This window comes from Dreissena polymorpha, chromosome 7 (genome assembly GCF_020536995.1).
Source record: "Dreissena polymorpha isolate Duluth1 chromosome 7, UMN_Dpol_1.0, whole genome shotgun sequence".
Classification (NCBI taxonomy): Eukaryota; Metazoa; Mollusca; class Bivalvia; order Myida; family Dreissenidae; genus Dreissena; species Dreissena polymorpha.
This window is the reverse complement of record NC_068361.1, coordinates 42,960,296-43,086,029: the sequence shown is the minus strand read 5'-3', so window position 1 is coordinate 43,086,029 and position 125,734 is coordinate 42,960,296. Positions and strand designations below refer to the sequence as shown.

General features: G+C 33.8%; 3 protein-coding genes and 1 long non-coding RNA gene across 5 annotated transcripts; 3 read left to right on the top strand and 1 right to left on the bottom strand.

The window, feature by feature from the left end:
• Nucleotides 1-9,240: 9,240 nt before the first annotated feature.
• On the bottom strand, nt 9,241-24,494 carry LOC127837341 (complement C2-like). Its single transcript, XM_052364298.1, has 17 exons — nt 24,136-24,494; nt 23,681-23,941; nt 21,877-22,023; nt 20,791-20,969; nt 19,741-19,929; nt 19,388-19,573; nt 18,843-19,019; nt 18,202-18,452; nt 17,500-17,674; nt 17,085-17,195; nt 16,694-16,909; nt 14,392-14,513; nt 12,351-12,480; nt 11,164-11,397; nt 10,755-10,967; nt 9,954-10,052; nt 9,241-9,671 (listed from the first exon to the last, which is right to left on the bottom strand). Exons 4-17 carry the CDS (start codon nt 20,876-20,878, stop codon nt 9,544-9,546), a joined length of 2,319 nt encoding a protein of 772 aa, XP_052220258.1. The 5' UTR covers nt 20,879-20,969; nt 21,877-22,023; nt 23,681-23,941; nt 24,136-24,494; the 3' UTR covers nt 9,241-9,543.
• A 1,594-nt stretch (nt 24,495-26,088) lies between these two features.
• On the top strand, nt 26,089-30,661 carry LOC127839164 (uncharacterized). Its single transcript, XR_008030190.1, has 3 exons — nt 26,089-26,251; nt 26,524-26,701; nt 29,203-30,661. It is a non-coding gene; the product is annotated as an uncharacterized LOC127839164 (long non-coding RNA).
• A 5,298-nt stretch (nt 30,662-35,959) lies between these two features.
• LOC127839668 (uncharacterized) lies at nt 35,960-78,940 on the top strand. The gene is made up of 14 exons (XM_052368050.1): nt 35,960-36,113; nt 59,161-59,412; nt 60,261-60,392; nt 60,797-60,907; nt 62,741-63,007; nt 64,755-64,900; nt 65,985-66,093; nt 69,078-69,190; nt 69,451-69,679; nt 73,418-74,107; nt 74,492-74,648; nt 76,343-76,417; nt 77,514-77,582; nt 78,298-78,940. Exons 1-14 carry the CDS (start codon nt 35,960-35,962, stop codon nt 78,812-78,814), a joined length of 3,021 nt encoding a protein of 1,006 aa, XP_052224010.1. The 3' UTR covers nt 78,815-78,940.
• Nucleotides 78,941-84,446: 5,506 nt separating this feature from the next.
• LOC127839292 (uncharacterized) lies at nt 84,447-106,640 on the top strand. Of its 2 annotated transcripts, XM_052367567.1 has the most exons (5): nt 84,453-84,620; nt 93,745-93,831; nt 100,497-100,618; nt 102,081-102,209; nt 106,066-106,640. In XM_052367567.1, exons 1-5 carry the CDS (start codon nt 84,461-84,463, stop codon nt 106,186-106,188), a joined length of 621 nt encoding a protein of 206 aa, XP_052223527.1. In that variant the 5' UTR covers nt 84,453-84,460; the 3' UTR covers nt 106,189-106,640. The 2 variants fall into 2 exon arrangements, with proteins under 2 accessions (XP_052223528.1, XP_052223527.1); XM_052367568.1 differs by lacking the exon at nt 93,745-93,831 and having other exon boundaries at nt 84,447-84,620.
• Nucleotides 106,641-125,734: the final 19,094 nt, after the last annotated feature.

Genomic DNA, 125,734 nt, shown 5'->3' with positions numbered 1-125,734 from the left:
TTCCGTCAATAAAGGGTTTCCTTTACACAAAAATTACAGCAAAAGCGTAAAGTGTCGTCCTTGATTACCTGAGTGGCCTGACAGGCTAATCTGGGACGAAACTTTACGCACTTGCATTAAGCCCCATTTTCACAGAGCGTGGCTGATACTTTAGGTTTTGTTACAGTGTGGTGGTCCATTAAAAAAGCAGAAAACTAAGGCTCTACAGCCTCAAATGTATACTTATTCAATAGACCTGCAAGAAAACTCGGTTCAATTTAATTTGATGAAGTTATAATGTACGCCATACCTTAAATAGTGAATGCTTTTCAGACATGTGTTCTAGCAAACATTAACTGTCCTGGCAGTCTCTATGAGTAATACAACTGGGACAGTACAGTAATTGACATGACGCCGCCTGTCAATCAAATCCTTATCTAAGAATTGATCTACCAATCAGCGATCGATTAATCGGACGCGCGAGTTAGCAACGAATTGTCCGCCATTTCCTAGACAAGCTATGTCTAGGTTCACTTTTATTTCAACGTGTTTGTTTTGTTTTCCTCTTTAAAAACGTAGATTAAAAATGGTAAAACGGTAACATTGGGGATAATGTAACTCGGACAATCGATATCCTGACAGATTAGTTGGTGGCATTGACTTTATATCGTTTCCAAAGCCAAAAGAGATCTTGAGAAGTGTAAGAGATGGATAAATGCAAGCGGTCGTTCCCACGAACAACTTAACGACAACACTGTTAAAGACAATTACAATATCTTATTATCGAATATACTAGCAGATTTAAATAGTTTATGTTATCGATCTGATCATCACATAATAGTTCATGTTTTAAATAGTTTTGTCAGTTACTAGATGATTAATAGAAGCAAGGTTCATCTGCATTACTTTAAGAAAAGTAAAACCCAGCATGAAGCCTATATCATGATGTTTTTTATTACTCTGATGGTAATGCACTGTATTGTCATTATACATGTTATTAGAAGGTGACACGTGATATCTTATCTTAACAACGGTATCTGTATACACATGTGCAGACATGTGGTGTCACAAATGAAATCTTTTAATCCACACTTGGAGATCGAATGCATAGTTCTCATTTTTTTCAACGAGTTTCTTTTATTTTGTTCGAAAAAAAAAAGGAAATGAATTTGGCAAAACGGTGTAAATAGGGATTATGTAACCCTAACAGTCGGTATCCAGAAAGACTTCCAAAGCGGAAATGCGGTCTTGACAAGAGCGAGTGGAAGCTTCAATGTGTAGAATAACCGAGATCCCCCTTATAGAACATTATTTTTTTCATAAACTGGAAATGTCATATAAGCAATTACTAAGCATTGTTAAGTATGAATTATATCAAGTGTGCATGTAACATAATAGAGAATATTGGTACCCACTTTGCGTAACTTAACGAAATCCCCGTTATAAATCGCGTTTTTGTGTGTTTCAGAAACAATTGAAAACTATTTTATGTTACTATTTTAATAAAAACGTATCGATAAATGCCATTGTATAAGAGTTATTATAACTGATAAAACCAATACATGCGGTAACTTGGGGGAAGTCGGTACCTGCGCGTGCGTCTGATACTGGTAGCTTTATTAAGTAGCCTGACTGCATTTTCCTTCATACAACGCTAATTTATATCAGACCATGACCAAACTGATATTGTGTTGTTTTGCACTTTCAATTACAGTGATTGATAAATGCCCAATAAGCAATGTTTAATATTATTAATATCACTATTATACGTAATAACATGTGGGATTTAGGTACCCACTCAGCGTTAGAAAGCGCGTGAAACTTCACCGAAATCCCAGTTATAAAGCGATATTTCGTGTCAAATACACGAGGGAAAATGTTTCGTTAATATTTTCGTAAATAACATGGGTCCATACCGATGTAGAAGTGTTAATTTATTGCTAATACCACCATTACACGTATTAACAGATTCGATTTTGGTAAGCGCGCAAGCATTTGAGAGCGTGTTTAATGTACCGAAAAACCCGTTATAAATAGCTGATGTTCTTTATAAACGTATATTTTTGCATTTGCATGATAACTAAATTACACAAACCCTTTTACAAGTGTTATATGGTGTGAAAACGTCCATAAAAATCATCCGGAATATTGAAAATCTATATGCAATCTGTAGGCAAAGAAGCCATTTCGGTGTTAGCTTGTCTAGGTTTGCTAACCGCTAAGCCACGTGATTAAGTGGGCGGAGCGATCATCGTCCAGGCGTCATGTCTAACAAACGCCTGTCTTCAATCACAAAACAAAATACAGCTCTCCATCAGTCGCTTGCAAGACTGACTGAGCGCTTTGCGTCATCTGGTGCGTCATCTGGTGTCGCAGACAGGTCGCATTTTTTATATTATGTAATATGTGAATTTCCTTTAAGCAGTGTCTCGCTCTTAAATGACCTAAATTAAATTAAACGATGTCTTTCACAGATGGTCATTATCTAATCATTTTCTGTCACTTGAAAGAAGTTACGTCTTACTAGACTGTAATACGATTTATACTTATCCATTGCGTCATATTAGGACTGCGCAGTTATCTGTGTTGTTAAGATATCCTTATTTGCACACGTGTGAATATTAACAATCCATTCGCAAGCATAACAACAAGAAAATACGCGAGCACGTAAGGTTAATACGATTGCACTTGAGTACTGTCGTGCAAAGGCGAAACAATAAATGCTGCCTATTAACCGACCAACCTTAATATGACGTGCCGAAGCTTCATGTGTGGTATTCCAAAAGTTTTCGATCATGTATGCTTCTTGATCTTATTTACTACATTCACAGTTGAATTTGCGGCCCTAAATGTTAAATGTGATCATAATCGCAAAAATAACTAAAAACTTAATTAAATCAACTGCTGAAATAATTATATTTTTTTATTCAATCGGGAAAGGGCATCTACAACATTAAACGTTCAACCTAACTGATATTTTGGCGTTTTTAGTGGACAGAATTTACCGTTTGGGCCTAATAGAAAGTTCCTTACGAAACAAATGATGTATGGTCTCGAAGAGAGAACGTATTTATGATCGCTAATGTTTTGTAAACTTGCGCTTATTTCGCCTTAATTCATTAGTGAGAACAAATCTTATATTGCGATTGCAGTTTATAATATCATACAAAATAGCGCCAGGCAATATAGAATTCTACGAAATTTACTCCTTACAACAATCATCAAACGTTTGCCATCGATCCACTCCTAAACTGTTTTTAATCTTATAAAAAAACTTCACTAAATAAGACGACCGAAGCCCTGGTATTAACTGTTGTTATACAGGGTGCAGGATCAAGAGACTATGATAGGTTCCCCATTAAACGTTAATGGAAGTAAACACACCGGTAAGTGATGCTTTTTAACAAACAATTTTTTAAAGAAATGTTTCTTCAGAATTTCAACATGTGCATACAAGAGAGATTTTTAAACTGCTTATGGCAATGTGTTATCCATCAGAATTTTTTTTTAATAAGCATACGTTCTTGTTAAAAAAGTCCATGTGTACTGAACGTTTATGCTTCACGCACACGTATTCAAGCATTTATTCTTATATCTTAAGAATCGGCATAAACTGCAAGAAAAACCGTCTTTAATGCACTTGCGATATTTGCAAATGTATTTCAATAACTTGAGATATTTTCAAAAAATAAAGTTCTTAGCAGTGTGTTTACATCCTGTCCAGCCCCTCTCAAAACCCCGTTGATTCTGCACCCTGTATATATATTTAACGGAAATCTAAGAGAAGGCAAGCACACATTAATTATGTCTAGGCTACTCTGATTGTACATCTACTGACAGCCAGGAGCTGATTTATCAGACAATTGCCGAAAAGCGCTCAATAAAACGGAAGTCGTAATTTTTGCGGGAAATACCACGTGTCCGAAAATGGCAGACGATAAACACCAGACATATCGACAAATGTGAACATTGACATACATCAATGGCATTCTTGCTTAAGTCGTTCTGCAGTGTGTAGTATATTTATAGATGTTTGGTACATACTACTCAATTATGAGGCAGAGATTACACATTCAATTTTCGAACTATTTTACTGATAGTAACGACACACAGACACAACTAGCGGTGAAGTATATATTCATCAAGCCACCTTTTAACAACCTTCCGATGGTTCGCTTCATTGGTATTTATATTTGATCCTACAAACGGACTCAAAAATAATATAATTACATATACATCGTAGACGGTTTAAGCAAGTTTGACGTTCGCATGTATGCATGAATATGAAAAAATCTGTGGAATGCAACAAAAATGGGTTTGTGGAAAAGATCATTTATGTACGCCTTTTGCTTACGTTTGGAAATAATCAACATATATTCATGGTTGCTATTATTTAGTGTTCTATTTTTTCATTAAGGTTTTGGAACAACGTGACTCAGTTGTTATTGTATATTCTATGCACATGTATACTATACTTGTTCGTGAAATAAAATATGTTTAAACGAATACAATTTTATGTTTATTTTATTTAGATTGACTAATAACCTAACACCATTTACGTTTGGAATGGTCTTCAGATATTTGTTTAAGAGAGGTGATATTCAATCCATGCAAATCGCAGTGTGAAGATGCATAATATCTGAAACAGTCGAGTGATTATCAAACAGACGCCTGTCTCATATCGCGAAAACATATTACATCTCTCACTCATGCGCTTGCAAGCCTCACTGATAACTTCGAGAATCATATGATGTCGCAGACGGATCGCGGGTGAAAATGCGATTACGGCAGTTTCCCGTAAGCACTGATTCGTTCTGAATGACAAAATTAAGCAATGTATTTTCTCAGACAAATGGTAATCAACCAATCAGTAGGTGTCATCGGCGGCAATGATTAAACGCCACTAGACCTTAATAAGATTTTCGACAAATATATTGGGGGCATTTGAAGACTGCTTTACATGCTTTGCGTTAAGGTATCCTTAAATACAACAGTTTTGTATGGTTACAATTCCAAAGAAAATGTAATGGGTGATAGTGTCACCTTAATAATATTCGGTATGCAGTGGCGTTGTATTATATTCGAATAAGCTGATCGACCATCATATTTTGTGCCGACCATACACATTTTTGTATTCAAGATTGATTTTTGTGGTCATTTCTGTTTTAATCTATCATATTAGATAAATTAACATTGAGTTTGCTGTCTTCGTTAAATCAACTATAGCTCAAACTAATTGTTGAAATAATGTTAAACAAGAAAATTCGTTGAATTGATATTCCCCACCATTATACTTCTGGACACAAAAGTATACTGGACGGATGGACAAGGCCAATGTGCATCATCCTCTTATCCATATGTATACTCATACCAAGTTTCAATGAAATCCGTCAAAGCACTTTAAATATATATGGCTTCGAACACACAAAAAAACAACATTTTTTAAAGATACAAATGTTCAGAACTCCGTTATTATCCAATGGTGTACAATTCCATTTGGTGTGCATCATCCTCTTATTCATATGTATACTCATACCAAGTTTCAATAAAATCCGTCAAAGCACTTCCAAGATATGGCTCCTGACACACAAAAAAAGCATTTTTTCAAGATACAAAGAGCCATAACTCCGTTATTATCCGATGGTGTACAATGCCATTTGGCGTGCATCATCCTCTTATCCATATATATATACTCATACTAAGTTTCAATGAAATCCGACAAAGCACTTTCAAGATATGGCTCCGGACATAAAAGTGCTGGACGGACGGTCGGACGGAAGGACGGAAAGACGGACGGAAGGGCGGACAACGCCTGAACAATATCCCTCCGCCTATGGCGGGGGATAATAAAGGTTTGAACGAGTCTGCATATCATTACATATTCTTGTGTCTATATATATGTGTGTGTGTGTGTGTGTGTGTGTGTGTGTGTGTGTGTGTGTGTGTGTGTGTGTGTGTGTGTGTGTGTGTGTGTGTGTGTGTGTGTGTGTGTGTGTGTGTGTGTGTGTGTGTGTGCGTGCGTGCGTGCGTGGTGCGTGCGTGCGTGCGTGCGTGCGTGCGTGCGTGCGTGCGTGCGTGCGGCGTGCGTGCGTGCGTGCGTGCGTGCGTGCGTGCGTGCGTGCGTGCGTGCGTGCGTGCCGTGCGTGCGTGCGTGCGTGCGTGCGTGCGTGCGTGCGTGCGTGCGTGCGTGCGTGCGTGCGTGCGTGCGTGCGTGCGTGCGTGCGTGCGTGCGTGCGTGCGTGCGTGCGTGCGTGCGTGCGTGCGTGCGTGCGTGCGTGCGTGCGTGCGTGCGTGCGTGCGTGCGTGCGTGCGTGCGTGCGTGCGTGCGTGCGTGCGTGCGTGCGTGCGTGCGTGCGTGCGTGCGTGCGTGCGTGCGTGTGTGTGTGTGTGTGTGTGTGTGTGTGTGTATACATACTTCTCACTTATAGGTTTATGCACTGACGTCCGCGGCTTCCGTCGGAGACTTCAATAGCAAACATTAGCTGATGTAGCAGGCCTCTCAAACGCTTGTCTCACCTATTAGCAAGTGACAAGTTTTCCGCTATAACCAATGATGTGCCCTTTTGAAGTCGGATTTTTTTTCATTTACAATTAACCAAATAGTCGCGTTTGATATTAAGGTTGGTTCTTGTTTCACAATATGTTTTATTTATTCATTTATGTATTTATATTTAAAAACAATTGAACAAGAAAGCGCATGCCATTTTGAGCCTATATACTTTCAAAATTTACATGTAAAGTAGTCATGCTATTTATTTTTCTATATTTATGTATATTGATATCAGAAATGCCAACACCGTCAAGCCTGTTCATGATAATATATTAACTGGGCAATAGCCATGAGAAAACCGGTTATAATGCATACGCATACACTGTTCATTCTTCGTGGTATTTTTTTTCAATATTCTCTATCTATCTAAACTATGGTCCGCTAAAAGATAAGCTCTCGAATAAATATCAGCCAGTGTGGATAGCATTTTGCACTGGCAAATCGAGATAAGAACGTATGCACGTGTACAATGCCTGGTTGTCCCACGATATAACCGATTATTTGTGTTTTCCTGTGTTGTTTATTTTTGGTCTCCCAATTGGGGCTGTTTGTTAGAAAAATCACCTGCTAATCTGGTCATGTTTAAAAAAATAAATAAATATCTCATGACTGTAAATTAACGATTTTGATTTTTATTAATTGTGTCTTGTTCTGAGAAAACTGGGCTTAATTCTTTTTTTAAATTGCTTTTCAAGTTAAAGCGATGTTTGGAACTGCTTATGTTAGCGATTTAAACTTAATATTTTTAGTTAAGCTAGACACTATTGCTCAACATTATACGAGTCATACGGATTCATAGGTAAGTTAAAGAGGATTTAACTCCACACAAACGACGTTTGCTTACATCGTGTTTTGTGACATTAGTTTAAGCACCTTCTGAGTTATCACATTATCCAGATTGTATTTACTTACGTGTATGACGAAAAACAATAATGTGTAGTGTTTTATCAACCTAGCGCATATACATTGTAGTTGTTTCCGGATTTAGATTTTAGATTTTAACAACAACAATTCGACTGGGTGTCGCAAAAAATTTATAGTCGACTTTATTGAAATAGATTAAACTCTCAGAAATAAGATCAACTTGTGCACAGTGAATACAAAACGACGTTTTAGACATAAGTAACATATTAACGTAAATGTTTCGATTAACCGAATGTTACTTAGACTTTGTTGTAATTTACATGACTGTAAATTATATATATAAATTGTTACGCTACAATGAATATAAATGAAACTCGAAACATGAAAATGTATATATTGATTATATTGTATAAGATAATGCTCTTAAACATCTGCGACGCGTGTTTCAGATTTTCTGAATATCCCTATGCTTTGTCCAACACAGTTCCTGAGCGACACAATGCGGTTAATGTTTATTTATACTTGTGTTGCGTGATTGATTCTGGGCTAAGTGCGGGTCTTGGTGTGCCTTTAAGCCGCCAATGTGATCTTGACTTTACTATTCCAAGACAGTTACCTCATAATAAAACCCCTTTGGAGGTCGTTTGTTGGTTAAGTTATCATTATATTGAAAAATGAGTGTTCAAAAAATTTCTTTTGTTCTGATCTAATAACGATTAAAAGTATTTTGCATAACTGGCCAAAACATCAAGCATTTTCCATTGACCGTTGCGAGGTGTTCACCCCAGTTTTGTTCATCTGTATGTTTAACGTCGTATTGTTGAAATGTCCTATATTCTATAGGTTATTGTTAACTCGCCTAATTGGTAACTGAACATCTGTACGAATTAATAAAACTGAGGAATTATTATCTGTCTGGCGTTTCATTTTTTTCTTTGTATTATTATAAATATACTGATTATGTTTATCATTATATGTATTATGGTACTATGTTTGATTAAAAAAAGTTCATTAATGCATGTGTGTTTCATATAATCGTTTACCTCGGAAAACGAATGAATACATTATACGTACTGAAGGTACCACCCCTTGGCAACAAGTAGTCGTGCAGACACAGTTGGTATTTCGCATAAATTAACAATCGCAAACACAATGTTCATTTTAAGGAAAAAGCTGTATAATTCTTTGCCTCGAGAACTTCATAACACAGAGTCAGCAATCAGCTGGTATGGAATTTGCTTTTCTGTGCTCTATTTGACTTTTTAGTTTTGCTTTTCATTTGTCCATCAGTAAGTCCGTTCTAAAACCAGTTTTTATTACATATGCAGAAACTGATTGTGTTTGTTTAGAAAATGTAAATTGTAGGCGACTGTTACTTAACATGAACACAATTCCAAACTTTATAATACGTCAAATTGTATATGTGTCAACAGTAAGGTAACGGGACCTGTATACTATTTAAACTAATTGCAAGATCTTGAATAGTAAAATCACGTGAATTGTTATGTGAGGTTATGTGAGGTTTGTTTGTATTTCGTTGCTAGCGGTCAAACGTTAATAGTTGTTGACTATTCAACATTACTTGACCTTAATTCTGTGTTAACGAACGGTCTTGCTACTTGATTATGAAACTTTACACATGCAATGATACACGGCAATTTACAAAGTAGTGCGGAACGTTCATTCGCTTTTTGGAAATAGGATTCGTAGATATGAAAAATTAAATATTAATTAACACAGCACATACATTTTAAATTAAAATATAAAGACTACTTGTTAATTTTAAAATAGCTTACATATTGTTATACATATATATGTTATACAAAAGCTCAAGAAACATCATCAGACAAGTTTTTTTCTAGTCTTATATTTAAGCCATACAATAATAGAACATAATTACTTATATACAAATGTAACTAACAAGGTACCAAATATGTGCATACAAAGTCGTAAGATAAATCCACTGCTATAAGAGATTTTTGCGTTTGTCGAGAGAATAGTTGAGTTCCGACCAAGATTTATACTAACCAATGCGAATCAGTGCAAACATTTATATCGAACTTCTGCAGTGAGAAAAATACAAACACAAGGGCTATGAGAGTTTCTACAGCTACGCCCTAAAAGTGCATTGAATGTTATCAACTGCGTGATTACTTTTCTTGTGAGTATTTCTTGACGATTGTGTTGATCCAGCCAAGGAGCTCTTCGTTCAGTTTTGTATAATAACCCCTGTAAGGGTGTTCCCTACACTTGTTTCCGATTCCAAATGAAACAATACCTGCAAAAGTTTAGAGACTACATTACATTACACTAATCAAGAAATGAATTATTTAAGTTTTATGAAATTAACTTACATGGTTAATGCTGGTGGGTCACAGATTTTGGAGAAAAATAATTAAAAAAATTCCCGATGTGCCTTTAATCGCATATACCAATTTCTTTATCAAACCAATATCGGAACATAATGGCGTCAGTTTTATTAATAACACATTCATTGAATGTCTAGATATATAAACCTGTTAAATTAGCTTTAAGTGCTGAATTAAAAAACGAATCCTACCAATTTGAATGTATTGGTTGTTCTTGCGGGGATGTGGTACCATAAAAGGCCCTCCACTGTCCCCAGAACATGCGTCGATGATATTATTACTGTCATCGCCTGAAAAAACGTACGTGTACATGCGCATATAAGAATACGCGTAATATTGTACGCGACACTAGCAATATAAAAACTAATATGATTTACAGTTTAACTGTTAACAACTGACAAACATGCATGTCATAGTGTGTTAATGTAATACAGTTACTAAGTATTATTTAAGGATTGGCGTGCCTTTCAATCGGTTTATCCCCCACTGATTAACATGAACCGTTCGAATGCGGTGCCCCCGGCTTAAATGATTGCATGTGGTGTGCTACATTTTATGAGTATTTCTCTAGTAACGCATCAGTCCACTTTTTGTATGAAACGGCACCCCGTTGATGAAGCTTCTGATGTTGTGTTATTCCTTTATTTGTTTTTAGGTGAATACTAAATACATATTATGTATTTTGAAATGTTTTTAAAAACATAATCTTCAACATGCACATTTTTTCAATAAGTTACAGATAAAAACCTTTTTTTAACTTAATGAAGATAATGCTCTTGCTAGAAGGATGACCATTATGGGACGACTCATTGAGTTAGTAAGAGTATCGTAACAAAGTGTTGTCTACCTGTATCTTTCGTGACATATAGGAGAACTCGTCAGATAGTGATCTTGTTCAGAAGATATATTGCCACTCAACAATAAGAGGATAGGAATTTTGTATTGTTTTATGTTATGCATAGTCTACAGTAATGACTCTGATATACAATTACCTGGCGTTCCAGCGCAAAACATAAACTCTTCGCTCATGTGTGGTGTCTCATTTTTCGGGATATGTTGTTCGCATGTATTAAAATTCTGAATAGGAAACTGCATTTGTTTCATATACTTCTCTCGACTATTGTTTGTGTTGTTATATCCCCACCCGGTCACTACTCCATACGTTCCATGTTTAAACAAGGAGCTGTACGAAAAATTCTCGATGTCTGTTCACAGATAAAGGAATATATTAAAATGTATTGAGAGTTTTGTTATTATAAGCTGATTGGCATAGTCCTTCTTAATCTTACAAAACTCTCTACTTTATTGGGTATTGTGAACTTGTTTTATTTAAAATACCCGTTCTGTAATGTGACAATCGTTCGTTTAAGGATGTTGTAATCATTGTATTTATACTATTACCTTCAGTTGTGTTGCCCCACAAACACACTGGACTGAGGTCTATGTCCATAGTCACCTTGTTGGGGAGTTGAATAAGCGCTATGTCATAGGTAAAATTTCGTGACTTTGTATCAGGGTTGTTATATTTAGTATGAATAAATACGTTTTTGTTCTTTTCATCCTTTGTTATTGGCCGGGTGTAGTGGATTGGGACAGATATTTTAAACGGGTCCGTAGCATCGGTTTTCCAAGTCTCTGTTAAACAGAAAAAAATAATATGAACTTTATAATCGTTGCTATTATTCATATGATAGCTGGCTCCGATGTACCGTCTACCGGTTATGTAGGTGAATACTTAATATTGCCATTTTATGTACAGTATGTTAAGAGCAAAAAGCAAAACTAAGCATAAGGGAGGCGCTTATGTTTCCTCGTCTAATATATTCATATACGACAAACGAACCAATGATAACCACATTATGCAATAATAAAATACAGTTATAGGCAATTAGCACGTGTTCGTTGTCTTTATATGCACCAAACTTTCGTCGATAAGCATTACTTGTATGAAACGCTTATGGTTTCATCTTCATTTGAATCTCAACTTATCTGATAACGTATTTCATTATATTCGAAATTATGAGTCAGAATGAAAGTCAATTGGTGACCAGCTCACTTTTCAAAAGAAATTACCACGTTCTTCAATAAAAATTTATCCGTGGCTAGAGCAGCTGATTGTTCAATAGAATTGTTACATTTCATATCACAATCAATCTTTGGTATGTTAATGTTATTTTCGGTAAAATATGATCTCAACCGTACATACTAAATCATGTATTGCGTCCCAAGAATGTTACAAGGAAAGCACTCATTGGTGATTTATAAAATATAAATTTATATTAAAAACACCATCTATTTAAGCTATGCCATACACAAATCAAATGACGATTGTTTCCTTTTCTCGCGCTCATTCAGTGAAAATAACATTGTTCTTTCCGATAGTACAAAACTCCGATAGTGGAGTGGTGTATGTATGAGGAGTCTCACAATCTGTTACACGCAACCTCAGCTAAGAAACAATCGAATTTAATGAACAACGTTTTACTTGTGTTTCAAAAGATTTACTCGCAACAAGCAATACGATGTACTCCCTGGGTTCATGCAGTTTGAAGAGTTAAGTACGTTTAATAAATACAACATTGACATACTCAATTCGACTGTTCCTATTCGATTCTGATGAGAAGATGGATCAGATGGATCGGATTCATTAAAGCAGTGAGCGGCAGTCAATATCCACTGGTCAGAGATGAGGGTTCCTCCACAGATTACTTGACTAGACTGAAAGAGAACACATCATATTCAGGTGCCATTTTGCATTAATACAGATATTACATATAATGGAAGGGCGAAACATACGGATGATTGATGAACTTAAATCGTTTAATTACTGGAAAAAAAATTAATTTACGAAACGGCTTAACGTTTATAAATATTAATAAAATTATTGAATAAAGCTATCGAACTCACTAACAGTATGCACGCACGCGTTTCGCAAATGTTCAACAATGATTTGAAATGTAGCCAATATGTTTGTTTATATTTTAAAACAAAGCGAAAATTGCGCCTTTTTACTTTATTTATGGATATGGATATGAAACAATTACTAATACAAAACATTTTTGAAAATTAAATTATAACCGCAAGCTGTTAGAGAATACGCAACATATAGCTCAATGATTTAAACTGAACTTCATTCAGATTCTTAAATTAAATTATTACATTTCAGGGAAATGTATTTAACAGAAAAACAATCTTTTGAAAAGAACACTTACAGATGCTATGTCCTAACTAAAGAACAAAAAGTCCAAGATGATCGTTTACTTGATATGTCAGACAGAATAAAACAAAATACAATAGAGCTTGTGACAATATTGAGAAAATATACCGTCTCCGCCAATTGTCGCAATATGTAGCAAGTTGATATTGTTATAAGTAAATTTGATATACATAAACATTGCTCAATAAATCATGTGATCTACGGATTGGAGGGAGTTTTAACCATGTGTACACACATTGTAAAACAATACCATGGTATAACTAAATATTAAACTTCAGACACTTTTGGTCCAGGTTGTTTTAATTTCATTTAGGTATCTACATGAACATTGTGACATTAAAGTATTTCCCAGTTTTCCAAGGGGCAAAATTTAGGAAAAAAATAAGAAGACTACTGTGAATTCGGTACCAAACATAACACCTTGGGTTTTAGCAGAAGATTTTTGTAAGTGAAAGCATGCGTTAATAGTCATACTGTGGTATAATGTTAACGAAGTATAAACCACGATGGAAATCTTGAAACTCTTTAATGACAATATAATTGACATTAAGGGCGCATATAGGGTTTAGGAGAAACTTAACAAAGTATACTCACAAAGAACAAATCTTAACAAATAGTACAAATCCTTATAAAACCACATAAACACATTTTTGGGACGTTTGAACATTGTTCTGTTCTTTGAGCCTTTTGCAAAGAAGTATGGTGATAAACGATTACACTGCAGCTGAATTGCGGTTTATTTTATATGTGTCAATACCGTGTTGCTTTCACCTTTCAATACTTGCTTTTAAAATATGTGCATACGGTTATTCTGTGCTTGTATATGGCAATAACGTTATGGATTCAAACGTGTGTTCGTGTGCTTATGTAAAGACATACTCACACACTCTATTATCAACAATTTAACTTTACCCTATAGAGGTAACTTGGTATAAAATGTCAGTATACTATCTAAATTCGTGCCCATGTGAACAAACGGGAAGTGATCCTGGTGGTACAAACGGTGAAATATTCATCAACACCAACACAACCGTATGGAGTCAAACGCGGGGTTACACATAAGATGAATACACGTTCATAGCTGCATTTCAAATTGTGTTGTTTTCCAGTTCAAAAGCAGAACTACATTGTTTTTTTTTCTTGTGTAACTATAAGTACTCTGTCCTTCCCTCACCATATTCCATTCGTATAATCTCCGATTTAAAACCGTTATGTCGCTACGAGGTACCAACGTTTTATGTTTCATTTCAGTATCTAGATCATTATTTCGAGTTAAAGAGAGCACACAGCTCTTTGTCCGCACTAGCGATATTATTCAAGAAGCTAGCAACTTATTATATACTTATAATACAAAATAAATCGACATTTGATGAAGAATGGGTGTGTTTGAAGAAATAACGGATAGTACGTACCGTTCTCAGCTGAACCATCCACGGCCATGCAGATTTTTCTGCCAGAGAATATAATGATTGGTTGACGTCATTTGTCTTCGTTAAAATCGTGTGTACACTTCCACATGGCAACGCAGGTGCCTCTGAAATGGAAGATGTGGTATGATTACATATATTTTTGTAGATACAAAATGCTCGTTTTTATTTATTTGTGACCACAATAAATTCCATGCTTATTTCCTGCGAATATATCTATTCATACGACACACGAACACTAAAATGGTACCATGTTAAAACCATAATAAAAACGAGCATTTTGTATCTACAAACATCTATATTACCAGACCACATCTGGTGTTGAAATTTCAGCAATTGCCATAAGGAACAATGATTTTTAATTGTTTAGCTTTATTTTACGAAATATTGTACGAAATTTTCGTTGATTTTGAGTAGTAATGTTACTTTAACAAAATAAAATGCAATATTACCATGTTAGCAATGGGTTTGCGGACAAAACAAAGATACAAACTAAAAAAACACAAAGATTGTTCAAATAAATGTTATCACGATAAAGTGAACAATATAGCTTCTGACGATATGAAATTTCACTTTAACGTTATTAAACGGGCATTCGAATTTGATGTATATCAGAAATAGAGAAGCACATTTTAAAGATTTTTTTTTAAATTACATGCATCACTGGAACACGTGAGACTTTTGAACAAATTACTAACTACTTTTCACATCCATATATGCATAACTATTATAAGTTTTCAAAAATATGTACACAACCGTTGTATTTTGCTAAATATTCGCGCAAACGCGAGTAAAAACGATATTAAAAAACATTCTACGTTTTAAATGGGATTTTGTTTGCAACAAACGCTTTTAACTATTTATTATTATCGAACGTGTTTCTTCATCGATGGATTGACAATAAACACACTATTTGTAATTATAGGTTATTAGACGTTTCACTGTACAATGAGAAGATATATTTGGACGAGCACACAGTTTGAAGTCATATTGGACGAGCCGTTAGGCGAGTCCAATATGATTTCAAACTGTGTGCGAGTCCAAATATATCACGTATTGTACAGTTTAAACGTCTAATAAACTTTTAATTCTATATCCTCATTACCAAACCAGCTTTCCGTATTTTTATTTTCATTCATTGATTACGCACTTTATGACGTATCTCGTGTGACGTCATTTCTCTGACGAAACATACTAGTATAAGCAAGACTCTGCATTTTATGGACAACAATATGGAGGTGGTAGTGTTAAATAAATCTAGTAGCAAATTATACCATTTTGATAGCATTGAACGAATCCAAAAGGCAAAACGTATTTCGGATTGTGTGTTTGTCATGCATACTTGTTAACTTCGATAGGAATAAAACAACTCGCTCCGACAGGATTACGAATTCGTAAATTGTGTTTTGGCCTTTGGGTCAGAATGGTGAGCATGTGTACAAACGCTATCAACAAATACTGTGGTTTAAAATGCATTTCGATAAATGGATGGAAGAACAGAAAATGGAAAATGGAAATGCATATCATTGTAACTTAGTTGTAATTAGGCTAACATTGGATTAAAGTTGTCATTTTGTTTTGCTGTTGCATATTTGTTTTCAATTTCTAGCAATAACAATATCACTTGCTTTTGCATTTTTTTTTTCTAACAATAAAAAATTATTAAATATCACATTCTCGATTCGTTTTTTTATTTCCTCTCATATTTTCAATAGGAAAGTATTAAAAAGAGACATACAAGCAAAATATCGCCTGTGTGAATCGATTATAGTACATTCGGATACTTTTTCTCGGTAACGGCTTTTATCGTTATAAAACAATTGCTTAGTGCACTTGTACTCAACTGTCCAATATGGAAAAAATACAGACTTTTTGGATCCAATACCGGAATATATTGGACAGTCACGTGGTACATATGAAGAATGCCGATTGGATGAATTTATTGGATATAGAATAATATGTAATAATTATAGTTTGTGATATGTTATAATAATAATAATACACTGCTAGTTTAATATATTCGGAATGTATGCACATATCAGAACAATTGGCTTATTTATGAATTGTCAATAAACACACAGTTTGTAATATTTAATAATTATAATAATAAGTTACTATTTTAGATATATTCGAAAGGCATGGAAATATCAGACCGATTGGCTCGAATTATCCTTCAATTCTTTTCGACTGCTTTGTATACAACTGATCTTTTTTTTTTAAAGTTCTACATGAATTAAAAATTGAGTTTGCCATCACAAACTTTTTAAACGCTGTTTTGGATGCATACTTGTTATCATTCCGTTAATAACATCCGTCATGTCATTGTTGGAGTCTATTGCAAAGAAGTGTTTCTCCGTCCCAATTTTAGACGCCATTTCTTCCATTAGGCGATACGCTGTGGTATCTTCTTCCTTTTTGCCAACAAAAATAGAATATAATTCTACTTCCAAATCTTTCAGATTCCTGGCAAACTGCACGGGACTTCCTCGCTGCGTATACTTCCCTGTAGGTAATATTAAGTGTTATTTTACTGCAATAAAACATAACTTAATGTGGCATGTGTTATTGTCACAACTGAACATTGCTTATGAAACACAATGTGATACTTTATGGTGAAATATGCATTATCTTGATACCTCGATGCACTAAACATTAATAAGCCCAAGGGGAAACATTACCGTCACTTATCAGGATCACAACTTGTTGTGCATCACGGGTTCTTGGCGTCATCTGGCGTTTAGTTAGAATGTCAGTGTGCACATCTTCCAAAGCAGTGCTAATGGCCGTCCCTAAGCCCAATACAACGGGGAACGAGGTCATACACTATTTCTTCACTCAGCAGTCTTATTAAAGTCTAGCATCAGAATCTCAATATGATGTGAACCTTATATCCACGTTAAGTGTACCGATTAATTTATATTTTACTAAATGAAGGCGTATAATAATAAACATTAAATTTGGTGAAAATAAAATAAACCCATAATGATGATGAAGATAATGATGATGATGATAAAGATGGAGCTGCCACTTCTGCTGCTGCTGATGATGAAAACTTATGATGGGCAAACGAAAACTGGTGTAAGCTTCTGATACCTGTTCCACCTTCACCATGTTGAAATTCACGAATAGTTTTACTATCGATTTCGTTGATTTGTTCAATTATGTTAGCTTCTGTTAAAGCATCTCGTTGAGAGAAAAGTGCTTTCATTGTGGTCGCAAATAAATACACTGCCACTCTGGTCCCATCGTTTTTATCGCTAACATCCAGCTAAACAACAAGCAATAAAAAATCATTTTAAATGTGTATTCTGTTACTATCTTGAACCATATAAATACTCACTTACTAACGTACGGTACAACAATACCCACATTTCGCTTTTGTAAATTAACAGATTTTAATATATATTGTATATTTCAATATAAAGAAGTGAATCTCCAGCTGCTGGAGAAGTATTGCATTTTTATTATATACAATTAGTTGGTCTTTTATTTAAGGCAAGTGATCAATTGCCAAAACAGTACAACACAAAACAACATAAACACATATAAGAATAAAGCTGGGGTCACCGCCTTGGAATGGTCAATGCAAAGCATTGGGGGTTTAAACCGGTTCAGAGCGCTCAACTTCACACTTGGCACAGTAATATTCATGATATATGTAAGTAAAAATAAAATTCATGTTGAAATCATGTTAACACGCCTCCAATATGTTTTCGCCAATAAGTTTTCTGTCTTTAAATACAATAAAATTGGGATTTAACGAGATAAAGCGTATAATTATTTTCAGATACTTACATTTTGTACTAAGGCAACGACAAACTTCTTCATCACATCTGTTTCATTGTCATCAATACTTTTTGAAACGTCGATTAAAATGTAAACATCCACTCCGAAAATTTTATTTACATTTATTGTCCGTCCTTGAGTGAGACCCTTGTCGTCAGAGATGTTATGACTGTTATTTGATCTAATAACCGCATTAACCAACGATTTACTTAAAGCTTCTTTCAAGTAGATTCCAGTGTTCGGGGTAAATAAGGACCAGCCTAAAATATACATACACAGTTTCATATCATGAACTGCATTTATACGTTTATGTTTTTGAATAAACAAATAAAAAGCGTTCTTTTCAAGCAAATGTATATTTAAAATATCATGTTTGACTATTTATCATTTGAGTTTCTTTTTAAATATTTTGAATCTAAGGCGAAATTAAGATTCATTACAAAATCTATACAATTGAGTGTTTGTCGTTAAAAAATGTAACTAAGTTAACCATGTACTGCATGTACGCTGTTAGGAGACTTAGTACGTTAACAGTTAACAGTTACTTGGATGTTATGATGTGTAACTGTTTGTGCATGGAAATGTGTGGATATAATTCTTTACCTCTCAAACATGCAACGTTAGAGTGAAGAACATATTTGTTCCAATACCTGTACAGTCTATTGGCTCATTGCTCCATTGCTTGTTGAACAAGCATGTCCTGTTGGTTGAACCTCCGTAAACCATTTGATCACACGCAAACTCAATCGTCGTACCTATTTCGATACGCCTCGGGCTATCAACTATTCGAGAACCAAGCTGAACACACGGAGGTTGGCAAAAGTCGTCTGCAATAGAGGTTGTATTTGCTTGTGTACTTCGTTACACTTGTAATTGTGTAATGGATCACACAGACAAAGTTGAATAACAACCTGCGATATACACATATTCTTCTCATTTACTGTTTACCTAAATGCACACGTGGAACACGTTTGACATCAGCAAATCGATACGGGTATGACAGACGATTTATTGATAAACAAAATGCAAGGTGTTCATTAGCTTATTTTAGCTTGAATTATTGTTACTCAAAAGACATAAGCAAATGAGGCATTATCGACTACATTTGCTGATCATTCACCATCCATCTGCACATTAGCTAACAGCACTAAACTTCAAACTGGCATTGCTAACATTAATTTAAAGCATTAAATACCTTCTCGCTCACACTGGACGCATGACTTATTCCATTCACCAGACGACTGACATTCCCACACGGGTGATCCTACCATCGTATAGCCATAGTCACAGGCAAACACTGCTGTCTCGTTCGGAAAATAATAAACCTTCGTCGTTTCGATCCTGCCATGTAAGGGCTCTGGTGGTGTTAAGCAAATTATTTCTGAAACAGCATCAATTCAATTAATAACAGAGACATCAACTTACCTCTAGCTTAATACCATAATTGCCAAAACAATTACTACTTCTATATTAATATTAATATATGCAATACTTATTGAGTAATTATACTTCGACTACTGATACCTATACTGCTTTGAAAATTCTTACGTTCACATTTGAAGTTTTGGTTCTTAAAACTATCAACTGTAAGACATTGCATATAATCTCGATTGTTGTACGGCCGAAACCCTTCATCACATTTGAGCTTCAAGACCTCTTGAAACTGGTAGACATTTTTGTAGTTTGTAATGGATCCATCTCTTACATTCTGATAAGACATCGCGTCACATGTGATTTCTATAAAACAAATAAATTGGGAATATTTGTTTATTTCAGTTAACATCACATAATCATGTTACTATTTATCAATCTAAAGATATCGCGTGGTAACTTTATGAAATCTGCGATCACATTAGTTCGTGTATAATGGGATCAAGCATGTGAAGTCATATGATTGCACAAAATGTCGCTTACTGTTGTAGCGTGAAAATATTGCTATGGATTCTTCATCGATATCGCTTAATAACAGACTAAGTATTGTTATCATTTTGTTTCTCGTTGTGTTTCTTTTTACTGTGTCTGGTTTTACACGGACGATTAGACTATTCACTGATTGTCAAAAATGTTTAAAATAGTAAAACAAAGCACCGAATCCAAAGTCAAATGATCATTTGAACATTTAACTTGCGCTAGTCTAAAAGATAAATGATTGAGTTGTCTGGTATCTGGTATTCCGCACTCACTCAGCGAAAAGCATGAAATCAATGTCATTTACGAATTGTATATAAATTACTCATTAATAAAAGGCTCACGTGACCCGATAAACTTGATATAATACACATACTTTCGATTGAACATGCCGAAACAAAAAACCTTATAGAATCTATAGCTTTTTAAGAAGAAAATATTTACTAGCCTTTCACATATGTCATTAAACTCACCATACATCTGATAACGGTAAGCTTAGAGAGAGGCATACACACCGAAAACTAATTATTTATTCATTGAGCTTTATTCGCTTCAAATAAATCTATTTTGAATTTTCAAACCAAAACTATAATGGTGATTTACAGCAAATGTGTTAATAAGCAGTTTCTAAAGTTGCTGAACATAAATTTTCAGTATAAAACGCTGCATTAATTGTATACCATACGATACCTCTACACATTCCATAATTAGCGTCTGATCCGTGGTTAAGCAATCCATCCTCACCACACTGAAGCGATGTTGTTAGAACATTCTCCATTACCTCATCTCTGTCCTCATAGTTGTAGTAGCTATTGCTATGCGCTACAGTGTTTTCAGACTCGCGCTCCGCTGTGCCTTCATGGACATACCTATTGAACGGTAACTAATTTGCTTTAGGCGTTGAGTTACGAAATTGTTTTCTTGCGAAAAGTATATTCAGCGGGAAAGTTAAAGGCCTATATAATTGCACACAATCGCAACAATGGTTTAATGTATGTGATGTAGATTAAAATTAACATATTTGTTAATTTAGTAGTAAAAGATAAATATATAAGATATATATATATATATATATATATATGAAAAAACAAAAAAGAACCAAAGATTAAATATAATTCATAAAATAGAACATAATATAGTATCTCGCTTTGGAGCGTTGTTTTTATATTTTCCTTCTCAATTCTTATTTTTGTTCTTCTGATTTATGCATATTCAAGTGTGTTATTTAAAAAGTCTTAATCTGCCAATCGTTGGCATTTCATGCAAATTTTAGTAAACTCCTTAAGGATCTCTTTTTATTAATGTAATCAAAGGTTCAGTTTCTAAAGCTGAACTAGTCCAATGGTACGATGGGACCCTTTGTATCGGATCGAATATAATGTGAAATACCCTAAATAATAAATTCGAATAAAGGCGCACATGCATGCTTTCCAAATACAATTATTTCGGTCAATAATGGCAACTATATCGGTCAATACTGACAACTGTATCGTGTTCTTCTCTTCGTAGTATTTGAAACGGCTGTTCTGAATTTTTTTTACGAATTGCGTATTTATATGTTTTTTTTTCTTTTAAGTTATTTAAATTCCAATTTAAAGCGAAATAAAAAATAATTTCCAACAAACCAAATTAATTTGTGTTACGACACAAAATACAAAAGTACATACCTTTAAGAAAAATATTCACAAAATAATTCATATTCAGATAAATTGTGCTATCCTTTACCTGGCGTCCTAACGAACGTAAAAATTGAAACGTAAACAGGTGGATACTTACCCATCCTTACAATCCAATGTAATGATGTCCCCATGAAGAAATATGGATTGTCTTCAAAGGGTACACCATTTTCGTTAAACACTTTCAGTTTGGTGTTGCTGTTGACTTTAAGTTCCATATTGTCGGGGAACTTGGGTTTGGGACAAGCTGAAAATAAATATGTATTATAAGTTACCCATTACAAATAACGTGTACACATATAACGACTGTACAGTCGACATCTGTTTTCTCGCCGTAACTATATATTCACGGTATTAGTTAATTTTTTATTGAAAAGTTTTATAGCCATCGTCAGTCATCGTTTTGATAAAGCACTAATTCAGTATGAAATGCTTGACTTCAAAACTATCGGCATATATATTTTTTAAATAATAAATTATAATTAATAAAAGTTTGAATCAGCTTGAAGACAAGTCCAGATAATAAGACGGTTGTTGGCAATCTTGTCTACTGATTTCAATAATGTACATTACTCCAAATGATTATGTTAAATACATTGTAAAGGTTAGAATGAATCACTTGCTCGGTTTAATACAGTTTCCAAATACATTTGGAGACATATTTTAAAAGTTTACTGTTGACAACATTTTACCACCGCGAGAAAACAAGATTAACAGTATACCCATTTCGTCGCTTTATTGCTATAGTGCTATATCTCCATTTTTTCAAAAATGAGTTTTTATATCCCTGTGTTCGTGAGAACGAGATCTTTTATATGGATACCATTTTGCTCTATCTTCCACATTTGTTCAAACGTGGAATGCTGTACTGCACCATCTCCGGGACTTAGAGCAAAGCAGAATTTACGCTCAGTTCAGCATTATCGATTTTTTTTACCAGAATGCTCTATTTCCATACATAAAATTGCAAATTACAATAACCGATTAACATATTGCAAATAACATAAGCATATACTTTACTAAAGTAAATATTTAATTATATTCATATTGATTTCTCCTTTTGCTGATAACTCCGGTATATTTCTGTCGATATACGTGCATAAATAAGTAAGAAAATAAAGGTTCAACCTTTAAATGCGTTTTTCTCCAAAAATTGAAAATGGTAGTTAGAGCACTAAAGCAATCAAGCGATTTGCATTGTTTTAAATGTTGTTAAAAACTGTTGAAAATCGGAATACACATAATACCATTACACGCGCTTTTAACTGTTCTGTTGAATTTACAATAAGTTTATTCAACTGATTGTTATGAACAAAACGAACGAACATGTGTTATGAAGAATGCGGTTAGATGCGACAATAATCCCGAACAATACGTATACTGTTAATTGTAGTATAGCTAATGCACAAGGTGTTAATTATTAAATAAACAAAATGAAAGTTTAAATTTTTTTGGCAGAAAACCATGCGGATAATCAACGCTCACAACTTTGGACTTTGAAACCATGTATATTACGTTTGATTTACATGTCTGATTTAGGATAAAACAAGGGTAATATATACTACAGAAGAAGATCTCCGATATGAATATGATATACGTCACTAATAAACAATAATTTTATTAGTATTATAATGCTTAATAGAAAACATGAAAAACTTTGCAGCAACAGTTCTACATGTTAAGTTGAAAATTGCGACTTTACAGACAACATGAAACCATATTCCGTCTACCATGCTTATACCAATACAATTAGGGTAATTTAAATCCTGGATAGTATGGGCTACAATAAATAAAATGTTTACGATAATTAAGGTTAATATGGAATGCAAATTTATGTCGGGTTTGAATGTAGAAAATTATTTGACTCTACCATGGTTTTAATAGTTTACGTATACTAATAATACCTGATAAACATGTTATATTTTGAAGATACAATGGTCGTCTTCCATGCCCTGTCGCAACTCCAACTCCCAGTCCTTTCCAATCCACCTTATCAAGTGCTTTATGGAACTCGCATTTGAACCATATGTCAATTAAGTTCGGAACGTTGCTCTTCAAACCTTTGTCACACTCAAAGCGGACTTTATTCTTTAGTGTATCACCATCTTTTAGCACAATGTCTTTGTGCTTCAATTCGTCCTCAATAATACGAACACACTTCTCTGCTATTAATGTATAATTGAACTAACTAGTTATATACTTTAGTGAGCGAACAGTATAACACAATTACAGCTTCTAATATTTATAGTACTTTTGCAGCAATAATATCATCAGAACAAGCCGCAGCGGCAGTAATAGTAACCGAAATAAGAACAAAAAATAATATTCAGTACATGAATACGAAGAAAAATGGACTTACTTTCTTCCGTCAAACTTTTGGCTCCCGATTCCTCAAACCTCCCAAAAACTATCAAAATCGCACATAAACGAAAAAGTGTACGCATTTTAACGACAAACATTAATAATAATGCCTCATATTAAACACATCTATGTCAAGTAGATATAATATGAATAACGCTGTATTTAACGAGAATAAAACGCATCACACGCAATCTGCAATTAGTATTAATACAATACTTCGTAACGACCACTTATAAGGTCATTTTCCGAATTTAGCAGACTACATGTATATTTCGTTTAAAAGTGAAACTAAACAATCGACATTCCCAGGCTTGATTACGTGTTTATATGAACCAGGCTGCATAGACCGATGCTATCCAGCCAATCATCTTAAGAAGTTCAACCAAAGAATAATCATATGTATTTTCACCTAAAAAGAAAACACTTGCGAAAGACGCTTTGTGAAGTGTTATACGATCTTAAACAATACAAGTGGTTCTTACAGTTTATGAGGCCCTACTGCTTATATTTAAAACAATATTTGGACAATCTTTTGAATATGTTAGGAGGTTAGGCCATTTGCTTAAAAAAGATTAACAACAATCACGAGTTCCCATTCAATGAAATCATACCACACCATGTTTATTTTGGCGCACGATAAAACCCATCACAAACGGTAAGTATATATCGATTGATTATTGATCGTTGTAATAAGTAAACACATTTTTAAAAGTGAAGGCAACAACAGTTTCAACCGGAATCATCTTAACAATTCAAAACTTAACATTATAGTCTATATGTAAGATAACGCAATTTAATTTCAAAAATACATTACGTGTAATGATCCATTCATTGTTTGTTGTAAGGACATTGGAACTATCCTCTTACTATTGGTGCTATTCATAAATGTCTCAAAGTTACTGTATTTCTTCTCCGTAATCGAAATGATTGTTATACTTATGCTATGTTGCATTACTATCGCAAGTTTAATATTTTGTCAGCTATTGATGTCTGACATTAAAACAAATTAAACTTAAAAGAATATAACAAATAGTCAAATTCTTGAACATAAGGGCCTTCTGAAAGGATCTTACTTTTATATTTTGGTCAAGTGTTTTGTTTTTCTCACAGTCTTTTCACTGAAGTACTGTTTATTCACAGAAAGTGGAAGATTTTGAACGTTATACATTTTGACTTGCGTGATAGTTAAGCCTTTTGAAACAGCTTCATCGGGCAAAACAAAACACTTAACAGCACCGGATTGACGCACTTTTACATTGCGCAAGGAAGTTGACGCCGAAAACAAGACCAAACTAAGCATGATTAATTTAGTAGTTTTGCGTCAAAAAATATATTAAATATTACGTAAGTACAATTTAATACATTAGTTTTGTCACTCAACCAATGTGGTGATCCTGGTATTCTGGTATCAATCATTTAATTAATTGATAGAGTTTCTGGATTTGAATTGTCCTGATATAGTTTCTAGATTTTTAAGGTATTCTATATTTGAAAAGATCCTCATAAGGTATATTTTATAAGATTTAATACTTTAAATAAAAAGCTTGACTGTAGCGATCGCGAATTTAACGAATGAAAGTTTAAGTCGTTTTTGTTGGTTGACACCATAGCGCCATGGTTCCGATGATATTTCTTATGCAAATTAAGCAATTAAATGAGTTTTTATTTTCGAATTTTTCATATTCATGACATACTGATATAATATAATATATATATATATATATATATATATATATATATATATAATTAAAGCATGTATCAAACCAATTGTTTACACGTCATGATTGATATAAAACGTGTTATTTAGTCGAATCCTTTCCCATCCGTCTGCCACTTCGATGTTTATAACATATGCAAGAATATGTGCGTTTAGACGACACCAGCCAGCACGTGCTGAAAATCATGATTTGTATGCTATTCTACGTAGTATGACTTTGTGTGGCCTATCAAACTAGGCTTGCGCTTCATGCAGGTTCCGGTTGGTTTGTAATGTCGGGGATGGTATATTGTTTAAATCAGATACAGTGTTGTCACGAATGGCGCCCGTGTTAAAATGATCTTGAGTGTTTGCATTATATATTGGAATGTTGTTGCGGTGGTCTTGACTGAACGAGGTATGTTTAATTAATATTATCAAATATGTAGCTCCATGTTTGTATTTCCAATACACAACGAGATCTTTACTAGCCATGTGCATTTTTTTAACGTCGACATAATATAGATATATTGGTAAATGTATATCCATAGCTTTCACAAACTTCAGAGTCGCTACACGTATGTCAAGAAAATTCGTATCGTTGTAATTGTTAATAGAGGCAATATATAAATCTGTATCATATTTGATTATGAAATTATAATGTAACTAATATCGGTATTTGTTCTCAAGACATTGGCCAACCTCCGCAATGTCATGGGGCAGCATTTCACATTGGTGTAGATGAGGTCCCAGCCTTTTACAAGGGAACGACATTCGGTACCGATGCAAACAAGGTTTCTACACGACATCATTCAGTGGGTCCATGAATGAATGCCAGGACGGACACCGGTGAACTTGCAGTTTACGGGTGTGTTGATTATTATTTAGTGATGATATTGCCTTGACCGCTATGCAAGCCAGACAATATTAGTAGCATATTGTGTACGCATTGATATATAGGTAAGATTATTGTCATAGTGCTCAGTATGGCGTTTATTTTGCTAATACACAAAGGTAACAGAGGGGGTAATCACGTTACAAACAATATGGCGACGTTCATGCCGAGACAGGTATTTTCCGCAAGTTTATTCCCTTTTTTACTTGTATTAATCACACCGTGCAATCGACTAACGCATCGTCTGTGGTTCATCCATCGGCTGCGGTACTGTATACATGTCGGGTAAAAGCGGGGTATAAGTATTTCCCTATTCTTTATAGTTTACGTAATGATTTGAGCAGATTTGCGTGTGTTCTTTGAGAGCCTAAGTAAGAATGACTTTGTGAACGTAATCCTTACCTTTCTAGCTGCTTATTTTTAAAGAAATCCGTTAGAATGTGGTCAAAAAACCAAACAAAATTCACCACTCTCTCTGTCAAACTCTAATTACAAAGGATTTAGACCAAAGATGACTATGAACAACATTTTATTGAAATATTCAAGACAACGGCCGTTGCTACTTATTAGATGGTCATGACATCGGCTGCGAAAATAAAATTATGCTCAAGCCATCGGCTAAGGCAATGAAAATTGGCATGATGAGATGTGGACGTTACTCATTGACCATATTCGATAGAACTATCAGATATTTTGATCACAAAAACAGTTTTAAGATTTTCATTCGTATTCTGAAATAAAATAAATAAAATAAAACCGAAGAGAAATGATTAAATATTTCAATAAAATGTTGTTCATAGTCATCTTTGGTCTACATCCTATGTAATTAGAGTTTTACAGAGAGAGTTGTGAATTTCGTTTGATTTTTGACCACATTCTCACGGATTTCTTTATAAGTAAGCAGCTAGGAAGTTAAGGATTACTTACCGCAGCCGATGGATGAACCACAGACGATGCGTTAGTCGATTGCACGGTGTGTTAATTGTTACAGCGAGATCTGCTATTTTTTTACCCGTTCAGATATAAACGCTTATCACTTTCTTGCCGATATGGCTTGAAAGTGGGCGTCATTTTTAGCTCGGCTGTTTTCGGAGAAAGCCCGAGGTATTGTCATATCCAGCTCGTCGTCCGCCGTCCACCGGCGTCGTGCTAAAACTTTGACAGTTTGCTCTCCATTCAAAGTGCTTCCACCTAAAACTTTGGAACTTCATATGTAGATGCACCTTGATGAGTTCTACACGCAACACCCATTTTTGGGTCACTAGGTCAAAGGTCAAGGTCACTGTGACCTCTAACAAAAAATCAAAAAATCTGAAAAGCTTTCATTTATTCAAAAATGCACCCGCAGCCGAGCGTTGGCACCCGATATGCGGTGCTCTTGTTACAATTAATAGAAGTGATTAAGGGCATACAACGGGCGAAAAAGGCCTTTCTCGGCATGGACGTCGTCATATTGTTTGCCACGTGATTACCCCCTCTGTTTAAGGCGCAACGCATACAGAGCTGAGTTTGTATGCACGAAAACTAAGAAAAATACCCAAAGCAATGTATGATATACACAAGTATGTAATATTTTAGTTTGCCTACACACTTACGTGTTAAGATAATAGAAACGAAAAAGTCGTTGTGGTTTCAGGGTTGCATAGACAACTGGGTTAGGTACAGGTAGCAGTGCACTCGTTTGTTTTACTTATATTTTGATTTGTGTAGACAGGAAGAATAATTCCGACACTGACAGGTATAAATTATCCTTTGTTTGAATAGCAAACTCACCACGTGTGTATGCAAATCGTAAACGTGCTGTAGAGTATTCATAGAGTTCTTAGTTAGAAAGGCAAACATAGCTAAAATAAACAATACAGTGGATATACGTACAATGTGCTGTGTATGTTTATACAGCCCAGTTTTACGAGTAATATTTAGAAAAGCCAACTTATATGTAGATTTCCATGACAATTTTCTAAGTTAAGAGAAAAAACAATTCAACTGTATATGATGTATATACGTAGACAACTAATAGGTTAGATAGTTATCGCTCAATAAAATATTTCTGAGGTTGAAAACATAACTATAGGATGAATTCGTTTAGCGGTGCAATACGAATATGTTCATCTGAATTTTGGCTAAAAATAATAAATTACAGAAAATATCAAACAAAATATTTGTACTGCAGATTTGCCAAACAAAAAACGTTTCAAACTTGAATATCTCAGTAATAATTTAAGATTTTGATGTTAAATTGCAAATGTGATTATTTGACTATATTATGTGCAAGACAATGATAAAAACATTCATCCCTGACAATCGGGCGCTTTTGCACGCGGAGTAGGTGTGGTTTTATCTTTGTGCACGTGAAAATGGTGAAACACTATGTGAGTCTAATTGTATTGCCATTTCTTCATTTAAGGTTGGTTTATACACCAGAAATACATAAAATTAATTTAAAAATCAATATTTCTCGTATTAAATTGCAGGAGCGCAGCAGCGCAGTCGGCATTTTGCAGGCTACCTTCCCCACTTGCTGTAGCAACCGATCATCATGGATGAATGATTTTATCGTTTGCTTGCTCATACGGTAGCCAAATGATCACGTCTACAATTTTAAATCAAAATATTTACTCATAACTGAGATAATTAAGTTTGAAAAATGCTGCGTTCGAAAAGTCACCAAGTGTAGGACAACTCCATATAATTCCAATTTAATTTCAATTTCATCATGCTCGGTGGGATTTTACACCAGGAAAATATAACATTAGTTAAGAAAACAATATGGCTCGTATGAATATTCATGAGCGCAATGTTGCACGGCCGGCTGGTCATTAAGACATGTAAGTTAACAGGTAAGTAAAGCAGGGTAATTGTATTCTAAAACAAATTGTTATATCACATAGATTAGACATTGAACGCAAACATAAATTGTTATATCACAGAGATTAGACATTGAACGCAAACATAAGGTCATCGGAAAGTACGGGACATTCTTAACCAAACCGGTTACAACGATGTATGGCTATTTCTCGAATCTGTGAACTCTAATCAATTTATCCCATTACTTCAAAACAGATTACGAGACCAGTATATCACTAACTGGAATAGAAGTGTCACATCATCTAGTTCAATGATTTTATATAAAGAATTAAAACCAGTATTCGAAAAATCGGCTTATCTTGATATAGTTGAAAATAAAAACACAGGAATAGTACAGCTAAATTACGTTTGTCATCTCACAAATTATTTATTGAAACGTGTAGACACCAGAACATTGTTAGAGATCAACGTAAATGTATTTTATGCAACCTTAATGATATCGAGGATGAATATCACTTTGTTCTTACATGTCCTTACTATGCCGATGTTAGGAAAACATTAATTCCAAAGTATTACAGATGTCGCCCAAATATGTTAAAGTTTATCGAACTACTTAATAGTTCAAAGAAAAATGTGTTGAGAAAACTAGCAATGTTTTGTTTAAAAGGCTTTGAAATGCGAGAAAATGTCTTATATATGTAGTATATATATTATATATCTTCCATAAAGCCACTAAGCTTATAGTATTGTTATACTTGTTGCAGTCATTAAACAACGTTTTTACATTATGTGGTCACTCAGTATTAACCTCTTCCATGTGACATTATCACTTAAACATGTTGTATTTAATTTCTTTTTGAATCGATCTTCCTTCGAAATGATGTATGTTTTGTATTTACTTGTAACGCATGCTGTTATTGTATATGTATGTTAACGACGATGTAGCTGTATATGCTTAAGTCAAATAAAAGAGTCTGTTCTGTTCAGTTTTCTTCTGTTAATGTGTTTTGTTTTCAAAATATTGTTTTACGATATACGATTTTGAGAATTTTACTTTTTCAGTGGTTTTGTTATGTTTTATAGTGTTATGTTGATCAATTATAATTAAAATAACATGAAGTATTATATATGTGTTGAGTTAGTATGTTTCCAAATTTTTACAAAGTCCGTTCTTAAATAAGGATGCTATATTTAGTTGAATACGTGTTACATAAGTCGTAAGACGTAAGTCTCCAAGTGTATATGACAGTTTTAAATTAAAAAGAAGTGCATGACATGCTATAGTATTTTGCTTACCAACAAACCGTTGTCCATATAGGACAACTTATTGGTAAATTTTTATCTTCTTAAACATACGAGGAATAAAACCAGTTAAAGATACCCATCATACAATATAAAATAACAGAGCAAAAATGGTATTCCGAAATACGTTGCCTCAGTCCGATTTGGTATTAAATGTTGTTCTTAGACATTTTCTTGAACTCGATCTCCAAAAACATACATTAATGCTTAACTGTTTTAAAATAATAATGATGACGATGATGATTATGATGGTGATGATGATGATAATGATCTTGGTGATGATATTGGTGGTGGCGGTGCTGCTGCTGATGATAATGATGATAATAATGTTGAGCAAGGAGGTGATGTTGATGTTGATGATGATGATGATGATGATGATGACGATGACGATGACGATAACGATGATGATGATGATGATGATGATGAAGACGACTATGATGATGATGATGATGATGATGATGATGATGATGATGATGATGATGATGATGATGATGACGACGACGACGACGAAGACGACGACGATGATGATGATGATGATGATTGATTATAATGATGATGATGATGGAGGTGGTGGTGGTGGTGATAATGGTGATTATGATGATGATGATGATGGTGGTGGTGGTGATGGTGGTGGTGATGATGATGATGATGGCGGTGGTGGTGGTGGTGGTGATGATTATAATGATGATGATGATGATGATGATGATGATGATGATGATGATGATGATGATGATGATGATGATGATGATGATATGATGATGATGATGATGATGATGATGATGATGATGATGATGATGATGATGATGATGATGATGCTGCTGCTTCTGCTGCTGCTGCTGCTGCTGCTAGCCTGCTGCTGCTGCTGCTGCTTCGGCTGCTGCTGCTGCTTGCCTGCTCTGCTGCTGCTTGCTGATGCTTGCTGATGCTGCTTCTTCTTCTTGTTATTCTGCTGATAATGATGATAATGATTATGATGTTTAGGATGGTGACGATGGTTACGATTGTGACAATGGTTACGATGACGATGGCGATTTTTATAATGGTGATGGTTATGATGATATAATAAAGTCTTAGTATAATGCGGATCATTTCAGTAATGTATATATTTGTTGTAACTAACGACATGGCGTCTCAATTTTTATCCCATCATCAGACGTGCATCGTCGAAATAAACCACTGTGGAATATATTTTCCTTTATTTCGGCAATGCTGAAATATAGCTGTCACGCACGGCGGACTATTATAGTCATTTTACTCGGAATCAACTATAAAGTAATCATTTTAGTAAACTCGAATCAGATTCAACAAAACAAACAATTTGATACCAATATGTAATATATTTTAAACACAAAATGCAACACAAAAAAATTAAAAAAAACTTTTTTTACAAATATTAAGATCGCATACTCATGGACGTCATTATTATTACGTCAAACGACAAAAGTCGCATTCTTTCCCACTAAAGCTGAAGTTTTTTTTAGTATTTCTTTCATTATTTCTTTAAAATCGGGGACGTAGAGAATTGATAATAGAAAAACAGGGTAGTGACTGATCTTTTGTAATACATGTATATTAGGCTCGGGACGAATAATATAATAAAACAAAGTTTGCTTAAAATGACTTTGGGATTTTCCGTGTAGTTCTATTTAACTATTCTATTTTAAAGAAATAATTGACTACTAAGAAAATTGATAGGATAAATCGAATACTAGGTCGGTGCCGAATAAAGTTTATTTTGCTCGGCCCGAAAATATGAACAACTCGCCAAGGCTCGTGGTTCAGATTTTCTAAGCCTCGCAAAATAAACTTCAGCTTTATTCGGCACCGACCTAGTATTCTCTATGTGCTGGTCTTGTACTTAAAACAAGACACCAACTATTGAGCCAGAATCAAACTAACAAAGCAGAGCGAATGACGTTATCAAGTGCCAATGCTCAAAACACTAGCTATAGTTTCAAGTAAGCGGTGACAGGTACTTAAAGCTATTGAAAACGCACTTAATGTGCAGATGTGTTTAGAGAGGTACTCTTAATTAAGCTGTAAGTATACTTTCCAATTTGAATTGCAGTTTCATTTTTGTACTTGTAAATGCTTTCGACTGCAAAAATAAAATCGTCCAAAAATAGCCCAACAGCTCATGTCAAGGATGGGAACAAGTGGTAAACATGTTTCAAGCGCACAGGTTCAGACTTTTGGAACAATCTTAAGTCTGTTATAGCCTCGACCCTTTTTTATCAAGATCATACGACATTTTAGTCACGAATGAGGTTTTAGCTCACAACACAATTTATTAGCTTTATTTTCCTAAAATAAAGGACACGAGAACGAAAAAACGCTACTTGATAATTAAACATTAACTTATCATTGAGGGTTCCATATGAGATGTAAGTCACTATGTAATACAAACTAAGTATTACTGTCAATTTACATGAAATTGATAAACGTAGCTTTCATAAGGATTCAATTATTTTTCAGTTGATCGATTAAATAATGCGGCTGTTTAATGTGGATAACCTTATGCAAGTCGATATATCGGGTAGTCACATGAAGCTTGTGCGCTTTAGATGTGACTTGTAATCTACATTCTGTATTTCATTTAATTACTTCAGCAAACTATTCCATAAATAAATTCCAGAGATAATGCAATGTTATTTTTAATTTTCTGTTCCTACAGCGCTGTTTATTTGAATATTACTTACCACTGATTCAGTTTAATGATTAAATACTTGCAATCGAGCCATTTAAATTGGATCAAAAATGGTAAAGTTCTAAATACTTGTTCGTAAATTCATTAAATGAAATTTACAAAAAAATGAAAATATGTTTAAATGTGCAATTTTTTTAAGATCAATTGAATTAGTTGTCATACACATATAAAAATATAATGTTTAGAGATTGTTTTAAGATACATGTCTTGATTTTACACACTTACTATTTATCTATTTATCTTTAGCGTTCAAACATTAATTACTTGATTAATCAATTGTGTCTTGTTCTGAGAAAATTGGGCATAATGCATGTGCGTAAAGTGTCGTCCCAGATTAGCCTGTGCAGTCCGCACAGGCTAATCAGGGACGACACTTTCCGCTTTTATGGTATTTATAGTTTCAAGGAAGTCCCTCCGTGCCGAAAATCAAGTTTAGGCGGAAAGTGTCGTCCCTGATTAGCCTGTGCGAATTACACAGGCTAATCTGGGACGACACTTTACGCAGATGCATTATGCCCAGTTTTCTCAGAACAATTCTCAATTATTCTGTTACCGCTCTAAGCTGACAAAGATTAAGCGTAAATACTGTTTCTCTTTGACCCAAACACTCGATGTATTGTATGTTATTGTATAAAGTTAGTCCAATATAATGCGGATACTTTTGGCAAGTTATTCTTCTCTCCCATTCAATAAATTATATCATAGAGAAGGTGGTATCAAACTATAATTAATTGACTTTGTAAAAAACGTTTTAAAACTTTCCTCCGCGAGAATATTTTTACAAAGTCTTTGATAATAAGTTGATAAGTAGAAATCCGTATATTATCATTTCTTACACTAGTACAATTTATTTTTCGAGGTAACATACAGGACCCGTAGTGGTTTCAGGTCAATAAACGACTCGCGCAATTTTTCTATTTGTGTTAAAGAGCAAACATGCGGCGCCTTGAATCCACCGTCTAATGGTAGGCGTTTAGATGATAACTACAATATCGGATCATTAGCAATCTTTGCTTACAACCCCGGTTACGACCTTCAAGGACCATGCAGGCTTTTGTGCAGGGTGGACGGCGAATGGAATCCGCGGGAACCCCCACGCTGTATTCGTAAGAATTTACATTTCATGATATAAATATATAATGCTAAAGTTGGAAAACCATGTGTATCATATTAAAGTTAATATGTACTACCTATTCAAGCTGTTTGCGATGTAAGTGGAAAATAATGAGTTAATTTGTTGGCGGCTTATTTTTGCGATGGTAGGATGGATGAACATGAAAAAACGAAATTAATGCTCTAATGGGGTTTGTAAACTTGCGCACAATAAGAAGGCTAATGTCGCTTAAAGGAACATTTTCACGGTTTGGTTAATTGACAATATTGAAAAAAGTCTCAGATTTCCACACTTGTAGTGTAGTTATGATATTTGGGAAAACAGTAAAACTGAACATTGACCACTCTCTTAAATATCGCTTAAATGCATATTTTGACGATTTAAACAACCTGGCATTTATAAAACGTTGCAAACGCGAAACGGTAGAATAAAATGAAGAGCTCTGTTGTTATCGTTATATTTGGTGACATTACGAGGATTGCTTAAATAAAGCATATAATGCACCATTTGCTTAGTGAGTCGAGAAAATGATAATTTTAGAAATTCAGCAGACGACATTTTAGCAGACGACAAATTTCCCAGCATGCAAAGGGTCTTTTACTCCAACGGTCAATTGTTCGAGCCCAGTTGAGGTTTATTCTTTTCTTTCTTTAATGATATTATTGTTTTAACTGAATCCATTTACTTTTAATATTTAAATTTAACATTTTCAAGACTGTATAGACAAAATTCAAAACATGTCAAAATATGTGAAAAGGTTCCTGTAAATTCATCAGTGATTCAAACTAGCCTGATAGCATGTTCAAAATATCCTGCAAATAATTCAACAAAAAGCAGATTACGGTTTTAAGAACACATAAAACCTGTCCCGAAATGTACGCGGATGGGAATAAATAATTTGTGATAATTGTACAGAATGATAAATCAAAGTAAAATATAATGAACATTTATTATTGAATTAAGTGTAAGTTGAATGAATAGATTGACATTTTGAAAGACCAATAGGATATGTATTCACAACAGGAATCTTTTTTTTTCTTTCAACAAGTTGTTGATGCATTTTAGAAGATCATCAGCCTTTCAACAACTACTGAGCACAAACGTCATCAAATAACACATATATAGCTCGATGATGATATATATTTAATGCGCAATCTTCGTGAGGGCAGCCATTCATTTGTGTCATGGCTGCTTTAATTGTATATCTTTTGACATCACGCAGTTGATTTACCCCGACCTTTGCCAACACAGGGATGTCTGCTCTCTCCCGTACCGTTTAAACATTTTCCACGAGAAGATAATGCAGGAGACACTCAATGTTCACCATCGGTTGAAGACCCATTTCCAACCGGAAATTCACTGGTTTCATAGATATCATGAGTGGTACCAGCAGTTAAGTGAAAAAAGTAAAAGTGACAAGCTTCAAGACATGAGATCAACCCTGTCCAAGGAAGGTACCAGTTTTACTGAGGTCCCAATAAGAATTGCCATGGGGACCGCAGCGATTGCCATACTGGTCAAGCAGTTTACAAGCAGCTCCATAAGCTTATTTACCAAGTACAGGCTCTACAAGTCCGCTGTATTTTCAATTCTACAGTTGAGCTGCGAGGCATTGACGCTTAAAACGGACATATAACGCAGGATACAGGTCTTTGAATACACGTATCTCAGAAGCCTGATCCGCATCTCCTACATGGAGCACAAGACAAACGACTAAGTCCGGTACATGACTGCAACAATTGCTGAAACATTTGCACACACGAGCCCCTCTTGACAAATGAAAAAACCGACGAAATCTGACTTGGTGTAGTCATGTAATCAGGCGCGACTGCCTCTGCACGTCTGTGCTGCAGGGAACGCTAGAGAGTGGTCGCCGTCGAGTCCTTCAGATGAAAAATTGGATCGAGAATACGAATTAGTGAACGTCTTTTCCTATGGATTAATTTCTGTCAACAGCCCTCGCAACATACCTGACTGGCGGAGGATCTAGGTGTCGTCGCCGTTTTCACCCCCTCCCCCCCTATCGAACAGATCTGATACGGGAATGATGATTATGATATCAATATTAATATACTATTTAATTAATTCGAAGTTTGCAACTGCTCGTATATAAGCAAACTAAACACGACGACAAAATTCGTATTGCTCTGCAATAGTGTGTAAAACGTATGACTCAGCAATTAAAATGTTGAATGAACTAATTTCTCTAGTTCGTGGAAAAAAATGTATGTACGTTTCATTAACTTGCTTTTTTATCCGCCCATAATATATTCCTTTCTTAACATGTATGTGACTTTTCTGTGAACAAATATATAACTAAAAAATGTTGAATATGTATTCTTATATGTGTTAGTATGCGGAGCTATGAAATGGCGACACATAAGCATTACCTCGTGCATACAACAAAATAAAGTCTACTCAAAGAGTGCACGCACGTAATCCCTGTATGGAAACTTATTTAAAATCACACTATTTTATTGTATTCCTATCGACGTTTACACACAAATCGAAATACGTTTTGCATTCGTTCTTTTGCTTTAAACAAAACAAATAAATAACAGTTCAATACACGATACAATAAATGATATACTTGCATTACGATTGTTGAAATCTATTTAAACAGAACAATATCTGGCATTTATAGTACGACTAATATAACAATATTAAACGTTGAGTCCATTATAAACCAAACGCATGCTTTCTATCGCGAATACATATTCATAAACCGGAGATTTGTTGTAAACGCTGCTAATCATCTGGTGTCGCGGACAGATCTTGGGTGAAGATTTAATTAAGGCAATTTCCCGTAAGTACTGCTGCCGTCTGCGGTGACCGAAAACTAAATTAAACGATGTCTTTCGCAGATAAATGGTCATTTTCCAATCATTATCTGTCATCAGCGACAGAGGTTACACGCCACTAGACCCTAATAAGATTTGCGAACAAATCCATCGGGCGAACTGAAAACTGCAATTCTGGCTCCGTCGTTTAGAAATGTTAAGATGCAATCGATTTGTGTCGCTTGAGTTAAGCAGTTAGCCATTATTGACTAAATTGCAGTCATAACACATAAATTCCATGTTTTTAATAACTATACATAAAAACACGAGTTCGAAGTATATACAGTCATAGTCAAGTGCTAGTTCCTTTTTGTGATGGCATGAGTAAATTTGATGTGAATTAACATGTTTAAACATACTTGTATAATAACTGGTGTAGTAAACGATAGCTTTAACATGCGCTAGCGATAGCTATGACATAAGTTACCGACATCTATTACGTACGCATGCGCTAGCTATGATGTTAGCTCGCGATAGCTATGCCGGGATAGCCATTTCTTACGCAAGCGATTTCCGGCGAATGATAATACATATCAGATCAGACATTTTTAAACATGAACCAATGTGCTCAGAGCACTAGTGACAACATGGATGTTTTTTTGACAAGTTTCATATGCCAATTATTGCGTGCGAACACGCGATCGCGTGCTTTCTTTATATCTATCGCCTGTGCACGTAATAGAAACCGCTTAATATTCCCTAAATAACACCGTAAATTTAAGTTACATTTGTCTATAGTCTTTCGGATGAGGATGTAATGTTTTATGTTTGAACTTGATAATTTTACTTGTGAAAAATCAACTCGATCGCAGAGGCGGTTCACATATGGTATCTGCTTTCCAAGAGGGGTATGTATGGAGGGCGACAATTTATGTATTTGATTCTCAAAGTCGGCAAGTACGGGCTCTTCTCATGGCACAGGCTCGTAACGTGCCACAAACACCGAGGCCTCGAACCGTCTTCACAATTGAGATGTAATGCATGACTGAAACGTAAATTAATTAAACTAAACTTAGAGCATTAATTACACATAATTATGCACAATTGTTATGTAAATACTTTAATGTTTTAGTTATGTCAAGCAATGCGGTTTTGATTCTGGCTTTAGTTTGATTTCTTTAATATATAATCGATTCTTAGTGGTCGATTAGGACAACGAAATACTTTTTGATAAACGTGAAACGATAACACAATATCAATATAGAGTAAACGCTCGGAGGGGGATCAAAGTAGTCGCATAAGACAGAGGTCGCATGAACAAGATTGACCGTATATGTATTTGCACTTTTGTTAAACAAGTAATTGCTTTTTGGGAATAAGTTTTTACAAAAATAAAGAAGAAAATATAATCACACACAAAAAATAATTTGTATTAGATCTACAATGGTTTCACTCCTTTAAATAAATAAAATTCAACAAATATGTAGTTTTTTGTGTAATTATTATATAAATACATTTGACAGACCGTGTTATACGTACATTGGAAATACGAATAATAAGTAGCAAATAAATCATTTTTATTGGTAGACATTCTCTGAGTTATTACGACAGAACCTGACAAAAGCCTCTACCAAATGAAGTCGTTATTTTACGAGAATATATTGTGTCTGAAGATGTCATAATATATAAGACTAAGCTATGGATGCAATTATAGAAACCGAAGCAAAATCTAATGCAATTTTACTTTGAGATTTTTAACGTGTATTATTCGCATGTCCACTGTTTATACAACACGGTTTATCAGACTGTATTAAGTTGAAAATACCAAACAAAGAAGAGGCATATGAAAAGAGGAAGTACGTACAATGTATCTTCGAACGGGTACCGGGTACTGGATCAGTATAACATTAATAAACAATAAATTATAAACATAAATGAGTCTGTTTCCACCATTATCGTTTTTTAAATATAAATGGTATCTGAATTGTAATGCGCAGATTGTCCCTGGTGCCATGACATATTCTATAGGAACTTACTTTTTCCGTAAAAATATCTTTCTTAGTCATAGTTGGCACAACAAACATATGCATATACGATGCAGTTTTTTTTAAATAGAAAGCTAAATGACTATATCGGGTTATTGTTACTTCTATTGTTAAAAATTCAGATTATTCACCTATGCAATTGCCGAACATTAACCCTGTATTAATTGCTAAGAAGGAGTTGAGGCAGAAAACGACATGGATGTATCATTACTATAGTGTTAAGTGATGTAAGCAAGTAAAGTAGAGAAAATAAGATAGTTTAGATTTTATACTCTTGTCATTGTGAATGTAGACTTAATATAATTCACGTGTAATATCGTCTTCGAGGTTTGTTTATTATATTTATTAGAAATACGTACAATGTATAGTAATATGCGCTTGAGTTATTTTACTTTGATAATATCATCTGTGTTATGGATTTGCAATACCAATATTTTTAACTTTTATTTATTTTTTGTATGGAAAATTGTTATCAAACAGAAGCCAAATGAGTCTATCATTAACGTTATGAAACCACTGGAATCCGTCATTCCAATATGACTTGAAGTTTGTTTAGAACTAGTAAATATTTGTGTGGGTTTTCAGATATTTTGATTAGTTAATGTTGAATTTACCTTTCCTTTTAGTGAATTGTTTGTACTTTTACAAGCAAATAACGGCGAATCTACATCGACCGTATATGGAAAACAGTTTGTAACCATAACAAACAATTTGCACCGGGTTTATAAGTGTATTTTATTTCACAAGCGCCATCATCATTGTTTCCAATAATATATTTTAAAAACAAACTTCCTCGAAGCAACTCTCCCACGTTCTGATTCAAAAACGCCCAACAATTATTTCCCGACTTGCTTCAAATGAGTATTTGGTCAGCGTTTAACACAATAATAATATCAATTGAAGTTATAATAAGTTTACGGCGGTAGCCTTTATCTGTTCCATTATCAAAATACATTGACTAATATAAATATGGCGGCTCTATAAATATTAAATATGTTTGTGAAGATCACACTTCGTATATTAATTATTTGGGATGCAAATATTGGATTGGTGATTTTGCTCATCAGACTTGGTAAGTTTAAGTTGTGTGATTTACAAATTGTATTAAAGGGGCCTTTCCGCAGATTTTGGCATGTATTTAAGTTTGTCATTAAATGCTTTATATTGATAGATTTAAGCATTGGATCTAAAAAGCTCCAGTAAAAAATCAAGAATTAAATTTAAAAAAAAAGAAAATAAAGAACCCTCAACAGGGTTCGAACCACTGACCCCTGGAGTCCTGGAGTAAAAAATCTCCCATTTAGACCACTCGGCCGCCCGTAGTAAAGGATGTATTTTATACTTTATAAAAGCAATCCTCGTTGTTTCACAGAATATAATGACAACAACATAACTCTCCAAATTGTTCCATCGTTTTGCGTTGCAACGCTTAATAATATTCAGAATTTTAAATCGTCGAAAGATGCATATAATGGCTATTTAAGAGCATGGTAAACGTTCAGTGTTACTGTTTCCTCACAATTATCATAACTAAAGCGAAAATTTGCGAATCTAAAATATATTCTTTTTAATTTTGTCAATTACCAAAACGTGAAAAGGCCACACAAAAAGAAGTTACTTCTACTGACACTGTATAAACTATAGTGTATAATGCGGATTTCATCCAAACTGCGCAGACCCTCAACGCACATGAATTAAGCCTCAATTTCCCACAGCGAGTCCCATATCTGAGATCTAAATCAGTGTAAAAAGTAGTGTTGGGTTGATAACCTTGATGACAATGTACATATGCTTACATTACTTACATTACATTTTTTCATTACTAATCTACTCTCGTTTTTCCAGAATCTAGTTTACCTGTACATCACTCGATTTCCATTGATCTGTATATCAATATTAACTTATTGCAATAATTAACCCCAGTTGAATTCATGTAGTCATAGTAGTAATTGCTGGATGTTTGATTTCTTGTTTCTTTTATCATAGACATCAATAACGCACGTGCATTTAAGGACTAAATGATATTCATATAATTGAACATGTTATTATAACAAAGCTGATATGTGCATACGTATTCACCAAGATTTTTAAATTTTGTAATGTTTACCTTGCACGCTTTTTAAATTGTAATGTTTTACCATCGCTATATTTCCCGATTATATTATATATAACTGTTGCTCAATTGTTAGTCTAAATGTCTTTGTTAACCTACTGAAATCAAACTCAAATACATCGATCAAAATTAAGCAGACAACTTACTACAGGAAATGATGCCATTCATAAAATCCATTCGACTTAATCCTGACGATGCAATGTAATTAAAGCACGTGTATTGATCAGAAACCCGACTATCTGATAAAGTTGCACAGTATAGAATGCGCGCGAGTACTTTATAATAGGTGCCACAATTAGAGATCTGTACATTTATTTACGTGATTTTGCTATCTGTTTTATTCAGAAATTGAATTGCATAATAGCAATATTCTTCCCTTCATCTGATCAAGATAACCATACGATTTTTAACATAATGTTATATGTTTATATGAATATGATGTCTCGTAACAAGTATGTATTTCATTGCGCCGATTAGTCAGCCCAACATATCTGCATGCTTATTTTACGTATATTTGAAAACGGTTGATATTCAACACCGTTACATTTAAGATCGTGTTAAGAATGTATAAACCTGAAAAGTCACAAACTACTTTCCTCAAAATATACAATGACATCTCTTAAGAATACAGTCACTTCTCTTAGACGAGTTCAGAGCGACAAAGTGTATGCGGAATCACCGAAGGAATTAAAAGACAATTCGACATAAATAATGTCGCAAATATAAATTTGCCTGTGTGAAACATTAAATTGAATTGTAATCTTTACCTTGAATCTAGTATCTTTGATTTATGTATAAAGACACTTTTCAAAACTATTACACAAAATTATATGTTATCAAATGAATTTTAATTGTGTTGAAAACATTGAAAGATAATTTAACTCGCAAAATATATTGAACAATGTTTTCTGTGCAATTGCGATAATGATTATCTAAATGTATTATCGCATTATTAGATTTGAATGAAACATGATTGTTTAAACAAAGATCTATCATGTTGCTTGATAGATCTTTGTTTAAAATATATTAAAACATAAACGAAGTTACTTGCTCTTTTCGAATGCAGAAAGAATAGAATAAACACGGGCTAAATTAAAATATTAAATACATCGATGTTTAGTAAGGATTGTATTAGTTTGTTTTTGAAATACAATACATTTATTGTAATGACGTAAGCTTATTTTTGAAAACATTATTCACACACTTTTTTAACATTCGAACAATAGAACAATATTAGAACGTTCAGGTTACAAACTCATATTTAAAAAAAATAAATATTCACACACTTATTGTAACACTCTAACAATAGAACGATATTAGAAAACGCAGGTTACAAACCGAAATTGTAAAGCTAATTCTGCAACATGATGATCAAATAATCCAGGAATTATCAATGTTCTTTATGTAAGGACGCAAACTCAACATATGATACATTGAAAACCATAACATTGTCACCGTGATATATTGGCATTATAGCATTGATTCATTCTATGATTATGTGCTTTGGTAATGTATATGGTAAGTCGTCTATCTCTGAGCAGGCTTAACATGACAATGAGCAGCACTATCAAAGACCATTGCGGTACTTCTTAGTAGTTGAACAGGTTATGGCCACATCCAAAATTCTCACGTATATCATAGTAGATGAAGCAAATAAGATATATATATTTATAAACGGGTATTGCATAAACTTTAAAAAAATACCAGGAATTCATATATACACATGTATCGTCGACATGTAGGTTTTCAATATGTTATTGCAAATGTCACATACTCTTGAAGGCGAGTTTTTTTAGTATTAACGGGTGTTTTGTTCAGCTATGCTACAACTTTCGCGACTAACACGTTATTGTTTGGTAACACTTCATAAGAAACCACAAAGCCATTTGGTTAATTAATAATTAATAAGAATAATGAATAAAATGTATGCAATCATAGGTGAGGTCAGGTATTTGAAGATTGATTATTGACAGTAATTGCTAAATTCTGCAAGTATGGAAATTCTTTTTGGCTAATAGAACGATGCAAATGTTTGACAATTGCAACCTTTAAAGGGAAATTTTCACGTTTTGGTTAATTGACCACATCGAAAAGAAAATGTTTCAGATTCACATATTTTCGTTGTAGTTGTGCGAGGAAACTGTTAAATTAAACATTTCCCGTGCTCTAAAAATCAATTATATGCTTCTTTTGACGAATCAAAAACGTGAAAATTCTAAAGCGTTACAAACGCGAAACGATTGAATAATTTGGAGAGTTCTGTTATGACCGTTATATTTTAAGACACTATGGGATCGCTTATATAATGTACAAAATACACCACTTACTGTATGGCCACAGATGGCCGAGTGGTTAAGCGCTTGACTGTTGCTTTAGGGGTCAGTGTTTAAAGCCACGTTGTGGATTACTTTTTTCTTTCTTTAATTTTATTCGTATGTTGTTGTTTTTTTTTAAATCTTTATCGGAGCTATTCAGTTCCAATATTACATTTATCAATTTCTAGCATTTAATGACAAGCTTCAATAAATGCCAATATCTGTGAAAATGTCCCTTTAATGGATTATAAATTATAGTAAACACAGTGGGCTGCAATTACATCAGCAGAAGTAATTGTTATCCTTTCTTCCAATCACCCTACAACAGACACAGGAATAAACCAGGCGACACACATAAACTTAGAGCCGTGCTTTTTGAAAGAGGGTTTAATGCATGTTCGTAAAGTGTCGTCCCAGAGTAGCCTTAACTTGATTTTTACTAAGAAAATCCTTTTTTTTAACAGAAATTATCATAAGAGCATAAAGTGTCGTCCCTGATAAGCCCTAGCTAACGCACATGTATTAAATCACTCTTTCACAGAGCACGGCCCAAATACATTTATCTGATGTCACCGCATTCGAATGGTCAATACATATAAGACTTGACGCACATTACTGTCAAAATAATGATGAAAAAAGCTTCATTCATATTTGCATTTCAACCTTGTAATCTACAAATCCAAATCTATCAACACATTGATATGTTTTAATCTCTATTAGACACATTTTACAACTACATAAAAGAACATTTGTCCTCTTTTAAACATTCTTTAATTATTTATGATCAGTGATATATATATATATATATATATATATATATATATATATATATATATATATATATATATATATATATATATATATATAAACGTAAGAATCGTTTAGACTGGCATAAAAGATTGCGTATAATATGCGAGTATTAAGCAGTTAAACGAAATCAACCGCGGAGCACGCTTGTATAGAAGTCTGGAAGAGGAAATCTGCAGAAATTCCTGTTAATTATGTCCAACAAGATGATCCTGTGCTGAGGTCAGAAAGGTCACGTGATTGGGTTCTAAGATGATAAAATTCCACCACAAACAGGGGGGGGGGGGTCATGCATATTCGGGAGCTTACCGGGTTTAGGTGAGGGAAGTTGGAATTTCCTTCCAAGATGGCGTCGTTTTCGTGTTTTATGTGAAGGAGTAGCGGATATTTTCACCCGGTAAGCGACTTGATAAAATATCGCCCTTTCGGCTCTACAGGGTTTGTGCTTCCTTCGGTATTTTTTATGTCAAGATCGTAGACGTCGGGATTAAAGAGTTATTGAATGAAACCCGTCGACAAATCTGGTGTCTACTTACGTCACGTTCGAGAAAATGGATGTACACATATCATGTTCTCTTATAATACACAGTATTGACGCATGTGTACATTAAAATATAACTACAATCACGATAATTTCAATTTTCCGACGCCGTTTTATCTCAGATAACTAGTTTATTTCCAAAACATATTAGTTTATCCCCCCATTTTGGAACTGACATCCTTTAAATTACATTTTGGGTCCTGACTTCCAAACGACAAACAGCAATTTCCTATGTCAAAGAGCTTGACACCAAATTATCTGAGACGCGCAATGTAATATTATACATGGTTTGAGAAAATTATGTAAGGCGCGCAATGTGATGTAACGCAGGGTTTGAGCTCGGTATCTTAAATTGACAGGTCTTTCAGTTCCTATATATGACAATCGGAATGGAGCTTAATGATTTTTATTAAAACGGCCACTCAATACTTAAAACTCAATTAAACCCTTGAACCTATTACTGTATTCAACACGGTTGATAGTTCGCAAACATCATCAAAACGGTTTCCAATACCCCCAACACGCCGTCTCAGCCTCGAGTCAACCTTGTGTGTTGATATAAGAGAGCCATACCAATATTGGCTCACTCACTCCAACTGCGTATTTATTCATGTTCGTTAAATTTTAAACGAAGTCTTACATATTGTACGACAGTTCCAGTATATTTACCTTTTCCTTAATACCGTGGCACTGGATGAACTCAGTAACACGTGGGACTCGGAAGATATGAAACCCTATACAACGACCATGATACATATCATTAGCACGTGTGCTTCGCATATTGGATTTGGAGTTTTGCTTACTTCGCTTGGTAAGTTAAACTTTCGTGTATGATTTACGATTTCTTTGCAAAAATATATTCAATATAATTCTAATGAGTATGCTATTTGTTTAGACTTCACGTGTCTTATGTGTTACACACATGTATGATTGTAAATGATTCTTTCTAGAATTTGATATAGAAAACAAAAAATATATCATCTCGAAATATACAAAAATCATAATATAGTAAAAACTCACTTTTTATAGTAAATGTATGAAATGTTGTTATAATGCACACACTATTTTCAAAAAATGTTTATTAAATTAAACGGCACATTTACATTGAAAAATTATTGCAATCTCATAGGCGTTCAGTTCATTGAACGGTTAATACTTTAAATCGGAAAGTATAAGCATAAAACAGAAGGATAAACAGCACACATTTAAATTATAACTTATGATTTGAATTTAACAAAAATGTCAATTTCTTGTTTGCTGTTGTAAAAACCATCACATAGTGTTTTTTAATTTACTTTTAATTGAATCGTTAACGATTTAAAAAGAAATTTTTATTAAGTTATGGTTAACGCTGTATTTTAAAGCCGTTTCGTAGAGTTTGTCCAACTATAATGTACATTAATTAATTCAAACCTTTACGAACGATTTTGAAATCGCCTATTATAATATTTTTTTTTAAACATAAGAAAATATGGTGAATCTTTTCTAGAATTTCTTAATGTAATTTTAATGATAACTTTGGCACCGTCATGCATTCTACGAAGTATTAACACATCACTGTTAGACATATTTGCAAGCTTTAAAAAAGTAAAACCAATAGCCGGAAAAAATGCTGCAAGCATTTTCTGACTTTCTTTATTTACATTTTGAATCGTCTGCTTAGAAAATTATCACCGAAAATATATCCATACATATATAATGTTTACCGACGCGCAAAAACGGAAAGCTACGAAGACTGAATCGAAGCAACAAACTGTAATTCAAAGACGTGATGGACAAGATTAATATGCAATGACATACTTATTAGTTTCAGACGACTCTTTTGTCAATTGTTTTTTTTTTATCTTTCCAATAGTATGCGTTTATGTGCAACACAAGGCTATGTTTAAAGATTCGGCATTTGTCAGAATATACTTTTTCGTAAGTAATTGACAAATGCGCCACTTGAATTAAAAGTGTCTGTAGAGGGGGTTATTGTCGCACGAATAATGCCATGTATCGTGGGGTTGCTTCATGGTAATAATTGCATGTTAAACGACTGTGTTGTAAAGTTATAATGTGAAATAATTCAACAGCGTTCATAAATAGTAACAACATTTTATCGCAAGGAGTTTACAAACATTGGGAATTATCGATTAAACCAAATTGCCGGAAAGTGTTCAATAGTGTTCATTGATTCAGTCTATTACTGTGATACATAAGGGTAATTCCATAGGGTTAATTGATTTTTTATATATTCGGAATAACTAGGTTTAATTCACACTTAATATCTCTACTATTTATTCGGGATGCTGTAGTGTATGCGGATATACACACTCACACTATAAACTATTTTATTACATATATATGTAACGGTGGTCGATATTATACGGTTTTGACGTACTTGATTTGATAAAGAATGTTTGTATACAATACGGTTATGTTTCATATATGCACAAGTACATTTTTTCATGCAACACTTAGTTTTATTTCCTTTCCACATTCAACAAAATTATTAATACACATTCATATTTAATACGAAACTCGAGCGACAACAAATACAAAAACACTTTGCGTGTTTGTGTTGCTTACAATCAACGAATATTTGTAAATGTATTATGCTGGGTAAGTATAGAGGTGAGATAATCCAACATTGTGGAACAAATATAATTTTCTCCAACATTGTGTTTTTTCGGTAATTCTTTCGTAAATATCTGATACTTTCGATTGCCAAAATTAGGTTAAACACATTTGTATTTGTCATATATTTAATGCATTTAGACCCACAATATGGCATTATAACAAACACTTTAAAGGTGGTCTTAATATAAATCGAAACAAAATCACAATACCTCCGCCCACACATATACTACTATATATGCATGTTTTCTACAGCGTAATTAAAGATTAACAACTTAGCACAAAGGATGACACGAATGTTGTGATTATTCAACATTTTGTACCCGCAAAGGCTAAAAATAAACCCAACACAACAACAGTATGACCATTCCTTTGTCAATCCAGTTGTTAGTAGAAGCTGCTGTAATTTGATGGTACATACCGGTTTCGTAGAGTTGAAAATGAATACCGTCGGATAAGTAGTTTTTCTGAGAACACCATGTAATTCAATTCTTATTACATTTCTAATCAATTAGGTCTAGGTAACCGATATTTCAATACATCGTTGTCTACAATATGTGGCTGATTAATATCTACGGCCATATTGATTTGGACGTGTAACGATTATATAATATCCTAAACGTTTTTTACATCAATGATACGCAACGAGGAAAAAGGTTATTAAAATGGTGTTTTAATATATTACCGTCAGTGAAATATGATGCGGCACAGAATAAACACGCTCAACAAATACATTATGACTGTGAATATGCACTCTGGAAGCAGATTCTTTGTCAGCGAAATCACACGATTAGATACACATGAAGTGAACATTCAGCTGCACCAGCATATCAGAAGCCTTACTATACAATGAGGTTCTGTATTATGATAAGGAACTATTTGCAAAACCATCAGACACAAAACTAATGCACTCTAGAAAACACACACGCACATTAACAAACGACCATACACGAACACAACTTGGTTTACCGCTTCGGAACGGTCAATCCAAAAGCAATACTGATATGATGTTAAGTGCTTGTGTCCAGACTTCGAATGACATTTAAATCAGTACTCATGTCATGTGTCATCACGAACAATTCAGATTTTTTTCAGAATTGAACATATGGGTGTCTCTCATGTTCATATGACTATCTGCAGTACCATGTTGTTGACATTACCATTTAAATAGTGATGCATTTTGCATGACAAATAAAGCATTTGTTTAATAAATACAAAAAGTAGTTCTCGTACAACGCATCGCCCAATAAGAGCCCACTGCGAATTTTGTTTAATACATTCACATACTTATCTTGTCTTGACAATTACGTCCGTGTTCTATTCGAATCCGCGTTTTTCATAGAAGAAGAATATATATAGAAGAATGAGTTAATGTGTTCAAATAAACCATAAACAAACATTTACGTAATATCATCAAAAATAAGTGTCTTTTAACGCCATTATGCTTTGCTGTAATTATAGCGATTAATACGAGACTCGTTCTGGACAAACCTGGCTATGCATGATGCAATCTGCACAGGCTAATCACGAACGAATTTTTTTTTCCGCTTGTATGTAGGATTTCATTAAAGGGAATTGCCTTCTAAATACAAACTCTGTCTAAGCGGAAAGTGTCGTCTGTGATTAGCCTGTTTGTAGTGGTCAGGCTAATCTGGGACGTTACTTTATGCACATGTAAGAAGACCAGCTTTCACAGAATTAGGCTCATTCGAAAACAACCAACACGCACATTTATTTAGCTCTACGGGCATTCGATATCGCTCGTGTCGATGCACTTAAACGTTGTTTTTACCTTGTACATAACATGATCTACATTGATCTGTATATCAAATATTAATACTGTACACTAATGAACCCAATTGTATTCGTTATCAATGGTGGTGGAGCATTGATTTATTTTGGCCTCATCCGAATACAACTCAATATATAACTATGCCTTTACGGGAATGATGCAATCTCCACAATCCAATGTACATTAGCACGCAAAGTGTTACTATAGCACCATAAGGAAGATACAAATCATATAACATAATGGGTTTCTTTATTTATGATAAGAGACAAACTATCCAACAGTCTGACGAACACAACAAACAACAACCTAAATAAAGCGCATGAATACACAACCAACACCTATACAAATGGCAATACTGTGCTTATTATTTAGAATCAAAAATAAAATCAAGCTGGTATCATCAAATGTATAAGAGACATTCACTTTATGTTATACCTTTAATCTAAAACTGTTTTGCAATCCTTACATTTCCCAGATGCATTTTATAATATTTATGCCCCAGTTAGTATAACTGACAATATATTTATCCTTCAACACCCTTAAATCGAATTTGAATGTTGTCATCAAATAATGAAGACAACTCAATTATGGAAATGGGCTGTTTATCCTAATCCATTGACGTCATACGGATTATGCAATGCAGACGGATCTTCAGTTATGTAAATATTGACGTCAATTTGAAGCATGCAATTCAGACAGGTCTCCATCTATACACATGCATTGATCAGAATACATGATTATCTCATATAGTCTCAGAATCTGGAGCAGGCATATGACCCATCTTCAAGGTCAGCGAACTGTCCATGTATATTTTCTTTTCTTTAACATTCGTGCATAATTCTTCCTAATAGAAATGTACATTGTCGAACCTTGTGAAAACATATCAAAGCAGAAGGGAGAAAGTATGTATCCTGAATACTATTGTTCTTTTTCGATTCAAGACATGCGAACGCCAAACTTTAGCGCCGTTATTATAAACCATGGGATTCCCTGAAGAATACTATCGTTTTTGTCGGACACATCAATAGCGCGGAAAAGTCTCAGTAGATGTTCCGAGTTAATGAACAGGGTTTCATACGGAAGGAATGTCGTCGAACATACATATGCCAGTGTGAGAAATTAAATTGAATTGTTCTCTAAAGAATGAACCTGTCAACTCCATTGATATTTATCTATTAGACAGATTTGCAAAACTATCGGATAGACGGGTATTTATTGCATTGGATAATTATGGATGACACTTTCTGCTTTTATGAAATTTTTCGTTTAAAGGAAGTCCCGTTTAAATTTGCATGATTTCAAATGATACATTTCCGTATCTGAATCACAGTTAAAGTTTTATTTTAAATGCAATAATAAAATATAAAAGATAAATAAGTATTGTATCGAGCATATTATTCGATGGATAACAAGTTTGGCCGTAATGGTCAACATCGGATATGTTCAAATGCGGATTGTTATCTGAAGTCGGGTTTGTTTAACACAACGGAATGCTTTCCGAAAATCCAACGATTAGCACTAGTCCGAATAAATGTCATTTGGTAATGTCTTCAATTTTACAGGCCAGCCGAATGTCGACATGTTAGGTTTAACTGTGATCAAAGGTTTAATCGAGCTCCTTAATTTATAATGGAGGTTTTACGTTATGATTCATAACCTGTCTCTTTACGGGAAGGTTTAAGTCTAAAACCCTTCCTCCCGTGGCGAGTGTTTACAGTATGCAGAGTCGAGTAAATATGCAATTATTGGTCTGGAATCGTAGTTACCCAACGGCATACGGCACTATAAAACATGGCACGCTGTCATTGGAAATATTGGCCATTTCTAGGTATTGATGGAATATTATTTGTCAGACCAATTAAGTATGTTGATGTTGTTCAATAATACTTTGGGTGTTATTATGTCACCACAAGGGAATATTTATTGAACATGTATAACAGAGCAACCCATTACCGTTGATAACATATTGATGTGAACTATTGGGACCTGATTAAACTACTACCAGTCAATAAAATCAGTAACATGAGTTGAACGCATTGCTCTGAAAATAGTTCATTATCGTATAATGATTGTAATTGACTGCTTAAAGCTATTAATACAGAAAATTAATACTTTAAAACAAACATGTCCGTATGAACGTACACAAAATTGACTCGCATCAAATTCACAAATTCATGCGTTTTCTTAAGTCATATTTGCCCCTGTAAGAATTAAACAAACCAATACGCTGATTTCAAGGACATCAAAGCAAGGATTAATTACATGGGGTTGCCATTATCTGTGCACATCGTGTCTTTTTGCAATCAAAGGGCATGTGCGCACTGTGATTTTGAGAGTCGGTACGAAAGAACAGTGTGCGGTTTGTGCGTATTGCTTGATACGTGAACAAGACATGTCGCGAAAACATATCGATTAATAAAACAATGTATTACCGGAAGAACATGCATGCTATGGCGACAGTAGTTCTCCCTGTTGGCATGTTATTTCGTTTCGGTATAGCATACAATTTAATTACGTATAAAAATATAGACATATTTGCATAAACATGATTCATATTTACATTTATTCTATCAAATCTTAATCAAGCATATCAATATGTCTTTTTAGTTCATATAAGTACAAACATATAGGTGTAAAGTGACAGGGAAATTCTTTAAAAAAAATCATCTTTGTTTAATGATTTAATTCAGTACTGGTTCTACGTTAATTAAATTGCGATTTTATGTTAATTTTTTTGCTGTGTTTTATCTCAATCGGAAAAGTAAGATATCAATCACGGGAAGCATCACAAGCAATCTGGACATATGTCCTTATTTTATTTCAATGATAATCTCAAGAAAGATTGTGCAAGATACGCGAGAGTCACGACCCGGTGTCTTTTAGTTACAAGTGTTAAGAACCGATTAAACTGCATCTCGGTTTAACGTCTCATGAGAATGGCGAGATCGTATGTTAATTTAGAGCAGCGGAATCCGAGGAATCTGAGTTATGTCACTATATACCGATATCTTTGAAGTATGTATAACATATATTCGAAGACAGTCGACACAATACATTACAAAAAATATGTCATTGATTTCAAAATACGGACGAATTGCAACGCATATGTTGTTTTTAAAACTACCTTTTTGACAAATTTATTAATTTGTCTGTAACAGGTAATTGTGCTGTGTTATTATTTTATCACATTTGTTCATTACATGGTTTTTATTTCCAATTTATTTATACCAAATGATTGAATGTGGTGCTTCAAAACGACCATCAGCTCTGTAAATCTTCGAGAATAATGTATTAAATATGTTTTCGTACTTTTCCCCTCTATATCGGGATGCTTGATTATATATCAGAATACAATATAAAATGTACACGTTTCAGATTTAACGGCTTATTCATTTGCCAATATAAACTCATTTCAATTATGACAACGACAAACCATAGCTTGCAAGGAAGAGAAAATCGCTGGAGTCAGCGAATTAACAAATCAAACAAGTTTGGTCGCTTGGGTGATTATGTTTACAGAGCGGGTCATGCAAATGTCACTAACTAAATGGATCAATGTAAACAGAGAAGGGAATACAAAGTTAGTCATAAATATGAGTTTATAAAACGAGGCTTAAAAACTTGAACCACAAGCCTTGGCCAGTGTGTCAGGTTTTGGGGCCTAGTAAATAATTGTGTATGTCTTTTCAACACTTATATTGGCTTATAATTATCCTATAATTTTCGTATATTAGATGCCTTTATGTCGTAAGCTAACAAAAGAAAACGACTAGCATAACGCTAAAGCATAAAATGTCAAGAAAATTAACAAATTCGCGTTTCTTTATTGCGCGTGTTATCTGTATCAACATGGTTGAAATCTACCAACATTATTAGGATGTGTTGTTACCTCGTTTACGCTTGTGCGATAATGGGATAAAACAATACGAGTTTTTGTTATATTCTCATGCTATATACTGGAGCCTTAGAAAAATGTGAATTCAACATGGGGGCATATAGACAGACAGAGTTACAGGAGACTATGGACAGATTTACCGTAATATAAACATCATTAAATATTTTAAAAGGCACAGATCGGTACAAGTTTTAAAGTATCATAATTAAAACCCGTTTTTGCGATGTATTTAAATGTCGTTGCAGACTTTTGCAGTGTATTTGACAAAAAAACGCATATTACATGAACTGACAAAATTGTTCTTAAGTATCTCACAATAAGAAATCAGATTTAATATTAATAATATTTACACACATATCTTGGTGAATTATGCAATGCACGATGCAGTTAATTACACATGGTCTTCATTTCCTATATATGTTTGGCAGTGTAAGCAAGGTCCTCCCTGTTCGTTCACTCAGGCGTGTCTGCCTGTTTCTTAGCTATGGGTTTCAACCCAGCATCTTCATTTATGTTGTTATCCTTAACATATTATAACATTTAAGATAAGGTTCAGTCACAAAACTTGTTTAGAAATGCCTTATAAGTTCTTAGCTTATTCCGCCCGCCTCTTATGATGTTAACGCATGTTTTACAGTTGATTTTATATTTTTTCAAACATAGCAGTAACTACTTGGTCGGTTTAATCGTTTGCATGAAGAGGTTGATTTTACATTGTCAGTACCGTATGTATTCGATCGATGTTGTTTGATGATAATGAATTTTCTACGTCTATGTAAATATTTTTTAAATTGTTACTGGTAAAACACACAGTCCTTTATATAAAAAATTATAAAGGCAAAGTGAGATGCCATTTTGTGAATCGTCACAAAAGCATACGTGAATTCTCTTGTTCATGGAATACACTTGGCTTAACGTTGTCGTATTACGTACATTATTAGTATGCTTAATACATGAAAACGCATCCCTCGCATGGCAATGCTATTGTCATGCTATGCTTTACAGTTAAACTTTCCACAGTCTCTGAACCATTGATCGAGAGATCAATACGAAAGCGGTGCAGCAATTAATCCCTGTGGAAACTGATTATGAAATGGTAGTCAATTCTGGAAACATTGATTTATATTTTTCCTTTCATGTTCAAGATAAATAGTAACATTTCTTAATGGACCAGATGCGATGTTGATGAAACGGTTTATCCTCAGGTGAAATTGAGTCGATCTACCTTTTATACTGATTATTATGAAACCTTTGTAAAGTAGAAAAGCACCACATTTTTTATGAAACATGCCATGCCAAGTCATCCAATAGGAGTAATGCAATACCTAATGATTGAATGTAAGGATAAATGAACAAGTAAACGTAATTATTGTATTTATTTTATTAAAGTAGCGGTTAATATTGTTAAATGAAATTAAAAAAAAACTGCGAAATGGTGTACCAAATGTGTAGTGTATCAAATGTACGGTGTTTTATTGTTTATTTCCATGGCGCCATTTTGTTTTAACAAATATTTAGGTGCGTACAAATCATGATAACGTGGGCTTACTCAAAATGAATCAACACGCTCTGAGTCATTTGAACGAGATAAAGCAAATATGTCTGCTTTGAGCATCTCCGGACGGACCAATATACTCATCGCTCCAATTAAGGCAACTTCTGGTACTACGCGTTACTTTATGTTGAGAAGTCTCGTTCAACAAATTTGCATTTGCATTCGATAGTATTTATGAGACCCAAGATGACCCTTAACGGCGGTCATGAATTTCTTGTATTTCGAGAGTTTACGCTTGGTTACTATGATGTCCATGCACAAATTGTTAATTGGTTACGGGTCAATCAGGGAATCGGTATTATTAATGTTTCGATTAATATGCTGAAGGTCAATACAGGGCATGCCTTTAATGTATTTTTAATCAGCTCCCATTTGACAATCTAAAACACAGAAAGGTGGAACAAACATATTTTTTTATCAAAAACCAAATCAACGTTACTCTAATATAAACGTTTGTTTTTATGAATGACGTTAGCTCGCATAGCATGCTCTGTAAAAGTGCTATCTTCATATTTTGTCCATGCATTTAAAGTCGCCTCACGGTATTTACGAGCACAACTGAAATATAACGTTAAGAATCGTATTAAGGAAAGAGTTGGATCTTGGCATATAAAACTATAACAATCGTTATATTTAACTTGTTCTCGTAAATACCGTGAGGCGACTTTAAATGCATGGATAAAATATGAATACAGAGCATGTCATGCGGTCTAACGTCTTATATAAAAACGGGAAGCGGACAACGACAACGAGCGAGGCCTTGTGTAGGGGAGATAACCCTGGGTTATGGTTAGGTTAGGGTTAGGGTCAGGGGTCGGGTTAGGGTTAGGGTTAAGGCTTACACCAATCCAAACCCGACCCTAACCCTAAACCTTACCCTAACCCTCTAACCCCCATGCGTTTTACAATACCAGGCCTCGCTCGTTGTCGTTGTCCGCTTCCCCTTGTAATTGCATGTTTCTCTCTAGTAGATTGGATACAACTCACATATTTTTCCACGACGTCCGTCGTCGAATTCACGAAACGGTTTATCATTGTTTGATATGCATCAACAAATGTGTCCGAACATGATTTGCTACAACAAAATATATGCCGCATTCAAATATGTTGTAGCGTGTATTAATCTAACCATTGCTTTCTTGTTCTTTATATAAAACAGCCAGCGTGTGTTAACAAGAATTGATCTACTAATAATGTTGATTGACTTCCTAACGATTATGTTAGGTTACATTTATTTTACTTAAAATGAAGGTTGTTTCATGAAACGTCGTTATAGTGCATCATTTCTTTCCCACAAAGTATCAATACCTCGGTAATAGACTGAGGCAATGGAAATAGCACATATATCTGTCTACGTGAAACATTTAATTGAAAGTTTCTCTTTAAAATGAACCTGTCAAGTTCGTTGATATATATATCTTGGGAATGTTCACTGTCGAAAACAGTCGTATTGATTGAGACTGGACGTAATTAATATGCTTTAAAGATCGCTAAGATATATATATATTTTTCCAACACATTTTATTTCCAATTGCAAACAAGTACATATACAATATTAATTGTAACACTAATGATTTTCAATACGACACAACAAAAAAAAACATGCATATAATGCAATACCAACTCGTATCTTATGTTATGTAAAGTAGTAGTCACCAACAGACAAGATGGTTGTCAACAACAGACATAAACATATAAGTTAGTGAAGTCTCTTGAAAACTGTACAATTACTAGTATATGAAGTTGTGTGTTGGAAAGAAAGAAAAACATGTACAAAGTACATAAAGAGAAAAAAACAACATCTTCCAGTTTGAAAGATCAACCAAGAATGTGTACACTGTTATAATTAACGGATGAAAAAAACATAGAGAAGCAAAAGTAGGTACATATATTATATATCACAAAGTACATAATAAGGAAAACAAACAACATCGTTCTGTGTGAAAAGACACAAAATAATGTGTACATTGTAATAACATACGAGAAAGGCACAGAGAAGCAATAATAGTTGCATATAATTATAGTATTTAATATATAAGACCTACATTTTATTTGAATAGCGGTTCACTTCAAATGGTATTTGTAAACAGTGCTTTAAACTACAACAATCATCAAACTTAAATTCTAAGTTGTGAGAACATAGCATTAAACTGTTCCCACTCACTGTCAAAGAAGTCTAACTTATTTTGTGAAATTGATATTTTTCTCAAGTTATCATACTCATACTTAGTGTATATCTTTGCTCCTGTTATGCTTGGAATGCATGTATTCATTTTACACTTATACAAGTATAACTTAATAAACAGAATAACATTATTTAAGGCTTTAGCAGAATTACTTGAATATCCGAGTAGAAAGATGGTCATGCTAATGACCGTTATAAAAGCATTGTAACTACAGTTGATATTATGACAGATGGAAATAAACGAGACAGTGTTTATTGTACGTTGTTTCAAGTATCGTTTCTTTAAGGCTTACGTTATTTAATATGCATTAAGCATTGAAGTCCTCTTTTATTTATAAATACTTATTTGTACTGGTATTTTTAGCGTCTAAAAACAACAAAAATGAAATCTAACCTCTTGTAGAATGACGTAAAAATATAACAATAAACGCATTGTCCAAAAACATATATTATATTATCAGTAGGTTTGCGGTTGCGGATGCGGGAAATAGAAGATTTGTTTCAGCAATCTCTGAGACGAACTCTTGGGGAGCGTATCGAAAAGGAGAGGTCAATAGAAGTCTCCGCGATAATAAAAGACCGCCCATGCCAATAAACGTACTTTTTAATTGCATTGTTTGGACAGACTAAGAGGCTGGTCTACTACTAATATATTATCGAAATAACGATGATCTCATGGGACGATCGTGAAGAGCCATATTGAAGCCTCTGCGCTTCGGTTTCGTGTTTCTTATGTGGATTTTGTTTTAGATTATTTAGATTATTGTTTTATAAGTCAAGATATTCTCAGAGACTTTAAAGGGGCCTTTTCACAGATTTTGGCATGTTTTGAAGTTTGTAATTAATTGCTTTATATTGATAAATGTTAACATTGGATATAAAAAGCTCCAGTAAAAAATTAAGAATGAAATTAAAAAAAAGAAAGAAAAAAGGTAACCCTCAACGGGGCTCGAATCATTGATCCCTAGGTCCTAGAGTAAAAAGTCTCCCACTTAGACCACTCGGCCATTTTGCCGAATACAATGACAGGTGTATTTTATACTTCATATAACAAATTCTCGAAGTTTCACAAAATATCACGACAATATCACGACAACAACAGAACTCTTCAAATTATTAATTCGTTTCGCGTTGTAATGCTTTATAATTTTCGGGTTCTTAAATCGCCAAAATATGCATAATGGCTATTTTAGAGCATGGTTATTAGTCAGTATTACTATTTCCTCACAAATATCATAACTAAAACAAAAATTTGCGAATCTGAAACAACTTTTGTAAATTTCGTCAATTTACCCAAACGAGAAAAGGCCCCTTTAATATAATCATGAAAACTGCGAATACTACGAATAATGAACAAGTTGATTTTCAGTTGATGAATAATGCGCATTGCAAAAAAGAAACTTAATCATGTATATCATTCATTATAGAAATTAAAGACGTCCTTATGTAATATTTTGATAAAAGCTAATTTTTTCTTTTGTGTAAAAGCATTTTACACCAGCAACAGACTCAAAAAGCATTGATTTGATGAATGTTTAGAGCAGTGCTCTGTGAAAAGGGAGTTTAATGCGTGTGCGTAAATTGTCGTCCCCGAGAAGCCTGCGCAGGCCGCACAGTCTTATCAGGGACGACACTTTCCGTCTTAACTGAATTTTTCCTAAGTAGAGACTTTCTGTAAACGAAAAATGCCATAAAAGCGGAAAGTGTCGTCCCTATTTAGCCTGTGCGAACTGCACAGGCTAATCTGGGACGATATTTTACGCATTTGCATTAAACCCTCTTTTCACAGAACACGGTCCATATACACGACGTATTGTTGCGCAAGCGCCATAACACATCAAGCCTCTGTTTCAGTTCTTGCAAGTGACGCTGACTACCAGAACATATACACGCGAATGGCGGACACCTTCCTCCAAGCTATCCCGCAGAAGGTCATAGAGAACACGAGCTTGGGCGCATGCGCAAGGTTCTGCGCAACGGAGGTGGAGTTTGAGTGCCAGTCGTTCGATATTGACAACCAGAACAGGGAGTGCCATTTACATAACCACACCCACCGAGACCCGACCGTAGGCTTGAAGCATGCGCTTGGGTTCGACCATTACAGGAGTACGAACTTTGTAGTTTAACTGTTTCTTCTACGACTGCTACATAAAAACCTTTACTGCTATAAAATCAACACCACCAAACCTTTACTGGAATAAAAACGACAACAGCAAACATAACAGTTACTATTTGCAGCGCTACTACAAACGAATCTTCATGTACAACTGCTTGTGTTAGCAAAACAATTACTACTTGTAATAATAAAATCACTACTTCTATCACTTATCACCACATCTGCCACTTCTACTTAATGACTGAAATATATCTCGTGCAATTGGTAAAAAATACATGAAGAACACATATAACTGAATACATAAATTTCCAGTGGGCTCAGCTGTTCTTTCGTACAGTTTAATTAAAATGGTAAATGGGATTTGATGGAACCTAAATAAATTCATCGCGGTCCGTTCTCTTAAATGGACCAAGTTGATCGCATTTTCCAACAAAGAACGCGATAAGCTTTTTTGAGGCGATATAGGAATCTTAAGTTGTTGTATAATATACATTTGCCAACCCTGGTCATTGTGAATTGTTGTAAATTAATTTACTAAAAATAAAAATATATCACATCATTAGTTTTTTCATAGGGCAATTCAAAACTTGGTAACCATCAGCATCGTCCTTTTTTCAATTTTCTAATTTTTTCTAATAAAGCCATACTTTAATCGGTGCTGATTGAATTGGTTCTTATGAAGTAAATGACTTTAAAAGCCTAAGACAATCACATACTACAAATAATTAAACCCAATTATAAACGGCGACTGCAGGAAACACATTCTCTTGAAACTTATCAATATTAAAAATAACACTCTCTGTCTGAATTTATTGGTCTTCTGTACTTTTTTAAACAGCTGCATACGAGCGTCTTTTCAATCGCATTCCAAATCACGTGATCACGCTTCAACACAACCGCAACATCCGGGGACTCAGCGTGGAAGAATGCGCGCGTCGATGTGTACTGGAAATGACATTTCGGTGTCAAGGTAAAAAGCTCATTTCGGTTTTAAAAGTGATGCGAAGACGAAAAATGAATCAAAATAAAACAAATCGGTTCTCTTTTTATAGAATTATAATCAACAGTTCTAGTAGTTTATATTAAAAAATATCATTCGCGCCATGAACATTATTCGTTTGATTAAAGATTAATTATTTCGTTAGTGATAAATGTGCAATAATGTGTGATAACGTTGTTAAAAGAGTTTTCAAAGTTTATTTTAAAAAGGTATTTTCAAAGGACTTCGGTTTCGCTTTATATGCCTCGTTTAAGTTCTTAAACTGAATGGATGCGCATCATATGCGTTACCTAGCTTAATATATGAACTCAGACTTTGTCAGCCCAAACAAATGATATTGATGAGTGAGTGTATCCATTTAATCTTATTTCCAGGCTTTGATTTTGAGGAGCAACGTCGCAGCTGTTGGCTTACAGAGAAACGCGTATATGACGTCAGCGGTCTTAAACGTCGTCCTAACGTTGATTTCTACGAGAGGAAATCAAGTGAGTGACACCGTTTAATATTATCAATATGTAAACCGCATTGTGGACGTGTGGTTAATTAATCATGCTTTATAATATGTAAAATTTAATAAATCCAAATGCCAGTTTAATACAAGGGTGCCGATTGAGGGTTGTGCCATTATTCGAAGCGCCCGTCATATAAAAATTTCAATTGAAGTGAAATGAATGACAGTTTATACGTCACTTTAGACGGAACTGCCCGAGCCGTAATATGGAAGAATGCCCATTTCATGAACAAATATTCCTTTTGTTATCTTGGTGTTTGTGTGTATCTTGGTTCGTAAGGAATAACGCACTGACTGTTTTGTTCGTTCCATAGTTCAATCCGGGACAGATAAAGTAAACCTAACAGTTTCGTCCAGACGCAACAATATTTGGTTCATCTCATTTGTACTTAATCAGTGTTTGCTTACGACCATTCCCCACCCAGCCATGTCACATGCCTTCTCACTCGACCTTGACATTGACCATGGTTTATTTTATTTTACCGTTCCAGCTGCCATCGACGCCGCTCGATTGAACACTTTGGAAAAAGGCAATCTTGTTGCTTTTGAACATTCCAAATCAATACCCAAATAAAACTAGTACCTTACTGATAAAAAAAATATTTCGAATAATTCTGACCTCTTAAGTTGACTCTAACATTGTTTTGTTAAGCACCAGAACAATTTCGACAACACCCGTTGATACTGCTGCATGTGCCCTATACTGATCAACGCATATAAACAAACATTACATTCATCTCATTAATATTCTGATAATTCGAATTTGATAATTCCTTTTGTTGTTTTGAACTAGATAGACATAAACGACAGGAGATTCTTGCTAACATTGCGGTTAATAAATGTCCCAAAATACCCATATCATGTCTTACTTTTACCAGCCTCTGGTCTCTCGGAATTATTAGAAACAGCTTCAACAATTTAATAGTTGATAGGTTTAGAATATTGTTCCGCTTCGTTAACACCAACACGTTATACTCTAGCTGTTTGATACTGATGATAACACAGGGAGTAATCACATGATAGTCAAGATGGCGACGTCCATGCCGAGATAATTAATTCCGCCATTTTATACCCTTTATTACTTTTGTTAAATTTTTAAACGACGTTCACTTCCAAACAGTAATAAGCTTTTTTCCATATTAAAATTCTCTTTATATCTCGACTTTACTCCAGCAAATTTTCGTAGTGGAGCTTTAATTAGGTCATCCCGCTAAGAAATTTCGTATCGAGTGAAGTCGAGATATAGAGCGAATATTAACACGATATAAACGCTAGTAACTTTCTTGCTGATATGGCTGGAAAATGAGCGGCGTTTGAAAAATACAAGAAATAAAGGGTATACAACGGCTAGAAATACCTGCCTGGGCATTGAGGTCGCCATCTTGACTATCACGTGATTATCCCCTATGCATTAGGCCCATTCCATACGCCCATCCGTTTTTTTTAACATACCGGTTATGTGATAGAAAAACCAGTTTCGTGTAAAATCAGCAACATTTTTGGTTAAAGAAAATCAAGCGAAATGAAACTATTGCACATAAAATAGGTCGATGACAATACAGTTAACAAATCCTTTAAAGCATGTGATGTGCATGGTTTTCTGTGCAAAGAATTTCATTTCATACTTCTCATATTTCGTGATAATACTCTAAGAGTTTCGATAACCTCTGTATTTTGTTTTAATCAAGTTCTTGTCTGTTTTTTTCGTTAAGGTTACTTGCTTTAAAACGATAGCTAACTATCTGCATTACCAACATGAGTTGAACATACGATAGCACTATTCTTCATTGTTGTGCTTTACTTTCAGACGGTGCAATGTCACGCTTCATTAACTACGGACGTGGCGCCCTGCAAACCCTCGAAGGCTTCCAGACATACGGCAAGATCATGCTGGGAGTTAATCTCGACGCATGCGCACAACTGTGTCTCGCTGAAACGTCATTTCCGTGCGCAAGTTTTGATTACGTGTTTGTCGAGTCATCATGTCAGCTAAGCCAATACATAGCTGCGAATGTGTACGGTATTCGGACGGATTTCGATCCCGGATACGAAGTCATGCATTACGAATTAATAGGTATGCTCTCGGAGGTATACAGGATTGTTAAAAAAGTATGTTAACATGTATATTGAACATATATTTCTTTATTTATATGGATAAACATATATTTCGTATTCTTAACCAGTGGCAATCTTATACTTTCAGTTGTTTTTGTATTTTTTGACTGCATCTTTGCAATCACCATTCATGTGCTTTTCACAGGAAATAAAACAAGGAAATGATGATCATATTTTGACGTTAAAGAAAACTTGTGAACAGTATAACTCTACACACGTTTTTCGAAGAGGCAATAATAAAAATAAAATCAGATTAAATTGTTTTGATGTACTGTAAATGTTGTATTGTGAATCATTATACAGTGTAAAACAAGACTGTTGGTGACGTGGGAATTGAATTGAAAGTAATACAACAGCAGGTTATCATACTAAATAGGACGATCATAATATGTTTATGATGTTTTCTAATCGTGTGCCTCTTTGGTGTCTTGGTTAGAATGTTCTTCTCTCGTTTTCTTTCCATTTATATTGTCAATATGGTAGCGATTACAATATGTAAAAGAAAACAGTCTACTTTTGACCAATAAAGAGCTAAAGTAGAGAAATGCCAAAAAGGAAACGAGGAACATCAGTTCTTGATTGGAGTACATAAAGCCTCAGACTCTTATCAACTGGGCCGTGCTCTGTGAAAAGAGGGTTTAATGCATGTGCGTAAAGTGTCTTCCAAGATTGGCCCGTGCAGTCCGCACAGGTGAATCAGGGACGACACTTTCCACTTTCATGATATTTTCTGTTTAAAGAAAATGGCTTCTTAGCGAAAATCCAGTTTAGGCGTTTAGTGTCGTCCCTGATTAGCCTGTGCGAACTGCACAGACAAATCTGGGACGAAACTTTACGCACATGCATTAAACACCTTTTTCACAGAGCAAGGCTAAAATATAGCTTTAAAATAAAAATGCAGACTCATTTTCTTAAATATCGTGCACTTTAAACTCATCTGCTTGCATAAAAAGGGTGAAGAAAATATGTTTGTTCCTTGGTTTTGTTGGACGGGCGAAATAGACATTTCATAACTCTAAAGGCCGTTTTTATTCATTGATAGTAATATATTATTGATAAGAATAAGTACAGAAATTTCCGAAATTAATTAATACCAATATATACACACGTTTTTATGAGTTGTGAGTCGGTCAGAAAATTAATCAGTTGTGATACTCGCAAACAACGGTGTCTAGACTACAATCGCATTGTCAACATAAACAGCGTGGTATTAAAAGGCCGAGGGGAATTTCACAGTATTAATCACGTTGTCTTCCACTGTTGGACAGAGAAGTTTTGTCAATAAAACTAATTTTCAGCAGCGTCTTCTTTTGTGGTTGACTGCTTGGTAAGAAAATGGCTTAGTTAAGAAGGCAATACAGCCGTCAAATATGATGGATCTTATTATCACTGTAAGGCTCGGGAATATGTGTAATAAAACAAGATATATATTGTTAATACGGCATGCGGATCGGTTCTTGGTGAATAACAATACAGCACAAGTCATGTTATGCTAATGCAAAAATATGTTGTCAAGATTAATGAATGATATCCTAAATTTTTGTAGAAAAACGGTGAAAAGTCCATCAAAACAAACACAACGAATGATATCCCATGGCAAGAGGAGTTCATTGACTAAAAGCTCGTGTGTAAAGTTCATCAATAGATGAAAATCACAATTGATGATAAGATACGAAGAAAACAGACAATTATTAATGTATTTTCAGGCGAGTTTTTAAACTACTTCTACCCGACCCCATACGCGTCCGTACCGGGACGAAACGATCGAACACTGAGAAAGGTGACACCGGAGACGTGCGCGCGAAAATGTCTAGAGGAAAAGGACTTCGTTTGCAGATCGTTCGATTATCAGGTGAGAAAAGCTTTATAATCATTAAAATAACTGTTTGTTTGTAAATGCTTTAGTAAGTTCCTCTTTTCTTCTCAGACAATTAGACATGTGCCTTGTTTTCGGATTTAAATTCAATGATGATCATAGTGATACCTTGTACTCAAAATCTATCTTTTTGTTTGATATACATGATTTCTTGAAAAAAAAATGTTTCAGTTTGAAAATTCCAAGCTAATAATACAACATTGGACAATCATCGCAATCATACTTTTTCTTGTATTGCCAAACTGAGCCGCGCTCTTAAAAAAGGGGGTTAAATGCATGCGCGTAAAGTGTCGTCCCAGATTAGCCTGTTCAGTATTGAAATAATTGATCACACAGTTCAATAATTGAAGTTGATCCAATCTTGAACTGCCAACTACCAAATAGATGAATATTGTTAATTATTCGTAAATGCACTATTTAGATCAAAAGTGAAACCATTGGACCAAAGTATTATAAAAGACCAAAAGCGTCTTAATGCTTAACGACCGTAATGTGTTGCTATCAAAATCGAAAAATGGTAAACAAAATCGACTGTCAAATTCAGCAAACTTTTACTGATTTAGGATTCGTCATTTCCGAAATAGTTTCAGTGTCCGAAGTTATTGTCGTACAAAGAAAACTTATTTACAAAAACGAAGGATAGGCCTAATTGGCTATACAACTTTTTGCCAGATTCTCTGGAAAAGCTATAATGAATGTGGACGTTTGGTGTTGAGATTGTGTCAAAATCCACGAATCTGAATTGTTCATAACTTGTTCACCGTACAATATAGAGGCATAATCTTCGATAGTTTATACACTAATTCTTTCATATGTGTTTTATAAAATTATAGTAAATGTTCTATGTTCAAAATGTATCGTTAAGGTTTATAATTACTAAAATAACTTTGCGAGAAGCAGGTGAGTTAATCATGCACTACCTTAATGTGCAACTTAGTAAAGAACACCGGATTCGAAAATATGTACATCAAATTATAAAGGACTATATCTTAGTCCAAAGTAACTTTTGTTTATTCTGTTTATAAATATTTGAAGGCAGGCAGTTTTTCCGTTCTTTCAGATCACAGAGGGGACTTGTCTTCTGAGTCACGTTACCGGAAGTGACGCGGGCGGCCTCTATACACCGGATGGAGTCGCCGTGCACCATTTTGAAATGAAGCCCTCGCTCGGTATTGAGAAAACCATCTTTTTACTTTTAGGCCATATGTCATTAAAACGAAGAATGCTGCGAACCGCTTCATGAATAGATCCCAATAAAGCCCTTAACTCCCATTAACCCCTTAACCCCTATTAACCCCCGTCAAACGATCATTACGTGCTACCTTACCAACAAGTGCATTCTTATATTTGAAACCGAAATTTGTGGAATATTCGATAAAATTACTCAAGTATTTTAATTGCTTTTAGCATGTTTATTCATCCCGTCAAAAGTCTTTGTACGGTGTCCGCGTTTTTATTCAAATGATTCTTTATTACTGGAATATCGGGCGAACAGGCGCATTGTAAGGAACAACTCATAGCACTGTCAACACATGGGCGATTCAGAGCCTTTGCTTTGGTCCGCTCCCAGGGTGGTGTCCCTGGTATCATTCAACTGCAATTCATTTATTCATTGTATGAACGCTGCTGTTATATTAGTTGTATAGAAATGATAGTAATACGCTACATCATTCTTTACAAAAACCCTATCCCACTGTAACATAAGAAACGCGAATTGAATGTGTTTAATATACATTATTATAGCGGTCGATCAATTAACTGTCAGGCTCAGTCCCATGTCAATTTTTAACGACTTACCTTGAACAAAAGAGACTGTTACATTATTGTTATTACAAAATTCTCCCAATGTCTGGTTCACCTAATTGCTGCGTCTATTGACAATTATCGACGCTGGCAAACACTGTGTAATTCTACTGTCGCAGCATGTATTGTAAAATTTCACTTGCGGGCTGGGGACAATAACCGCAATTCTTTTTCAAATACCGACTATTGTTAATTTCAGTTATCTTAACAATTGGTCTCCTGCTGAGGACCCATTTGTTAGAATGTTTAAGACACATTTGCTGTTGGGCAAGATCGTATGAATGCTCGAAATGTCATTTCACCCCCTGCATTGAAACCAAAACGCATATTGAGAAAACAATGCAAAAATAATTGCTACAAACCAATGGCATAAGTGTATGAAGTCATTATTTAGACAATGATTTATTTACAGAACCATTTCTTTGAAAATTGACAGACAAGGCAGTCACACATTCCTTGCGTTAATACAATGAAATATTTCCCAAAACGCTGTTGACAACTCGATCGTGCGTCAAATTCGATCTCGATACTATACGCCATAGCTACGGCCACATGTCATGTTTTTATACTTTACAAGTTATAAAAGCAATTTTATTTTATAATTTTGGCATTGTTATCATCTGGTTAGCAAAATATTAAAAAGTTGATGACATATCTATTGGTGACAGGTATTGGTTTATTATTCTATATTATTTAGGTTTTTTATTATTCATAACTAAATATGTGTTATTAATAATTTATTGATATTTCACGCAGATTTCGATTTTGTGAAGATGAACTCAGATCAGTTTGATTTATGCACACTTTGGCGGGATCTGCATTATTAGAGATCAGTGGGTTCGGCGGCCCCCAGTAACTGCGTCAATGTATGCCAATGTCAGCCTCCGTCAACACATCAATTCTTAAATAATTTGCTTCTATTTTTATACGTTCTTTTAAATTAATTGCAAGAACAAATCGTCGACGTGTTATACGTTTTTTGAAGTGTTCATGAAACCACAGTTTACACCAAGAATTGTTGAATTGCAAGAAGGACCAAACAATATACGAGAATGAACGCTTTATTTATATCAATTCCGGACCAATTACCATCGGCTAGATTAGACTTTGATTGTGCAACTAAACAGGCACGTATTTTAAAACTTCCCTCGCATGAAAAAGTTCAACCAATATTGGAAGAGTGGTTATTTGTATACACTGAAAATATGTCGTTTTACACCAAGTACGTTTTTCTGATCTTACACTATAATAGACCGTGATCTTCCGCCAACAGCTTTTAGACATAGTCCAAGAATATATAAGGAAAAACACTGCGATCCACGCGTTGTACACGTACCAGCGTTGTACAGCGATACACTCGACTTAGGATGTGCTTAACGATACTCTATTCGTGTTTGTATTGATGTGTGACGCGTCGATGTTTGTTTGTATTTGCACTTAAATATGTTTTGAGCAACATGGGCAAGGTTTGTGGTTTGAAGCTCAATGAACAGGTCTAACGTCCAAATCAGTTGAATTGACCGTCCCACGGTGGTGGACACAGTTTTAGCCATGTGTATTGTTTGTTTTGTGGTTTTGTGCTGTCACAAACAGAATAGTTACTTACTGGGTATGATTTTGCAATATCCAGTCAGAGATTGTTTGCCCAAAATTACAGCCTCTTACAGGATGTTTCCCATTTGCAAAAAAAAGTAAAAAACGCTGTTTCCCAATGGCAAAAATCAACATGTTTGTCGCAAAATTCTGACCAAAATTTCCCCAAAAATATGCAAAACTTGTATTTTACAGCAATTTAAGTTCCTAGCATTTTATAATATAAATTTGAGAAAGCAGTTAAACATGCACTTATTAAAATTGTTAAACATGCACTGAACAATTGGTATACGTTTATTTATAATCATATTAATAATAATTAATTTTTCCCAATGTCATGTTCTATCACACTTTGTTCCAAACAAAAAGGCACAGACTCTAAAATATAAAGCGAACATAAATCACTTCCGGTGGTCAAGCAAGGTAAAATAAAAATACTATGACCCGCATGTTGCGAAATGGCTCTTATGTATTTGCGATCATCGTAGCTCCAAAACCAGCCTGTGCATCCGTACAGTCTGGTCAGGAGATGCGCTCTCCGCTTATGCGACCACGGAGCCCTAAGTGAGATTTTAGAGGAGAGCGCAGTTCCTGGCTAGACTGCGCGATTTCGCAGGTTGAGTTGAAGCTAATCTTGCCGCCTATGTCATAGAACTCATTACGAGGGTCATATAATTTCCATGACCACCAGATCACTATGTTTATATTTATATTAGTAGAACTATTTTTGTGCATACATTTACACGCTGTTTTACAGATTGCGGCGGCCTGTTGGGTGGGGACTGGGGAACCCTCGCCTCGCCGAACTGGCCACGCCCGTATCCCCATCACGTGAACTGCACGTGGACTATAGCGGTGCAGGATTTCAAGGTAAGGTGTTGCTGATGAGGAATATCTTGCTGATTGTATAATTACGTCAGTGTTTAATCAATAAAGCTACAAGTTAGTTTACTTAGTGAATGCGACAACAAGTATTTGTTTAAAAGGCATTGTGCTGAGTAATAATGTATTTATGGAACGTTGTATGCACTGAAGAAAAACCATGAGCTCATTATGTGTTAAAAAAGCATTATGTGTGTGTACATTAAATTCAAATACTTTTCGACTGTATATTTCTTTTTTTGTTTCAGGTTATACGCTTAGTTTTTCATCATATTAATCTTGGTACACAGTCAGACGATCTCTGTGACACAGACGGAGACGGGCTGCGTGTAATAGAAACCAAGAGCGAAGGGACGCAATCCTTCTGCGTAGATAATTACGTGACGGAGTTAGTTACCTTGACAAACGAAGTCCGCATTATGTTCACCACAAACGCGCATGATGATGCCCAAGGGTTCCGCATATTTTACTACGCAGGTAATCACAAGTTGTTGTTGTTTAAATTGTACGGTATTCTCCCTCAAAAAACTAATACAACGCTGGAAAAAAAGTTGTCGAAAAAAAAATAAATCATAAAAATGCTATGAATATGCTCAGTTGAATTATCCGAAGGGATATTAAAAAATTATAACTCTCTGATTATACTCCTTTAATTGACGTTTCGGCATAATGCCTTTATCAAAACATTGGAAATTATATGTTAACTACATTTTTACGTCTTTTGACTGCACAATTTAAATAACAAAGAAAAATGTTTTTAAACGTCAAATGACGTTGTACATGATGACGTCATAAATGGCGTTATATAAAATGGCGCCAAAAAAATGTAAAAATTCGCCAAAAATGAAATGACGTTAAACACTTACATATTGTATCTTAATCCTATGTTAAATGTGTGCTTTATATATTTAATAAATTGATATTTTACAATAAAATAATCATCATCATATGTAATTATAATCTACCTTAACTTATTATCATAAATTAAATAGGGTAAACTTATTTAATGACTCTTATTATTTCAATCCATATCTATGTATAATATTCAAATGATATTTGATTAAATAATCATATATACTTGCTATTCTATATATCATATACACATTATGGACAAGATAAATTGCATAAAGTACTATTAGTTTTACATCCATTTATGTTGATGATTAATATCAAATGTTTTTCACATATATTTTTTACAAGATAGTTTCCCGTAGCAGGACATCAAGTTGATTTTTTGTATTTAGTCCATTTGGTGATTGCGTTTGAAACTTCTTTATAAATTCCAATTCTTTAATAAGTCTGTAATAATGGGAACTGTCTCTTATTTGTGTTAACACTGATACACCCATATCCTGCACTCTGTGGCCTGCACCATTGAAATGTTCTGAGATTGGTTTCTCTCTTCGTAGTCGCACGTCAGCCTCGTGTTCTTTGGCACGTTCCTTTAATGATCTGCTCGTCTCTCCGACGTATACCATCTTTTGGCATTTAATACAAAATATACCGTACACCAAGTTATAAATGTTACAGTTCTGTTTTATTGCTTCGTTTGGAATGTCACTTTTTGGGTTGTTATGAAAACCTCTTGTCAACATTTTACAGACTATACAATTAGTCTTACACGATTGTGGTATTAGTTGAAAACGTTTGTTTATTTCTTTGTTTGTTTTTCCATGAACTAAAATGTCACCGATATTCCTATCTCGTCTGTATGCAACTATTGGTACGTCTGGGAATATATTTTTCATTCTGTCTGATTTATATAGTTTTATATAATTACAACAATACTTGATACCAAAATATCCATCAAGAGGGAAACTTAAAGGAAATCCAAAAATACATAAAAAAGGCAACCCGTATAGAACAATCGTAAATGGCATTGGAACAAGTACTGAAAGAATGGCAGAGGTAGCAGAAAAGGAGCTAGAAACCTATGTTATAGAAACACCAAGCTATATAAGAGACACCACAGCATTTTTAAACGCTATAGAGAGGGAAATAACTACACCATTACCAGAAGGAATTATCTTATACTGTTTTGATGTTGTCAAGTTATACCCATCGATTCCAAAGAAAGAGGGCCTAGAGGCGTGCAAACAAGCTTTAAATGAACGCTGTACTAAGACCATCAACACTGAAGCGGTGATTGAAATGATTGAAACTGTTTTAGAAAATAATGTGATCGAATTTTGTGGACAAGAATACAGACAAAAAGAGGGAGTAGCTATTGGATCGAAACTTGGGAGAAATTATGCCTGTTGTTACATGAGAAAATGGGATGAACAATTATCTGAATACAATAAACAACCAATATTCTATAAACGTTTCATAGATGATGGGTTTGGACTATGGACACATGGAATTGACGAACTCATGAAATTTTTCGACTATGCTAACAAAATACATGAAAACATCAAAGTAGAATTAAGATGGAACACAGCACAGATAGATTTCTTAGACACAAAAATTCAACTAGAAGATAATAAAATAACAACTGATTTATACTCAAAGCCAACTGATAAACATCAATATGTCCAATATGACTCAGACCATCCAACAAATGTGAAGAAAGCAATACCCTATGGATTAGGAATACGTTTAAAAAGAATATGTTCTGACGAAAACAAATACAGACATCGTAAAAAAGAACTAAAACAGAATCTACAAAAAAGAGGATATCCAAATAAATTTGTAAACCATGAGCTATCCCGAGTTGATAATTTAAATAGGAAAGACTTACTTAAGAAGAAAGAAACAAATAAAACAGCCAACAAGAGAGTACCACTAGCTATAACTTATTCAAACAACCTTCCAAATATCCACTCAATAATTCGAAAACATACAGACAAACTATATAAATCAGACAGAATGAAAAATATATTCCCAGACGTACCAATAGTTGCATACAGACGAGATAGGAATATCGGTGACATTTTAGTTCATGGAAAAACAAACAAAGAAATAAACAAACGTTTTCAACTAATACCACAATCGTGTAAGACTAATTGTATAGTCTGTAAAATGTTGACAAGAGGTTTTCATAACAACCCAAAAAGTGACATTCCAAACGAAGCAATAAAACAGAACTGTAACATTTATAACTTGGTGTACGGTATATTTTGTATTAAATGCCAAAAGATGGTATACGTCGGAGAGACGAGCAGATCATTAAAGGAACGTGCCAAAGAACACGAGGCTGACGTGCGACTACGAAGAGAGAAACCAATCTCAGAACATTTCAATGGTGCAGGCCACAGAGTGCAGGATATGGGTGTATCAGTGTTAACACAAATAAGAGACAGTTCCCATTATTACAGACTTATTAAAGAATTGGAATTTATAAAGAAGTTTCAAACGCAATCACCAAATGGACTAAATACAAAAAATCAACTTGATGTCCTGCTACGGGAAACTATCTTGTAAAAAATATATGTGAAAAACATTTGATATTAATCATCAACATAAATGGATGTAAAACTAATAGTACTTTATGCAATTTATCTTGTCCATAATGTGTATATGATATATAGAATAGCAAGTATATATGATTATTTAATCAAATATCATTTGAATATTATACATAGATATGGATTGAAATAATAAGAGTCATTAAATAAGTTTACCCTATTTATTTATGATAATAAGTTAAGGTAGATTATAATTACATATGATGATGATTATTTAATTGTAAAATATCAATTTATTAAATATATAAAGCACACATTTAACATAGGATTAAGATACAATATGTAAGTGTTTAACGTCATTTCATTTTTGGCGAATTTTTACATTTTTTTGGCGCCATTTTATATAACGCCATTTATGACGTCATCATGTACAACGTCATTTGACGTTTAAAAACATTTTTCTTTGTTATTTAAATTGTGCAGTCAAAAGACGTAAAAATGTAGTTAACATATAATTTCCAATGTTTTGATAAAGGCATTATGCCGAAACGTCAATTAAAGGAGTATAATCAGAGAGCTATGAATATGCTCACAAGTTTATATCTTGTCTTATTACTATGTAGAAAGTTTGGCAAATGTTAGCAAATATTTGTAAAACAGTTTAAACTCGCTGCTGGTACACAAAGTATGTATATGTTGCACATAATATCCGTACCACTGCATGAATTTAAGGTTATTGAAATTGAATATAGACACCTTTGTAGAATAAAATTGTCAAATACACCTTTTTTTAATCGAATCATTTTAGAATGGCCGTGTAACATCACGTACACACGGGATAACGGCCAACTGGCGTCCCGAAGATGGCCGGCGCACTACACACCGGATACCTCGTGCAAATGGTCCTTGGTTGCGCCACCTGGTGCCCGCGTTTGGCTGAAATTCACCTCAATTGAACTAGAAGATCACATGGCGTCAAACTGCAGAACTGCGTACGACAAAGTGGACATTTACGACACTGATAATACGACATCAACGTTAGTACGAACGCTTTGTGGTAATAAGCATGTGAAGCATTCAATTACGTCGCAAGGAAATAATCTGACATTAGTTTTCACTTCCGATTCAAGAGTGCAAGCCAAAGGATTCCATGCATCGTATACGTTCATATACGCAACATCATCCTCTACAACAGTAAAAACAGCAACAACCCCTATGCATGTACAGCCAACTGTACCTCTGTCACAAAGCGCCTCTACCGCAGCAAGCATTACCAATGCTACCTTTTATAGACTCGGAATATCAGGTTTAACGAATGACTCCTTACCTCTTCATATGAACAACGACACCATATCTACCTCAGAACAGTTAGCAATGGTTAGCGAAGAACGTGATCACGACAAAGACGACGTCATCAAACTGACCGCCATATTTACGGAACCAGACTCACAATATGATATTTCTGAAAACGACACATTTGATCTCATGGGGAATACAGGTATGATATTTACATGGCATTAACAAGCAAATGTGATGTCACGAAAATCATACTTACCTACGTGTTAACTATCTCTTAAATTGTATGCGTTTTTTTATAATTAATTACGTTTGGATCAATTTTGTTGTCAAATAACCCACAAGCGGCAGTGATCGCGAGATTTATTTGATAACAAGAACCCTATTGCTCCGCCATGGGGTTTTCTACAAACAAGTATGGCCTACGATTATTATTTGGAATCTAGCAACATTTTTTTTCTTAATATTTATCATATATGTCTCTAAAATTACTAACTAGTTTGTACCAAAATTATCAGCTGCTATCTATGGAGAACATATGCTGGCTTCTGACAACTTCTGCTAGCTATCGCTTACTTTGTTGAAGGTGACGATATTGGTCGCGGCTTTATACCGGAAGTTGTGCCCGACGCTGACAATAAAGGCCCGGATGTTCGCGCAGTCATCCTTGGAGTGATTGCCGCCCTGGTTTCCATGCTTATTGTAATACTACTTACGTTGGTACTCGTCTGTAGGCACTACAGGTACGATTGTGTATGAATTTAGATAAATGGTTTTTCATGTTCGTAGATATATGCTATATGCTGATCCATGTGTTTGTGCAAACGAGTTTGTCAGCCGCGATAAGAGTCTTTCAGACATTTTGTCTTAGACGGAAATAAGAATACGAAGCCCAGAAATTAGTAAACGTAATCATTCTCTAATTGTAAGTTTAACAAAACAAAATCAAACACTATTATACAATTTCTGTTATGACTCAATGCATTATGTCTTTAAATAAACATTAAAAAGAGGATATTTGTTGGATTCGGTGGAATATCGATTTTATTTCACGAGTGATCATACAAATATTATATAGGCCCCTATTTTATGATCACGAGTGAATTAAAATCGGTGTTCCACCGAATCCAACAATTTTTCTTTTTATTTTATGCTTTTTATTTCACCGTTTATTTACATTGTAAAAAAGTTTATTTGGAGAATTTCGCTGGAATAATAACGTCATTTCGTCGAAAAAAAACAACGTCATTTCTGTTATACCTAATGATACAATGTGACATTTCTGCGGTGAAATAACAGCAGTGAAAATAAACACATTGTTCTTTTCACCGGTGAAAAGAACACATTTTCGGAACTCCCTTTTCTATTTTTAGATTATCATAAATAGTTCTATATATATTTTTATGATCACGAGTGAATTAAAATCGACATTTCACCGAATCCAACACATTTTCTTTTTAATTTATGCTTTTTCATAGTGTATTTACATTTTAAGGGTTTAACTGTAGAATTTTGCTAATATCAAGACGTCATTTCGTAACACTAATGACGTCATTTTGTGTTTTGAACTGTATTTAGGCACGTCACGGGTTAAGGGGCAACTTTTCAGGGAAAGGGAAACAGCTGTTAATTTTTTTCTTGAAAAGGGGACATAAAATAAACAGAAAATTTGTTCATGTGAGTAAAAGATCGTTTGTTATTTCACTCGTGATCATAGAAAAATAATATTTTCACTCGTGGCTGCGCCACTGGTGAAAACATATTTTTTATGATCACACGTGAAATAACAAACGATCTTACACGGACATGAACACATATCCGCTATTTAACAATAAAACAGTGAAAAATATCAATATTTTAAAATATACTGTTTTAGTTCACTGTTTGAAACAGTGAAATATCAGTTTTATGTCACTGATATTTCTCTATAAACCACAGGAATGCATAAAATAATCTTATTTATTTTTATAAAATTACCAAAAGCTAAACAATGTGTAAGCTTTTTAAAGCTATTTCCTGGGATATACTTATACATTTTGAAGTTGTATTATCGGGATCTTATTCTACTCGCAACGGGCGAACAGACAACCACTAATTTATATCATTGTTACAAACGCAACACACATATTAGCCTTGCTCGGTGAAAATGGGGTTTAATGCATGTGCGTAAAGGGTCGTCCCAGATTAGCCTGTGCAGTCCGCACAGGCTTATAAGGGACGACACTTTTCGCTTGTATGATTGTTTTAATGTTTAAAGAAAGTCTCTTGTTAGGAAAAATCGAGTCTAGGCGGAAAGTGTTGTGCCTGATTAGCCTGGGCAGACTGAACAGGCTAATCCGGGACGACACTTTACGCACATGCATTAAACCCCCTTTTCACAGAGTGCGGCCCATATATCAAGTGTTTCCCAATTGTACACAATACTTACCAACTTCAGATCACGACAACCGAAGCATCGTCTAGGGTCAAACCTGCAGAATCTTGAAGAAAATATGTCTCTTTGTCCAGACAGGTTGGTCGATATCTTGTCTATTTGACGATTTCAGCCTCGCTTTTAGAAGTTATATATTTTTCAGCTGACCCTAACAGTTATAATTTGAAAAAAGTGCGCGCGTTTGATTATCATGATAACATTTTTATTTTTTTAAACTGGCAATCGTGTTTAATCCCCCCAAAAATTAATTGCACAATTACTGGTCATGTAAGAAACTGTAATATATATATATTAATTGTGTTCGGCATTATGTAGTACTTTCTTGTTTTCGATCGGATTATAAATGTTTGCTCATATTGTATGTTTTGACATCTACAAACAACAGTGCTTCTTGTATTTATGTCATAAAGAATGTCAAAATCCCCTCACAATGTTTGTATCAAACTCCATGCACTCAAGTCTTCCACCACATCACAGTATAATCCTATCTAAAAGGACTATATTATTCGCAAATCATATTGTACTCATTATGCAATATGGGTTATTTCACAAATCAGTTCATATTCTCAAATAATCAATCCTTTTTATCGCACCTATAGTGTATAGCATGCAATGAAATAGCATTTTTAAGGGGTCCTTGCGCATGATATGCTAATCAGATGATTGACAATTACGATATGTGACAAGAGAAATTTTACCATTAACATGTAAATGTCAAATACGAGCAGTGTCATGCGAAACTAGGTTGTATGTCATATACCAGCGGAGATTCCGACTAGACTGTCACTGCACATCCACACAGACCTCGAAAATTTGTGAGATTAACCCATGTATGCCTAGTGGACTCTCCCATCCTTTTAAATTTGATCAATTTATTTCCAAAATTAGGGATGTCTAGTATATTTATTTCTATATTTAGAATATTTCTTACAGAAATTCCTTTAAGCAAACAGCGCAGACCCTGATGAGACGCCGCAACATGCGGCGTCTCATCTGGATCTACGCTGCTTGCCAAGACATTTTTTCTAGAGGCAAGGCATAAATGGGTTAATAGCAAATCAGCCTGCACATACGCACACACTGATTTGAAGCTACCCTTATCGTATACGACCAATGACCCATTTTTCATGACGCGGTCATTTGTTTAAACGATCTCTATCGAAATCCATTATAGACATGAAGACACAATGAGGTTCAAGGACGAGGACGACATTGATGACGCCGCACGTTTGCCGTTGCCATGGTAACTGAACATTAACAATCACTTTGTTTTCTTTGCTTGGTTTAATTTTTTTCTACGTGTATTGTAATGATTTGTTTAACTTACGAAACATTTCCTAAACTATAAGTTTTGGTGTTGATAATATTTACATATTTTGTTTGTCATTGTTTGGATAACCTGATTTATACAGTAATATCGAGTTAATAAAATAAATAAATGTTAGCAAAATTCGGAATTGAAGTATATGTAGCCTGTATATAATAATGTTTTCAGTAGTCTATAGAAGCGCCGAATATCCAACCGAAAGATAATCTATACCACTGATTTGATTGAAGACTTAATCACAAAGTCAGTGTTGACTGATTTCTTACCTTTAAAACTTCTCGTTTGAATGGATTCGTACGTACACGTGTACACTTTTAAGTCGATTGCACCATCTACTTGATATGTTCTATAGTGGAGAAGTAGTGAGGATCTTTAAAGGGTGATGTGCCGTCAGAAAAAAAATGGTTTTGATGTTGGATCTTGCATGATACTTCCATTATACACAATAATTTACCACGGCCCTTATTTGGCCCTTTTTTCAAAGTACTTAACATAATGCTTTGACATGTATAATGTTAAACGAGTATGACAAAGGACCCCCACCTTAAAAAGGTGAACAAACTACTGTAACATCATCCACATTTGCGTGTCTACTGCTTCCGTTTATAAGCAACTTAATTTCATTTTTTAGTGACCCGGATCCTGTGCCAGATGTGGAATTCCTCAACCCTATGTACTCCCACCCAACAAGGGTCGCCACTCCAGAATCGGACGGACAAACGCAAGTCAAAGCAACAAACCACTCGCACTTAGTTGCACACAATCAAGGCGCAGATAGTCCTCAGTTTTCACAATGCCCGCAAAGCGAATGTATCATCGACGGTAATTCCGCTGTAACAATTAGTCATATAAATTCGCGAAAAGACAGCGTGGTTGTTTACCGTAATGGGTTAACTCGGGACCAAATAAATGCCGTAGAAAATGGGAACGGTATACGCTGCGATTTAAGTACTCGAAATTGCGGACGCGATGAGGGTGTCGTTGTGTGTGAACATTCTGTAATTACTACTGCAGATCTAAATACAGCAGGTATTCCGGGTAACAATGATGGAAATTCCTCAATGTTGTCCGAAGAATGGGTCCTTAACAAGAATGGACAACATAGTTCAAGACAGCTGGCATTCATTGACTGCTTTACGACAGTGTAACCATTGTGCACATTGATGAAAAAAATGGGTAATATTAAGTTTACTCATTATTATTTTATGTGCGCTTTATAAATTATATTAACCGTTGTTTGAATGATACGACTAAATAAAATGTACATTACTTGTGTTGAATAAACTTTTGTCACTGTCTTTGGTAAACCAGCCTTGATGCATCTACATGAATATTTGTGTTTGGATCAGCGTGTCATGTCTTTTTATACGTGACTTCAGAACGAAATTTCCGTTTTCATTTTAAAGGGACCGTCAACTACGAATGACGAAAAAGAAAAGTTCTACAACAACGTATTTTTTACAATTATTAGTTTATATTGATTAAAATATCACGACTTGTATATTACATTAATTGAAAAAAGTTGTTAAGTTTGCATATTTTCAGTATATTCGGTAATAAAGTTTACTGGGAACAGGTACCAGGTAACCACCCGATAATTATAAATAACGCAAGTAGATTGATCATCATCGTCACGTGGTAAACACAGGAATGTAAATTGTGCATGCGTAGTGAATTGTATATATTTTATATATCAAATGATCATTCTACTTGCGTTATTTACAGTGTTTATATCGTTAGGTCACATATTTTTGCGATGTACTTTCGATTTCACATCGCAAAATTATATTACCGAATATACTGAAAATATAAACTTTTTTATCAATGTTATATACCAGTCGTGATATGTTAATCAATATAAACTAATTATTGTAAAAAATACGGTATTTTAGAACTTTTCTTTTTTCGTCATTCGTGGTTGACGGTCCCTTTAAGGAATTCTGTCGAATATATAGTCAACCTGGACACTTGTTCACATCACATGAAATGTTCTGAGCAATCACAGTTTACATAAACTTCAATTTAGATTTATTTCGATATTAAGTATAAATGTTTAAAAAAGCGTGTGAACATGGGGTCTTGATGTTTCAATCCACAAAAGCTTCTTAGCGTGTGTATTCACCAACCAATTTGTAGACTCAAGTCTATTAATACTTTTATTGAACCTGTAATCATAAAATGACATTTTCTGAGTATCCGTTGAAAAACTTAAAAAAGTTTCTCTTCTATAATAACACTATCAGCCAGATTGTACGCACTCATATTCGGCTTGCTGTGAAAACCGTTTTAGCGAAAACAAGTCAAATAAATATCTAAAAGTGTAAGACAGTCATACGATTATCCTAATGTCGACCTAACATATCGACCTTATCCTGACCTTTTTGAGAAAAGTTATATTATCTGTGTGTACAGTAACAGCAACTTCGTCAAAGGTTTGACTCGTGTAATGCAAATACACCGGTGTCTTACATGTTATAAAAGTACATTATATATCAATTAAAACACCATAAAACGTATAATTCCACATCTGGTAACCAAGGTTATGATAAGGTCACATTTTTCAAACATCATGTTATAACGTAATATGTATAATAGTTTAACTCATGTTGGGAGTTGTTTTCTGGCATAGAGTGATGTTCAAATGTAAATGTTAGTTTACATCCAATGTTGATTTTCGTTTCGTATCAACAAGCACATTACGTAATATACCATTATTCTCCATCTTTCCTTCCTCATGAATAAAGTAAGTTTTCTCAAGGGCATGTTTCGTCTGATCATGGTTAAATTGTATTATGTCAACCTGAACCTTTTGACAGGCGCAATGTACATGGTATTTGCGCTTTTTACATGAGCACAAAAGAGTTGAGCATTAGATATCGCTTACACATCAACAAGTTATTAGTTTAAGCACATTGAGTGGAGCTTAAGCAACATCTGATGCTTCTGCTATGGGTAAAAAGGTGTTAATCACACGGTTCATATTTGCATAGAATGCTCCGTGTATGGCGGCAAGCTTGCTAGGGATGGCATAGCCATACCCGACTTACCAGGTAGAGACCCTGGTTGCCCAAAGGGTCTGTCTTGTAATACTCGTTTCCTCTGTTTCAGTACTTCCATAACATATTGAGACAAATCTTCAATCACAGTTTCATTTATGCAAGCTGTCATATCGCTTTACAGTCTGCTGGAGTTGTCTGCGTTCAGCATCTGAATAACTGTTTCCTTGCCGATACCAAACTATCCATCCTTACTGCATTCAATCAGCTGTTGTTAGTTCTTAGTGATACTTAGTATAATATTATGTGCTGGTACAGACATGTCACCCGTTTGATCGACACCCTTGAGACATTGGAATGTCTACCTGATATTACGAACACATCGAATGTATTCAGATTTTGTCTTATATGAGATTTAAAGTTGTCAATATAGTAATGTATCTTTCGGTCTCGGGCCAGTGAATGATACACACGACAGCAGATCCATCTATTAATGAAAATGTGATCTGGCTTTCAATGTGCCGCTCACACACTTCTGTTTTAATTAATTCGTCAGCACTTATTTGGGGTTTCCTATTCTGAGTTCTCCTGTTCCAATAAACATAGCAGAAGGTACTAGGGATAATACACGACAAAGAGTTTCTGCTGGCGGCCAGGTGTTTCTTTTAACGAATCACACGTACCAGCTGATTATATGTCGATAACGGGTCACCCGAAGCAATAATATGAACACTATTATCAAATCTAGTGACTTTAAGCGAGAATAATACAGGGTTTCAAGCTCTTGTTTGTTTTAAATTTCGATAGCAAATGCACACAAATAAAGTTTAACTTCAGCTGCACCAACAGGAGAACAATCATTACCATACAAATGCGGCCTTTTATTAATGGCAACGACCTAATAACCAAACAGTGAGACACAAACAAAAATGCACCAGACAAGAGACACATGTACATTAAAAAGTTTTTTCTTGTATATACGTATGTATAAATGATTTAAAATAAATGTTAGGAGACACTGTCAAATATATTTCTGCTACATTTAGGTAACATCCACATTGCAGTTTCAAAGAAAAAGCTGTTTCAGTAATTTTTAAACGCAACGACCACGTGTGACAACGACGCGGACCACGTACGTCGAATGAACTGCTTTTAAACACTTTTGCTTTGGTAAGCTGAACAATTTAGACCTGACGCAAATCTTGCGACTTTAAATATGTGTTTCTAATGTTAATGGTGTACATTACATGCAACAAGTTATATTAATTGGTTAAATGCAATTTTCTTATTTTTTTCTCCCACATGTGAACAATATGCTTAATGTAAAATGATATAAGCTTGCTGCATTGGTTGTGTTGACTAAATTTGCTTAAGTGAAACATGCGTTAAATCGCATACATCATAGAAGGTTTCATACAAGGTTCACACAAGGATAAAGGTGTCATCACACATACACTTACAAATTTAACGCAGTCTGACGAATCGGGTACATCTGTCATATTCGACGCATTAGACCGTAAAATGTATTGAGATGTGCTAAATATAACGACAGGCAAACGTAGGAAACCTACCAGGTATAACAGATTACCAAGTTTGACAAACGGTGACTGTTATACGCGAGGTGGTGTTGTGGTTTAAACATATTTTATTTCCAAAATAAGCACATGTAAAGTTAACGAAAATACAGAATACACATAAAAATACATCTGTTAAAAAAAAGGATAGGACCTAAAGTTCTAGCAACATCATGAAGGGCATTTCCCTGTTTTGTTATTTACATTACAAGTTAGTGACGATTGTGTGACTTTGTAAAGCTCTATGGTATATGTTCAAAAGTACATTTGTCATAAAACATAGTGCGTAAGTGAAACAATAAAAGAAAGTCATGATTTGTAAAGAATTGAAAATAAGACTCTTTTGTATAAAGTACATACTTAGGATGGTGAAGTCCTGTCCAGAAAGATAAACACGGTGTTCTAAAACAACATTATGAAAAACGCTTGGTCGTCTTAATAAATATCTGAACATTTTTAAATATGAAGCAGTTGGCGTCATTATCCAAGATGTTATTACCAAACCGCATTTTATTACGGAGGTGTTGTGTCGCTCAACAATTTATTGTTAACTTCATTTTCGATTTGAAGCGATAAGTCGCCAGTCGCCGTTTGAAGACGACGTATGACCATGAACGCGACGCGATAAACTTCTCTCGACAATTGGCTACGACACTGGATAATGAACAAAAACGCACGACCGTGTCACATTTGATGTTAAAATGTTCTCTCTATTTTTTGACAATTAAAACTCTTGGCAAAAGAGTGGGTGGGGTGTGGTAGTCATACAAGTATTCTTTAAGATTGTTTAACTCAAATACCTATTATTTACAGGACATATTATCAACAGCCTGCATTAATCGTGAAATAGAAAATAGTGTGTAAATATTTTTTTAATGTATACAACTAAGATATAAATCTAAATTATGCACATTCTAAATACTGTTTTATAGTAAACATGATGTGATATCAAACACAACATTTTTTTTTAATTATTATTATAATTTTGTTTCATTCCTTAACTGTGTTGCGTCGATCCTTTGTTATTGCTACGTTATCAGATTAGTTGCACATTGATTGATTGTTTGATTGACCACTGTTTTATATAGAGAATAGCGTCCATGAACACACACTAAAATGTGTCAGTAAACTTACACGTTTCGCTTGAGTTTTTTTAGGAAAACTGAAACTCTAGAAATATTATCAGAAGAAAATTTCTTATTAAACTACACTAGACTTTTATTTAAATCAAGTGACGAATGCAGTTTTAAATCTGAACTGTTTAATTTTGAAACATATCTAATTGCTCGAATATTTAACGTGAATATGATTTTAAAAAAGTGATGTGTAACAAAATAAATAAATACATTTACATATTTTATGGTAAGTTTGTTTGCCAACACTCTTCTATGAAAATATTTCAAAGTATAATGAGCATAAATTCTTCTATTACATGTTTTACGTCATTCGTTCTATTTGTAAATTTCTAAATGTAATATGATATTCATTGTGTGCATTTATTTATAGCCCTGTCGCACCAACTTTTTGATGACGTGCCAAGTTTGAACAACGCAAATTCATTTCAGAAAATTGCTGGTGTTTTTATCTATTTTTCTTGATGCTCAACAAAATATTCTTGATGAAAATTATGCATTTGCAATTGATGGATAAAGGAAGAGAAACCGCTGAATAGTATTTTATTACCTGTGAATGCGTGGTTTACAGATGTATAGTGGTACAATTGAAAATAATTGTATATGTTAAATCATATATAAAAATAGTTGCTATTAGTTATGATTATACAGCACTCGTATGAAAAAAGCAATAACATTTTAAACATCAATACAACTGAATATCCATATAAAACAAGGTCCGACTTTCCACGTTATGCCTTTTTAGAAGCACTATGTACCTGCTGTGAGCATGGATATAATCGACATAAGTGTTCTGTAAAATGCAAACGTTTGCCTACTATTTATGCGGACTCATTACAAACAAAACAAAAAAGAAAGTTAATGTTTCTAAGACAAATATCTGCTGACGAATACGAATGAACTTTTAGCAGGATTATTTTTATGAACAAATATGTTTTTAAAACAATATATACATGCTTACGTGTTCAAGTTTAAAAAATACTTCCTTGTTGTGTAAACCCGGAACAATAATTACAGAAGCTTTGAGCTGGCTTATCAATGAACGAATATATTTACACGCAAAATTCCCCTCCTGTATCCACTCTTCACTCATGCATTTAATAGGAAGAAATAAAACGGGCAATTTAGTTCTAATGCGCATTGAAATGTTGGTTGTACACGTATTGCATTCTAAGATGGTGAACAATTTAAGAAACGCTTTGATGTTCTGGAAAATAGCACTAATTGTGTTCATTGAACCGAATTTAGCAAGTAAGTACATGAACATTAAAAGTATGTTTTATTCGATATTCCGTATTTATTATTTGCTATTAACAACACCAACAATATTTTACTCTTGTAATGGTTGAAAGTAATAGAAGATATTTAAAAGTATTTTGAAAAGCGCTTACAATAATTACAAGTGTGAAGATATGATAACACACTATGACGCATATTCATTATTTCGGTATGCTGGTGTGCAAGTAGGAGATTCCGTAAAAAAATAACGAATGCTATGGCAGACCGATTTTAATGTATAACTGAATACTAGTATTTAAAATATTTGTTGGCTGCTTGATCTATATTTTCATCGATAAATTATTGCTGGTGGTAATCGCTGAAAGTGGGATTCTCGTCTATTGTCATTATACTTGTAAGCAATCAGTTTTATTAAAATTTCAAATACAGTCAGTCAAGTATTGGTCGATAGCTGTTTAGAATGTTTGAGAATTTAACAAGGACATAAAATAAGAGAGAAAAACTCGAAAGTTATAATTATTAACTTTTGAAATAGTAGTTTCCTCTTTGAACTGCATACTCACAATTATTTGTGCATATACACGTATCAGTTTTGCATATTTTGAACACAATACGCCTGTTTGCAATCAGGCAATGGAGTGAATTTTAGATAGGATTAATTCATCATAAATTAGTGCGAATCGCGAATATGTGAAGGGCTAATTTTACCCAAATATATCAGTAAAGACATAAAATAATCAATGTCAAAATATATGACATGTCGTTTTTTTACTGGTCGATAAACTATATAAGTGTTCAGTATCTAACAGAAGGAGGAGCAAATGCAAATGAAAGACTGCTAAGAACAGGAGGTGGCGAGTATTAATATTGTAATCTGTATTAAATGACATATATGTATTATTAAGAAAATATTTTAAAATGCTTTATATACGATACTCATTCAATGTATGCAATTGAACATCATTTATTATATAATAATTGAATAGTAACATAAACATAAATAAATGAATATGCGTCTTATTCGGAGAGCCGTTATAAAATAGACAAGAGCTATTTTCATTTCGGACCGATAACGTACATACCTATTCGCTCAAAACGATGCAAATTGTGTATAAGCTTTCGATTCCTTAATGAACAATATTCTTGAACTCGTTTGATAAACATTGTTTGAAACAATAACTCGTGTTTTATGTTTAAACATTTCTTCGGCCTCAGAGTGCTTACCTGCTCCGTTTGATAGAAGGAATGGCATAAACACTTGGTGTATAGTTTCAGGACTAAATATATTATATATTGGTGAAAGTGACTTAAACTGTTTTGTACCAAACATCTTATTAAGTCAGACATGTTGCATCTTACCTTTAAGTAAAATAAGCCTTTGGATGAGAAGATGAAGCAGTTGAATATCATATTTATATCATAAATAACATATATGCGACCTACAAATATATCCGTGACACAATTTGTAAATTAAATATTTAGCTTATATTGGGTGGTAAGTTGCAGTATTTTTCACTACAAATTACACATTTCAGATTAAATATACATATATGTATCTTTTTATTCAGGTTGCTGACTTGGTTTACTTTTTTGTATAGTATATTATGTTACTTTTACTTATGAGTATTTGAACCTGAAGTATGTATGTTCTGTGCATAATTTGATGTTAACGAAAATCAAGTATCAAACAAAAGACGTTAAATTGTTCAGGAAATTAAGAATTGATAACGCGTGATGATTATATTGTACCATGACCGTAATCTCACATATCACGCATTTGCGCCCTCTCTTGTTCTAATCGAAACCTCCTTGGCATTAGCTCCGCCTCCTTTGGAAAAATGTAATCTAATCTAGTAGATAAACTTTGCTTATTTAACAACGTATATATTCTTAAAGCAAATGTAATATGCTTTTTTCTGATTGGGTGCAAATTTGCTCTTTGCACAGGCCAAGTCCTCAACTAGCTGTATGGGAATGCCACCATGTCACGTTTGTAAAAGTAGATCACGTTCACGACTTATTGAATTGTTGCACCAGTTAAGGTTCATGGGGGGGATAAATTTCATTAAAACTTCGCTTTGGTTTTTCTTCATTGAATGTGGTACACTATGGTCAAACTATATATCATTTTAAAGCTCAAGACGGATAGAATAACATAAACACATTTTTGACATTCAATATTTGTGTGCTTTATTCATATTTTGGTTTAAAACCAATACAATTTTTACACTAATTCTCAATCTAAAGATAGGAAGGATATGCACTACCTTAAGTTGAATAAATACAAAGCTATATACATATACAAGGACAAGTTAGCAACATTTCACAGAAAATAATTGTCATTAAACAACAAATGAGTTTTTATTCAACTGCCTTTTTTTGATAAATAATCTAAACAAAGTTCTAAAAATAACTAAAACGTAACTACTTTTTAAAAATCCAGGTATGGTGGATAATAAGGGTCACAGTTCTATTTCAAAGGCTTAACAATTTTGTTATTTACCTCTCAACCAAATTGCAAATTTTAAACCATCTCAAATTGAAATAGATTGCAGACGACATATAAAATTGTAAAGGAATAAAGAAATTAGCAAAACTATTGATTTTATATTTCGATTCCTTCTACCCATTTTGAAAGCGTGGCCATCGCTGTGATCCGTAGAAAAACGTGCAAAACAAATCGGTCGAAACCACGTGCAGTGGTGAGAAAACCGGGTATGTGTATACACATACCTGAGAAAACACATACTTATTTTGACAGTTGGGTCGCAACTTGTAAAACAACTGTTAACATTAATCATCAAGAGATCGCACTAAATAACAGAAATGACCACGTAGAGATATCATCACTTACCCTATTTCAAATATTTTTCAGCTGAAAATTGTCCCCCACACGTCTTTATTAGTTTTTTTGTTTTATTTTCTGGAGCCGAAGTGCATCTCACAAAATATCCATCCAACTTCCGTTGTTTTCACTTTCCTTATTAAAAACTCCGTTTAAAAGAATTATTTCTACTTTTAGATTGTTAAAGCGATGTATTATTATATATGATCAATAGAATAGTATACCGTGATGAATTGAACGAAGTTACGTATCGATCTTTCTGTCAGTCTGTAAGCGTACTATTTTATGCGCAATAAAATAAGTACAGTGATTCGACAACGATTGTAAACATTGGTGAAATGCTTCTTACATAGTTATTCTTGTGAGTGTTTATGAGGTCTCATCGTGCAGTTTGCAAACATCAAAGGAAAGATTACAATCCAATGCATTTGTCATCGTCAACCGTTTGGAATGTCTATTAGGCGATGAGTGAGTTTTTAGCATGTTTCTTTCTATTTTATTAATTTAAAAATGGCTGCCCCCATGGTGATGAAATGGCATGTGTTCGAGTATTGATATTTCTAGATATGTAATTTTTTTTACTATTTAAGCGTAACTTGCCCTCGTCAATGTCGATATTATTCACTAGTTATATAATTTTCCGCCGAAATACGTGGAATAAACATGATTCAGATTTTGGAAAAAAATGTATACTTTAGTGTTAAAATCGCTTTGTATTTTGATTGATTTTGTGGATGTAATGATACGTTGATGTACAAAATTGGTAGCAGTTTGAAGGAAAAACATCCTTTCAAGCATATATGTATACATTTTCAATGTGGCACTCTTCCTTTAGTCCAATTTGAGTTCAATGCTAGGGGTCGCACATTTTTCAAAATGAAGCCTCTACATGAAACTTAAGCTATTTCAAAAAGGAACTTCTTTCTAATAACGCCATTAACACATGTCAATATTCAGCACCTTAAAATTAGTTCGTTAATTTATGGAGTTTGATGTAAATGCCATAAAATAATATACAGCAAAGATTAACGTGAAAATAGTTGGGGTTCAATTGGCATTTCAAGTACGAAGGAAAAGTAAAACGTACCTGTTTTTCCCTTTAAAATCTGTAACACATCATCAGAACTTTTAACACATAACGTAAATAACAAATTAAAATTGTTAAGCGTAAAACAATACAAAAGCATTGTCAAAAAGGGAGACACACAAAGTACTGGATCATATATATGCCTTGTTTAATTTAGACCTTTATTTATTGATATTCACTCGTGTATTAAAAGCTTAAGATAGACGAATTGTGATTGGTGTAGGCTAGTTTCTAAAACCCCATTAGCGTAAACTCCCATCGAAATAAAAGTTATGGGTGGGTGGCCAAGGGATTTATGTGTGAAGGTTGTATACAAAGTATAGACTTGATATCTTCGCACTAGACAATGCTTTTTACCATATTATATACGTCTAGTCCAACTTGTTGACGCTCTCAAATATTAAGCTACTTTTTATATTGGTAATATTTGGAGCGTCCAACGGCTGAACCATTCGATTTGTGTTGGAATTTTTTCCTTCTTTGTCTATATTGTTGCGCAAGGATTTTGTGCGCAACATTCAAGCCCCGATACAAGACACTTAATATCAACGGTTTGCAATAATATTTACATACCTGTGTAGATAATTCATTTCTCTATAATGTTCCGTAAAAAATATGTAATGACACTTTGAATTTTGCAAGCCTGAGCAATTTAAATCCAACCACTATTCAATTTTTCAATATCTCTCGATTCGCTCGCTGTGTAGATATAAATCGATAACACGACCTCGATGTAAAGCATCTGGTTTAAAGTGGAAGAATAGTCAGCTTAAAATACAGTATGCGTTCGTCTGTTGTGGTGCAGAGCGTTACATAGTAAACCGATGTTATACTTTTCTGGATTAATTTAGCATTGTTTTTTTCTAATTTGACGATTAAAAAGTTCTGAAATAAATTACATCTTTTATTTTTATACTGTACATAAATAATATTGATACAGATCGTACAGTATACCGTCCTATGTAACGTAGAATCTAAGTACATAAAACAACACAGACAGAGGTACGAAAAAAGACATGCATAAAAACTTGCTGATACTTAAAACAGTGAATAGAAACTGCACCATATCTGTTTTGAACATATGCTTATTAAATGGACAAAGATTAGCATACTAGATCTAGTTAGGTAAAAGTCTGTGTTAAAAGCTCATGTTTAATAAAATTACGCGTACACGTTACACCGTAATGCTTTCATCTGATTGGTTCATATTTAAATCAGTTTCATGACATGGCTACAGGTCAGTGATTGTTTTGCGATTTAAGCAGAAGTTTAACTGAAGAATTTATGCCTTTCTAACTTCGAATCGACGATATTTGAGGTAAAAATGGACTTCTGAATTAAAACTGAATGAGTTGGTAATGTTATTTTGCAATTTTACGCAAATTGATGAAAATTTAAACTTTCTGGTTTCCACCACAAAAAAGGTCCTTTAACGATGAGACGTTCCAAAGAATTTAGCCAATATAAAAAGTATCTCTAAATTCTTTGCGCGTCTTATAAATGAGACTAATATACGTCTGTTGTATATATTTGCACTGGTATTTTGTTTTATTCGATAATATTTAAAATAACGAACCCTTTATGTGCCCCACGTGGTGGAGTGTTGGGGAAATAATAATTTTGGTTGGTCAGTTTCGTGTGAATTAATTTCATTGATAAGTCTAAATTGTATGGGTAAGGTGTTCCTAATAGATACATGAATTTCTATCACGGGATAGATTGCAGCGATTATTGGATTTATATTGGCCAACAGTATGCGTTAACAATATTGATTTATTTTTTGTTTTAAAGTTAGTTTGTGTGTTTGTTTACGAGCAATATATAGATGTAGATTAATTAAACCATTATAATTAAAGTCTCTATAACGCTCCATATCAATGAAAATGTCGTAAAGTATATCTTAAATTAAATTTAACACCTAAACAATCAGTGTTCCTTATAGCAATAGCTGCACTTTCAACGCTAGATATGGTATGATTACATAGATTTTTGTGTTGTGAATACAAACGCTCGTTTTTAGCTCCACTGGCCAAAGGCCAGCGGGGCTTATGTCATGGTCCTGTGTCGGTCGTGTGTGCGTGCGTTAACTTTTCCTTTAAACATCGTCTTCTCCTAAACTACTGTACCAATATTGATAAAATTTCTGAGGAATGTTCCTGGGGTGAACCTCTTTCAAATTTGTTCAAATTATGCCCCTGGAGTCAAATTTGACCCTGCCCTGGGGGTCACAAAATTGAAAATTTATAAGGCCTATTTTGTGAAAACTTTCAAAATCTTCTCGTCCATAACCATTTGGTCTAGGGCTACCATATTTGGTACGTAGTGGCATCTTATAGTCTTCTACCAAGTTTGTTCGAATTATGCCCCTGGGGTCAAGTTTGACCCTGTCCCAAGGGTCACAAAATTGAACATATGCTTATATACGGCCTTTCTTGTGAAAACTTAAAAAATCTGATTGTCCATAACTATGTCATAGGGCTACCAAATTTGGTATGTAGTGACATGCAATAGTTCTCTTCTTAGTTTGTTCAAATTATGCCCCTGGGGTCAAATTTGAAACTGCCCCGGGGGCTACACAATTAAATATATATGCTTATAAAGAGCCTATTTTGTGAAAACTTTAACAATCTTTTTGTCCATATCCATTGGGCCTAGGGCTACTAAAGTTGGTATGTATTGACATCTTATAGTCCTCTATCATGTTTGTTCAAATTATGCCCCTGGTGCAAGTTTGACCCTGCTCCGAGGGGCACACAATTGAACATATGCTTATATAAGGCCTATTTTTAGAAAACTTTAAAAATCTTTTTGTCCATAACTGTATGGCATAGGGCTACCAAATTTGGTATGCAGTGACATGTAATAGTTCTCTTCTTAGTTTGTTCTAATTATGCCCCTGGGGTCAAATTTGAAACTGCCCCGGGGGTCTCAAAATTGAATATATGTTTATAAAGGGCTTATTTTGTGAAAACTTTAAAAATATTATTGTTTGGTATGTAGTGACATTGTATAGTCCTCTACCAAGTTTGTTCAAATTATGCCCCTGGGGTATAATTTGTCTCTGCCCTGGGTGTCACACAATTGAATAAACGCTTATATGGTGCCTATTTTGTGAAAACTTTAAAAACTTCTTGTCCATAAACATTGGGCCTAGGGCTACACAATTTGGTATGTAGCGACATCTTATAGTTCTCTACCAAGTTTGTTCAAATTAAGCCCCTGTGGTCAAATTTGACTCTGCCCCGGGGGTCACAAAATTGAACATATGCTTATATAAGGCCTATTTTGTGAAAACTTTAAAACTTCTTGTCCATAACCATCGGGCCTAGGGCTTTCAAACTTGGTATGTAGTGACATCTAATAGTCCTCTACGAAATTTGTACAAATTTTATCCCTGGGGTTAAATTTGACCCTGCCCCGGGGGGTCACACAATTGAACATATGCTTATATAAGGCCTATTTCGCGAAAACTTAAAAAATCTCCTTGTCCATAACCATCCGACCTAGGGCTATCAAATTTGGTATGTAGTGACATCTACCAAATATGTTCAAATTTTATCTCTGGGTCAAATTTTACCCTGCCCCGTGGATCACAAAATTGAACATATGCTTATATACTGCCTATTTTGTGATTACTTTAAAAAAATCATTGTCCATAACCATTAGGCCTAGGGCTACACACTTTGGTATGTAGTGACATTGTATAGTCCTCTACTTAGTTTGTTCAAATTATGCCCCAGGGGTCAAATGTGACTCTGCCCAGGGGGGGGGGGCCACAAAATCGATTATATACTTATATAGTGCCTCTTTTGTGAAAACTTTAAAAATCTGCTTATCCTTAACCATAAGGCATAGGGCTACCAAATTTGGTATGTAGTGACATCTAATAGTTCTCTACCAGGTTTGTTCAAATTATGCCCCTTGGGTCAAATTCGACCCTGCCCGGGGGGTCACAAATCTGAACATACGCTTATATCGGGCCTATTTTGTGAAAACTTTACAAATTTTATTGTCCATAACCTTTGGGCCTAGGGCTACCAAATTTGGTATGTAGTATCATCTAATAAACCTCTACAAAATTTGTTCAAATAATGCCTCTTGGGTTAAACTTTGACCGTGCCCCGGGGGGCGGGTCACAAAATTGAATAAACGCTTATAAAGCGCCTATTTTGTGAACTCTTTAAAACATCATCTTGTCGAAAACCATTCGTTCTATGGCTACCATGTTTGGTATGCAGAAACATCTTTTAGTCTTCTACCAAGTTTGTTCAAATTATGCCCTTTGGGTCAAATTTGACCCTGACCCTGACCCGCGGGTCACAAAATTGAACATTATATACGCTTATATCTTGCTTATTTTGTGAAAACTTTAAAAAATATTCTTGTCATTAACTCTAGGACCTAGGGCTACAACATTTTTTATGTACCGGTAGTGAGATATAGTAGTCCTCTACAAAGTTGCCCAAATTATGCCCCTGGGGTTAAATTTGTTCCAGCCCAGGGGGTCACAAAAGTGTATATGGGCTTAAATAGGGCCTATATTTAAGTATGTGCACATGCCGAGAATATTTGTTTCAGCCTTTTTTTCAGCAGTGGAGCGATACATGGCCACCATGGCCCTCTTGTTATTTATTTGTGACACAATTAATTCAATGTTAATTTCCCGCGAATATATCTATTCATATGACACACGAACACTAAAATGGTACCATGTTTGTGTTCTTGTGTCATATGAATAGATATCGTTGCGGAAATCAAAATGGAATGAAATATGCAAAACAATAATAAAACGGGCATTTTGTATCTACAAACATCTATTTTACCAGATCACATCTGGCGTTGAAATTTCGGCCATTGCCATACGGAACAATGATTTTTAAATTGTTTAGCTTTATTTTACGAACGGAATATTGTACGAAGTTTTGTTGATTTTGAGTAGTAATGTTTTTTTTAAACAAATGTTTTGTGGGTTATTTTTCGTAACACAAGTATTTGAATTGGATTACGTGCGTTTGAAGAAGTTAATTATTTGTTTAAAGAATTGTGTCGTATTTCGTAATGTGATTGGGCTATTAACGCACATCAGTTGTTTAAATTAAATTATATTTGGGTGTAACCAATATTTACGTGGAATGTGTTTTACTCTTTTTTCTTGAGAAGCGGGTCATAAAAGAATTTCGTCACCGATGTCATTTTTGTTACAGAGGATGCATTTACGGTTTTCATGCGGGATGTACGGGATGAACGGTTGCGAGAAACGGCCGGTCTCTACAGGCAGACGGTGATTTCCGGTACGGAAGTGTAGCATACTAAGTCTTAGAGAGTGTGGTAGTACACATATATAGTTTTCAAGTTTCGTATTATCTTTAAAGCGAGATTATACGATTTTGTCAAATATTTATTCATTTATATAAAATGTGTAAATAACTTATTAAACATATATTTCAATATTATTTATAATATCAGTTAAGAAGAACATGTGTTGAAATATGCAAAATAAGCCAGATATTTAATTCTGAAATCAAAAACGTCTGTACAGTCGAATTCGCAAGCATGTACATCATGCATGTACGATGTGAATCTAAATTAAGTTTAACGGTTCAATTTAAATTCCTGCAACAACATCTATTCATACGACACACGAACACTAACTAAATAGACGAATGCTCCGGTTATTGTAGGAAAATATGTACGAAATATCTTTGTCACAATCGGCTCCGGCCGCTCATTTGTCTTTGCTGCATATTTTTTGAAATTCGTCTTCAATGTATAATTTTTTTTGACTATTTTTTATTATTGATACATATTTCATCAATTTATTACAATTTAACACATATCAAAAATCGTACAATCTCGCTTTAAACAGGGAGTACATTTGACCTTATTAAGATGCTTCTAATTGTGAGCCCCAGATCTGTATAAACTTTCGTTACTTGGGAGTGTATACTATTTGTAGTTATATTATCTTGCTGCAACCCTATATTCGTTAGGCCGGCAGAGTTTATTATGCGGGTAATATATTTTGTCCATTTAAAATTGGGATTATTATGGAGTGTATATTTGTATAATAGATAAGATAATTGTTTGTGTTTTTTTCTTGAACCATTTTGTTCCAAAATTTGACCATGCGTGATTTAATAACTATTTCCAACGGATATTTACCTAATTCAGCGTAAAGGCAGTATTTCGGGGTTGAGAGTTTTGTTTTGGTTATTCTTCTCAAGAAGTTACAATGAAATTTTTCTATAACATCTAAATTTTCATAGCCCCAGATCTCACAAACATACGTTTATATCGGCAGTATATTGTGCGGTCAAATAATATTTTTTGTAAATCTATGGGTAAATCTCAATTGTTTATCCGTGTGAAGAAAGTAAAAATGGCTTTATTTGCTTTGTTAATGCACTGTTTAATTATGCAACAGAGGCTTTAAGATCGATAAACACTCAAAAACAACAAATGCTTCGTTAAATAAAGTTACCCCATAAACAATCATTGTTCCATAAAGCAATAACCAAAAAAGTAAAACACCAGTTATGGTCTGGTAACATTGATTTAACGAGTGTAATGGATCGTCAAATTATGTAACTACGGTTTCGATCGTGCGTTATTTGCATGTTCCTATTTTTTCCGGCCTTGAATGTGAATGTACTTCGCATGCAGCAATTGAGTAAATTCCATCGGAAATTAATCACTGTTTGCGAATCTAATGACATAACTGAATTGTGTCATTTGTCAAAATGTGCATGTTTATGTAACGGTAGATCACGTTAAATGATAATAACGAATTTGTATACACCGTTAGCGTGGACACAACTCAAACTTGTAAGATATTATCAACTCGTATTTAAATCGTTAATACACCGGGTGAAAGACTGTTATATCAGTATTATTATCATCAAATAATAATAATCATATACTAATAATAATAAGTATTACAATAATAATAATGACAATAATAAATACTACTACTACATGTACTACTACTACTACTACTACTACTACTACTACTACTACAACAACTACTACTACTACTACTACTACTACTACGACTACTGCTACTCCTTCTACTACTACTACTACTACTACTACTACTACTACTACTACTACTACTACTACTACTACTACTACTACTACTACTATTACTACTACTACTACTACTTCTACTACTATTTCTACTAATACTACTACTTCTACTTCTCCTCCTCCTCCTCCTCCTCCTCCTCCTCCTCCTACTTCTACTACTACTACTACTACTACTACTACTACTACTACTACTACTACTACTACTACTACTACTACTACTACTGTTACTACTACTACTACTACTACTACTACTGCTAATGCTACTACTACTACTTCTACTACTACTACTACTACTACTACTACTACTACTACTACTACTACTACTACAACAACTACTACTACTACTACTACTACTACTACTACTACTACTTCTACTACTACTACTACTACTACTACTACAACTACTACTACTACTACTACTACTACTACTATTACTACTACTACTACTACTTCTACTACTTCTGCTACTGCTTCTACTACTTGTACTATTACTACTAAAACTACTACTACTACTACTACTACTACTACTACTACTACTACTACTACTACTACTACTACTACTACTACTACTATTACTACTACTTCTACTACTACTACTACTACTACTTCTTCTACTACTACTACTACTACTACTACTACTACTACTACTACTACTACTACTACTACTACTACTACTACTACTACTACTACTACTACTTTTATTGCTTGTACAGCTACTTCCTCTTCTACTAGTAATACTACTACTACTTTTACTACTACTACTACTACTTCTACTACTTCTACTACTACTACTACTACTACAACTACTACTACTACTACTACTACTACTACTAATACTACTACTACTACTACTAATACTACTTTTTTATTTATTACTTTCAGCCAAGTAGACATTGGGTTGGTTAATAACAAAGTGTCATAAAATTTAAAATAGTATCATTTAAGTTATATTTTGAACTTAGTTATAGATACACTTTATACAGCAAAAATACCTAGAAATATGCATATTTACCGTTTACTTTTTGAAATAAAAATACAAATGCAACATGCATGATTCGTATTTTCAGCAGTAAATCACCTAATTTAGCCATAACGTTGTTTTAATTTTAAAAATTGAAGGATGTGCATACAAATTGCAACATATTTAACAATAAACATAGCGTATGTGCTATATAAAATCAAATTACGTTACAAAAGATATAAAACGCGTCGCAAAAAGTATGCGATGTCGGTAGGATTCGAACCTTTGCGGGAAGATCCCAAAATATTTCTAGTCCATCGCCTTAACCACTCGGCCACGACAACAAAGAACAAGCTTAAATTGAATATCCATAAGTAAACAGGTAAAAAGGATCTTCGATCTTTGAAGAAATCGTATTTTTCAGATGATATTTGGATCAATGACAATATTTATTGTGAAAATACTGTATTCTTAAGGAATTACGTAAACATATATCAAAATTGGAAGTTTGACAAAAGTAAAATTCATCTCTCGGAAAAAACCGATCATTGAATATCGGCAATGATCGTAAAATAAATCGCGGGAAATCATTACGGATGCGCTACCTTAACTCAATTTGCAATGATAGTAGTTAACATATTAAGCATCTGTTGAAAAGTGAGGTCAAACACCTTAAGTGAGCATGGTATGTTTGTGCATTTACTGTCTACGCAAATGCTGTAGTATTAGTATCAATTATTTACTCATAGTTTCGGAAGGTACACCTGAAATATGAATATTTAAAAAATCATACAATTAACACATGCATTTTTCATGGTAAATTAAATAACGACAGAAAAATAATTGTTCTGAAAAAAATAAATTGTTACCATGGAAACCATATTATAATATTTTATCAGAGGACACACACCAAATTGTTTGTATATGTCGAATTATGTATACAATTGTTTGTATGTGTAGAATTAGGTATAAAATGCACTGATTGAATAAACTAGGAAAATATTGCTATATATTGATCATCTACTAGTGTTTGTCTTATATTAATTTTGTGTAAGCATGATTGCAAAATATCAGTCATTTTGCACTAAACATTAGTATTGAGTTAAGGTGAATATCTCGAAAACGAACAATGATAGAAACCTATTTTATTTGCATTTTGTTTGTAAAAGAAAGTGAAAATAAAATATATAAAAACATGAAAATTTCATTTTTGAGCCATTATACCCATTTCCCCAGCCACTGCCACATATAAAGGCTGAAAATGGTTCCTTTATCATTAACATGATTGTTGTATAAAATAATTACATAATTATAGTTGCTAAATGTCATCCAAAACTTCGATTGAGAGTAGTGTTAGACCATTACAGGTTTACGAATAGAATTTAAGACGTGTAACGAAGCGCTTGTAATTGAACTTGGTATAGTTTTTATGTGCATTGTAGTGTCTATAATAACGTTTACAGAAGGAAGAGACATATCTACATATTTTTGTCAACATGTTATATACTGGGTTAAAACGTTTTCCTTTATTAGAACGGAGATTGCTATTTTGATAATGATACAATTCTTGCCATGCCATTTTTCTTACTTTTGTATTATTTAAAGTGCTATTAAATAGAGATTAGAATAACGACACTTGTGAATAAATAGTATGAGTATGGAGTACGAATGGTCGATGTTGTGAGCTCCCGATTTCTACAGACAAGGCATGCGGCTTGAGAATAAATGTTTACATTGCAAAAATGATCGTATGACCTTGCCAACCGGTTCGACTCAGTGCAGTTATCTCAGAGCTTTCTAATTCCGTTGCGTATCTTGCTTCGTTCATCAGGAGTTTGACCGCATGATCATGCCTTGGAAGACGTAAGTGATGTCCTGAATATAGCACATCTTTAAAATGGAAACCTCAACCGAAGCCTTTGTCGTAATTAACTGCAATCACTTGAATGTCACCTCGTCTTTGCACTATGTCGTCATCACGGCTGTTGATAGAATGGTTGCGCGCTCTTCATAAATCGGTAAATAAACCGATCTAGTAGTAGCAGTAACTTTTAGTATTGCAATATTGAAGCCCATGTGGATTTTAGAAATAAAATAATAATAAAGAATCTTCATCTATATTCCCCCAGTGCTTTGAAATTTTTTGCTGTATATATTTAACTATAAGGTATTATTATTGTCTTAATTATATTGCTGATTACATAACAGAAATTTCCCCTTAAAATGTCATTCTCGTAAGTCACAAACTTTCACAACACAATTGCAGATTTAAATATAATCTTTAGTCTCTGCTTGTTATTTGGAGCTCCGATTACCTTATAATGAATTTATATCACTGTTTGTCGAATATGGTGGCTGCTACTCCGGAGCACCTGATAACCATTTTTCAGTTGTAAACCCTTTGGAAAATTCTTATCACAGTATCACATTGTGCTCAATTTAACAGAATATGTGTCATTTTTCCGTAAAATATACTCATGCGGATAGATTAAGAATATAAACATAAGCTTGCAAAATCATTCTCAGCGTGCCTCATAAACTGTATGAAAAGCCATTAAGCAACATGCTCTTTCATTAAATAGTTGTGTGCACATATAAATTAATTAAGTGAATGTAATGTAGTTTTTTTCCTAATGTCTTGACGTCAATTATGGCTGTCAAAACTCTCAAAGGATCTCCATTAATTGTTTTTTGCATAACATTAATATTCTTGAAGAAGTTTATCTAAGTTATAACTACGACCCAGCAAGAAATATATATGGAACCCATTCTAATAAGATCTTTGCAACCCATATTGATAAAGCATTTGTGAATCATTATGGTCCTATAAGTCCTGCATTTAGGCCCCTAATGGGGTGCATCTAGGTTTCCTGTAGGCTTTGTGTGGGTCCCATATGGGCCGCCACTTAATATCTTTAGCAATCCAGCATATTACTTTAAAGTACAGATTTCAAGACTTACAACTTGATGATCTTTTACACTGGGAAAATGAGATCATTTTGCCATGGTTTAAACTATGCCTGCCTCGCACCGCATTGAGTTCGTTGTTTCGCAGCTTTTTATTGTCCGTGTCATTCCTGGTTCGCAAATTCCTGTGTACACTATGATGAAAAGAACATTTAAGGAAGCAACTAAACCATTAAAAAACTGCGTTACATGTCTTTCTATTAACCGCATATTCCAACATATTATGAAACAAATTTTAAATTACATGCTTTCTTTTTTTATTCAATTCGTTAATAACGTTTTTATATAGTAAATCTGCCATATATAAGCGTAAATAATTTGTTGCAAATAACCGTGCCCGGGTAACATGTTCTCTACTAAAATATTAATTCATTCAATCAGTCGTTAATTAATGAATTAATGCATTAACGCATACGTTCATTTTTGCACTCATTCCCTTACTTATTCGTTTATTCACTTATAAAGAAAGTCACGACCACCATTGAACTTAATGTATTAATGTTATTTTTGTAATTAATTGTGGCTTATTTGCAAGTGTGAGGTAACTTTTGAGAAAATTTGTATTGGGATACATTATTAAAGCCTTTCTTAACGCAACAATTCACCTTTAATATTTAAGTTATGAGTTTCGACTTTGATTTAAAAGTTTAAGAGATCACGAAACTACATTCTGTGCAATCTCAGGATACAAAAATGCATGCCTGTTGCGTAACAAAAGTCTCCACGTGTACCTAAGCAGCTGGAACAATCGATAAAAAAATAGTAAAGCTCAAAGTTAAAAATTGTAAAGAGTTGAAAATTACGGAATTAGTTAAATGTTTTCAATAACTGTTAAATACATGTATCTTATACTTATTTCGACGCCCTTTGCCCGCCATTTATTTATTTCTTGTCTTAATATGTGATTGGTCTCTTTTTAACTTTTTTAAACTTTTCTCCCAGACACAATTGCCTGCACGGGTACCCATCGTTACCACGCCACAGGTACCGCTTACTATCCGGACCCTAGTCCTGTGGAGGGAGGATACGTTGATATGCATGGCATGCCCTTACAAACACTTCAGGTAAATGCACTTTGTCTTGGACTTTGTTTTGAAAACGTGCAAACTGAAATCGCGCGATCATATATACAATACTCTAGTTGTTTCGGTGGTTTCAGATTGTACGCTTTTATTCATTAAGGCAGAACTTATGACGTCTTTCTTAGATACAAACCACTCCTAGAAGTGCTTTAAACACAGGCTTTTAGAATTTGCAGCAAGTAAAACAGTCGTCTTTACGCAAAATGCATTATTAAAAGGCGTGTAATAACTTATAATTCTTAAGGTGTTTTTTCAGCATTGAACATTTATATAGGTAAGCGTTGTTGATGCTGCGTATAATGAAAGGATGTATTAAGGAGCATCGATTTCTATTGGGATGGTTTTTTGATAATCAGATTTAAACCTGATCGTGAAACTTTGACAACTCCTGTTAAGGCGTCCTTTGTGTGACAATATATTTGATTTTTTCATGTCTAAATTGGTGCAAAATTAGTATACTTATTTTGTTCAGACTTATCTTTTTTATGCTCCCTCAAAATTTACTTTTGGGGGAGCTTATAGTCGCCGCTTCGTCTGTCCGTCCGTCCGTCCGTGCACAATTTTTGTCCGGGCTTTTTCTCAGCAACTAATGACCGGAATTCAATGAAACTTACTGGGAAGCTTCACTACCAAGAGGAGATGTGCATGTTATCAGCGGGTTTTGGTCGGATGATTTTTCACAGATTTATGGCCCTTTGAAATTTTCTATAAAACAATTCTTGTCCCCCCAACTACTGTGCCCTCAAGACGTTTCCTTTTATCGGAATATATAGTGCAATATTGTGACGTTTCCTTTTATCTGAATATATAGTGCAATATTGTGACAAAAATACCCTTTGGGGAGCATCACCCGTCTCCGACGGTTTCTTGTTTGGAAATATTTATGCATGTTATTCATGCTTCACTTTTTGTACAATGTCTACATTTTTTTCCTTATATTAGTATGACACTAGACCCACATTTCGACAGGCTACATTTGACAATTAATTCTTCTCTTATAAAAGTTAAAATGTTCGCGTAATATGTACGCATGTTCTTTTAACCTCCGCGCAGAGATATTACTGGTTCCGAGCATAGCCCTATCTTATCAATGCCGCCATCACAAACTTCGTGATGACGGATCATTTCAGACATTATTGTTATTTTCCGTATATACTTTTTTACTTTTTTTACTGTTAACACAATCAGCAAATACAAGTGTGAACATTATAATACTGATTTGCATAAAATTAGAAATGTTTCTAACGAGACATTCTTCCGAATCTGGAAGGAATTCACGCGTCCATGCTTCGTTAACCAGTATTTGGAGGTAACAAGGAGTTTGCAAAATTAATGTTATTAAAGCTAACCCATTTGCGACAATATCTCTACATTTGAAATTTGGGCGGAGTTTAATGTTCTTCAAGCTTACCTATTTTTGACAATATTTACACATTTTATACAGGATTACCTTGAAGGAAAGGCCTCCGTGGTTACTGTTGCTATCATGGACAATCACGCCGGTATTAGTTATGACACACCCGTCTGCATTCCAGAACTGAACCAGAAGTACAATCGGTTCATCGATTTCAGGGTAAACGTCTTCGAAAGCTTAAATATATGTAGTTTTGTCCTAATAACAGAAATAGAGATTGTTACACGACGTAATTTATCCTCCAATTACCTTGAGTCGAGCATGACCCAAAGTCGATCACTTTGTTTACATTAAGAACGCAGCTCTCGTGATGACGTCACACGCATGCGCTCCGAGTATTTTGTTTTACTAATATCACAACGCTTGAAAATAATTACAGACACGACTCATATAAGAAAAAACGCAGATTAATTGTATTTAAAAATCTTACTTCAACTAAAATAATCCAAAGTTATGCCTATTTCTTGCATTTTTTCGGTATTCTTCATTAAACTTGCACATAAATTGAAGACCACTGCCCTAGTTTAAATAGAACAAATTCAAGTATTTGATTTATTTGAATGAAAATTCTTTATTTTTTTCACGATTCCCAGAAAATGTTGCATGGAACAATCTGTGAACGCACATCACGAAAATAGGTTACATGACGATATACACACGTTCAGTGGGTAAGCCCTGTCCCGATTGGATGATAATTTTATCAAATCTTTTAATAGTAACATATATATGCCAACATTTTATTTAAACAAATTGCGAACGCGTTTTCTTTTTTAACTCTTCAGCACTTTTTCGTGTCAATGTTGCTCAAACGAAGATCGACCGATAAAACAGAAACCTGTTAAATGGTAAATAGAAGATATGAAAAAGTTAAATTAATCTTTCAGTTTCTCAAAACTTGTTCAGTAAATCGAATTTTCGAAGTTTTGTTGTCCTCCTGCCTATTGCAATCGAGTACTCTCGCTTTTCGGATGTGAACTCTCGACTCAAGGTAAACAACGCGCGTAGTGTATGTCATTTGCGGGTGTGTATGGACCTATCGGCTTTGCGTGGTTAAACACGCTGTTAATAAACAATTTTGACATTGGTTGAACGGGAATGAAATAAATCTTTAAAGGTATATTGTTTATTGCGGCATTGTTTGAATTAATTCAGAAATTATTTTAGTTGTTTCCTTAACCGCTCGACTAAAGGTAATTGGAGGTTATCAAACGTTTATAATTCCAGTTTTACAATCATTGGAATCGAGGTAAACCAATTATGTAAATCAAATCTGACTCATGCTTGTTGTGTAAACACGAGCTTTCGAGTGTACATTTGATTAAAATAAGCTTTCTTACTTAATCATTTATGTTTTTAATGCGTGGAACATGCATCAATTTCGACAACAGTAAGGTAAAAATACAGACATCGTTTCGAAAACGCCAGCATTCTGTTTAGATAACCGACAATTAAAGGTTTTTCGATTTCATTCAGAAAGCTCAAGCCCGTTTAACCTTCTTTAAACTTTTATAAGTATTAACAAGACGAGAGAACTCTAATTATATCTGGACGTTCTTTATTTTTATTGGTCACACATCGCCAAAAATGCTGACATTGCAGATACATACCCAAATCAATAACCGCATTGTATTGTCATAGCATCACGGTGTGGGAGTTTTGTCATTTCAATGACGTCATGAACGGGATACGGATCCGGGTTTTTTAACGACATGTTTTACCCCCCCCCCCACACACACACACCTTGCTATTAAGAATGGATTAATTTTAATGATGGTCCTGGATCGTTTTCCTGAATACAATGAACCAAATTTGGTTTGCGATAGTTATGGAATGTTAGGATACACGGTAAACACGATATGTGCACAAATAATTATAATGTACGATTTGCACGAATCTTTTAAACATTTTGTTAAATTTTCCTTATTACATTTGTCTCGTTTAGAAAACGCGCATAGAAATATGCATGTTTATGATCTTTACAAAACTGAAATTGTGCATTGAATAATTTATTTAAAATATTGCATTTATGTTTGCTAATCGATTATACCAATATCACATCGTTACTAGATAATTATATATGCTTTTAATATTAAGGGGGAAGTTCCGTCGACATGCCCCTCCATTTTGTGGAGACAACAAAGCATACTGACCGACCGTACAAAGAGTCACTACAGCTTGAACAAAACACACATATTTTAATAAATTAACTTCAAAGTAACCAAAGTTTTTAAACAAAACATATATACAAAAATAAAAAAATGGTCCGATTGATGACGTATGGCTTGATCTGAAAAGACGAAGGTAATTTATGCGATTCAAACAAAATTGGATACTTTAAAGAGTTTACATAGAGAAGAAAATACACGCTTAATTTGAAAAGATAAAAGCTATGTGACTAATAATTAATATATTTTTGAATTTAGATAAAGACCCACGTCCTTTCTATGTCTTACAAACATCTGAGTCGCGCTTTGGGAAACGGGTTTACATGCATGTGTGCAATGTATCGTTCCAGATAAGACTGTGCAGTACGACACTTTCCGCTTTTATGATATATTTCGTTTTAAGAAGTCTCTTCTTAGAACAGATTCAGTTAAGGCAAAACGGGTCTTCTAGCCTGTGCGGACTGCACATTCTAATTTGGGACTACATTTTACGCGCATTCGTTAACCCCCTTTTCACAGACACAGGCTAATACTAATAATAATACAATCTTAATTTAAAGAAGATAGACTTATTAAGAAATACATCAGATGAAATTACATAATATGCAATTTATATAATACATTTCTTATTTTCAACAAGGTATTCAAACATTAAAATAAGGTTATTTACTAAAAAATAAAACATGAAGCATGTTCAGTTTATATCATAAAATGTGGAAGAAAGATAAGCTTTTATTTTTTTCTTAAATGTCATTAACTTGTTTGTTTGACGTATAGATTGGGGTAACGAATTCCAAATTTTTGTGCTAGAAAATTCAAACGATCGTTTGAAATAGTTTGTTTTGGGTATTCGCACAAGCTTTAAATCCCCCTTTTCGCAAGATCGCGAGTTATAGTGAATATTTTGTGAAGGTCAAAAGGTCACGTATGTATGTTGGGGTTTGATTGTGAAATGCTTTAAATACAATAACTGACGTGAAATAGTGATTACGCTGTTCGAAAGTCAACCATTTTAGATCTTTAAATAGGATTTTTGAATTGGTGTTGTACTTTTTATTTAAAATATGTGCACCACAACGCTTTTGTAGTTTGACTATTCTATTAATTTCCGTTTTGGCTGCTGAACTCCAGGTAACGCATGCGTAGTCGGATATAGGTGAGATATAACCATTATAGAAGAGCTTACGCATTTCAAGGGTTTAATATGGTTTAATTTTTTGCAGAAGAAACATTCGAGACGACATTTTTGAACAAACGCTGTTAATATGTAGTTTCCTGGATAGAGAATTGTCAATATAAAGGCCTAGAATTTTTTTTAAATTTACTGTTTTGATCACCGTATCTGAAATTTTAAGTTTTAGATTTGTTAATTTTTTAGCTTTCCGTTTCGACCCGCTTATACCATACAAGTAGTTTTAAGTGGATTAATTAAAAAAAAGACTCATTAAGTTATACAAACATATACTCTATATATTGGATCTCCAGAGGGAGGAAATTATTAAATCTTGATACAGACACTCTTTTATAATATTTCGGCCATAGACCTTCTTCAGTAAACGATTATACAGAAAATGTCACATTGCGTTTCCTTCTGTTGACAATTCTGGAAGTAAATGCAATTAAATGACGTAACGTCACCCGCCGTGAATGTGACGTTACGCGCCAACACTCTGAAGTCACTACATTATAAGCATTATATGTTTTTATATATTATTAAATTAATATTATATATATAATATGTAATGTTTATATATAATATATAAATATTATTATTTATTATTATTTATTATATACTGTCTATCAATGTTGCTGACTGGAACAAAATGTCTTTTATACAAATATAATTTTAGGTGCGTGACACCGGCAGTGCATTCACAAACAAGGGCCACTCGAGAATCGACATCTGCGTTCGTACTCGTCACGACTCGTTCGATAATACGATCAATGGACCATTGACGCTTGTTTTCCACTGATAATATATATAGTTTTATATTATATTCATTTGCTTTTATTTAATCTGACCTTCACGTTTGTGCATCTTGTCTATTTACGCATTTGTACGTCAAAAGACTTTAAATCCCCTTACATGTTTTTCTTTTATATACAGCTCAATGCTAGTGCATTCTTTTGGTGGTAAAAACATGAATCCATTATTAAATCTAAAAAGTTAAACTGTTAAGATGTAGTTTTTAAAAGATATCTTTACTGCCGTAAACCTTCATGAAACCCAAACGCATTGAAATCGTACAAATTAAACGTGCACAATAATTATGCAATACATTACGATGCCCCTAAACGGCTGATCAAAATTCGCTCGTTCCAAGCGTGCAAAATGGTTCAATGTTGTGTGTGCATTTAAACATAAGACAAAAAGTAGACGCCAGTAAGATGTATTGCGTTCGACAATAAACGTTATTACAAACTCCCTAGAATTAAGTGACTTTTTTCAAATTAATAATTAACATATGCACATTCATGTCGTTAATGTCATACAATACGTGGGCATTCGCCAGTGTTGTTTTAAAACTAATATGATTCGATATCAAACTTCTAAATTAATGTCGTCTGGTGTCAGCATATAATTTCTTTCGATGGCGTTTCTATGAATAAACGCACTAGTGAGTGACCTAGATAAAAAAAACAACATAAAAGAGATACAGAAAGTTGAGAAATAAGTAACCCTTAAATAATTAATTTAATAGCGGAGAAAATCGATTGGGTTGTATTCACTTGTAAAAAAATACGTACTTTACGAGTCATTGATGGTGAATAATTCGACATGACTTCCGCTGTTGCTGCGGAGACTGGCTTTATAGTGTCTAGCATTTGTTTAAAACATCAACCTTATTAACATGGCTACTCAAAGAAACATTTGTCCCTTATTTTCACGGCCGGTAATCACGCGCCCCACCTCTTTTTTGAGATTCCTTAATAAATGAGCCAATGCTACTTCCGAGGTGGCGCTTAGGCCCGGATGGTTTGAAATTTATCGGATAATTGTATAGGGTGATTAGGTTTCATGTTTTTTTTCAACATATTTCGAGTTATTTTACAAAATTAGCCAATGTGGTGCAATTTATTAATGCATCTCCAAAAAGAGGTTGCGCGCGTGATATACGGTCGTGTATTTTGTACAACCTCGAATGTGCGCATCCAGTAGTCCGTTCGCGAATTAGTCGGGTTTCGGGCGGATGGTTGGCTATTTCGTTCATCCAGATTAGATTTCAGCTCTGTATCTTGTCAAAGCATGTGAGAGTTTTAACACTTTTTTTAACTTTATGGAAATGAACGAAAACAAAAATAGTATTTTCTCAAGCCCTTGTGATAAGGATACTTATTCCAAACTTTAAGTTAATAATTCCTATTCGGTCGCCAGTATTTTATACTTCAATTGGTACATTAATTGCAAGAATATCAATAGGTATATACAAAAGTATTCATATATATATTAATATTATAATATGAACTTAACTTATATGATCGAGTCCTTTTTATTTCGTTTTGACAACATCGACCGTTTAACCGTTTTTCTATGAAATAAGACAGTACATCAAATGTTTGATTAGGTGAATCTGAGCAGATCCTGGCGTATTGTAAAATATCGTTATCAAATTGAATGTTGAAATTTTATATTCTCCAGCATACATTCTTATATTTTTTTCCGAATTCGATTTAACTTTAACAGATACAATTCATTCGACTTAGTGTTGTTTTTAGATATACCACAATGAAGCGTGGAACGTTTTTAACAACAATTATAATACAAAATATACATAATATATGCTAAGCACACATATGATAAGGAAATCAATTATTTTAACATTTCGAAAGTTGTATTTATTGTTACCAAATACAAATACAATAAAATGTCTGAACACAGCATATACAAAACATGAAACTATTTTTATGTCATGATAAAAAAACTATATAAGAATTGTAAATACATTCAACATCTGCACGCATATGAATATTAGGTATATATTTTTTATATTTTATCATGTATTTTAAATTTTAGCCAGAATATAATTACTAATATCCTCCGTGTTTGTCTGACTTGCTATTATCGTTAGACATGATATAGATCGCGTCTTAAGAAGCAGTGGTCTCGTGACCTAAAAAGCATCAGAAATGGTTAAATTGGATGAAACACCTTGTTAAAATTGTTTGTAATTTAAAGTTGTTACCCGTCAACAGAAAGTAAACGTTCAGGAGTCAAGTACTACAATACCTGATCACGGATATACTATCAGGCGACTTAATGAGTTGTTTTTGTACAGCTAGAGTCCATGCGAGCGATAGATACACAATTGCATCAGGCACCGACCAAGCATCCTGCAGCTTTACATTCTAAGGTGTTAGAAAAAAAAACAGTACAACACGTTAAGGGAAAATCATGAATAGCATCAACATCAGAGGAAAAATTAAGACCAAATATTATGTATGGATGGCTGCTTCATTGAAACATGATGCTTAGTATGCAATAATACGCGTTCCATGTAATGTTGATATACCTATGGACAATATTAAAGATATTGTAAATGATATAGAATCTAGGATTTTTTTAACAGAAATTGTCAAATTGCAGTCAATAGTAATACTGAAACTAGAGTTTAATAGCATAAAACAAATTAGTCTGGAACCATTATTCATTGAACTTCTAAATTTAACATTAATATCAATTAAAATTAAATTAACACCTTCCTATTAATTTTAAATAAAAATGATAGCAATAAATACTAACGCCCAATTAGTGAATACAATTTGAAAAATGGTTTGTTTATGTAGCCAAGAGATCATTTTGGTGCACTTTCTAATGTGCAATATGTATGATGTGGTATAGATAAATAATATATACTTAACTTTATAAACCATACCAACTAAACCTATTGTCGTGCTATCGAATCTGCAGTATAAACTATACCATGTGTTGCAATCATTTGATAAAATAAATAACTTGTTATAACATATAGTACGTTATTTCAACAACTTAAGAGTTGTCCAGCAAGCATGTAAACACTTACCTGCAGTATGCTGCTCATTTTGTGATGGTAGATTTTCATAACCGTGGTCGTGTATATATAATAGCTGTGTCATGATCACTAGTTGAACATCCAGGAAGTCGTGTATATATAATAGCTGTGTCATGATCACTAGTTGAACATCCAGGAAGTGTTAAATATCAAGTGAATCAAACAAATCACAAAAATGAAGTAACAAGAGGAATTTCACAAGAATTTCCTATATATGTTTCAACAACATACAATCAAAAAAGTTTCCAATCAAAAGTTTGTATATAACATAATCTAGGAGTGACATTTATTAAAAAATCATCAAGGGTCCCTCATTAAGTGTTGTTTCTTCTCCGATACAATCTTGTACACTATAGACACTCCGTCGCCATCTTCACAATGTCGCACGACGCTCCTTTCATCGATAGAAAGCAGAAATAGTTCCACACCTGTAGAATTTTCTTCCGGTTTCTCAGAAATTAACACAAAGTTCGTGTTTCTTCAATGGTGAATTATGTAAAGGGAAATAGCTGTATATAGCTCATGTTATATAGTTTCATATATTCACCGACTTTAAATAAAAATGTTATTGTATTGTATTGTATTGTAATTTGTATTGTATTGTACGTTACAACCACCATCTAAAGCAAAAAAATGCAGTTGTTTATAATATGGTTGACTAATCCACTGGATGACGTCGGAAGACCATCGTTGTCCGATAACTGTTTAACATCTGAACGTTGATGTTAAATGAACCAAGAGTTCGAGTGATCCAATGGAAGACGTCCGAAGACCATCGGGATCCGATAACTGTTTAACATCTGGACGTTGATTTTAAATGAACCAAGAGTTTGACTGATCCAATGGAAGATGTCCGAAGACCATCGGTGTCCGATAACTGTTTAACATCTGGACGTTGGATCAAGGTATCAAATGCTACAAAACAACAGTAGCAACTTACAAACTACCACAATATCGTTGCGGCGGCACTAACAAAATTAGTTAAGACTATTCAAACATTACAGATTTTTAAGCAATAATATTTAATGACATTTGAAAAAATATGCCTAAATATGTTAACAATTCCCTAAAAAAACGTGGATGTGAACGAGATTTTGATTAAATTAGTGTAGTTCCAGTTAATATGTTTCAAACATGTTTGCTAACTTTCAAAAAGTGAATCTCGTCGTATTTTATTTTGAGATAATACACTTTTTAATGTATTTAAATTGGAGTACGTTACATTAAATAGTTTTAACGAATAAATAATTGTATTGCTTCTTGTAGAAGACTGTCGAGTTTTTAGGGCTGTAATATCGTTAAACTGTGTGACGAGAGGGGATCAAAAAACATTATTTTGATATTAATTTGCAAATTATGTTGCATATTATTTTCAAATTATACGAATAATTTGAATAAGAACTAGAAACTGTGCTCCAAAATAAACCGTGCATGTAGTTTTGTGCGTTTGAAACAAAGTCGTTACATATAACAAAAACAACGAATTGTTCCTTTCTGCTTAAACGACAATGAAGCGATCGTAACTGTATAATGAAAGGTAACAATCAAAACAAGAAAAACAAAGATATAAATTTTACGTTAGCTTTGGAATGAAAAAGTTGTCTCGCCTCGTCAATCGTTATGATGATATGATAAAGTTAATTAAAACAAGAGCATAAATAAACGTCTAGACAATCAGAAATAAAACATCCGGGTATTTACTTGCTCGTAAAACATCAAGCTCCCTTGATAAATATTTTTGATATATGATGCTTTGAAATATTGTATCACTTCTTGTTTAATATATTTTTAATTTTTGTATTTTTTATATTTTGAATAACCTTTTAGATGTTCATATAGTAAACTGTTCTTTTAACATTTACTTCAGCAGAAACTTCCCCGAATCTCGCCGATATACTTTCAATCCCGTCTCGTCTGTAGTATTCTATAATGATAAGGATTCATGGACAAGTCTAACATAATAATATTGCAATGCTGAACGTCATTTAGCTGTTTATACATCATTTATATTTTACCAAACTTGAAAAAAGTAACTTGGCTGTTGACTGTGATATACACACTGTAAGCCTACTCTAAACACGCTACCAGTGTCTAGAGCTAGGCTCCAACAGTATTAACAAAGACGTGTTTAACCCGAAACAAATCAACAATAAATAATTTAAAGCTTTAAACGACGTACACATTATGATTCCTAAGCTCTCAGTGAATTATCGAATATATATTTGACTCAGATCATATAAACATTACATTTTACATTGTTCTGTAATATATATAATTCGATAAACGACTTATGCAACAATTACCGGTGCACTCAGCTTTGATCATTTGGTGTTTCATGCTGTGTTGTATATATGTTCCTGATTTGTATAAGAACTTGGTAAATTGCCTTAAATAAAGAAATAGTGAGGGCTAATAAAAATTTATCTCCTTATTATGTTTATGGAGTTTCATTATTCCTATATTTAGTTCGTTGAACGCATTTTTTTATATTTTAATACTGATATCACATCGTTCAACACAGCCTCGTTGATATGTACGAATTTCCCTCCCTAAACCTGCATACAATACTTCTTTGATTTTTTGATTGTGTGCGTATTCTTGTAGATGTTTGTAAATGGATTAAGAATCCCTTTAACACCTAAAATACGATATGTTATTAGTACACTTTTTTTTCTATGAAAATCAAGCACTGGTTAGTTTAAAATAAAATGTTATATCTCGTTTTCCATTTCATGCCCTAGTGTGCAATGTTTACATCACTGCAGGTACAGCTCTTACGTATGCATGCTATAATTAATTCATGCGAACGCGATAGCTATTACATCTGAACGCGAAAGCTAACCGATGAGAATAAGTATCAGATAAGCTACATGTATTATAAAAAAAAAGAATCAAAACGCTTAGAGCGCTCTCACAAAATGGAAGACATTTCGACAAGTTTCACTGTGAAATTACTTCGGACGTTCGCGCTTGTTATTCAGTGCGTAAATAATGGCTATCGCTTGGGCACGTCTTATCTATTGCGTGCGCATGTCATAGCTTTGCGTGAGCATGTGATAGCTATCGCGAGCAAATCAAAGCTTTCGCATGCGTACGTATTAGTTAGAGGGTGCTAAATAAAATATAACCTATTTACGTTTTATTCCACCGACGAATGTAACTACCATAACGTTACGTACTACTATAATGATATAACCTTTTATATTATGACGCATCAGAATCCAAAATCAAAAACATATCACTATATATATATATATACTCTTATTTCCACAAGAATAATTATTTTTTATGATTATTTCACAACAGAATCACAAAATAAAAGTTGGTTGCTGCTACATGTATTTATAATTGATTGTAACGTATTGGTGATTGTCATAATGATCGAAAAATCGTTTGCATAAGGCCTTTTCCGTATTTTCCTTTTTCCAAATGAGCTTACTAATTACACCGCATGGAAAACATGAAGTATGTGCTTTGTTTACTCAATAGTGATGCACATATTGATTCCTTTGTTCATATTTGCTTCAAACGACACCTTAAGACGCGCTTGGGGAATGCTGTTGTTTCTACTAAATCATAATATACATGATAAGTATGTACAAGGTATTAAACATAAACATAAAAACGGAGAAACAAATATGGCAACAGTTTAGTCCTATTATTTTACTGAGTTTAAAACAATTAACAAAAATAACACATGATTAAGAATTATATACAAATGTGCATGGAATATAATAAAGTTATCTTGTGTCATCGTATAATTCAATTTAATGATTTGAAGTGGAACAAACAAATTTGCATAAAATAATAAAATAACATCATATAAATTGAACACAACCATGTTGCATTTTTAAAATAAAAATGAAGATACATTTTATGAGAAATAAGTAACACAAATATCAGTACCAGCTCTGACATAAGTAGTGTATAAAAATATGTTTTCATTAATAAAAGTTGTTAATAAAATGACGTTAACAATCTTTGAATAAGAACACTCAATGACAACTTTAAAAACCAGTGAAAACAAGTTGGACAATCAAATAATATATGTTTCGTATGAATGACAAAAGAGAGATATCCAAGTGACTTGTTAAATTTCGCGTAAATAACTGTATATCAACTATCTAGTAGACATAAATTGGTGTTTATAAAACAAACAACATGAACATTTAAAATACTATTTTTGATTTCAAACTGAGCAAAGACAGCACGATTAAAAATAATTGCAACAAATTATACGTAAAGAAGATATATATGAATTGTATACATATTAACGAATAATAAGTACTTTAAAACATGAACATAGAAATAAAAAACGATAAATAATAACAGGTAGTCCAAGCGACAGCTAATTACCCCGTCTAGATTCTTGTTACGTGGTGAACTAACTAATGGATATTTTTTGCATTACAATAACCTTACAAGGAGTATAGAAATATTAATCTGATACAAACCAATGAAGGCTAAACCTTTGATCTCCAAGTGTGAGAAAATGCTACAAATATTACTACTAATACTACCACTTATACTACATTGAATCTGCATTTAGGATTTCTCCCTTCTCCGGATTATATGAGTGAGCTTCACATATTAGCCAAGCTTCATGAGAACCACTCCTATGGTAAAGCATATACGAAACAAATACTAAAATGGAAGCTCATAATTTTGAGCTGGAAGCATTACCTTTACCATGAAATGGCATTATTGATTTATGTCCTATGTAAACCTGAATGATTGACTAATGGATGATGCAATCGGCACATTGTCTCAACGAAGTCACTACTTAAGTCATGTGGCGTGAGAATCCTTCAAAGGGTATAGGAGATATGGAGTAGACAACCATATGGATAACTAATGCCATCTGCAAATCGTCTGAATGCCATAATAATGTGAGACAAGTTTCATGAAAATTGGTCAAAGGGTAAAGGAAATATGAAGAGGACAAGAAAGCGTTGCATACAGATTGACGGACTGATGCACCCATGAATCATGGACGAAGGGAAGTCTTAAAATCCAAAACTAGCTTTGTGGTCGGGAATTAAAAAACATATAACTGTATTAACAAACTATTGTTTTTTTCAGATGGTAGGTTCGATATGCATTTATTTTTTCTTATACAGGAATGTTTAGAAGATTAAGAACATTTTTGGATCATTATGCTGTCTCTCCACACCAGCACAACCAATACTCAACTTCTAGAAACGACACAGACAAGCACTACTGCAAACACTGTATGCTTCTCCGAAAACAGGTAAGACAAATGACAAAATTAACTACTAAATATATTCATATTACTGCTGTATTGACAGACTATAACATTCATATTTTTTATTTCATAGGCACATAAAGCAAATAACACAAACACTCGCCAACTTCTGATGTAAATTTCAGCTTTAAACTGTTTAGAAATAAGTTAACAACTATTGATATTCATTGATTACATTATATGAAAATTAAGTAAAGAAACACTTTGTTTATTTATATATAACAGCAAAATATGTTTAAGTCTGTTTATGGAACCTATACACATGTATATCAATTTTTTTTTTTTTTTTTATTCAATATCATACATACAATGTAAACATGTATATGAGCATACAACACAGTGATTGTACAAAGCAATAAAGTTCAGACATGTTATACAAGATATGCTAATATATATATATTTTTTAGAGAGAAAAGAAAAGAACAACAGAGACATAGTTATGAACAATGATGAGTTGTATAAAGTCGGAGGAAAGCATACTGGACTGTGTGTTTTGTTGTATATTCACAATGATCTTGTCTGATTGAGAAAAAAATAAAATAAACAAAACTATTTTAGAGGGGTAAACTAACATTAGAGTGAAATGTATATTAGTGGACAAAACATTATGAGAATTTAATCCGATTCCATTTTTGTTCAAAGATTTGTAATGTGTCATTACTGAGGGCTATTTCTTTCTCAATCTGGATTTTTAGTTTAAGACTATGGACAAAACAATTAAAATTTGGTACTTGTTTTTTGTACTTCATGTTTAAGATAAAATATTTCATCAATATTACCATAAAATTCACAATATTATTACAGTCTATTGATTTCAATGAGTTAATTCCGAAACTTACATCTAAGAAAGATAGTTTAATGTTTAGTTGATGTTGTTCAAGAAAAGATATTAATTGATTCCAAATAGGCTGGATGTGTTTGCACTCCCAAAAAAGATGTTCTATAGTTTCAATGTTTTCACTGCAGAAGTCACACAGATTTGAGTTAGATCATTTGCATTTATAGAGATATTTATTTGTAGCTATAATTCTATGGATGTATTTATATTGAAAATTTCTCAGTGTGCTTTCAATTGTTGCTTTATATGGCATGGTAAATATGTGTTTCCAATTTAGTTCATTTTCTCCAAAAAGGACTTGCCATTTATTTTTGATTTTGGAGTTTTCTGTAGGGTTTTTAATTTGTAGTGTGTAAAATATTTTATTTGTTTTGTTTTTTCTTCCAAGTATGTTTTCTACAAATGTTGTTTGAGTACATGGTGTATTATTTGTATTGATTTCAGATTTAATAAGTATGGGTATGCTTTTGATTAGTGTGTAGTACTTCAGAAAATTATTTGAAGGTATTCCGTATATGTAGCATATATTATCAAAAGAGTAGAAATCCTTAATTCTGTAGTCATATAATTGGTCGACATATTTAATGCTTCGTTCAAACCAGTCTTTATAGAAAAACGTCTTATTGTTTGACGTTATGTCTTTATTATTCCATATTATTGTTTTACTGCTGGTTTGGGTTTCTAAATTATGAGTGACATCACTCCACGCTGATAGAACATCAGACAGAAATATGTTTTCGTTCGCAATTTCATGTAAGATAGTATTGCTGATGTTACATTCAAAGAGTAAGGAGTCACCATATTTTTTTAGGATTTTCTGGTAGAATAATTTCCATTTACTCGTATTGGTACTATCTAGGTATCTTTTAACCCAGCTGCATTTGATTGCATTCAAGAATGAGTCAATGTTCGTTAATTGGATACCTCCATTTTCTACAGATTGAATTAGCTGAGTTCTTTTTATTTTATCAGGCTTACCGTCCCATATGAAATTAAATATTGCTGATTTTATATCGTTAATAACATCAATTGGTGGATTTGGGAGAACTGTAAATACATATATTAACTTAGGAAGTGCAAACGTTTTCAATACTGTGTTTTTTCCAATAAGTGTAAGTTTACGATGATGCCATGATTTTAAGCAGTTTTTAAAATTCTGTAATTTAGGTAGTATGTTTTTTAGAACTGTATCCTTTTCATTATTTGTGAAAGTAATTCCTAACGTTGTGGCTTCATCGGATGTCCAATTAAATTTCATTTCTTTATTATATTGAACATTACTTTGTTTTAATTTACCTACTCGTAGCACAGTACATTTACTTTTGTTTAGTTTAAGACCCGATGTCATTCCGTAAAGGGTTAGCGTCTCTATAAGGTTATGGAAAGAATCGTAATTGTCATTTAAAAAATAAGTTGCATCGTCAGCAAATAGGGATTGTTTGATTTCTTCGTCAGGTTCTAGTGATATGCCTTTTATGTGTTTATTTGATTGGATGTGATGTGATAGATACTCGATGCAAATAATAAATAGGGATGATGAGAGTGGACATCCTTGTCGAACCCCTCGTTCGATATTAAAGCTGTTTGAAAAGAAGCCATTGTTAATGATTATACTGTTAATATCGGTATAGAATAGTTTTACCCATTGTATGAGACTTTCACCAAAGTTCATATTTTCTAAGCAAGAGAACATAAATGAATGATCAAGCGAATCGAATGCCTTTTCAAAGTCGGCAAAGAATATTAGACCAGGATTATTTGAATTGTTGAAATAGTTTATGCATTCTTGGATAAGACGAACGTTTTCACCAATGTAACGTCCTTTTATGAAACCAGATTGAGATTTTGAAATGATTGATGGTAATATTTTTTTTATTCTGTTTGCTATACTTTTAGTTGCAATTTTATAATCATTGTTAAGTAAACTTATCGGGCGCCAGTTTGATAATGATTCTAAGTTTTTTCCAGGTTTTGGAATAAGTGATATAATACCTTGTTTTTGTAGCGTAGTTAAGTTTTCGTTGTTAAATGAATAGTTTAGTGAATTAATTAGATGTGTTTTTATATCATTCCAGAATATTTTATAAAATTCGATTGTGATGCCATCAGATCCTGGGCTTTTGTTATTCTGCATTTCTTTTAGGGCTAATCCACATTCATATTCATTAAGCAATCCGTCGCACAGTTGTTTTTCCTCCTGGTTTAAAGCGTGATGTGTATTTTTAAAAAGGGTGTTATTTTCAACATTTTTTCTTTTATAGAGGGTTTCGAAAAATAAACGTTGTTCTTCTAGTATTTGAGTTCTGTTTGTTATATCTTTGCCATTGACTACTAATTTGTGTACAGTTTTTTGTTCACTTCTACGTTTTTCAATGTTTGCGAAATATTTTGTATTTTTTTCATTGTGTTCAACATGCTGTGCACGCGCTCTTAGTATTATTCCATTGAGATGTGTATGATAGATTCCATCTAATATTTGTTTTTTTAATGTTATTTCATTTTCAATGTCGGTGGTATCATTTGTGTTTGTTTGATGCAATTGTTTTTCAAGTGTTTCAATGGTTTTGATGGTGTCAGTTTCAAGTTTGTGTGTTTCTTTTTGTTTAAATGATGTGTATCTAATTGTTGTGTTACGTATATTTCCTTTAATTACTTCCCATAAGGTGTTTGGGTTTGCATCTTTATTATTTTGAACTGTATTTAATATTTCCTGTTTTATTTGTGTTTGATATTGTGCATCTAATAAAATGCTGTTGTTAATTTTAAAGTATCCTGGGCCTCTTTCAGGTTGTATATTGTGGAGTTTAAGTTCAACTAGAGAGTGGTCAGTCATAAATCCTGGTTTTATGTTACATGTGTCAATAATGTTGCAAAGAGATTCAGATATTAAAAAATAGTCTAATCTACAAAATATTGTTGGTTTTGTGTTTGAGTGCCAGGTGAATTTGCTTTCGTTTGGGTATACTGTACGCCAGATATCTATCATATTGTAGGTTATAATTATGTTATTTAAAATGTTTCTATTTTTAGTATGAGTATAAAGGTTTCCATTCTTTTTATCCAATAATGGGTTCAGGACAGTATTAAAATCACCACCGATTATAATATTTTTATCTTGGTTATTAATTATAAAGGATTGTAATGTTTCGTAAAATGTGGAATCGTCTATGTTAGGGCCGTAGACGTTGATTAGTGTTATTTGTGTTTCGTGTATTTTGATATCTATACTTGCTTGTCTACCAATTATTATTTCCTTAAAGTTATCGACTGTGACCCCTATATTATTTTTTATCAGAAAGGCAATGCCTTGTTTATTAGTATGTTCTCCACTGAGATAGATTTCTCCGTCCCATTCATCTTTTAAGGTTTGTGCTAAAGTAGGTGTCAAATGACATTCTTGTAAAAGGCATATACTATATTTTTTTTCGTCTAACCATTTGAAGATTTTTATTCGTTTGTCTTTATTGTTTAATCCTTTAACATTTAAAGTACATAATTTAATCATTTAAGTGGGTGGAGGGTGATGTGAATGGTAATTTGTATGTGCTTGTCCAGTAAGTTTCTATTTTAAAATATGTCCAGTTGCTCTCTATAATAAGACATAAGATGTTCATACAAACAAATAAAAATAGGAAACAAAAATAAGGGATACAAAGGAATGAATATTCCATATAAATGAATAAGAAAAAAGAAATAATCACAAAAAGAGAGAAAAAATCAAATAAACGACTTTTCAGCAATAAAGACAAAAAAGCGCACTTCCGTACACTGGAAATACGCAAGTTAATTAAGATTGTGATCTGAGAGACAAAAACGTATATGTATAAAACCGAAGATTGGTGTTTTAATTTAATACTAATAAAACAATAAAAACTATTACATTGTGTATGAGGGGTCTTTCGGTGCGTATGTTTTCGTGTTTGTGCTTGCGGGTGTGTGCGCGCGTTATGACACGCGTGAAATGCGCGTGTGATGTGCATGTACGTGTAAAAGGGTGTGCGCTCGGGTTCGTGCGCGTGTGTGTGTACGTGTATGTGCGTGTGTGTGTATGAACGTGTTTGCTTTTAGTTTGTGTGTGTGCGTGTGTGTGTGTGTGTGCAAGTCATACATAAATGAACAACGCAAAAGCTTAACAGTTACAAACTATACACATTTAAACAACAAAAAGGGAACACATATAGACACGTAAAGAAAACGTTCTAAGTACTCATGCATATTTTTTTGTAAAGCATATACCCATCAAAAATACACCTTCAAGTTTCATAAGGAAAAAACTACAATTCTTGAAAAATACGGAAGATGTAATAACAGGCAAAGCCATCGATAGCATTTTAAGCATTATTGAGCATTTAAACATAAAAATGAAAGCGAAATTAGTTTAAGCGCTCTATGCTTTTATATGGAAAAAAAACCTCTCCAAATAAAGAAGGGAAAAATAGAGCAAAAAGTTAGTTTCCAAGCATAATGGTATGCAGTTACACTATTTTTTTAATCAAGTTGAAAATATCCAATTTAGAAAGAGTATTTGTTAAAAAAATGTGTTTAATGCAATGTTAGTAGAGTTGAATATCTATAAATGTGTATGCGTGTGTATGCTTGTGTGTATGCGTATGTGTATTCGTGCGTATGCTTGTATGTATGCGTGTGTGTGTGTGTGTGCGTGTGCTTGTGTGTGTGATTGCGCGCTTATGTATGCGTGCGTATGTATGTGTGCGCGCGTGTGTGTGCGTGCGTGCGTGCGTGTATGCGTACGTGAGTGCTTGTTTGTGTTCGGTTTGTGTGTGTGCAAGCCATATAGAATTGAAAAAAAGCAAAACAACAAACAGTTACAAAATATACACATTTAAACAGCAAAAAGGGAACAAAAAGGGACGCGCAAAAGGTATCCGCACGTGTGTGTGCGCGTGCGTGCATGTGTGTGTGCATGTTTGAGTGTGTGCGTGTGCTGGTTTTACTCTGCGTGCGCGCGAGCGTGTGAGTTATGGGCATGCGTACGTGTATATGTTTGTGCGTTTTTGCGTGTTGGTTTTTGCGTGTGTGTATGTTGTTATAATTATTAAGCGTTGATTACAATAATAACTAAATAAATATGGCTATTGTAATTACAAAATATTGTTAATATCAAGAGACACATGCTCTATAAGAAAAACAAATGATTTGTATGGTAAAGCTGTAAAATAACAGATGTACACAGGTACTTTTTCACATCCGTCTCTTTGTCGATCCAAATATACGAAAACGAAATGTGCTTAGATCGACTGACGGATACTCACGCGTTTATTAAATAAAGGGAGACTTGTTAGAAGTTATCTACGTTTGGAATGTAAATCTCATATTTTAATCAGTCTGTATCCGGCCGTCAGTTAATCTAGTTCCGAAAAAAAGATGAACTAGACTAACCACCGGATGTGTTAATACTAAACTATCAAAGTTATGAGCGTTAAACTTTCAGTAGGAAAGTTGTCTTTGGTAAATAAAGAGTTCGAATACATTTAATTATGTGAACATCTGTATACCATGCCTTTAAAGTGTACCTGTAATAATAATAAAGCACAGTAATACTACTGGAAAAGTATCTTGAAGAAAACTAACAACAACATGGAAAACAAAAAGAAAACATACATAAATAAATATATATGTAAGTGTACTGGATGTATTCAGTACAATAGTTGGCCGGTTCCATGACAGGAAGAGAATGATCTGAAATAATAGAATCAATAATTATGAAGCTATATCAGTTTTTTTTTTAATTATGTGAGGAATCTTCAATTGGCCCATTTAACCGCTTCCAAATAAACTATAAAAATCATTTTATTCTAAGCAGTGTTAAATAGGAAGATAGAAATGGGGCCATTGATTTATTAAGGTAGTAAGACTTCGCATTTTATTAACATATAAACATAGAATGAAAACAAAATTTGTTTAAATGAAATGATGCCATGTAGCATGGTGTAAAAGCTGAGCTATTAACATCTAGAGCATTATTTCTAAATTTTGAATATTTATATTATAAACAGTATTTAAGTAATCGTACTATTAAAAAAAAATATGCACGATACTCTAAAGACAGATAGAGTAAATAGACTATACATGTATACTAGTAACAGGCGTATATTTTTTTTCTTTGAAAAGGCAAATCTTAACAGTTATTATGCGTTTTACTACTAGGACATTCATAGATGTAATATTTGCTTTAAAAAAGAAAACACGCATCAAATATATTCAATATAAATTATTTTCTATAATCGAATCACAGTTCTTGAGAATAGAAATCTAAATATACCATACAAACAATAATCATGTACTTTCCATAAACGAATCACAGTTTTTGAGAACAGAAATCCAAATAAACCGTACAGACAATATTCATGTACATATCAAGAAAATATTTCATTTAGACATGTAACAGGTGTGAGGGTTCAGTTTTATATAAAATACTAACTATTCCAAAATTCTATAAAAACACTTTATAAAATGTTTAATATTAGTAGATCACTGGCTGTTCAATTATTGGAAAAAAAACACTAAATATTTCTATTATCATAACATTTATCATCAAAAATACCTTACTGAAAGGATCGGGAAACAAACACTACCCTGTTTACATATATAAAGTATACTCCCTCTTAAGTGGGTTTGCTTTTTCTCTGCGATACGTTCATTGCGGAAATGTGTACATTTTTAAATTTTATGGCAATGTTTTGAATGAGGTAACAACATACGAATATATACACAATTCCCATTTCAAATAGATAAATTAAGTTATACAGTAAATTGCACGCAGTTTTTGGGGATATGAATAAATCTTAACAAGTTTAATAGGTACGTGTTTTATGATATCCGATGGTTGTTAAGAATGTGATTATTAGTTTGTGACAAAAATTAATAGCTGTCTATAGGTAATGGTTCGTGCGCCAAGTAAATGTGTGTTTGTGTAAGTGTATGGATGCGTGCGCGCGTGTGTGTGCCTGCGTACTTACATGCGTGCGTCTATATGGTAGCATGCGTCTGTGTGGTGTGTGTGTATTTGTGTGTGTTACAAATTACATTTAACTTACAAAAACACAGCTACATGTGATATCACAAAAACATACTTTCTAAAGGGAAAATACACATTGGGTTCTACAGGGTATCTATAGAAAGAGAGTGTTTAATGTCCGGGTCCAGAGTTATCGCCCCTATTTTATTGATTGTGTTCTGTTGGTCGATCTTGAGCTGCTGCCATTTGACACTTTTCGGGCGTAAGTTGTATTGTTTGTCGCATGCTTTTTGTTTGGCCATGCCTTTGCCAGCCAGAGTTTGTATTTATCAAATGTCACTAGCTCGTTACGGTCTTGTCCCCGATATCAATTTGTTATGTTTTAAAAGAGCGATTATTGGAATCTAAAATATATCTAAACCTTGTAGTCGTAAACCACATGATATCTTGCGCCCTCTTTGTTTTCTAAATGAGAAGTCGACTTTCGTTGGACGTGGTCCTTTGGTGTGTTTGTGTGATGTGTGGGGACAAGATGTTTACCGACTGGCGGGAAAATGGACTTTGTCGTCTCCTGTGAGATACGTCTTAGCGGGAGCACACAATATTCGCGTTGATATTGAAACATGGAATTATATGAAAAATGCAACATGTCTTCACCAATCAAATGTGATGTGTGTTACGCACTTTTATGCAGTGTTTGAACAAATACTTAACGGAATCTTAAGTCAAAATGTATAATTTCTCAAGTTGCGTAGATAAATTTAATATGGGTGATAAACTGTAATCTTCTTTTTACGTATGAAACAGTATAAAAACCAGATTGATTTTTTAAGAAGAAAATTTTTAACTTCCCAATAAACATGTGCATTTAGTTCTGTCTGTTTCTGACACGTTCATCACAAACATGCATGTATTTTACGAAATTTTCATCAGAGATTAAAGTAAATTTCTTAAAAAATAACTTGCATACAGATAATCTTCGCATGACCTATTTGGCATGCAAACTAAATAATTTTGTTATTTTTGTAAAATGTAACAATGCTTTAATATAATTTCATTGTATTTGTTAAAATAAACATATTTTATAATTTTTAATCATGCAAACCATCTCTAGATTTTACAAAAGTATTTATCGTTTATTGCAATTGATTCCTTAAAGTAAGCACAATACACAGCCCCATTTCCATCCTTGTTTCATATATTTTATTCAATTCATATATACATTTATACAAGCTATCAATATTCGAAGTCTATATGACATTGGTCATACAAAAAAACGATGTTTGTCACAGGATGTGGAATACGCCACCAAATCATATAGCAGTCATATACACATTTCATAATATCTAAAGAAGGATCTCCCTTGCCCCGAGCATCTTGATTGAATTTGACATTTCGTTTCACCTTGGGGAATAATACTCAGAAAAAATATCAAAATATCAAAATATGCATTTAAAAGTTACACACAGGGAAATTGATTGCATATCCTCTTAAAGACTTACAGAACCAAAACAACAACAAAAAATCACATGATTTTCGGCTTTCAATTATGATCTTGACGTTTTAAAATAAATTGTAAATTAGTTATGTGCAATTCATTATCAGTACAATCCTCTTGTGCATACATAGAGAACATAGAGGAAACTAACAAATCATGACCTTTGATCGCTTATGGGGACCACGCTCTTTCAAAGGGAGCAAGTATGTGTTGTAAGTGACCCATAGCCTTGTCATGGGGAATCATTATTAGAGGTAAATTCATTCACCAAGGTATTAAACGTTTCTGCGCAAAAACTAAATCTGGTTGGGTTAATCGAGCTTACATTCCTTGGACAAACGGTGTAAATACTGTGCGCCCTGCATTGTGCATACATATTTTGAAATATTGACAACATAAAACAATTAATTAAATATTTTCCTTATTAAAACGCGAAATACGACTGCATAAATTGTTAGCATTTCCAATTAGTAAAGTACGAAAGCATGTTATTAATTTTCATCATTTGTTGCATTGACTACAAATTACTTTACCATTTTTGGATTGTGATGCAAAGTTCAAACATTGCAATACATTTAATGAGGTCAATTCAATGTTACTAATGGCATTCTATAACTTCATACAGTATTCATTTACCAAATTGCTTTCAAAGATCAGCAAACAGATGTATTGCAGAATTTGCATCAAAAGCGGCATTATTAAAATGATTAGTAAGCTATCCAATGTACGTTAAACGCCAACAAAATGGATTGTTTACGTCTGTGTCACAACCACCCCAGGAAAGCCGAAACCTTGTGAGCAGTGTAAAACCATTGGAGCAGTTCAACACTTACTATATGCCTCTACAAAGCAAAGAAATTGCAACAAAATGGCTGGAAATTAGGGGTTTTGTCACCAAAAAGTATTCTAAGGTCACTGCTCATATAAGGTTTCCTGATCTTCTCCAGATGGTATCCATGTTTTCCCAACATATTCATTAAAAACGCAAATTTCTTCACAAGACATTGTTTTCTGGAGAAACCCTGCTGAGAGGTTATGGAAGACATGTGTAAGTATGTATACTTGGCAACTAATTTATCCCACTTTTACAGCGAAATCGGTTGATTAAAGCCCCGTTGATTAAATTTCATCTATAATCAACGGCAAGGCTATAATCAATGGCACGAAATGACGTCATCAACTGCCGAACCGGGACTACTTTTTCCCACGCACCTCGTCACCTGTATTTGCCAAGTTCATCAATAATAAAAACAATCTCAAATGTTTGTCAATCTTAATGACCTTAAAACAAAGGAAAGTAGCAAAAACGAGTTTTTTGTCATTTATTGTCATTAAAACCTAGTATTAGGTAAATTTAACACTATGCAAATAGGTTCTGTTGTTGTTGCTCCCCTTTGAAGAAGTCAGTTCGAGTTGCTCCCCTTTGACCGTAGAAAACAATCGTCTGGACCAAGAAATCCTGTGTTCATTTACAAGCTGTACTCGGATATGCGTCCATCTGATTTTTCTTCAAAGCATCTTTTCTACCTGGCAATACGCACAAATGACACTGCATACCGGTGATTCTTGCGTCAACAATTGGGTGTCAACAAGTTAGGTCAGATGCTGAAGGCCATGGCAAAAGACGCCGGCTTTCTAAAGCACACGAGAATAACGAACCACTCAGTTCGCAAATTACTGGTCCAAAAACTTCGAAATGCAAACATTTCACCCACTGAAACCATGGCCATAACAGGGCACAAAAATGTCCAGTCCATAACCAATTATTCCAACATATCTGTTGAACAGCAGCAAAAGTGATCATTCTTGCTCAGTCCAGTAAATGTTACAATCCAACAGATTCCTCTTGTTCACCTTCATGCACCGAAACTATGGCCGAAATGCAGCCTAGACAACCACTGTCTACCG

Bases quoted from the DNA above. Each gene is read 5' to 3' on its own strand.
- LOC127837341 (XM_052364298.1), bottom strand. From the start codon at position 20,878: ATGGAGAATGTTCTAACAACATCGCTTCAGTGTGGTGAGGATGGATTG. The intron at 17,196-17,499 runs GTATCAGAAGCT...TATTGGGCTTAG, and splicing joins ACATGGTGAAGGTGGAACAG to GGACGGCCATTAGCACTGCT. The intron at 12,481-14,391 runs GTACGTACTATC...GTTCTCTTTCAG, and splicing joins GGATGGTTCAGCTGAGAACG to TCTAGTCAAGTAATCTGTGG.
- LOC127839668 (XM_052368050.1), top strand. From the start codon at position 35,960: ATGCAGGAGACACTCAATGTTCACCATCGGTTGAAGACCCATTTCCAA. The intron at 59,413-60,260 runs GTACGAACTTTG...TTTTTTAAACAG, and splicing joins TGGGTTCGACCATTACAGGA to CTGCATACGAGCGTCTTTTC. The intron at 69,191-69,450 runs GTAAGGTGTTGC...TTTTTGTTTCAG, and splicing joins TAGCGGTGCAGGATTTCAAG to GTTATACGCTTAGTTTTTCA.
- LOC127839292 (XM_052367567.1), top strand. From the start codon at position 84,461: ATGCATTTAATAGGAAGAAATAAAACGGGCAATTTAGTTCTAATGCGC. The intron at 84,621-93,744 runs GTAAGTACATGA...TTTTTGTTACAG, and splicing joins CATTGAACCGAATTTAGCAA to AGGATGCATTTACGGTTTTC. The intron at 100,619-102,080 runs GTAAATGCACTT...CATTTTATACAG, and splicing joins TGCCCTTACAAACACTTCAG to GATTACCTTGAAGGAAAGGC.